The sequence below is a fragment of the Lithobates pipiens genome, unplaced genomic scaffold (genome assembly GCF_037356315.1).
Source record: "Lithobates pipiens isolate NorthernLeopardFrog02 unplaced genomic scaffold, aLitPip1_a1.2 Scaffold_25, whole genome shotgun sequence".
In the NCBI taxonomy this organism is placed as follows: Eukaryota; Metazoa; Chordata; class Amphibia; order Anura; family Ranidae; genus Lithobates; species Lithobates pipiens.
The window spans coordinates 96,893,887-97,036,417 of NW_027507787.1; the positions used below are offsets into that span (position 1 = coordinate 96,893,887).

Below are 142,531 nucleotides of genomic sequence, written 5' to 3' on the forward strand. Positions count from 1 at the left end.
TGCGGGGGATACGTTTTCACTGATTTATGTGTTCCCTCCTGTTATGTTGCTGCGTGACTTCTTCGCAGGATCAAGCATGAAGGGAAATAGGCGATTCTTGTGCCTGCCGGCGCGGCCCAGGAGATCTTGGTATGCAGAGATCGTAAAGTTGGAGATAGACCACCACGGCCAGACCTTCTCTCGCAAGGTCCGGTATTCCATCCTACCTTACAAACGCAAAATGTTATTGAGACCCACATTCTGAAGGAACATGGGCTGTCAGGTTCAGTAGTTTCTACTTTGGTTAATGCTAGGAAGCTGGCCTCCAGAGTCGTATATTAGAGTATGGAAGGCATATGTGAATCCAGGGGTTGGCACCCGAGGAAATATGTCATAGGTAGGATCCTTGAATTTCTACAGATGGGATTTGAAATTAAGCTGGCCTTGAGTACTGTCAAAGGCCAGGTGTCGGCCTTATCGATATTTTTTCAACGACCACTTCGCACTCTCTGGTTCGTAGCTTTATTCAGGGGGTAACACGGATTAATCCTCCAGTTAGGTCACCCCTGAACCCTTGGGACTTGAATTTTAGTCCTGTTGGCATTACAGAAACAGCCTTTTGAGCCGATACAAGATAGTCCCTTGTTCCTTTCGATAAGGAAGTTAGTTTTTCTGGTTGCCATATCTTCTGCAAGAAGGGTAGGATAAGGTTGTATTACGTCTTCATCCTAAAATCCTGTTGAAGGTAGTGTCAGGTTTTCATTTAAACATCTGTCTACGTTTTTTCCAGAACCTTGTTCTGCGGAAGAAAAGTCAAGACATTCTCTTGATGTGGTGAGAGCAGTCAAGGTCTACTTGAAGGCGACTGCTCAGATTCGTAAAACAGATGTTTTGTTTGTGTTGCCAGAAGGTCCTATGAGAGGACAGGCAACATCGAAATTTACTATTGGATGCTGGATTCGTCAATTGATTGTTCGAGCTTATGGATTAAAGAGGAAAATATCACCTTCTCATATTAAAGCACACTCCACCAGGGCTGTTCTTCCTGGGCAGTGCATCACCAAGCCTCCATGGTCCACCTTAGACGCTGGTGAAAAAACGGAGGTACTCCCAGTTGTGGGAGGGGTTATATAGGGAGTGAACTTCTTCTCTTGGGGCGTGCCAGTGTCCATCACCTGAAGGTGGCCTATAACCCACCTACTATGGCTCTGTGTCCCGTGATGTACTTCAAAGAAAGGGATTTTATAGATGAGCTGTTTTAAAAATCCTATTGTATATAAATTTTGTGCATAAGATTATATATGTTATTATATCGTAATATCGTTATTTTGAGGATATTAGGCTCCATTCACACAATGGCGTTCTGTTTTGCGGGTGGAATCGCCGCAAATCGCGGAACGCCCTTGCAGTGCGATTTTGCTGCAATTGTCGTCTGACAAATCGTGGTAAAAACGCGCAAGCAGAATCGGCTGTCCCATGATTCTGTTTGTGTGTTTTTACCACGATTCATCGGACGACAATTGCAGCACATAATTTGGTGGCATTTAAAATAGCAGGGATCGCAAGGGCGTCCTGCGATTTGCAGCATTTCCCAATCGTGGTGATTCCGACCACAAATGGAATGCCATGATCAGCAGGCCCAAGATGGAGCCTTAGTGCTTTATTGAATATTAGTGTGGGGTTTTTTTTTATGTATAGTAGAAAGGTGCAGCTTTTGACTTTTTGGGGAGTATATATTGGGTGTAGTGGATTTGTTTGTTTTTCCTGTGTTCATGGGTTGATATTGCGTTTGCTCACACCACTTGTATTAAGCTGTAGATAAAACATCTTAAAAAAATCCACATGGTTTGTTTGAACTGAACAAACGTGGCTGCCTCCTCATACGTACAGTGGGGATCGAAAGTTTGGGCACCCCAGGTAAAAATGTGTATTAATGTGCATAACGAAGCCAAGGAAAGATGGAAAAATCTCCAAATGGCATCAAATTAGATTAGACATTCTTATAATATGTCAAAAAAAGTTAGATTTTATTTCCATTATTTACACTTTCAAAATTACAGAAAACAAAAAAATGGCGTCTGCAAAAGTTTGGGCACCCTGCAAAATTTATAGCATGCACTGCCCCCTTTGCAAAACTGGGACCTGCCAGTGTCATGGATTGTTCTCAATCATCGTCTGGGAAGACCAGGTGATGTCAATCTCAAAGGTTTTAAATGGCCAGACTCATCTGACCTTGCCCCAACAATCAGCACCATGGGTCCTTCTAAGCAGTTGTCTAGAAAACTGAAACTGAAAATAGTTGACGCTCACAAAGCTGGAGAAGTCTATAAGAAGATAGCAAAGCGTTTTCAGATGTCAATATCCTCTGTTCAGAATGTAATTAAGAAATGGCAGTCATCAGGAACAGTGGATATTAAAGCAAGATCTGGAAGACCAAGAAAAATATCAGACAAAACAGCTCGCAGAATTGTTAGAAAAGCAATTCAAAACCCACGTTTGACTGCACGATCCCTCCAGAAAGATCTGGCAGACACTGGAGTTGTGGTACAATATTCCACTATAAAGAGTTACTTGTACAAATATGGTCTTCGTGGAAGAGTCCTCAGAAGAAAACCTCTTCTACGTCCTCACCGCAAAAATCAGTGTTTGAACTTTGCAAATGAACATATAGACAAACCTGAGGCATTTTGGAAACAAGTTCTGTGGACCGATGAGGTTAAAATAGAACTTTTTGGCCAGACTGAGCAAAGGTACATTTGGAGAAGAAAGGGCACAGAATTTTATGAAAAGAACCTCTGTCCAGCTGTTAAGCATGGGGGTGGATCAATCATGCTTTGGGGTTGTATTGCAGCCAGTGGCACAGGGAACATTTCACGAGTAGAAGAAAAAATGGATTCAATAAAATTTCAGCAAATTTTGGATGGTAACTTGATGCCATCTGTGAAAAAGCTGAAGTTAAAGAGAGGATGGCTTCTACAAATGGATAATGCTCCTAAACACACCTCAAAATCCACGGGGGATTATATCGAGAGGTGTAAACTGAAGGTTTTGCCATGGCCTTCACAATCTCCTGACCTCAACATTATTGAAAATCTATGGATAGACCTTAAAAGAGCAGTGTGTGACAGACAGCACAGAAATCTCAAAGAACTCGAACACTTTTGTAAGGAAGAATGGGCAAAGATACCTCAAACAAGAATTGAAAGACTCTTGGCTGGCTACAAAAAGCGTTTACAAGCTGTGATATTTGCCAAAGGGGGCAGTACAAGATATTAACTCTCCAGGGTGCCCAAACTTTTGCAGATGCCATTTTTTTTTTTTTGTTTTCTATAATTTTGAAAGTGTAAATGATGGAAATAAAATCTAACTTTTTTTGACATATTATAAGAATGTCTAATCTGTAATTTGATGCCATCTGGAGATTTTTCCATCTTTCCTTGGCTTCGTAATGCACATTAATACACGTTTTTACCTGGGGTGCCCAAACTTTCAATCCCCACTGTATACTGCACACTACAGAGGACTTTTTAGGCCTTTAAAATGGAATGAGAGCGGTTTTGCCTGACAAAAGCATTGCTATTCTATTTTGCTAATTTGTGTGATCCAGACAGTCCTATTTTTCCAAAAGACTTTTCTGCAAAATATATTAGTTGAGCATTGGAGTCTGGTCTAGTGGCCGTCTACACTTGTAATTGGACAATGAAGGAGAAGCACACTGATCGGAGTCGCCCTCTGCTCCCTCCCACCTGTCAGGAAGTTGTGAGTGATGGGCACCTCTATATACAGAACCTGACTGAATTTCAATGCTGTTTTTCCCATTCCAAGCTGATGGGTGGATGACAGGAGGCTGCAGAGATTGTCCCTCCTGTCTGATACCCATCAATGAGATTGAAAATTGGGAGAAAATCTCCAAAGGGGAAACTGGCAGCAATGAAATGTTGAGCTAAAATTTGACCGGAGATTGTCAATAATTTTCATTTGACATGCAGCATTCCTCAGCTTCAAGATAAAACTGGTCTTTCATCCAGCTTCTGGGCTCAGAATCCATTGTGGTTGTCTGTTAAAAGTGAACATGTGCTGTGCCCAGAGCAAAGTAACACATTTTCTTTATCCTCCTCTCCATCAGCATTTAGATGCCTTTCACACTGTGCCGCCGCGGGCATTGTATTTTTAACGCTGCTTTACCGTTGTTTTAGCAGCGCTATTCGGCCGATAGTGGGGCGATTTTAACCCCTACTAGTGGCTGAAAAGGGGGTAAATCGCCGGTGCAGCGGCGTTTTGCCAGTGGTATAGCAGCGCTGCCCCATTGTTTTCAATGGAGGGGGCGCTCCTAATGCGCTGCAAAGAAGCTGCTTGCAGGACTTTTTCTGATGCCCCTGCCAGCGCAGCTCCAAGGTTGTGAAAGCACTGGGCTTTAGTATTTTTTGTGGGTTTCCTCCCCTAGGGCCTCTTTTGTCCCTGGGGTTGACCCTGAGGTTTACCTCTTGAACTTGATGGCAAAGGCCGTCGTGACTCCCTGGAGGTTGATGCTCCTTGCACTGGAGAAGAAGCTTGTTTAAAAGAAAAACACTTAAACCTCTTCTTAACTGGGAAAAGGGAACTTTTTCCATTATAAATTCTTTGGATGTATTTATCCAGATTGTCCCCAAATAACCGTTCACTGCGGAATAGGAAACAAGCCAAGAGCTTTTTGCATGGCACTTCGGCTGACCAGTTTTTCAACCATAGAATTCTACGCACATGCACCAGCCTGAGCATAAGCTGTGAGGCCTGGAGAATAGAATCTCTCAAAGCATCTATTGTAAAACATAACGCTTCTGATATCCCAGCCAAATCTTGGGCCTGCTTATTATCAGGAATAATTTTGAACACCTGTTTAAACTGGTCTTTTAAGGACTGACATATACTGATCGCTGCCAGCGCAGGCTGAACCACAGAGCCTGCCAGAGATATATTGTTTTTAAATAGGAATTCCAACTTCTTATCCATTGGATCCTTCAGCATTTGAGCACTGTCTACTGGACAAGTTAAGCTTTTATTCACAGAGGATATAGCTGCATCAATTGCTGGAATCCCCCATTTCTTATTAAACTCTTCCTCCATGGGATAAAGTGTTGAAATTTTTTTTTGAAGGATAAAACTGTTTATCTGGGTACTCCGCTCAGAATACATAAGCTTTATTAGTAATGAATGGATAGAAAAAGCATGAATAGCCTGACTCCGCTGCTGGCAGCAAAAATGTGGAGCGGTCCAAATTAGTGAGAGATTCTACCAACAACCTTTCAGATTGCGAACCTGATCCTTCCGTATTAGACTCTTCAGAAGAGTAGTCATCAGCTCCTTCCTGGTCCCAAGAGAAATTTGCAATATCTTGCCCCGTTCCTCAGTTTGAGGGTCCTGGGTAATGGAAGAGGACCTGTTGCGCTTAGTTCCACTCAGGGATACGATAAACACATCAATCTTTTGTTCCAAGCCTAAAATAGTTGAGGAAAAAACCTCTTCAGTAATATATACAGGGGCTGCAGTGCTAAGAGCAGCTGCAACACCCGACGTCCCTAATAGCTCATTCTGACCAGCCATTTCACTCTCCGGAGAGGATGGCATCTTTTTTGAGATGGTTCTGAGCTTTTTTTTGTGGCTGTAGAAGTGGTTCTATAGCCCTTTTTTTAGGTGTTTTTACCCCCCTTCCGACCATAGCCCGATACACAAAGCAGAGGTACTACCAGAAGGAACACATCCACTGCTTGAGCAATAGTCCAGCCCTGCCACTGCTATTAATGCTCAGCCTGATGCAATAGTAAATGTATCAAAAATAATGCCTGTGTCACCAAACCTCTTTCATGCCCCTCTTTGCTCTTATGTCCCTCCGTCAGCTTGCAGCAGCAACAATAGAGCTTTTAAAAAGCACATTCCCACGCTGGATATTGGAGGACACCAAATGCCACGCTAAGAAACCCTAGGAATTGAGTTGTCCTTCTCTTCCACATATCCCAAAACAAACGGAGAGAACCAACCAGACTCTTGAGCAATATTGATGCTGCTTCTCCTCATTTTCACAAGATGACTGGGCTGCATTGCTCCCTTTAGCGGAATTTGCTTATAAAAGTTCCACTCATTCTGCCACAAAACAATGTCCATTCTTCGCTAACTACGGATTTAACCCATCATTTCTGACCAGTACCTTCCTAGAATGTTCAGTACCAGCCATTCTTGAAACGGTAAACTTCTTTGATACCAACAACAAACTGTTACAAACAACTATGGCTGGTGATCGGGAAACCAAAATCTGGAACTAGCATGCCCTTCTAGGAAATTGGGTCCTAAATTCATGGGGCCCTTTTCCGGTAAAGAGGAGGATCAACCATGTGGCATATGAACTGGAACTGCCGGACTCTTTTAGGGTACATCTTGTCTTCCACGTGGCTTTATTAAAACCTGTGATCCCTGATCCAATTCCGGGGTGGAATACGGGTCCACCTGAATCAGTAGTCAATGCGCAGAGGAATTTGAAGTTGAGGCAATTCTAGACTGTAGGAAAAGAAGAAATCAAATTCAGTATCTTGTTAAATGGAAAGGGTATGGTCTGGAGGAGATTTCTTGGGAACCCGAAGATGATGTTCAGGCATTCAAGAGATCCCATCCTTTAAAGTTGGCCCAATTGGGCATCTGGAGGCTGCCCTTTGGGAGGGAGCAATGTCAGGAAGGGCACGCCAGTAATCCAGATGGAAGCCACAGAAGCTCCCCTGTTCTGCATGTCCCATTGAGAAGGGCTGCCCGGGCACACTTGCGCACGCCTATGCAAACGCTTGCGGCTTGGGCTTCCAACATATGCGTGCATCCTGTGACTGTTCTTGGAGCTAACAGGCTATTTAAACAGACTCATTCCCCTGGATCAGTGCTGTCTGATCTACAGCGTTCCTGTGATTCCTGATAACCGTTTGCCTGTACCTGTTCCAGCTGACCTACCCAGGTTGTCCCAGACTATTCCTGCTACCTGCCTGCACCCGACCTCGACTTGTCTTTGACTACGCTCCTGCCTGCTCCTTCTGCTACCTTGCTGCCAGCCTGTTGCCAAACCTGCCTGCAGCTGACTCTGCTCATGTATCCACGTCTGTTCTGGACTTGTTTACCAGTGTCGCCAGCCTGCCTACACCTGCCTGAGCTCCGGTCTCCAGCCTGACAGGTGTTCCTGGTCCCATCCCGGCTCTACCATCTGTTCCGGTCCAGCTCCACTGATAGCAACTCTACCAGGCACTTGTGCGACTCTGCACTCCCATGCCTCCTGTTTACTCTACCATCAAGCCAGAGGTGTAAGAGAGGCCTCCCTCTGCATATCAGACTCTACCATGACATCCCTATTAGTAAATACGAAAGTATACCATATTTACTTGTTAAACATTTTTTTTTTATATATTTCTACAGTTACTTCCTGGTTTCTTGTCCAGGAAAATTGGTCTTTAGAAGGGGAGGAGAGGGGGGCCTTTTCTGAGCTAAGCACACCCTCTTGCCTGCATGCTTGAGCTAGGGGCAGATGGATTCTAGAAAGTAAATGATACATGAATTATCTGCCCTTACTCAAGATTGCCATGGCCAGAAATGCTAGGTAGTGGTTTTCAAAGTGATTTCTCTGCAAAATAAAGCATGGATACATGGACGGATGGGGGAATTTGCTTAGAATATTATGTTTTTGGCTTGTGGTGCTCAGATGCTCTGAGCTCAAGTGTAATATTTAGCAGTGGTAGTAAATCCACTGCTAATTGTTTCAATTTACCACTGCAGCCAGAGATCTGGCCTGCGGTAAAAAAGAGATGCAAAAAAAAAAAACCACAGTAAATATCACAAAATAAAAAATTTAAAGCATGCAGTATTTTTTTGTGACTTGCCTGCTTCTGAAATAAATACTACATGAGTTACAGTGCCTTACAAAAGTATTTAACCCCCTTGGCATTTTTCGTGTCTTGTTGCCTCACAACCTGGAATTAACATGGATTGTTTGAGGATTTGCCTCATTAAGGCTCCATGCACACTGGAGCTCATAAACTGAAGTTTTTTGGAGTTTGGGCGTTTTTTTCCCCTCTGTTATCCTATGTTTCCATGCACACATGGATGTTTTTGAACTTTTATCAGCAGTGGAGTTTATGGGCTGTTTTTTAAACTCAATAAAAATCGCGTTCAGGAGTAATTTTTCTGACCACGAAAAAACCGCCAAAGTCAAAAACATGACTCACCATGATTTTTAACGTTTTTGATCCATTGAAAAAAAATGTACAAATAAAACCGCTAAAAAGCGATAACTCGGAAAAACGCTAATAAACGCTATTGCAAAAAAGTTGAAAGGCTCACTGCAAAGCTTCTGATGTTTTTATAACGTTATTTTAACGTCCAGTATGCATGGAGCCTTAATTTACAGAACATGCGCACAACTTTCAAGATTTTTTTTTTTTTAATGTGAAGCAAACAGCAAATAGGACAAAATAACAGAAAAAGACAACGTGTATAACTATTCACCCCCCTATAGTCAGTACTTTGTAGAGACACCTTTTGGAGCTATCACAGCTCCAATTCGCTTTGGATAAGTCTCTATGAGTTTGCCACATCTTACCACTGGGATTTTTGCCCATTCCTCCTTGCAAACCTGCTCCAGTTCCTTCAAGTTGGATCGTTTTTGCGCTTGTAAACAGCAATCTTTAAGTCTGACCACAGATTTTCTATTGGATTGAGGTCTGGGCCTTGACTAGGCCATTCCAACACATTTACATGTTTCCCCTTAAACCACTCAAGTGTTGATTTAGCAGTGTGTTTGGGGTCATTGTCCTGCTGGAAGGTGAATCTCTGTCCTAGCCTCAAATCACACACAGAGTGGTACAGGTTTTTCTCAAGAATATCCCTGTATTTAGCACCATCCATCTTTCCTTCAAATCTGGCCAGTTTCCTAGTCCGGACTGCTCAAAAACATCCTCACAGCATGTTGCTGCCACCACCATGTTTCACTGTGGGGATGGTGTTCTTTGGGTCATGTATTAGATTTGTGCCAGACATAGCATTTCCTTTGGCCAAAAAGTTCAGTTTTAGTCTCATCAGACCAGAGCACCTTCCTACATACATTTTGTGAGTCTCTCATGTGCCATTTCGCAAACTCAAAACGTGCCATTTTGTTTTTTGCTGAAAGTAATGGTTTTCTTCTGGCCACTCTGCCATAAAGCCCAACTCTATGGAACCTACGGCTTATTGTCGTTCTATGTACAGATACTACAGTCTCTGCTGTGGAACTCTGTAGCTCCTCCAGGGTTACCTTAGGTCTCTGTGCTGCCTCTCTGATTAATGCCCTCCTTGCCCGGTCTGAGTTTTGGTGTGCGGCCATCCCTTTGCAGGTTTACTGTTGTGCCATGTTCTTTCCATTTGGTTATGATAAATTTGATGGTGCTCCTAGGGATCATCAAAGATTTGGATGTTTTTTTAATAACCTAACCCTGACTTGTACTTCTCAACAACATTGTCCCTTACTTGTTTGGAGAGTTCCTTGGTCTTCATGGCAGTGTTTGGTTAGTGGTGCCTCTTGCTTAGGTGTTGCATCCTCTGGGGCCTTTTAATAAGGTGTGTATATGCAATGACAGATCATGTGACACTTAGATTGCACACAGGTGGACATCATTTCACTAATTATGTGACTTCTAAAGGTAATTGGTTGCACCACAGCTTTTTATGGGCTTCATAACAAAGGGGGTGAATACATAGTTACTAAGGTTGAATAAAGACACCAGTCCATCCTGAGTGAGTGTCTACAATTGTCCCTATCCCTGTTCATTGCACACTCACATAGGTCCCTACCCTCAAGGAGCCCACAATCCAAGGTCCCCATTCATATACTAGGGCCAATTTTGGACAGAAGCCAATTAACCTACCTGCATGTCTTTGGAGTGTAGGAGGAAACCGGAGTACCCGGAGGAAATCTACGCAGGCACAGGGAGAACATGCAAACTCCAGGCAGGTAGTGTCGTGGTTGGGATACGAACCAGCGACCCTTCTTACTGCTAGGTGAGAGTGCTAACCACTACACCACTGTGCCGATTTTTCTAATTTTACTTCAACAACGACTATTGTGTTCTGATCCATCACATATGATTCAGATTAAAAAAAACATTGAAATAAAGGCTGTAGGGGGCGTGGCCTGGCTATGGAGGAGTGAGGACGCGGCGTGCCTGAGCTCCGTCCGGTCCGCGGGATAATCAGCAGCTAAAGGGGTGACGATTCCCCCGTTCCTCATCCAGGGTATGCCACAACGACGCCGGACATCCTCCCAGCCCCAGAAAATGTCTCAGCTCGGGCAGGGCTCGCTGGACTCGTTCCTCGCCGACACTCCCCGTCAGCAGAGGGGGAAATCCAAGATGGCGCCGGAACGAACGGCCTCGCAGCAGCAGCAGCGCGAGGCTCAGCTCACACCGCCAGCGCTGTCTCCTATTCCCTCTCCCAGGGAGGTAAGCGACTCCATCCCTCCTGCATCCCCCCACTCCATCTCCTCTCAGGATCAGGGCACGGAGATAGCTGACCTGGCTAGGGATAAGGACATAAGGAAGCATCTATGGTCCCTCCCCACTAAGGAAGATTTGGAGCATTTTACCAGCAGGATTGAAAGGGCTTTCAAGCAGGACATTGAGCAACTAAAGACAGACACCACTGAGCTGGGACACAGGGTGGAGACCCTAGAGCAGAAATTTGACGATACTGTGCCCACTATCGCTCAGCTCAGAGAGCAGTCCCTGACCCATGGCCATCAGATTGAAGCCCTTCTCTGCCAATTAGACGATATGGAAAACCGCAGCAGACGGGCGAACATTCGCATACGCGGCTTACCGGAGGCCACGGCACCCAAGGACATTATACCAACGCTGCAGGGGGTGTTCAGAGAAATTCTAAGCCTCCCTCCCTCCACACCGATTGAAATAGATAGGGCCCACAGGGCTCTTAAACCCCCATCTGAGGACCCGGGCAACCCCAGGGACATCATTTGCAAACTCCATAAATATACCTTGAAGGAGCGAATTATGCAAAAGATGCGCAACAGACCGGTCTTTGACTTTGATGGAGCCCAGCTGTCCTTTTACCAGGACCTCTCCAGGCGTACTCTCATGCAACGGCGGGCTGTCCGCCCACTCCTGGCGGCGATTCAAGCAGCGGGCCTCACCTATCGCTGGGGCTTTCCGTTTAGCCTCCAGGCGTCCAAAAATGGCCGTTGGGCCGTGCTGCGAACCAAGGATGACCTCCCCCGCTTCCTTCACATCTTGGAGCTTGGCCCTGTGGACTTCCCAGATTGGCGCAACGTTCCGGATATCCCACTTCCACAGCTGCCGCAACCATGGATCCAGGCGACAGGTGGGAATCGCCCCCGGGGGCGCAAAAGGCAGACGGATGGACATTCTCCGGGCACTTCTGCCCTTGGGGACGGACTGTAGTGTCGCAGAACTCATGGCCGACCTGTTGCCTTTTAAACGGATCGAGCTAGCCCACCTTTTTCTAAGGGGCACCTAAACCTTGTGATGGGACCCAGAGGCACAAAGCTGTCAGCTTGGACGTATTTCAAGGTTGTTATTGCATCTGACTACCTCTGAGTTCTTCTTCAGCATTGAGGTGGGATTTCCGCTGAGTGTTGGACTGGGAGCCCACTTTGTCACCTATTGTTTGGATGCCGTCTCCCTTTGCTACTCCCCCTCCTTTCTGCTATTATATCCCCAGACGTCAGGTTTTTTTTTTTTATTTTTTTATTTTTTTTCTCTTTTTTGCACTATTGGGGAGCATAAGTTATAGTTCTTTGTTCTTATACCCTGTTCATTTGGACTCTTGGACCGGGCGGGGCGCTGGTCCCCGTGTCCCCTTGGTGGTTGTCTACGTTCCCCACTTAGGCCCCACCTAATTTGGTGTTTGTCCCGACTGGGACTTTTAGCTAACGCCCGGGAGGTGGATGCTCCCCCTCTCTCCCTGGGCGGGCTGTTTAGTTAATTTACTGTACCGTGTTCCGGGCCCGCTAGACGGGGTCTGGCCATTGTTTACCTCCCTTCCCCCCCCCCCTTCCCCTTCCTTTTCCCCTCTGAGAGTCTCCTCCACCCCCCTTCTCTTTACCCTCCCTCAGTGCCCTTCCCTTCCCCTCCTTTCCACTTTCCTCGTTCCCCATCCTGTCCCCCCTACTTCCCCTACCTACATCAGTGTCTCTCACGGCACTTCAGCCAACTAACGGTTTGTTGCTTTGTTCTTTAGGTTACCTTTCTCAGGGGAACTTGGTGTGGATCAGACCGGTTGAGCGTCAGCGACTTCAGGTATGTCGTCACTAAAGATACTGTCCTACAACGTTAGGGGGCTCTGCTCTCCACAAAAGCGCGGCAAGCTATGGCTCGAATTGAAACGTCTCGGGGCCCAGGTAGTGTTCTTGCAAGAGACTCACTTTAGACAGCCAGCACCTCCTAGGGTCCCCGTGCATCTTTACAATCAGTGGTTCTTTAGCAACTCCCCTGTAGCGAAATCGCGAGGCACTGCCATCGCATTCCACAAATCCTGCCCTTTCCGGCCCTCAGAGAGCTCTGTAGACCCACAGGGCCGGTATGTCTTTGTGAAGGGGACTATGGCCAATGCAAAATTCACGTTTGCAACTCTCTACGCACCCAATACCCAGCAACTTTCCTTCATAGATGTGGTATTAGATAAGCTGATGGAGTTTAGGGAGGGCCACCTAATACTTGGGGGCGACTTTAATGTTAGCCCGGACCCTCTACTGGATACATCTCACGGCCGGCCTACGCACTCCCAGGCCTTCCTCAGGCATTTTCGTAGATCGTTACAAAATAGCTTCCTTATAGACACATGGAGGGCGATGCACGCATTAGATAGGGACTATAGCTTCTACTCGAGGGTGCACGATGTGTACACACGCATTGATCTCATGTGTGTGGACCACGGTACCCTGGAGTTGTTGCGGTCAGCTGAAATAGGGAATATCACCATATCGGATCACGCCCCCATTCTGGCTGTGATCCGAGTTCCCGATGGGTCACCGAGGGCTTGGTCATGGCGTCTTAATGAAAATCTTCTGGATGATGCCTCAGTGGTGGCCAAGGTTTCCGAAACTATCACACACTACTTTGCGGAGAATGTATCTGGGGAGGTGGCGGAGGGAGCGGTGTGGGAGGGTCATAAGGCCGTACTTAGGGAGGAACTGATCTCACTGGGCTCTAGACTCAAAAGGGAGAGACAGATAGATTTTCAGAGGGTCCTGTCAGCTTTGCAACAGGAAGAACTTAAACATAAATGCCAGGGGGACGCTGAGGCCCGTAAGCGACTATTAGAGCTAAGGGAGTTATTCTCACGCCTCCTTGACCGTCGTGCCCACAGACAACTACGCTACTTATCCCATAAATACTACGAGCACGGCAACAAGTGCGGCAGACTGTTGGCTAGGGCCCTTAGGCAGCGTAGACTAGCCTCACATGTACACGGGCTTCGTTCCCCGGACGGTACGATCTCCTTACACTCTTCAAAGATCGCATCTATTTTTAGGGATTACTATGCTAACTTGTACCACCTGGACAGGGGTATCTCCCAGACGGCACAGACTGCCAGACAACGACTCATCGGAGACTATCTTGCCTCGGCAGGACTCCCCTCCCTGACGCTAGAGCAGCAGACGGAACTTGAATCACCCATTTCCCCGCAGGAGGTGATAGGGACGGTGAGGGCCTTGCCTAGTGGGAAGAGTCCTGGCCCGGATGGATACACTAAGGCGTATTATGCCAAATTTCTTCCCCTGCTACAGAATCACATGTGCAGGTACTTTAATTCCTTTGCTACAGGCCAAACAATCCCACCTGAAGCCTTGTTGGCTCATATCACCGTGCTGCCCAAGGAAGGCAAGGACCCTGCCCTCCCGCAAAGCTACCGCCCTATATCGCTACTTAATGTGGATATAAAAATTTTCTCAAAAATTATGGCAAACCGACTTAAGTATATCATTCCCTCTATCATCCACCCCGATCAGACAGGGTTTATCTCTGGTAGGGAGGCCAGAGATAATTCCATCCGGGCCATACAGCTCATTCACTGGGCACGTCTCCACAATGCCTCCACTCCATACCTCATCCTGTCCACAGATGCCGAAAAGGCCTTTGACAGGATAGATTGGTCTTACCTGAAGGCGGTTTTAGAGGCCTTGGGTCTGGGTACCCGTATGCTGCACTGGATCATGGCCCTGTATACTTCCCCCAGTGCGCAAGTTAAGGTTAACGGCCATCTGTCTCCGGGATTCCCTATTCGGAACGGCACCAGGCAGGGATGCCCCCTATCTCCCCTCTTGTTCGCCTTGGCTATGGAGCCCCTGCTCAGAACAGTGAGGGCGAGTAAGGATATTACTGGGGTGCAGGTGGGGCTCACGGAGCACAAACTTTCAGCGTATGCTGATGACGTGCTTTTCCACCTGACCAACCCCCTCATCTCGCTCCCTAACCTTATGAAGGAACTTGACATTTTTGGACAAATATCCAACTTCAAGATTAATTACGCTAAATCTGAAGTCCTGCCGATTACTATCCCGGAGACAGTGGCCGTTGGCTTGCAGCAGGCTTTCCCATTCCACTGGGCCAAGGCTTCCACTAAATACCTGGGGATCCAGCTCACGGACCAATTTGATACACTGTACTCCGCTAATTTCCCTTCCCTGCTGAGCACAGTGCGTAGAGACTTGCAGAACTGGAACAAAGCCTCCTTCACATGGCTAGGCAAAGTGAATATACTTAAGATGAATATCCTCCCCAGAGTGCTTTTCTACCTGCAGATGCTCCCGGTTCCCCTCCCCAGAGGCTTTTTCTCGCAACTCCAAAGCCTCATGATAGGGTTCATATGGCATAACAAAAAACCTAGGCTTGCCATGTCCGTGCTGCAGAGATCTAAGGAGAGGGGCGGGCTGGGCCTCCCTGACATTCGTCGTTACTACAGGGCTATTGCGCTTCAACATATGCTGAATTGGCGCCACCACTCTGCCACCAAACTGTGGGTCCCTTTGGAAAAAACCCTGGCGGGTCGCGACCTCGCATATGCCCCTTGGCTTCCGCGGGAACATAGGGGACTTTCACGGACAACTTCCCCGCTGACCACCCATGCCCTCAGGGTATGGGATCGGTCAAATGACATGTATGCCCTGGCGCCCCCGGGGTCTCCATTGGCTCCTCTAGGAGGGTTCAGGTGGTTTCCCCCTGGAGAGCAGGTAGCCTTTTTTGGGACTTGGGCCGCTGACGGCAACTATAGCTGTGGCAAATTTATAGACAAGGGTAAGCTGATACCCCTAGATGCCTTGAGGGATAGATACGGACGCTTTCCAATGGACTGGTGGAGATACAAGCAGCTTCACCACTTCATCACGAATCTGGGCGCTACGTTAAGAGACATAGAATCTCTTACGTCGCTTGAAAAGGTGTTTATGGCAGAGGAGCCCACTCCCCACTTAGTTTCTGAACTTTACCGGCTCCTGGGGGCGGTTTCTGGGCCCATCCGACCAGTTTTTATGAGGGAGTGGGAACGTGATCTGGGGGTCGATTTTACACCAAGCCAACGATCACTAGTGTACCGATTGGCACACTCCAGCTCCATTGATTCCCGGACACAGGAAACCAACTACAAACTTTTGACTCGTTGGTATCGGGTGCCGGCAGCGTTGGCCCGCATCTACCCCTCGGTCACGGACCTTTGTTGGCGGGGTTGTGGCCGGAAAGGCACGCTCCTACATATCTGGTGGGATTGCCCTGTAATACACACATTTTGGGTCGACATTCATGCCTTTATTAAAAATGCTCTGCAGATCGAGATCCCTTTCACCCCGTCGCTCTTTCTCCTGCACCTCCCCGCCCCTCCTCTGAGCCGCTATACGAAGAGTGTACTCCCCCACCTCTTAAATGCCGCTAAGCGTCTAGTACCTATATACTGGAAACGCTCACAGACTCCTACCATTGCTGAGTGGCTCAAGAGGGTGGAAGATATTAGGGAGGCGGAGGAGTGGGTGGCGCGGTGCAGGGATAGAAGTGACCGTTTCGGTAGGATCTGGGCCTTGTGGCAGCGGTATACTGCTGGCACGGGCCCTATGCCATCTAGCTTGGATGTTGCGCTGTTGGAGCTAGCAGAGCCTTCACTGAAGCTGAAGAGGCCAGTGAGCGGTGACGTACATACCTGAACTTGACTTTTTGCCGAGCCAATCGCAGTGTGATGACCTGTATCCTCCCTTCCTCTTGCAGAGTCTCAGGGTCCTGGTGGGGGTGATTTGCCCATGGGGGCGACGCAGCCTCTGTGGCCCGTTGCTGGGGCCCACGCCTTCGGCCGCTGTCTCCTAGGCATTCTGACGGGCGACCGGTGCCGTGGGAGACTTGGGCGGGGTTCCGGGTGATGCTTCCCCCCCTGACGGAGTTATGCTGGAGGCTTGAGGCCCCACTCCGGGGGGGGGGGGCGTTGGCCGGGGCCCGGCTGAGGGCCGTGGGTGTTTGGCCCCAATTCGGGTATTGACAGCTGGTGGGAGGTGTGTGCCTTGAGCTGGGCCTCTGGTGGGGGTCCCCCCCATGATGTGAATCGCACTGGAAGGGCCTGTGTTTGTTTTTTCCCTTCCCCCCTCAAATGTTTTATCCTGTTATAGGGTTACTGTTTTTCCCCTTTGTCTTGATTTTCCCTGATGTTTTGCACAATGTTAGATCTGTTTAACGTGGTCAATTACTCAGGATGGTGATACATTGTCGATTGTATTGTGCACTATATGTTTTGTTATATTTTACAGAAACTAAAATAAAAATAAAGATTATATAAAAAAAAAAAAAGAAATAAAGGCTGTAATGTAACAAAATAGGTAAAAAGCCAAGGGGTTGAATACTTTTGCAAGACACTATTTTAAAGTCAATACTCATGCGCTATTTAATTCTTAGTGAATTGAGTCCTGTATTTTATATTAGTGTGTATTTTCCTTTTTGAACTTGAAACCTCACACCAGCTGCAACTGGATCACGGATAAAACAAATTCAGAACCTTGGTACTTGGTTAACCTCGATTCCTAAAAGACCTCCTCCTTTCTTCTTTCTGAGCCAAAAATCTTACAACACAGCTAAGTTTTGGCAGGTGTCCTTGCCTGGCCCTGGAACAAGTACATGATATTAAGCTGAGGGGAGGTCAGAGAACAGTGAAAAAACAAGAAACCAAAAGGGGATCTGGGACTGTGCTGACAACTGACATAATCTAGGTAAGTCTTAAAGAGGGGGGGAAAGTATTTTTGTCTGCTAGATAGCATTTTCCCAAATACTATGTACTGTATATTAAGCAGTATGTTTACCAGGTGAACTTCCTTATGCACAGGCGAGTCATGAGTGGCTCAGTACTATAACTTGGTTACCTGGATAACATAAACAGCTGCTGAGGAGCATACGTTTAGGCCAGTATTAAAGAGGAATATCACTATCTACTTTTAGGAGCTGGCAATCAACAATACTCTCTTAGCTGCAGTAATATTTTAGATATAATTTTCTTGCTGTCTGTCCTTGCTAGGAAGATTTAAACTATTGTTCAAGTAGAACTTTACTCATGAAATAAAAGGTTGTAAACAGGCAGGCAAAAAAAGAAACGCGATGGAAACATTTTTTAAATGTACAAATTTCTAACCGTGCATGTGGTTTCCATTCGGTAAAGAAAATTCATTTCAAATCTGATTGTTAAAAGCAAACAAATTCTTTCAAATGACAATCTCAAATGTTCTGAGAATTTTCGTATGAATTTTGTTCTAAATTCTACTAGTGTATACCCAGCTTAAGATCTCTGTCAGGTTTTTATTGCTGTTTGTGTTCCCATTTATGAGATTTGCTGACACTTCCTGTCTTGGAAACTGTGTTGGAAAGGTTCTAAGCAAGCCTTCCTTATTAAACTAAATAAAATAAAAAAGTTTTGGCTGGAGTTCAACTCTTTTGAATACTTGTGAACAACAGGTTGCAACTGTTCAATACAACTGAAACAAATCACAATCCTTTTGGGGGGCTGCTTTACAAATTAAATATCAGAATTTAGCCTGCGGTCAGGCGAACAAATTGTGTGTAAATTGTGCAAAAAGACCCCTTGTGACTTAAGGGCCAATTTATAATAGATATGAGCAAAGTGAGTGTTGGAGTTCCATCCTGCTGTCACATGGACCTAGGCACTGTTCAATTCTATTGCAGCTTCACCAGATTCTCTGTGCACTATTTTTAGTAAATCTCCAAATTAGGCAGTTCACATGTGTGCACTGCATTGTATACAATCAGGCTTGTCCAAATTTACATGCAATTATGTTTGTTTTCTGGTTCATTGAAATCTATGGAAATATAAAAAACTGCACATTTTGTGCATTTCTATAATTTTTTTTTTTCATGCTTTTCAACTTGCTGTGGGTGAGCACATGTCAGCTTGTCAACCCATGGTTAGAAGCACCTTCCCTGGATACCCCCTATGTGCTCAGCTGCAGTGAAGACTGCAACACTTGCTGTGGCAGCTGTAAACTGATGCAAAATTAGCCACGTTTCAATTACCTTCAGGATCCTCATTGGTTAACAGCAAGTACGCACAGCGAATGAAAACGCACATAAAACACACTTAAATGGCCAAAAACAAGGAGTTTAAAATGCAAGCAAAAATGCATTACAACAGAAACTTGATATTTCTTGAGATTTGTGACACATTTTTACTATGCCTTGTAAATATGCACCACTGTGTCGCACATTTCATTATGACTGCTGTTTGAACTGCAGGAGGCACAGTTAGCACAGGAAACATGCCACATGATAATTGCTTTCAGACAGCAAGGTACTATGGGATACTTAGTCCTTAGAAATTAAGTGTAAAATTTAGGTAAGGAGATATAGGACACCCTGGATAAAAGGACTGGCCAGAGATGATGTCCACAGTGTGGGATGGTACAACACAAAATTATGTCTCAGAACACTTGGGGAAGCAATCTCTTGTAAGAACAAAACAAACAAAAAGGTGCCTCTAAGTGCAGCAATGCAAGAATTTAATAGCCCAAAGGAGTTAAAATATACTAACTAGAAGTGAGATAAAAGCTCATCATGGTAGGTATGGTGGAATATAAGTCCAGCATCAGGGTGGTCCGGGAGCTGGTCCAGTATGCAGCAGATCTCAGCCGTACAGCAGAGTGGAGCCACAGCAGTAGGAAACAGTAGAAGGGACAGCCACGCTGCCAGGACCGGCATGGAAAGCAAGACCCAGAAGCGACGTTAGCGAAAGAGGACCAGAACCAGCGTGTAACACATTGTCCGGAAGTGACATAAAAGGGGCAGGAAGCGTTTCGGAGTATCTATTGGCTCCTTCCTACCTATGAAACCAATAGGCACTGTGAAACGCGTCCCACCCCTTTTACATTACTTCAGGCCAATGCATTCCACACTGGGTCTTCCACTGATGTCACTTCCGGGTCCTGCGTTCCACACTGGTCCCGGCAGTGTGACTGTCCCATCTGGCGTTTCCTACTGCTGTTGCTCCCCTCTGCTGGTCGCTGGGATCTCCTGCTGCATACTGGACCACCTCAAGGACCACCCTACTGGGACCACCCTGATGCTGGACTACTATTCCACCATACCTACCATGATGAGCCTTGTTTTTATCTCCCTTCTAGTAAGTGTATTTTAACTACTTTGGGCTATTAAAGTCTGGCATTGCTGCACTTAGAGTCACCTTTTTGTTTGCTTTGAACATAAAATATAGAATGGGGAGAGGTGAAGCAGCAAAGCATGCAGGGAATCCAGGAGGTTGTGGAAAGAGATAGCCAGCAGACAGAACTCGCATCACGAAAGGAAATTTTTATATTGGATTGTAAAAAATAACTATTGCTTTTATTGTTATTACAATGTTGACGCTATGAAATAAATGTGTATGCTGTGTCTTTAGATCTTCTTGAAACAGCTGCTTCCTCAGAACAGCGAAAGATATGAATCTGCAAAGATGCATCTTTAAAATCCTTGCCATGTAGATCATTCACACAAAGGGGACTCTGCTCAAAAAGTGTGTAATGGCACACAATCCTGTACATATAAACATGGAACTATTATATTGCTTTCCCCTGAATTGTGTTCAAATAGCGTCTATGACTAATACTTGCTCAATGCCCAAATCTAGCCATAAATGTTGCTTTGGATAGAGTAAGGTTGGGTTAGCAGCTCTTTTATTTTTGATTTTATTGCCCTCTGCAAATCTCTACTGGAGGGGATTTGCCCTCATTTTCTGCCAGGGCAGGAAGTGATGGAAAATATCTTGGGACACAGACAAAAACATGTCTATAGCAGAGTGAGAAATTGTTAGAACTATGGACAGTGTCTTTTTTTCCTATCCATGGCTTCCTGTTCTGGTAACATCCACATCCCCCATTTCTTGTACAGGTGTAACAGGGACAGAAAGTGGCTTCTGGCTGGCATTAGATTTTAAAGTACAGTTACATTTTAAGGAGTCTAAAACCTTTTCAAACAATCTTACATGTCTCATAGTCTAGTGTTCTGCCAAAAAAAAAAACTAATATATAACTTTAGCAAGTTATATGGTAGACTACCTTGGAAAACTCAAGGCTTGAACAGAGCCAAAAAAGCTCAAGGTTGGAAGCTTTGGTTTAATATTAAGGCTCATCATCACTTGATGTTAGTTTATCCAGGATGTGGCTTGAAGATCTTATTGCATGTGACGCCCAGCATTATATAAAGTAGGAACGGTAACAATACAGTTGGGCATTGTGTGAAGCTACATTACAGCAGGTAAGATGTGAATGTTTCCTTGACATCTTCTGGTACACAGAGGATGTATGTGGGCCAAGATAATTTTAAGGCATGATACACATATTGGCCACTAGTAATAATTTCATTTTTGGGATTGACTAGATAATGGGTTAGGATATATGCAAAAGATAGAGGGGTAACCAAGGGCACCAACATCCCAATTAAATGGCAAAACAGGAATGCATCAAATCTGGGACTTTTGAGGCACAGAGTATTAATATACATAATATGAAATTCAACAAAATTTAAAAAACTACGTAGTTTTGTAAATATATATATATTTTTTTTATGTAAATATATATATTTATTTTTCACATCTTTTATATTTTGCCCAAAAAATTGTGTGACCCAAAATGAACTGTCCTGTGTTTTTTAATGAAATTGTTTGCACTTGATAAACTGTTGCGCAAATATCAAGTAACATAAAAAAAATTAGAATTGCAACCATTTTGGTTTGCAGGGTATCTGCTTTCAAAAAGTATATAAATGTTTGTGGCTTTAAATTCATCTTCAGGCATAAAAAGAAAAACAGCTCTGTTAGCAAACAAGTTAAATTGTAACTCCAGTCAAAATATTTGATTTTGTTCTGTATTGAGCAGAAAAGGCTTAGATTCTCTGTCAGGTTTTTATTGCTGTGTGTGTCTCCACTGCGGAGGTTTACTCTGACTGAAAGTGATGGGAAATCTCTCCAATAGGGACAGATACAAAAATAAAATTACATTTTAGAGTATGGAGAAGGGTTACAATTTCTAATAATTCTTGCCTTTTGTGCCCTCCTGTCCTGATGACACCTGCACTCCCGATTTCTTGTACGGGTATAACTTGAGACAGGATGTTGGGGAAAATCAATTGAATGTACTCTTCTTTTCACAGAATGCTTGTCCTGACTTGTTCATCGAAGCTTGCTACTCTGAGACGTCTTTTAGCCCACAGCTTTCCAGAATCGCTGAAGGTGGGTCAGAGGTATCCTCCTAAAGTATAAATCCCCTAGTGCGTTAGTTGTGTGACTTTATCCTCATTATGTTTATCATTTAGGCATGTGGAGCTCTGCATCACGTGATCATTGGCAACCCATTCAAGCTAGAGGTCCTGGTTGACCAGTGGCCTGACTTCTCCACCGTCATATGTCGTCCCTCATTGGAGGTGGGTTTAAACACAACAGCATGGGAGATTGACAAAGGATTTCTGTGTCAGTGTAAAACCCCGATGTTGTATTTTGATTACTTTTGTTTTTTGTCAAATCAAAAAAAAAACAGGATTTTTAAAAACGGCTTACCTGTAAAATTATTTTCTCTTATGTTCACCGACTGACACAGCTCCTTTCTTAGACCATTGGGTTGTTATGCCACCTTCAGGAGAGGACTAGGCAGAACATGTTAACATGTACAACAAAACCAGAACTTTCTATTTCCGCCCAAGGGGCGGTCCCTTAGGTAGAAACCCCCCAGCCTGCCTCCTGCAGTCTAGTGAAGAAGGACCTAGGAACCCTGCTGGCCCATCCGTCCGTGGATTTTTTCTGCAGAAGTTTGCCTTTTGCACAAGATTAAGATCCTGTGATCTGCTATCAACAGTCGGCTGGGTGACAGGCTGGATACCCTTATCCTTGTAGTCTCCCCAGCCTGGCCAGCGAGTCTGTGCAGACCAGAGCTCCGTGCTGTGTCAGCCACGACATGCCACCCGACTCCAGGGGCAGTCGGTGAGCGTAATGCTCCGGGGGGCACACATATGACCAGGCTACTGATGTCTGCATCACAGTGTGTCGGGCCAGCAGCCGCCCGTACTGGTCAGAGAGTGGGTCTGTGATGGAATATTCCCCAGCTCATCAGGACTGGTAAGTACAGCCCTCCCTGCCTCAGTGGGGCTGAGCAGATGGGCATTCCCTGGGAGGTCGATTCAGGGGTCCCTCACCTCCCTCTCTTCTCTCCCTGTCCCTATCTCCCCCCCCTCTCTGTGGGGGATGCTGCATGGGCTGCTGAGCGGTGTGTGTGCCATAGACAGTGGCTCCCTGGAGGGGCTCTCACCAGGGGGGGGGGGGGGGGGCTGCGCTGGGTAGCTGTGCCCTGGATTTTATTAGGTCTCTCCCCTGTGTGTCTGGAGGCTGTGTCTGCTGATTGCTGTAGCGCTGTTTGCCGCCATTTCCTCTGCCTATTTTCACTGTCCCTCATTGCATACAGTGCTCGGCGGCCATTTTTGTTGTGACCAAGGAGAAGCATGGTCTGACTCCATGTTACTGTAGTCCGGTGGCTATTTTCCCTGTAAATATGTCCTTTATACCGGACGCTTGGCGGGCATTTTGTTGAAGCCTGAACACGTTTTCTATGCTCAGCGCTGTACTCTAGGGCTCAGCACAGTGCGTTTTTCTCTCACAGGCATCTGGGAGCTGACACAGGCACAACTAGCTGGACAACGCAGAACTCGATCAGGGTGATGAGTCCTGCGGTGGGGGCCCCTCAGCCTGCAGCAGTTAGGAGGGTGGGATCATCACTGTCCTATGTCCCCAAAAGGTGGCAGACAGGGTAGGGTCAGCATGACTTCAGAAACCGGTGTTTCTTCCCCCGAAATCCAGGAAATTGCAACCGGTTCACCTGCAGACAGTGCAGTGCCTCTGGACGCTTTGTCGGGGGTCCTTAACACATTCGTTGCCAGGATGGAGGTGGTGCATGGGCGCAAAGGTGGTAAAAAGCAGCCCCAGTCCCCCCTCCTCCGGGGAGAGCTCTGACACAGACTCGGGCCCTGCTTAGACTGGTGACCCCTGTTCTGTCATTTCAGATGATGCTTACCAGGACCGATTGGACAGTGAGGATGAGTCCCCGTCTGGGTCCGTTGGTGATAAAGCGCTTGTTGGAGCACTTATCACAGCTGTGCATGGTGCCCTGAAAATACAGCAGATCCCTCTGCTGATGTAGTGGTCCCTTTTGGGTCCCGTAAGCCAGCCGGTACACCTAAGGTGTTTCCGTATCTTTTTTATTTCCATAAGTTCATATACAAGGAATGGGCTTGACCGCAACGGACCTTTTCAGTCCCCAAATACATGGCGGTGCATTACCCCTTTGAGGAGAGCCTTCTCAAAAAATGGTCGGCTCCTCCGGTCGTGGACCTCCCAGTACCTAGGTTAAACAAAGTAACTACAATCCCGGTAGAGGAGACTCCTGCCTTTTAAGGATCCCACGCACAGGAAGGCTGAGGCAATGGCTCGTTCCTTGTTTACGGTTGTGTGGTCAGCAATGCGACCAGTACTGGCATCCGCACTTATTTTACAGACACTTACTGAGTGGGCAAAACATTTGCACCGCAAATTGGGGGAACAACAGGCTGCCCCTGTTTGCGTGGAACTAGCAGACCAGTTAGTGCAAGGCCTTAAGTACGTTTGTGACGCGGCCCTGGATACCCTCCCTTTGTTATTCAGGGCTTCAGTGTCAGCAGTGGTGCTGAGGCGCCTGATTTGGCTAAAATGCTGGTCGGCTGACCAGGCATCTAATAAAGCCCTGACGGATTTACACTTCCTTGGTGAGCGGCTCTTTGGAGCATCATTGGATGACATTAGTAAAAATGACACAGGTGGGAAGAGTACTCTACTCCCACAGGCCAGGAAGGCTAAGGAGCCATGCCGTAGGGCTAAGGGCCCTCATTTTCCACTCACAATCGGCTTTTTCGTCCGCCCGGGGCTTCAGCTAAATGTCCCCAGCCCGACAGGATGACCTCTGAAGGACAAAAGCGTCCCTGGAACCGCAAGCCTGCGAGCAAAAGTGCTAATGCATGAAGGTTTGCCCCGCCCGCAACAGGGGCAGAGGGGTCACCTTTGGGAGTTTGCAGCCCGGTGGGCCTCTCGGCTGTTCGACCAATGGGTTTGCGATCTGATTTCCTCTGGCAACAAGATAGTCTCTCTCTTGGCCACCAAACAGATTCTTCCCCTCCAGCATACCTGTACTCCCGGCTCGCCGAGAGGCCCTTATGCGGGTGGTAAGGAAACTGCTGAGTCGCGGGAGGATAGTACCAGTTCCGGAGCCGGAAAGGTTCCAGGGGTTCTACTCCAATCTGTTTGGATGTACCCCTTCCTTTTTGAGGACTACAATCTTGGACCTAAGAGCCCTCAAGTTCTTGGTAAAAGTACAGAGGGTCAGAATGGAATCCGTTCACTCAGTAGTCGCTGCACTCCATCAAGGGGACTCCCTGGCATCTTTGGACATCCAGGATGCGTACCTGCACATACCCATATGCCTTCGGCATCAGAAGTTTCTGCCATTTGCAGTTGGGGAAGCCTACTGCCATTTTGTGGCTCTCCCTTTTGGCTTGGCATCAGCCCCCTGAGTCTTTACCAAGGTATTGGCTCCTGTTTTGGTGTAGCTGCGACAATGCGCGATCGTAGGTTACCTAGACGATCTTCTCCTGAGAGCATCTTCCGCCTCAGAATTAGAGGAGGATGTGGCGATCACCATGCAGACCCTGCAGGAATTTGGGTGGCTGTTGAACCTAAAGAAGTCGGTGATCGTACCGACTCAGCGCTGGAGTAGGCTTACTTCTGGACTCCAGTGTTTCTCCCTTCAGACAAGCTGCAGACTCTCTGAGCCGCCGTTCTTACCACTGAATTGGACAGTGATCACAACGAATGCCAGCCTAACCGGCTGGGGTGGAGTAATGGGAGTTCAGTCGACCCAGGAACTCTGGTCGGAAGAGGAATCCAAGCTTCCGATCAATGTGCTCGAGCTGCGAGGGATCAGGCTATGCCTCTCCACATGGTCAATAAGACTTTGAGGGCGTCCGATCAGGATCCAGTCAGAAAACACCACAGCAGTGGCATATGTCAATCATCAAGGAGGAACAAGTGGCTCGGCCGCCGCACGGGAGGTCGCTCACATCCTTCAGTGGGCAGAGCGACATTATGTACCGGCTCATTATCCATTTACATCCCGGGAGTGGAGAACTGGCAGGCGGACTACCTAAGTCGCCAGATGCTGGTCCCAGGAGAATAGGCATTGCATCCGGAGGTGTTCAGGCTACTGTGCCTGCAACGGGGCACTCCAGACGTGGATCTTCTGGCCTCCCATCTCAATCGGAAGGTGCCGAGATTCATGTACAGGACAAGAGATCCTTGGGCAGGCATGTCAGATGCGCTGGTGGCTCCATGGGGTCAGTACCAGCTGATCTATGCCTTTCCTCCTCTAAAGCTACTACCACGTCTGCTCCGCAGAGTGGAGGCCGAGGGTATTCCAGTAATACTGGTTGCCCCAGATTGGCCTCAGCGCCCCTGGTACGCAGACCTAGTAAGCCTGGTGGTGGATGTCCCCTGGCGACGTGTTGAGGAACCGGGGCCTTTCGGACTCTGTTTTTCCAATGATTTTGAGAGCATGGAAATCTTCTTCTCTGAAGATATATCATCGTACCTGGAAGGCCTACATCTCCATGTGGGAGGAGAAAGGATGGCGTCCACGCTCCTTTTCTATATCCAGGATCCTGCTGTTTTTACAGCAAGGAGTAGACCATAAATTGGCCTTAAGCACCATTAAAGGACAAATTTCAGCCTTGGCTGTCTTTTTTTTCAGTGACCCCTGGCGTCTCACTCTCTAGTGTGTACTTTTGTTCAAGGGGTCCGACATGTAGTTCCTCTGGTGCGTCCACCGTTACCCCCTTGGGATCTGAACCTGGTGTTATTGGCGCTTCAGAAACCGCCATTTGAGAATATCGGAGAGATCCCTCTGTTGAATCTTTCCCAGAAAGTGGTTTTCCTAGTGGCCATTGTCTTGCAAGTTGCCCTATCTGGTTATCCATAAGGATAAGGTGGTATTGCGTTGCAACTTTCTTTTCTGCCGAAGGTGGTTCTGGTGTTCCACATTAATGAAGACATTGTGTTACCATCTCTGTGTTCTAAATCGACACATCCTAAGGAGGTGGCCCTACATTCCCTGAACTTGGTCCAGGCCCTGAGGGTGTATTTGTCTGCTACGGCTCCCTTTCAGAAGTCAGACTCCTTGTTTGTTTTGGTGGCTGGTCTGAAAAAAGGCATGGCGGTCTCGTCGGTCCACCGTTTCCATGTGGATCAGACAGATTGTAGTACAGGCCTATGCCTTGAAGGGGCAGGTTCCCCCCTTTCCTGTCACGGCCCATTCCACCAGAACAATTGGAACTTCTCGGGTCTTCCGACATCGTGTCTGTTGCCCAAGTGTGTAAAGCGGCGACTTGGTCGTCTGTTCACACCTTTAAAAAATTCTACAAAGTAGATGTCAGTGCATCGGCTGATGCCTGTTTTGGCCGCAAAGTTTTGCAGGCGGCCGTGTAATTGCAACTGCACTTAATTTTTTTCAGTTTTTATGACAAAAACACAGTTACTTTAGGTTAATGTACTGTTGCATTTGTTACCGCTAGTTTTTTCTCTTAAGGATTTCTCTTATATTCACCGACCGACACAGCTCCTCTCTGTAAAATAATGGGTTGTCAGCCCTATCACTGGAGATTACTAGGCAAAGTTGTAACACAACACTTCAGAACTATTAGTTCTACCCAGGGGGTGGTCCGTAGGCTACAACCCCCACAGCCTGCCCTAGCAGACTCTGTTTTATTTTGCCTAGTGAAGGAGATAGACCTAGGAACTCTGCGGGCCCATAGGTCTATGTTGTTTTTTTTGATGCAGAAGCTTGGCTGAATGATCCTGTGTTCTTCTATCAACAGCTAGCTGGGTGACAGGCTGGTTCACTTATCCTTGTAGTCTCCCCAGTCCGGCCATCGAACATGTGCAGGTCGCAGCTACGGCTCGGCAGGCCACGACATACCTCAGCTCCAGAGGTGGTCAGTGAGCTTTATGCTCGGGGGCATACATATAACCGGGCTACTGATGTCTGCGTCACAATATGCCGGGCCAGTAGTTTTCCCTGTACTGATCAGGAGTTGATTACCATGGAATGTCTCCCAGCTGTTTAGGACTGGTAAGTACAGCTCTCCCTGTCTCGGCAGGGTGGAGCAGCTGGGCATTCCCTGGGAGGTAGATTCAGGGGCCCCCTCACCCCCTCTCTTCTCTCCCCTGTCCCTAACTCCCCTCCTTTCCCCCCCTCATGGGGGGGGCTGTACATGTGCTGAGTGGTGTGTGCCCTGGGCTCTCACCTGAAGGGTTTAGCTGTACTGGGTGCCTGGGTCCTGCAGCTTAGTCCCGCTGGATGCCTGTGTAGTCTGCCCCTGTGTTGGTGCAGCGCTGTGTCTGCCACATGTTTTCTCTAGCTTCTCATAGCGCTGATTGGTGGCCATTTTAAGTATGGGCAAGGGTCAGACATGCTTCTGGCTTCAAGTGACCATTTTCCTAGTGATTCTCTATTAGAACACTGGCGGACATTTTCTTGTAGCTGTACCACATTTTTTGTGCTCTAGCAGCAGCCCCTGTGCCCTCAGCTTCCTGTTTGGTCATCACAGAGTGCTGGGAGGTTCATCCTGTGATTCTGTACACATGTGTCCGATCGCTCACCGATCGTTCACCGATCGTGCGACCAGCCGGCCACCAACACAGTTTTGCTATCCCTGCATCTGGGAGCGCTGGAGACCGTCAGGCACTGCTGTAATACAGCGCGGAACTGCCCAGGGTGGTGAGTCCAGCGGGTTAGGGCCCCTCAGTCAGCGGCAGCAGGAGGGTGGGACTGTCGCTGTCCTAAGTCCCCTATGGGTGGCAGACAGGGTAGGGTCAGCATGGCTTCAGAAACTGGTGTTCCTTCCCCCAAAACCCAGGCAATTGCAACCGGGTCACCTGCGGACTGCGCGGTCCCTATGGACACCCTTACGGCGGTCCCCAATTCGTTCATTGCCAAGATAGAGGCAGTACGTGGGAAGAAAGGTGCTAAAAAGCTGCCCCTGCCCCTCCATCCTCTGGGGAGAGCTTTGATGCAGACTTGGGTCCTGCTGAGGCCGGTGACCCCTGCTCTGTCTTGTCAGATGACGCTGACCAGGACCGTTCAGACAGTGAGGATGAGTCCCTGTCCGGGTCTGTGCGTGACAAAATGCTAGTTGGAGCACTTATCACAGCTGTGCATGATACCCTGAAAATTCAGGAGCCAGCGGATCCCTCTGCTGATGTACCGATCCCTCTTGGGTCCCGCAAGCCAGCACCTAAGGTGTTCCCGTATCTGACTTATTTTGATAAGTTCATTAACAAGGAATGGGGTCACCTGCAACGGACCTTTGCGGGCCCCAAATACATGTCGGTGCGTTACCCCTTTGAGGAAAGCCTTCTCAAGAAATGGTCGGCTCCTCCGGGCATGGACTCCCCAGTAACTAGGTTGAATAAAGTAACCACGATCCCGGTTGAGGGGGCTCCTGCATTCAAGGATCCCACGGACAGGAAGGCCGAGGCGTTGACTCGTTCCTTGTTTACGGTTGTGGGGTCAGTCGTGCGACTGGTACTGGCATCCGCACTGGTGTCGCAGACACTAACTGAGTGGGCAAAACTTTTGCACCACAAATTGGGAGAGCAGCAGGCCTCCCCTGTCTGCGTGGCACTAGCAGACCAACTAGTGCAAGGCCTTAAGTACATCTGTGACGCGGCCCTGGATACTCTCCCTCTGTTATCCAGGGCTTCAGTGTCAGCTGTGGTGCTGAGGCGCCTGATTTGGCTAAAATGCTGGTCTGCTGACCAGGCATCCAAGAAAGCCCTGACGGATCTTCCTTTCCTTGGCAACCGGCTCTTTGGAGCCTCGTTAGGTGACATTATTAAAAATGCCACTGGGGGTGAGAGTATTCTACTCCCACAGGCCAGGAAGGCTAAGGAGCCACTCCGCAGGCAAGAGTCCTCTTTTTCCACTCACAAGCGGCTTTTTCGTCCGCCTGGTACTTCGACAAAACGTCCCCAGCTCAACAGGACGCCCATGGACGGTCAGAAACGTCCCTGGAACCGCAAGCCTGCGAACAAAAGTGCTACCACATGAAGGCTTGCACCCACCCATGTCTCGGGTGGGGGGTCGCCTTCGGGAGTTTGCAGCCCGGTGGGCCTCCCAGTTATCCGACCAATGGGTCTGCGATCTGATTTCCACAGGCTACAAGATAGAGTTCCTCTCTTGGCCGCCAAACAAATTCTTCCCCTCCAGCATACCCGTATCCCCGGTTCGCCGGGAGGCCCTGTTGGGGGGCTATAAGGAACTTGCTGAATCGAGGGTTGATTGTACCCGTTCCGGATGTCAGGGCTGGCTTAGCCCTTCCTCCTTTGGGCTGGCCGCTCAGCAGTCGGCTAATTGCCAGCTCTCTTCTCTTTCCACAGTTATCAGCTGCTCCCGATAATGCTCGTTTCACCTGCCTATTTAAAGCCTTCCAGCTCACTCTTTCCTTTGCCTCCACGTTGGTCACATCACTAGGAACCATCTCCTGCTGTTTGTTCCAAGACTGGCTTGCTGACATCCCTCCTGGCTTCTATCCTGCTTGCAGTTGCTCTCCTTGGATCCCTGACGTCTGGACTGGCTGACTACCCGATCTGGCTACTGGACTCTGGCTATGCTTGACTACGCTTTTTTCTATTTACCTTTTTATTTTTATTAATAAACAAGTGTGATTTGATTGTACTTTTTTCTCTGTTTCATGGTTCCTGACAGTACGCGAAGGCCATGAATTCAGAAGATACAGTCAATCCACTTGTTGGTAATATTTTTTCCAGATTGGCTGAGCAAGATCACCGCATGGATCAGTTTGCCTTGGCGTTACAAACGCTCCTGAATCGCACGGCTCACCTGGAATCCCCCACGGTGGCTGCTCCGGTACAACCTGAGTTGCAGGCCGTCCTTGCTGCTGCGCCAGTCTCTGTGCAGGCACCCGCCTCGAGTATTACCTCTATAAGAGGTATGTCTGGTTCTGCTCCGCTTCCCCAGCGATTTGGGGGCGATCCAGTTCAGTGCAGAGGGTTTCTCAATCAGGTTGAGATATACTTCGAAATGCTGCCCCAGGCATTTCCCACGGACAGAAGCAAAGTAGGTTTCGTGATATCTTTGCTTTCTGAGAGAGCCTTGGCCTGGGCTTAACCCTCTATGGGAGATGCAAAAACCTGTTGTCTTAAGTTACCCTCAGTTTGTGGCCTCCTTTTAAAAGGGTTTTTGACGTTCCCGCATGCTCCGCTTCTGCTGCCAAGTGCCTCATGTCCATCAGAGCACGAGAACTGTTGCCGACTACGCCATTGAATTCCGTACTCTGGCAGCAGAGGTTGCTTGGAACAATGAGGCCCTCGTGGCTGCTTTTTCTCATGGTCTCTCAGATTCCATCAAGGATGAGATGGCAAAAAGAAAAATCCACCCTTCCAGGCTGATCCACCAAGAAACTGGCCACTCCAAACAAGTAGGAGTCCCAGGTGCAGGCTGATTGCACTAGCCAAATGGAGGAACCGAAAAAACTCTGTATAGCCGCACTCCGGATCAGGTAAAATAAGTTGTGCCTTTATTATTTCCACCAAAAAAAACCTTGCGGCTATCCAGAGTTTTTTCGGTTCCTCCACAAGGATGAGATAGCAGACCGAGATATACCCACTGAGTTGGAGAGCTTGATCTCGTTTGCCATCCTCCTTGACTCCAGACTCAGACTTTCTCTTAAGGAGCGCTTGCGGAAGCCTCCTGTATGTTTGCCTCCGAGCTTTGTGAAGATGAACCCATGCACCTGGGCTTCACGCGTCTCTCTGCGGATGAGCGAGCCTTTAGGAGGAGGGAGAGATTGTGCCTTTATTGTAGCCAGGCAGGTCACTTTTTGAAGTCTTGTCCTACCCGTCCAGGGAACGCCTGAACCTTGAGGTCCCGTCATGGACAGACCTTAGGTGGCGTTGTTTCATCCCCAGTTATCCAGAAGGATAAGCCCCTGGTTTTGTTCACCCTTTCTTGGGCTGAGTCGTCCATCGAGATACAGGCGCTAATTGACTCTGGGGCTGCAGGCCTGTTCATTGATGCTGCATTTGTTTTGCAGCACTTGATTCCGCTGCAGCTGCGTGACACTCCACTTGCCATTGAGGCTCTTGACGGGAGACCTTTACAGCCTGCCCATGTGACTTATGAGACGGTTCCGTTGTCCATGGCCGTAGGGGCTCTTCACCATGAGATAATCCAATTCCAAGTTATTTTCTCACCCAGATTTCCACTGGTTATTGGTTATCCTTGGTTACAGAGTCCCAACCCCTCTTTTGATTGGCTCTGTGCTGCGGTTCTCTCCTGGTCACCACAATGCAGTGAGACATGCTTCCTGAAGGTATCCAAGGTCCTGTGCACCGCTTCACTCCCCTCCCTGCCAGAGGAGTACCGTGATTTTGGCGATGTCTTTGATAAAGGTCAAGCCGATAGTTTGCCTCCACACCGGCCTTATGATTGCACAATTGACCTTCAACCTGGTACCATACCTCCTTGTGGCCGGGTTTACCCTTTGTCGGTCTTGGAGGATAAGGCCATGGAGGAGTATGTTGCTAACGCACTTTCTTAAGGTTTCATCCACAAATCCTCGTCTCCTACTGGTGCTGGTTTCTTCTTTGTGAAAAAGAAGAGCTGTGAACTGAGACCTTGTATAGATTCTAGGGGTCTCAATCGTGTCACGATTAAGAATGCCTACCCAATTCCATTGATTACAGAATTATTTGACCGCCTCAAGGGAGCAACGGTTTTCAGAAAGCTTGACCTGAGAGGAGCATACAATCTTATGCGCATTAAGGAGGGCAACAAGTGGAAAACTGCGTTTAATAGCAGAACAGGCCATTATGAATACCTGGTAATGCCTTTTGGCCTTTGTAATGCCCCAGGAATTTATTAACAACGTCCTCCGAGATTTGTTGCAATTGTGTGCGGTGGTTTATCTCGATGATATCCTCATATTTTCCAGGTCCTTGGAGAGCCACCACACAGATGTCTGTCGTGTACTTCAGAAACTAAGAGAGAACAATCTCTATTGTAAACTGGAGAAGTGCGAGTTCCATCGTGAACAGGTTACATTCCTGGGCTATGTCATTTCCACTGCTGGTTTTTTGATGGACCCAGAGAAACTGTCGGCAGTCCTACAGTGGCCTCGACCCGTGGGTTTATGTCCTCTGCAGCATTTCCTGGGCTTTGCCAACTACTATCGGAAGTTTATTCGTAACTTCTCATCTCTGGTCAAGCCTCTGACTGATATGACCATAAAGCACGGTAACCCACAGTGTTGGTCTCCGGAGTCCATTAAGGCCTTTGAGACTCTCAAGGCTGCCTTTATTTCTGCTCCTATGTTGACGCATCCTGATCCTACGTTGCCTTTTATCCTAGAAGTTGATGCTTCTGAGACTGGAGTTGGCACCCTTTTGTCTCAACGTCCTAACTCTGAGAGCGATATGCATCTGTGTGGTTACTTTTCCAAGAAATTGTCACCTGCTGAATGCAATTATGAGATTGGTGACAGAGAGCTGTTGCGATCATTTTAGCCCTGAAAGAATGGAGACATCTCCTTGAAGGTACCACTGTGCCCGTTCTTATTCTTACTGACCATAAGAATCTTACATTCTTGTCTGAGGCTAAGTGATTCTCTCCCAGAAGGGCGTGATGGGCTCTTTTCTTGTTGAGCTTTAATTACATTGTCTCATTCTTACCCGGTACTAAGAATGGAAGGGCTGATGCCTTGTCATGACAATTTTCCTCCACTTCCAAGCTGGAGTCGGTTCCGGTTCCTATGATTCCTCCTGATCGTATCTTGGCTACGGTTTGCACCAGTCTTACTTCTCCTTTGGGTGACAAAATTCTTGCTGCTGGCAGCTGGCCATCCTGGGAAGAATCAACTCTTCTTCCCACTGGGCAGCACAGTGGTGTAGTGGTTAGCACTCTCACCTAGCAGTAAGAAGGGTCGCTGGTTCAAATCCCAACTACGACACTACCTGCCTGGAGTTTGCATGTTCTCCCTGTGCCTGCGTGGGTTTCCTCCGGGTACTCCGGTTTCCTCCCACAATCCAAAGACATGCAGGTAGGTTAATTGGCTTCTGTCCAAAATTGGCCCTAGTATATGATTGGGGACCTTGGATTGTGGGCTCCTTGAGGGTAGGGACTGACATGAGTGTGCAGGGATAGGGACAATTGTAGACACTCACTCAGGTTGAACTGGATGGACTGGTGTCTTTATTCAACCTAACTAACTATGAAACTAACTATGAAACTCATTTGGGCCATCTCCCAACAATTCTGGTGGCCTAGTCTACGGGCTGATGTTACTGCCTTCGAAGCTGCCTGTCCCGTGTGTGCTCAGAGTAAGACTCCACGACGCTTTCCACAACTTTCCACAACCCATACCCAATGGAGACAGGCCCTGGAATTGCCCAACTCCCAAGGCAACAATGTTATCCTTATGGTGGCTGACCGGTTCTCTAAGATGTGTCATTGTATTCCACTTAAGAAGTTTCCCACCTCTCAGGAACTGGCTTCCATTTTTGCTCGGGAGATCTTTCGCTTACATGGGCTGCCCAAGGTGATTGTCTCGGATAGGGGCAGTCAGTTTGTCTCCCCGTTCTGGCGAGCCTTTTGTGCACAGTTGGGAATCCAGCTTGCCTTCTCTTCTGCGTATCACCCGCAGTCTAATGGGGCTGCAGATCGAGCCGATCAGTCCTTGGAGCAATTCCTACGTTGCTATATTTCTGACCATCATAACAACTGGTCTGACCTATTGGGCAGAATTTGCTCACAACAGTGCCTTGAATTCTGCCTCCCGATTGTCTCCATTTATGGCGAATTATGGTTTCCAACCTTCCATGTTGCCTGACTCGTTTGTTCTGCAGAGTATTCCTGCGTTAGAGGAGCATCTCTGTGGTCTTCATTCCACTTGGGTACAAGTCCAGGAGGCTTTGCGTCATGCTAATGATAGGTACAGACTCCATGCTGACCGCAGACGCCTGCCTGTGCCTTCCTACCAGGTTGGGGACAGGGTCTGGCTGTCATCTTGCAACCTCCGGTTTCATGTTCCCTCACTGAAGTTTGCACCTCGGTTTATTGGGCCTTTCCGTATCCTTCGCAGGATTAAGTAGAAAAGATGTAGCTGGATAGCCGCTATCCAGCTACATCTTTTCTACTTCAGTTCCTGTTGCAAACAGAGCCAGCACCCTGTGGGATTGTGGAGACAGCTGTTTTGGGAGAAGTCATTACCTTAGAGCGGTAATTCTTTGTATCTTCGCAGGATTAACCCAGTCGCTTACGCGTTGGACCTTCCTCCTAGTATGCGCATCTCAAATGTGTTTCATGTCTCCTTATTGAAACCGTTGGTCTGTAGCCGATTTACCACCTTGGTGCCACGTCCTCACCCTATTCAGATTGAGAACCATGAAGAGTATGAGGTACGATCCATTGTTGACTCCCGTAGGTTTTGTGGGCGCATACAGTACCTGGTGCGTTGGAAGTGGTACGGTCCGGAGGAACGCTCCTGGGTTTCATCCTCTGACGTACATGCCCCTGTCCTCCTACGGGAGTTCCATAGACTGTTCCCCTCAAGCCCAGAGGCCCTCCGAGGGAGAGGGGTCATTGGGGGGGGGGGGGTTAATGTCAGGGCTGGCTTAGCCCTTCCTCCTCTGGACTGGCTGCTCAGCTGTCGGCTAATTGCCAGCTCTCTTCTCTTTCCACAGTTAGCAGCTGCTCCCAATGATGCTCTTCTGACCTGCCTATTTAAAGCCTTCCAGCTCACTCTTTCTTTTGTCTTCGTATTGGTCACATCACTAGGAACCATTTCCTGCTGTTTGTTCCAAGACTGGCTTGCTGACATCCCTCCTGGCTTCTATCCCGCTTGCAGTTGCTCTCCTTGGATCCCTGACGTCTGGCCTGGCTGATTACCAATCTGGTTTATGAACTTTGGACTGGCTGACTACCTGATCTGGCTACTGGACTACGCTTTTTTCTATTTACCTTTTTATTTTTATTAATAAACAAGTGTGATTTGATTGTACTTCTGTCTCTGTCTGTTTTATGTTTCCTGACACCGGAGCCGGAAAGCTTCCAGGGATTCTACTCAAATCTGTTTGATTCCCAAGAAGGAAGGGGTACGTCCGATATTGGACTTGAAAGCCCTCAATAACTTTGTAAAAGTGCAGAGGTTCAGGATGGAATCAGTTCGCTCAGTAGTCGCTGCACTCCATCTAGGGGACTCCCTGGCATCCTTGGACATCCAGGATGTGTACCTGCACATACCCATATGCCTTCAGCATCAAAAGTTTCTGCGTTTTGCAGTCGGGGAAGCCCAAAACAAATTTGTGACTCTTCCTTTTGGTCTGACATCAACCCCCCGAGTCTTTACCAAGGTATTTGCTCCAGTATTGGCATTGCTGAGACAACGTGGGATCACGATCAAGGGCTACCTAGACAATCTCCTCCTGAGAGCATCTTCCACCTCAGAATTAGAGGAGGATATGGCGATCACCATGCAGACCCTGCAAGAATTTGGGTGGCTGTTGAACCTAAAGAAGCCTGTGATTGTGCTGACCCAGCGTCTGAAGTACCTAGGTTTACTGTTCTACTCCAGGGAAGCGAGAGTTTTTCTCCCTTCAGACAAATTGCAGACTCTCAGGTCCGCGGTGAAACTGCTGATGAACTGCAAGTGGTCGTCGCTCCGGTTTTGCATGTGAGTACTGGGACTCATGACAGCCTCCTTCGAGGCAGCCCAGTTCCACACCAGAGTACTGCAGAAGGAGATCTTGTTAAAATGGGACAAGTCCCAGTTGTCCCTGGATCGACAGATCCAGGTGAGCCAACCAGTCAGGGACTCTCTGATCTGGTGGTTGAGGTCCCCGGTGATTCAGTCTGGAAAATCGATCCTTCCTCTGAAGTGGACGGTGGTCACTACAGACGGCAGTCTATCCGGCTGGGTGGAGTGATGGGGGTTCAGTCGACTTGGCCTCTGGTCGACGGTAGAATCCGAGTTGCCGATCAATCTGCTCGAATTGAGAGCAATCAGGCTGTGTCTCCACATGTGGTCGGCGAGTCTTCAAGGGCGTCCGATCAGGATTCAGTCAGACAACACCACGGCGGTGACATACATAAATCACCAAGGGAGAACAAGAAGCGCAGCCACTGCTCTGGAGGTCGCTCACATACTTCCGTGGGCAGAGCGACACGTTTCCGGCCCTGTCGGCCATTTACATCCCAGGAGTGGAAAACTGGCAGGCGGACAATCTGAGTCGACAGATGCTGGACCCAGGAGAATGGACATTGCATCCGGAGACATTCAGGCTGCTGGGCTTGAAGTGGGGAACACCAGATGTGGATCTATTGGCCTCCTGTCTCAATCAGAAGGTGCCAAGATTCGTGTCCAGGACAAGAGATCCATGGGCAGACGTGTCAGACGCAATGGTGACCCCGTGGGATCAATATCAGCTGATCTACGCCTTTCCTCCACTGAAATTGTTGGCACGTCTGCTTCGCAGAATAGAAGCCGAGGGGATCCCAGTGATACTGGTTGCCCCAGATTGGCCTCAGCGTCCCTGGTACGCAGATCTGGTGCGTCTGGTGGCAGACGCTCCCTGGCGACTGCCGTTGCGAGAGGACCTTCTGTCTCAAGGTCCGATTTTTCATCCTGCTTTACCATCGCTGGCTTTAACGGCATGGCTGTTGAGAGCCAGGTGTTGAGGAACCGGGGTCTGTCGGACTCGGTGATTCCAACTATGTTGAGGGCACGGAAATCTTCTAGGAAGATATACCATCATACCTGGAAGGCTTACATCTCCTTGTGTGAGGAGAATGGTTGGCATGTGCGTTCCTTTTCCATAGCAAGGATCCTGCTGTTTCTCCAGTGAGGAGTAGACCAGAGATTGGCATTAAGCACCATCAAGGGTCAGATCTCAGCCCTAGCTGTCTTTTTTTCAATGACCCCTGGCATCGCACACCTTAGTTGGGTACCTTCGTTCAGGGGGTACGACATGTAGTCCCTCCGGTGCGCTCACCGTTACCCCCATGGGATTTGAACCTGGGGTTGTTGGCGCTTCAAAAACCACCGTTTGAAAATATCAGGGAGATTCCCCTGTTGACTCTTTCCCAGAAAGCGGTCTTTCTAGTGGCCATTACCTCGGCCAGCAGGGTTTCGTAATTGGTGGCCTTGTCTTGCAAGTCGCCCAATATGGTCATCCAAAGAGATTAGGTGGTGTTGCGTCCGCAACCATCTTTTCTACCGAAGGTGGTCTCGGCTTTTACTATCAATGAGGACATTCTATTACCATCGTTGTGTCCTAAGCCGAAGCACCCCAAAGAGGTGGCCCTTCACGCTCTCAACGTGGTTAGAGCTCTGAAGGTGTATTTGTCTGCCACGGCTCACTTTCGGAAGTCAGACTCACTGTTTGTTTCGGTGGCTGGTCCTAAGAAGGGTATGGCGGTCTCGTCGACCACAATTCCTGGTCACGGCCCACTCTACAAGGGCAATCGGAACGTCTTGGGCCTTCCGACACCAAGCGTCGGTCGCTCAGGTGTGTAAGGCGGCGACCTGGTCGTCTGTCCATATGTTTACCAAGTTCTACAAGGTAGACGTCAGTGCATCGGCTGATGTCTGTTTTGGCCGCAAAGTTTTGCAGGTGGACGTGTAGTTGCAATTGGATATGCAAACTTTGTTTTTCCTGGTTTTTCGATAAAAACGCAGTACTGTTGTGTTTATGCACTGTTGCATTACTTCCGCAATGTTGCGGTCTTGGGGATCACTCCTGTTGAGGATACCCGGTTATATGGTGGTGTTTTTCCACACACTGCTGTTTTTTTGTGGGTTTAGTTTCACTAGTTCCCACTTGTCATGGTGGGTGAAGTTGTTATGCTGTTCTGCCCACCCCTCATTTGGCACTGCTTGGGGACGTCCCATTTTGTCACAGAGAGGAGCTGTGTCGGTCGGTGAATATAAGAGAAAATAGGATTTTTTTTCTACTCACCGTAAAATCCTTTTCTCTGTAATTCACCAACCGACACAGCACCCACCCCTCCTTTTTCTCTTTACGTTATACTGCTTGTTGACTTACTGAGTCTGCTAGGGAGTAACTAAAAGTTCTGAAGTGTTGTGTTACAACTTTGCCTAGTAATCTCCAGTGATAGGGCTGACAACCCATTTTGTTCCTTAGAGGAGCTGTGTCGGTCGGTGAATTACAGAAAAAAGGATTTTACGGTGAGTAGAAAAAAATCCTATTTTTACAGTGAGTACAAAAAATCCTATTTTCTTTGAAGTACATCAGCGGACACGGAGCCATAATAGTTACTATGTGGGTTATAGGCCAACTTCAGGTGATGGACACTGGCATGCCATAAGACAAGAAGTGCACTCCCTATATAACCCCTCCCACTACTGGGAGTACCTCAGTTTTGTAGCCAAGCAATATATGTGTATACCAAAGAGAGGGACCTCTGTGTCCCCTGATGTACTTCAAAGAAAAGGATATTACAGGTAAGTTGTTTTTAAAAATCATGTTTTCTTTTCATACAGCAGGGGACACAGAGCCAAAGTAGTTACTATGTGGGATGTCCCACAGCAATGGCAACTGAAGGGAGGGAGACACAACAAAAAAGGTAGGGCATTAAGAGGCTAGAGGACTTATACTGCAGCCTGCAGTACACTATGCCCAAAGGCAATATCCTCATGACCTTTTACATCGATTTGATAGAATCTGGTAAATGTATGGACTGAAGACCAAGTTGCGGCCTTGCAGATCTGAGCCATGGATGCACCGCCCAAGAGGCACTAACAGCCCTGGTGGAGTGCACTTTAACATGAAAAGGAGGAATTTTCTTCTTTAGACCATAAGCTTGAACAATCATTTGACAAATCCATTTGTAAATAGTAGATTTTGATGCTGCCTGTCCTTTCTTAGGACCTTATGGCAGTACAAACAAAACATCAGTTTTGTGAATCTGAGTGGTCTCCTTTAAATAGAACTTGACCACTCAGAGTGGTGATGCAGTGGTGTTGTGGTTAGCACTCTCGCCTAGCAGTAAGAAGGGTTGCTGGTTCGAATCCCAACCACGACGCTACCTGCCTGGAGTTTGCATGTTCTCCCTGTGCCTGTGTGGGTTTCCTCCGGGTACTCCGGTTTCCTCCCACAATCCAAAGACATAGTTACATAGTTAGTAAGGTTGAATAAAGACATCAGTCCATCCAGTTCAACCTGAGTGAGTGTCTACAATTGTCCCTATCCCTTTACATTGCACACTCACATTGGTCCCTACCCTCAAGGAGCCACAATCCAAGATCCCCAGTTGTATGCTAGGGCCAATATTAGACAGAAGCCAATTAACCTACCTGCATGTCTTTGGAGTGTGGGAGGAAACCGGAGTACCCAGAGGAAACCCACGCAGGCACAGTAAGAGCATGCAAACTCCAGGCAGGTAGTGTCATGGTTGGGATTTGAAAAAGTGACCTTTTTTACTGCTAGGCGAGAGTGCTAACCACTACACCACTGTGCCGCCCATGCAGGTAGGTTAATTGGCTTCTGTTCAAAATTGGCCCTAGTATATGATTGGGGACCTTGGATTGTGGGCTCCTTGAGGGTAGGGACCAATGTGAGTGCGCAATGTACAGGGATAGGGACAATTGTAGACACTCAGGTTGAACTGGATGGACTGGTGTCTTTATTCAACCTTACTAACTATGAAACTAAGAGAATGTAGTGACCTCTCTTCCCTGGATCGAGGCTCTGGGAAAAAAGAAGGCAGAACAATATCCTGGTTTAAATGAAAACCTGTCACTAACTTTGGTAGAAATTCAAGATGAGGTCGCAATACCACCTTATCCTTATGCATAATCAAATATGGCTCTTTACAAGACAGAGCCGCCATCTGGTAGAGGATATGGCAACCAAAAAGATTATTTTTCTCGTCAAAAGAACCAAGGGAATTTCCCATATAGGCTCAAAAGGCTGTTTCTGTAAAGCTGACAAGACTAAATTCAAATCCCCTGATGGAAGGATTAACCGGCGTTACCCCCTGAATAAAACTACATACCAGAGAGTGAGAAGCAAGAGGCCATTGAAAGAATACTGATAAGGCCGAGACCTGACCCTTGATAGTAATCAAGGCCAGCTTCATTTCCAATCCCATTTACAGGCATTCAAGGATCCTACATATGACATACTTCCTAGGGTGCAAACCCATGGATCCACACCAGGAGACATATGCCTTCCAAACTTTATAGTATATGACTCTGGCTTCCTAGCATTAACCAAAGTAGACACTACTGAAGGGGATAAGCCATGGTCCTTTAGAATGTGGGTTTCAATAGCCAAACCGATAAATTAAGCGTTTGCAGGGTAGGATGGAATATCGAACCTTGTGCAAGAAGGTCTGGCCACAGCGGCAGGGTCCAAGGGTCCCCTACTGCCATCTTTATGATCTTGGTAAACCAAGATCTTCTGGGCCATGGTGGGGCCACCAGAATCACCTATTTCCATTCCTGCTTGACCCTACGGAGAAGGTGTGGAAGCAGTAGAACCTGGAGGAAATGCATAGATCAGTGCAAACTGATCCCATGGAAGGACCAAGGGGTCTGTTCCGCACGCTAGGGGATCTCTCTTCCATGACACAAAGTTGTCGACCTTGTTGAATCTGGACGCGAACAGATCCACATCCAGAACACGCCATCTTTGACATATCAACAGAAAGATGTCGGGGTGAAGGGACCATTCTCCCGGAAACAATTGTTGGAGAGTCAAGTAGTCAGCCTGCCAATTTTATATACCTGGAATGAAAATCGTCGATAGGCAAGGAATGTTGCTTTCTGTCCAAGCTAGAACATGATTCACCTCTTTTTGGACTGCACAACTTCTCGTGCCCCCCTAGTGATTGAAGTAGGTCACAGCCCTGGCATTGTCAGATTGAATCCTGACAGGACATTTCCGTAGTCTGATCGTCCAGGCTTCTAGGGCCAGACGTAGTGCCCGAATTTCTAGAATATTGATGGGCAAGGTCCTTTCTGACTTAGACCACTTCCCCTGGACAGATGCTTCTTCCAGGACTGCTCCCCAGCCTAGAAGGCTGGCATCCATTGTTACCACTTTCCAAGATACTGGTAGAAAGGATTTCCCCTGTTGGAGGTTGCTGGATATCAACCACCAATTGAGGCTCTGATGCACCTCAGGGGATAAACGCATTGGAAAATCCAAAGTCTGGACTTTCTTGTTCCAGGCCGACAGAATGGTGTTTTGTAGCAGAAAGAGACCACCATCTTTCCTAACAATTTCATGCACAGCCGAATGGAAGGATTTCTCTTTGTTTTGACAAGTCAAATCCGTTCCTTTATGGAGCTTACTCTTGCCTGGGGTAACAATACCTTCTTTTGAACGGTATCTATGATCAACCCCAAGTACTGTAATCTCCTTGCCTGTTTTAAGGAGGATTTTTCTTGGTTGAGAATCCAGCCTAGGAATTCCAGGTAGCATACTGCTGAGATTAAACTACTAAAAGAAGATCCTCTAGATAGGCTAGGATAGTTATACCCTGAGCCCTTAACCTGGGTAAAAGAGGCATGAGGATCTTTGTGAACACACGCGGTGTGGTGGCTAGATCGAATGGCAGAGCCACAAACTTAAAATTACGATTTTTTACCTCCAAGCGTAGAAATTTCTGATGAGCGGGAAATATCGGCACGTGGAGATAGGCATCTTTGATATCGATTGATGCCAAAAATTCCCCTTCTTGCAGAATGGAGACAACCGATTGAATTGACTCCATGCGAAAGGACTGGATATTCAAGTGCCAGTTCAGATCCTTGAGATCTAGAATGGCTCTTACCTTCCCGTTCCATTTTGGAACCGTGAAGCGGTTTGAATAAAACCCTGAACCCTGCTCTTCTGTGGGAACCTCTGATATCAGCTTTGGAGACAAGAGATTATCCAGAGCTAGAAAGAGAGACTTCCTTTTCTGTGGATCTCTGAGAATGATTGATCTTAAAAAACAAGGAGACGGGAATTCTCGGAACTCTAGTTTGTAACCTAGAGAAATTGAGGAAGCCACCCATCTGTCTTGACATTGTTCCTGCCAGATCTTTGAAAATTGTAGAAGCCTTTTGCCTGGCTTTTTAGCCATGAATGGATAGGAAAGGCATCCCCAGATGGTTGAGGCTTTAGTAATCCCAAATCAGAGGTGGGCTCATCAATAGACTGCTCTACAGGCAGCAAAAAAGTTGAGCAAACCAACTTAGTAAGGAAGTGTACCAACAGTCTTTCTGTGAGACTGCTCCCTCCATATTAGGATCCTCGGAAGTGGAGATATCAGCATCTTCCTGATCTTTTGGTCGAACTTCCTGATCCCCTGCCTTGCACCTCAGTATGAGGGTCCTAAGCACTGGATGGGGATCTGCTACGCTTGGATCCGCTATGGAAAATAACCATAGCATCAATCTTCTGTTCCAAACTTAAATTGGTAGAAGAAACATACCTCCTGAGTGATATATATATAGGGGCTGAAGTGTCCAGCGCTGCTACAACACCAGTCCCCACTGGCGGCTCACTCTGACCGGCTGCATCACTCTCAGTGGAGGATGACATTTTCTTGGACATTGATTTAGGTTGTCGTAAAACAATCGATCCTTTAGAACCCTTTGAGGTGTTCCTAGTCTCCCTTCCGCTCATAGCCTGATGCACAAAGCAGTGGCACTACCAGAAGGAATGTTTACACTGCTAGGGCTATAGTCCAGCAAAAATTGCTGCTATTAATGCCCAGCCTGAAACAGTCACAATGTGCCAAACGGAAATGCCTGTGTCACTAAACCTGATAATGTCACATCTTTGCTCTTGTGTCCCTCCACAGCCTGCAGCAGCACACAGTGTGCTTCAAAAACTTGCCTCCACGTGCACTTGGCATCGGAGAACACCAACGCTGTTAGCCCTGCCCCCCCCCCACTGTGCCTTTTTTAAATTAATCTGGGCGCTTTACCCCACAAGGGGGGAAATTCCAGCATAGGGGGGCAACAGGCGGGGAGACAGAGCCCCCCTTAGGCTTACGGGAGGCTCTGCTGCTCGGCCAGAGGAGGAGGCGGAAGTGTTCGGCTCCTGACACAGCACTGTTTCCAGCATGAGGCGGTGAGTGCTTAATACAGCCCCCGGTGGTGGCACATAGGCATGACAACATTATTATTTTTTAAAAGGAGACATTCATGAGAAAATTCAAAGGATTTCTTAGAAAACTCCACTTACCTTTCCCGTTGCAGGGTTTTCTGTGGTAACCAACAGACCCAATCTTCACCCTTCACGGTGGGTTTTGTTAAACCTTCAGGAGCAGGGGATCCTAGAGGAAACCCACAATCCTGGACCTGCAACAGCACCCTGCGAGTAAAAACTTTATGGCCTCACTACCAAAAAGTACTGGATCCCAGGGTCCAGCTCTCTAAAAAGAGAAGTATTCACAGGAAAAACCTTGTTTCTTCGGATACAATGCCCAGGTACCATTCAATTTGGCCCAAAATAGGACACTTTGAATGTATCCGGTCAGCATGGCTAGCCCCAGCAAGGATTGCTCCAGTGGAGCTCAGCACAACACATCTTTACTCGTGACCGACACCTTAGACACTGGCGAAAAAACTGAGGTACTCCCAGTAGTGGGAGGGGTTATATAGGGAGTGCACTTCTTGTCTCAGGGAGTGCCAGTGTTCATCACCTGCAGGTGGCCTATAACCCACATAGTAACTACTATGGCTCTGTGTCCCCTGATGTATGAAAAGAACCAGTGTAAAACCATGATGTTGCATTTTGATTACTTTTGGTTTTTGTCAAATTAAAAAAACAGCATATTTTAAGTGGAAAAAAAAAAAAAAAAAAAAAAAAATATATATATATATATATATATATATATATATATATATTCAATTTTTAAAAGTCCTGCCTAGGACATGTCTGCTCTTAATCTTATTAACCAGAAAAGTTTTGTCCATTCTCCGCTCTGATTTAGTCTCACTGGTGGCTGTCTTTCCTTGACTGGGCTCTGCAATTTGCAATGCATGTGGTTGCAGTACACTAGTGCAGCTATCAAGGAGTTAAAGTGGGTTGTGAGGAGGCTATACAATGTCCCGAATGGATAGGGTTCAATACGCTGGGGTTTGGACGCTGTGCCTGGTTCTTCTGGGTACATTCAAATGCAGAGACTGCAGCAGGTCAGGCCAATATGCAAGGGGTCTAATACTGAAGAAAATAAGACTTTTTTTCCATCATCAAGGAAAATTTTCAAGGGAATCGGGGGGCTTCATCAACCAAAACTGCAGGGTTTAGCCTCAAGACACATCACAGGAAGCACCTCCATGGTTAACAGAGGACAGAATTAAAATTAGACTTGGGAAACTTAATACTAATAAATCACCGGGTCCAGATGGCTTGCACCCGAGGGTACTTAGGGAACTCGGTCAAGTAATTGCCAGACCATTGTTCCTAATTTTTACTGACAGTCTACTGACTGGAATGGGAATGGTACCAGCTGATTGGAGAAAAGCCAATGTAGCACCAATATTTAAAAAGGGCCCAAAATACATCCCTGGGAATTAGACCAGTTAGCCTAACATCAATAGTATGTAACCTCTTGGAGGGGATGATAGGGGACTATATACAAGATTTTAGTAATGAGAACGGTATCGTTAGCAGTAATCGGCATGGATTCATGAAGAATCGTTCTTGCCAAACCAATCTACTAACCTTCTATGAGGAGGTGAGTTGCCAGCTAGATAAAGGAAGGCCTGAAGACATGGTGTATCTGGATTTTGCAAAAGCATTTGACACAGTTCCCCATAAACGTTTACTCTACAAAATAAGGTCCGTTGGAATGGACCATAGGGTGAGTACATGGATTGAAAACTGGCTACAAGGATGAGTTCAGAGGGTGGTGATAAATGGGGAGTACTTGGAATGGTCAGGGTTGGATAGTGGGGTCCCCCAGGGTTCTGTGCTGGGACCAATCCTATTTAATTTGTTCATAAATGATCTGGAGGATGGAGTAAAAAGTTCAATCTCTGTATTTGCGAACGATACTAAGCTAAGCAGGGCAATAACTTCTCCGCAGGATGTATAAACCTTTCAAAAAAGATCTGAACAAATTAATGGGGTGGGCAACTACATGGCAAATGAGGTTCAATGTAGAACAATTTAAAATAATGCATTCGGGTGGCAAAAATGCAATCTATATGCTGGGGGGGGAGAACCTCTGGGGGAATCCAGGATGGAAAAGGACCTGGGGGTCCTAGTAGATGATAGGCTCAGTAGTGGCATGCAATGCCAAGCTGTTGCTAACAAAACAAACAGAATATTGGCATGCATTAAAAAGGGGATCACCTCCAGAGATAAAACGATAATTCTCACACTCTACAAGACTCTGGTCTGGCCACACCTGGATTATGCTGTCCAGTTCTGGGCACCAGTCCTCAGGAAGGATGTACTGGAAATGGAGTGAGTACAAAGAAGGGCAACAAAGCTAATAAAGGGTCTGGAGGATATTAGTTATAAGGAAAGGTTGCGAGCACTGAACATATTCTCTCTGGAGAAGAGACGCGTGAGATGGGATATGATTTCAATATACAAATACCATACTGGTGACCCCACAATAGGGATAAAACTTTTTCACAAAGAGCAGCAAGGATGTGGAATTCCCTTCCACAGGCGGTGGTCTCAGTGGGGGGCGTTGATAGTTACAAGAAACTATTAGATAACCACCTGAACAACCGTAACATACAGGGATATAAAATGTAATACTGACATATAATCACACACATAGGTTAGACATGTGTCTTTTTTCAACCTCGCCTACTATGTAACTGTATATATTTTACAATATGTTGGTTATAAATAAATAATAAAAAAAAGAAATCGTTAAAAAAAGCTGTTGTAGGGATCTGGGTAGATTCATAGAGCTAAAAACGGTTCTCCACCCTAAAGTGGAAGTTCCGCTAATCTGACCCCCCCCTCCGGTGCCACAATCGGCACCTTTCAGGGGGGAGGGGGGTGAAGTTACCTGGATAATCCAGGTATCTGCACCCACTTCCGGGACAGACCGACGCAGACCCCCGCAGATGCCCCCCCCCCCCCCGTTGTGTTCTGGGAAACACACAGTTCCCAGGACACAGCGGGGACCAGAAGAGACGCGCAGCGCGACTCACGTATGCGCAGTAGGGAACCGGGCAGTGAAGCCGCAACGCTTCACTTCCCGATTCCCTAACAGAGGATGGCAGCGGGGGCAGCAGAGAGACGAGCGATTGCTTTTCATCTGCCGCCGACATCGCTGGACCCTGGGACAGGTAAGTGTCCATTTATTAAAAGTCAGCAGCTGCAATATTAGTAGCTGCTGGCTTTTAATATTTTTTTTTAGGTGCAGAACCGATTTAAGGACTATGATAAAACATACTCTGAGCAGCAGAGTATTATGAAGCAGCTGGATTTTCTAACAACTGTAATTCAGATATCAATATAAAACAATAAGATGACACCAACCTACAGTGTATAATTTAAAAGGGTCAGTTTTTTTGTTTTTTTTCAGAAGTCACTTTTTTTTATCAATACAAAAGTGTAATTCAATCCTACATATTTTTTTTTTTTTTTTGTGGTAGGGGTAGATTTTTAACCTGTGTTACCCTCGTTTTTTATGACTTTCTGTGAACTTAAGAGATCACCCATTACTTGCTGTGTGGTTACTGGGACAGGAACTGAGAGAAATCTTCCCAGTGAAGATACTCCAGAGACAACAGTAAAAGCCTGTATCAAAAAGTTTCATCCATCACAGGATGGCACTGTGGGAGTCTTAGGTAAAGCCTGCTTTACCCCCCCAAAAAAAATTGACTGGAGTTGCACGTAATATTCGGTATATAAAGTTTAAAAATGTTTGGCCACCTATACCATCTAAATAGGGCTTTTAAAAGGAACAGTAATTATTACAGATTGTGCTTTATATCTGATCTAATTTGCAATGAATATTCTGTTATTCCCTGTATAGGACATGAAGGACCCCTCAGATCAGTATACCAATACCTACTTTCTGTTCAGTAAAGACCTTCAGCATCTTCGCCAAATGCTGGAAGATCCTCGTGTTGTAAACTGGAAACAAGATCTTCAAATACAAGGTGAGGAAGAGGTTCTGAATGAATTTGTGAATCTACTGGTAAACTTGAAAGGTCAATACAATTCACCAAGACTGATATTTTAGCTGTTAGCACAGTTGGCTCAAATGGTGGACTAAGGGGTTCATTAAAAAGTGAAGCCTCTCAGAGTTCATTGCATGGATCAGTTTTCCATGGCATTACAAACGCTCCTGAGTCGCATGGCTCACCGGGAATCACCAACTGTGGCTGCTCCAGTACAACCTGTTTTGCAGGCCATCCCTGCTGCATCTCCAGTCTCTGTGCAGGCACCCACCTCAAGTATTATCTCTATGAGGTATCTGATTCCACTCTGTTTCCCAAGTGATTTGGGGGATATCCAGTCCAATGCAGAGGGTTTCTCAACGAGGTTAAGATATACTTTGAGATGCAGCCCCAGGCCTTTGACCACGGACAGAAGCAAAGTAGGTTTTGTGATATCTTTGCTTTGTGAGAGAGCCTTGGCCTGGGTAAACCCTCTATGGGAGAAGCAAAAACCTGTTGTCTTGAGTTACCCTGAATTTGTGGCTTCTTTTAAACATATTTGACATTCCCACATGCTCTGCTTCTGCTGCCAAGTTCCTCATGTCCATCAGAGTGCGAGAACTGTTGCCGATTACGTCGTTGAATTCTGTACTCTGGCAGCAGAGGTTTCTTGGAACAATTAGCCCCTTGTGGCTGCTTTTTCTCATGGTCTATCAGATAACATCAAGGGTGAGATAGGAGCCTGAGATATACCCAATGAGCTGGAGAAGTTGATCAGGTTTGCCATCCTCATTTACTCCAGACTCAGAGAAAGACTCCTTTTAAGGAGCGCTTGCCGAAGCCTCCTAGACATTTGTCTCCGAGCCTTGCCTCTCTCCCCTCCCATGACTCCTCGTACCGAGTCTTTCAGTGAAAATGAAGCCATGCACTTGGGCTTCATGCCCAACACAGTAAGACATGCTTCCAAGAAGGTACCAAGGTCCTGTGCACCTCTGCACTCTCTTCCCTGCCAGAGGAGTACCGCAATTCTAGCGATGTCTTTGACAAAGGTCAAGCCAGTAGTTTGTCTCCACACCGGTCATATGATTGCGCAATTGACCTTCAGCCTGGTGCCATACCCCCTTGTGGCCGCATTTACCCTTTGTCGGTTTTGGAGGATAAAGCCATGTAGGAGTATGTTGCAGGTAAATTTTCTCGAGGTTTCATCCGCAAAGCCTCATCTCCTGCTGGTGCCGGTTTCTTCTTTTTGAAGAAGAGTGGTGAACTGAGACCTTGTATTGATTATAAGGGTCTCAATCATTTCACGATTAAGAATGCCTGTACGATTTCGTTGATTGTGGAGTTATTTGAACGCCTCAAGGGAGCAAAGGTTTTCATAAACCTTGATTTGAGAGGGACATACAATCTTGTGAGGATTAAGGAGGGTGACAAATGGAAAACTGCATTTAATACCAGAACAGGCCATTATGAGTACGTCATAATGCCTTTTGGCCTTTGTAACATCCCGGCATTTTTCCAGGAATTTATTAACGATGTTCTCCGAGATTTGTTGCAGTCATATGTGGTGGTTTATCTCGACGATATCCTCATGTAGCACTTGGTTGCTACTAGTAACTAACATCCACCATGTCACCTTGCTGCCAGACCTCCATCTATCCCTTCTGAGACAGTCACTTTGCGTTGTTATTGTTTTGTTTATTGGGGAATATAACTTGGTTGGGGAAGGGAAATATGGGATGCCCATGAAACAATTGCTTTGCCATAATATTTAAGAATTAGAACAAAAGGTTGAGCCGTGAAGTATATATAATATCTACAGGCGCTTCCCCTGCATAACACCATGCAGACTATTTCTCCTCCTCTGCGTATCTCCTGCAGACTGTTGCTCTCAGGACTTCCACCCTCCTGCACAAACTTCCACTGTAGATCATTACTCTTCCTGTCACATTGTCCTCTTTTGACAAAAGAGACCACTCTGAACAGTCTCAGTTGCTGGCTAGAATTTGTTGCACTACTACTAGGCCAGAGGTCTTCAGTACCTCTCCCCAGAGGCCTGCGGTACCTCTCCCCGGAGGCCTAGTAATTTAGTAGCATGTGCTGATTGGTGGACTACTGCTCCCAGCTAGTCTGGGCCTGCAAATCCTGCAGCGATTTGACACTCTCCTCTGGCCTCGCACCCAGATCCCCTGGCATGCCTCACCCACTGACTCCACTGTGGTCCACTCACCGACCTTCTCCTGTCTCAAGTCCATGATGGAGAGCTTTAGCTGGACATACGTTCTGGCAGATTCTCCAGCCCCTCTGTTCCAGAACACTTATCCTCCCAGCTCTCCAAGGCTCCTCTGCTAGGCCTCTCACCCCACCCTTCCCAGATGGGGATGGGGCACCTGCTGCCGCCTAGTACTCCATTCTCCATGTCTCACGGTGGACAACTCCTCCCCAGTGGCCTGCTACCCCAGCTTATATGGGAGGCCTGCCCCCTGCCAATTCCAGTTGGGGATTGGTCAGAGCTCCTCACATGAAATACCTGCCACTCCAGTCCTAGGCCCTGCCCCCTCTTCCAGATCATTCTTCCTGGAAGCAGGGGAGGCACCTTAGAACTAAAGCACAGGTGGTCACACCCACTGCTGCACTAACCATTCCCTGCCCCCCAGATCAAACTAAGCAGGCCTAGCCTGCTTAGAGCAAATTTACTATGGCTGAGGGCTGCTCTGCAAGATTTAGGCTGTGTACAAATACACTGCAAAATACATTCCCGTGGGCAATAATTTTAAAAGGCTAAAAATAAAGTGCCTATCAGTGCTGCCTTTCAGTGCCCATATAAATGCTGCCCATCAGTTCTGCATATAAGTGCCGCCTATCAGTGCCCATCAGTGCTGCATATTGGTATTGCCTCATCAGTGCCCATTAGTGCAGCCTCATCCATGAAGGAGAAACATTTTTTCTCTATTTTTGTTTGTTTACCAAAGAATAAAAAACCCAGTGGTGATTAAATATCACCAAAAGAAAGCTCTATCAGTCGAAAAAAAATGATACAAATATTGTTTGGGCACAGCATTGCATTACCACCAACCATTACCATTCAAAGTGCGACAGCTCTGAAAGCTGAAAATTGGCCTGGGCAGAAAGGGGGTGAAAGTGCCCAGTATTGAGGTAGTTAAACCATAGTTTAGTTCATTTTATGCCTCAGTCATGTGCACCATAGTAAAGGAGAACCTGCATTAGCCACTAAACCAACATTATCGTATTATTTATACATACACAGGTTGCCAGCCAGCACTGGGAGGTTTACTGCAAGAAGTTAGTTCCAAACATGGAAGGCAGATACACACAACCAGTAACTTTCTATACATGAGAGACAGAATGACAGATGAAGAGCTGGAGAACATCAACAGTATAAGGTATGGATAAGTAAAACAATGCTCGTCAGTCAGTAGCTCACGAGACGCGTCAGATGTCTATGATGTGCCTATAATAGGTTTTCAGAACTTGTCTGTCTGAAAACGTGGATTATAGAATTTACTTTTTTATCCTTTAACATTTTTTAAAATGTTCTCAAGGTCATAAAGTGATGTTCTATACCATTCTGTTAGGTGTATAAAATATTTATTTTACTTATTTAATTTTATGTTATAAATTGAAATGAAAAATAATTTACAAGGACAAATCCATGCAGAGTATATTATGACACTGCCTACATTGCTTGTTGGTAGTCTGAGTATAACAGCTACACTCTGTAGTAATAATAGGTGGGTATCTTCACCTCTAACAACACCTTTGTAAAAAAATATGTTGTATTTTGTCTAGGGCTTTGGAAATTAAAGATTAATTCCTCAATTAATCGATTCATTTTTTTGATCGATCAAAATTCTTTTGATCGGTACTCACCTCTCCGCCAGTTTTCAGGGTCTTCAGGGATTTCCATCAGAGATCCTGTGATGTCACGGACATTGATGTCACTGGACTCTTCCCCCCTTTCCAAGTGCCTCTATCTGCTAACGAAGGAAGGGGGAGGAGTCCAGTGACGTTGAATTTCTGATTGATCGTAACGCGTAAGGGGAGGAGCTACGCATGCCGTCACCCGCTGCTGCCCTACGGAATTTTATGTGAGTAGTTTGTGTAGATCTTTTCTTTCTACCCATGACCTGGCGTCCTTGCTGAGATCTAAGGAGACGTGAGAGAAGTTTTTGGTTTGTGTTAACCCTTTTGATACCTGCTTGCATGACCACCTGTTTGCACAGGGGTCCATGCCATAAGGTGAGAGTGATTAGTTAGACCGGAAGTGGAGGGATTGTCACGCTACTGTGGAAAAAAAAAGACTTAAAGCTACAGTTCAAATTTAAAACGTATGTGTGTGAACTGTGAAGTTAAGTCATGGATTGTGGAAACGAACTAGTGTCGGGATTGTCTATAGTGTATACCACATTTACCACTGACTAATGCAGAGTTGCAATTCAAGGAGATCAGCTGAAAGTAGCTGGATCTGTATGTGCATTATAATTAATCGAAATTAGCCGATTAATCGATTTTAAAAAATCGATTAATCGAACATGAAAATTTTAATCAGTAACAGCCCTAATTTGTCACAATTCAGTAAGAACTACTGATTTTCATTCTCGTGCTTCAATACTATATTTTACCAGCAGGTACTATTGAAAAATACTTTTAGAGGTATTATATTTCAGTTCAGGTATGTTCCAGGATACATGCAAAAGAGGGGGACTCCACTGTGTTTTTAAAGTCAGGTAATATATATATTCTTATTAATGTGTTTTAAAACGGGACTGTACTGGGGAAAAAAATATTAAAAGCCAGCAGCCATAAATACTACAGCTGCTGACTTTTAATAAATGGACACTCACCTGTCCCGGGGTCCAGCGAGGCCGATCGATCGCTCGGCTCTTGGCTGCTGCGGCCACCATTCTAGGTGAGGGAATCAGCAAGTGAAGCGAATCGGCTTCACTTCCTGGTTCCCTACTGCGCATGCGTGAGTCGCGCAGCGCAATAGGAATTGTCCGCGCTGTCTCTGGGACCGGTGTGTGTCCCAGCAGACAGTGCAGCAGGACAGGAAGAGGTATAGACTCCCACGGGAGTCTATGCCTGGAAGTGGGTGTAAATACCTGTCTTTGACAGGTATCTCCACCCCCCTCCCCCCTGAAAGGTGCCAATTGTGACACCGGAAGGGGGGAGGGTTCTGATCAGCGGAAGTTCCACTTTAGGGTGGAACCCTGCTTTAATGTATAAAAACTTTTTATGCATACATATTAATTACATTATTCACATTATACATGGGGCAGCCACATTTGTTCATTAGCTATGGAGAGTCTAGATAGGGGTGCTGCACAGAAGTTATATAAAGTTGTTTCCCCTATCTCTGCATGTTTACTGTTAAATCAGGTTAGGGAATCTTCAAAACAAGACATTCAGATGAGATAGTAGATCCAGATCTTTGTAAAATATAAGTAGGTGCTTTATTCATACACTGCAGAGGTGAGACACAACACAGTTCTCTGCAACATAAGCAAGTAACAGTGAAAGTGTTTCTGACTTACTAACATCAAGTTTACCAATATATACGTATGAATATGCATATGGTCTAGGCTTCTTATAGGTGTGATTGTATAGTTTAGTCCAATCAGCATTCATATCTTTTTAGTAGCAAGGGGACAATTAAATGGGTGGTTACATCAAGTGACTGGCAAAAAAAGAGATTTCAGCAGTATCTAGTCAGTTCAGACTGGTTTTGGCACGAAAGCCTATTTTGAGCAGTATTCTGGGTGCTTATCAGTAGTTTGTGTCGTCACATATCCAACAATTTTGATTTCCCAGAAATTGAAACAAAACAAAAAAACACACCTAGGGAAAGTGAAAAAGTGTATTACCAATTCTTAAAGTGATAGTGTCTATTTATATACAGTATCTCACAAAAGTGAGTACACCCCTAGCTTTTTTGTAAATATCTTTTCATGTGACAACACTGAAGAAGTGACACTTTGCTACAATGTAAAGTAGTGAGTGCACAACTTGCATAACCGTGCACTCAACTTTTGGTCGACCATGGCGAGGCCTGTTCTGAGTGGAACCTATCCTGTTAAAACGATGTATGGTCTTGGCTACCGTGCTGCAGCTGTTTCAGGACCTTGACAATCTTCTTATAGGCTAGGCCATCTTTATGTACAGTAACAATTCTTTTTTTCAGATCGTCAGAGAGTTCTTTGCCATGAGGTGCCATGTTGAACTTACAGTGATCAGTATGAGAGAGTGAGAGCGATAACAACAAATTTAACACACCTGTCCCCATGCACACCTAAAACCTTGTAATGCTAACGAGTCAAATGGCACTGGGGAGGGAAAATGGCTGATTGGGCCCAATTTGAACATTTTCACTTAGGGGTGTACTCATTTTTGTTGCCAGCAGTTTAGACATTAATGGCTGTGTGTTGAGTTATTTTGAGGGGACAGCAAATTAACACTGTTATACAAGCTGTACACTAACTACTTTACATTGTAGCAAAGTGTAATATCTTCAGTGTTGTCACATGAAAATATATAATAAAATATTTACAAAGATGTGAGGGGTGTACTAACTTTTGTGAGATACTGTGTGTGTGTGTGTGTGTGTGTGTGTTTTTATATATATATATATATATATATATATATATATATATATATATATATAAAACTCAACAGTATCAGACCCCTATAATTCTACTCATTACCAATCACTTTGCTTGAAAACAATAGTGAATGATGTAAAACACCCACAATGCACTTAGTAGCTACAAAATGTGATATTTACCCAGCCTTTAGGTCACATGATGGAGCTTGGAAGTAACATTTTCTAAAGATTCCAGGCACATTTTAAAATAGCTACAAGAAATGCATGTATGCCGATTAACCTGTGAAAGGTTGTGTGTTTTTTCCATCCAGTTCTGGGATTTACATAGTGCTGCAAAACTGCTGAGTCAGGTTGGTAATCTCACTTTTCTATACTTCAGTTAAGAAATACTGCCTGATCACCTTCGTAAGCCAGCGATTGGGCAGTAAAGGAGTAGCAGAAAACTGATTAGCTCCACCCTCTGCTCACTAGCTAGTTCCTTGTCAGCACCTGTGCATGCTGTAGAGCAGAGATCTGCAATAAGCGGACCTCCAGCTGTTGCAAAACTACAAGTCCCATTATGCCTCTGCCTCTGCCTCTGGGTGTCATGCTTGGGGCTGTCAGAGTCTTGCTATGCCTCATGGGATTTGTAGTTCTACAACAGCTGGAGGTCCGCTAATTGCATATCCCTGCCGTAGAGCCTCTAAGCCACTAGTGCCCTCTGCCGGCCTGAATTCTAGTGTATTAGGGACCACAACAGGCTCATAGCAATGCAATTTCAGGTGTTTACACTCATTACAAAAAAAAATCACATAATATTTCATGAAGTGCATGATTGCAGTGATTGTTCTTTTTTTATTGTTAATTTATGCCAAATTAAAGATACTTTAAAAAAAATAGAGAATGATTTGTTAACTCTAACATTAGTGTGATTTGTGAAGTTTAATAATAGCTCCGTGTTTGATAAATAAAGGGATCCAAACAGAAGTGTGAAAAACATAATGGCTTCATAATGGCTGTGGTGGGGTAATCGGGAAGCAAGCTGTGATTCAATCCACCAAAATACATCACTGAATATCATAGTGAGATGCATCTGGTTCTTGTTGTGGTGGCTCTACACCACACATTAGACTAATTTTACAAAGCTTTAACACAAGAATATGGATTTTTGATTTAGACAAGTGACTGTAAATTTCTTTGGACTCAGATAAAAATAACAGTCACTTTTTTGAAAATAAGTTTCTTTACCATTGGATGTTAGATTTATGGACAGTGCTTGGTATGTTGACTTGGTGTATGCTGTAAAAAATTAACAATATTTTTTTTTTTTTTATGTATTAACCATGGTGAGCATTTTGGCACATGCACAGAGCACAACATATTACATTCATATTGAACTATACACATAATTGGCACTCTTGTAGCAGGGTCAATTTAGAAAAAATAACCCCTATTGCAAACACATGCAGTATGTTCTACTGTGTTTAAAGGCTCCAGTTATAAATGTAGTAATATATAGAGTAAGCTCACCACATGCAGAGAATGCTTTTGCAATAAAAGTGTATTTGGCATATATATAGAAGCACCAATATCAAATATCAAATACCCAATGAGCTGGAGAAGTTGATCAGGTTTGCCATCCTCATTTACTCCAGACTCAGAGAAAGACTCCTTTTAAGGAGCGCTTGCCGAAGCCTCCTAGACATTTGTCTCCGAGCCTTGCCTCTCTCCCCTCCCATGACTCCTCGTACCGAGTCTTTCAGTGAAAATGAAGCCATGCACTTGGGCTTCATGCCCAACACAGTAAGACATGCTTCCAAGAAGGTACCAAGGTCCTGTGCACCTCTGCACTCTCTTCCCTGCCAGAGGAGTACCGCAATTCTAGCGATGTCTTTGACAAAGGTCAAGCCAGTAGTTTGTCTCCACACCGGTCATATGATTGCGCAATTGACCTTCAGCCTGGTGCCATACCCCCTTGTGGCCGCATTTACCCTTTGTCGGTTTTGGAGGATAAAGCCATGTAGGAGTATGTTGCAGGTAAATTTTCTCGAGGTTTCATCCGCAAAGCCTCATCTCCTGCTGGTGCCGGTTTCTTCTTTTTGAAGAAGAGTGGTGAACTGAGACCTTGTATTGATTATAAGGGTCTCAATCATTTCACGATTAAGAATGCCTGTACGATTTCGTTGATTGTGGAGTTATTTGAACGCCTCAAGGGAGCAAAGGTTTTCATAAACCTTGATTTGAGAGGGACATACAATCTTGTGAGGATTAAGGAGGGTGACAAATGGAAAACTGCATTTAATACCAGAACAGGCCATTATGAGTACGTCATAATGCCTTTTGGCCTTTGTAACATCCCGGCATTTTTCCAGGAATTTATTAACGATGTTCTCCGAGATTTGTTGCAGTCATATGTGGTGGTTTATCTCGACGATATCCTCATGTAGCACTTGGTTGCTACTAGTAACTAACATCCACCATGTCACCTTGCTGCCAGACCTCCATCTATCCCTTCTGAGACAGTCACTTTGCGTTGTTATTGTTTTGTTTATTGGGGAATATAACTTGGTTGGGGAAGGGAAATATGGGATGCCCATGAAACAATTGCTTTGCCATAATATTTAAGAATTAGAACAAAAGGTTGAGCCGTGAAGTATATATAATATCTACAGGCGCTTCCCCTGCATAACACCATGCAGACTATTTCTCCTCCTCTGCGTATCTCCTGCAGACTGTTGCTCTCAGGACTTCCACCCTCCTGCACAAACTTCCACTGTAGATCATTACTCTTCCTGTCACATTGTCCTCTTTTGACAAAAGAGACCACTCTGAACAGTCTCAGTTGCTGGCTAGAATTTGTTGCACTACTACTAGGCCAGAGGTCTTCAGTACCTCTCCCCAGAGGCCTGCGGTACCTCTCCCCGGAGGCCTAGTAATTTAGTAGCATGTGCTGATTGGTGGACTACTGCTCCCAGCTAGTCTGGGCCTGCAAATCCTGCAGCGATTTGACACTCTCCTCTGGCCTCGCACCCAGATCCCCTGGCATGCCTCACCCACTGACTCCACTGTGGTCCACTCACCGACCTTCTCCTGTCTCAAGTCCATGATGGAGAGCTTTAGCTGGACATACGTTCTGGCAGATTCTCCAGCCCCTCTGTTCCAGAACACTTATCCTCCCAGCTCTCCAAGGCTCCTCTGCTAGGCCTCTCACCCCACCCTTCCCAGATGGGGATGGGGCACCTGCTGCCGCCTAGTACTCCATTCTCCATGTCTCACGGTGGACAACTCCTCCCCAGTGGCCTGCTACCCCAGCTTATATGGGAGGCCTGCCCCCTGCCAATTCCAGTTGGGGATTGGTCAGAGCTCCTCACATGAAATACCTGCCACTCCAGTCCTAGGCCCTGCCCCCTCTTCCAGATCATTCTTCCTGGAAGCAGGGGAGGCACCTTAGAACTAAAGCACAGGTGGTCACACCCACTGCTGCACTAACCATTCCCTGCCCCCCAGATCAAACTAAGCAGGCCTAGCCTGCTTAGAGCAAATTTACTATGGCTGAGGGCTGCTCTCCAAGATTTAGGCTGTGTACAAATACACTGCAAAATACATTCCCGTGGGCAATAATTTTAAAAGGCTAAAAATAAAGTGCCTATCAGTGCTGCCTTTCAGTGCCCATATAAATGCTGCCCATCAGTTCTGCATATTCTGCACCTCTCCGCCAGTTTTCAGGGTCTTCAGGGATTTCCATCAGAGATCCTGTGATGTCACGGACATTGATGTCACTGGACTCTTCCCCCCTTTCCAAGTGCCTCTATCTGCTAACGAAGGAAGGGGGAGGAGTCCAGTGACGTTGAATTTCTGATTGATCGTAACGCGTAAGGGGAGGAGCTACGCATGCCGTCACCCGCTGCTGCCCTACGGAATTTTATGTGAGTAGTTTGTGTAGATCTTTTCTTTCTACCCATGACCTGGCGTCCTTGCTGAGATCTAAGGAGACGTGAGAGAAGTTTTTGGTTTGTGTTAACCCTTTTGATACCTGCTTGCATGACCACCTGTTTGCACAGGGGTCCATGCCATAAGGTGAGAGTGATTAGTTAGACCGGAAGTGGAGGGATTGTCACGCTACTGTGGAAAAAAAAAGACTTAAAGCTACAGTTCAAATTTAAAACGTATGTGTGTGAACTGTGAAGTTAAGTCATGGATTGTGGAAACGAACTAGTGTCGGGATTGTCTATAGTGTATACCACATTTACCACTGACTAATGCAGAGTTGCAATGCAAGGAGATCAGCTGAAAGTAGCTGGATCTGTATGTGCATTATAATTAATCGAAATTAGTCGATTAATCGATTTTAAAAAATCGATTAATCGAACATGAAAATTTTAATCAGTAACAGCCCTAATTTGTCACAATTCAGTAAGAACTACTGATTTTCATTCTCGTGCTTCAATACTATATTTTACCAGCAGGTACTATTGAAAAATACTTTTAGAGGTATTATATTTCAGTTCAGGTATGTTCCAGGATACATGCAAAAGAGGGGGACTCCACTGTGTTTTTAAAGTCAGGTAATATATATATTCTTATTAATGTGTTTTAAAACGGGACTGTACTGGGGAAAAAAATATTAAAAGCCAGCAGCCATAAATACTACAGCTGCTGACTTTTAATAAATGGACACTCACCTGTCCCGGGGTCCAGCGAGGCCGATCGATCGCTCGGCTCTTGGCTGCTGCGGCCACCATTCTAGGTGAGGGAATCAGGAAGTGAAGCGAATCGGCTTCACTTCCTGGTTCCCTACTGCGCATGCGTGAGTCGCGCAGCGCAATAGGAATTGTCCGCGCTGTCTCTGGGACCGGTGTGTGTCCCAGCAGACAGTGCAGCAGGACAGGAAGAGGTATAGACTCCCACGGGAGTCTATGCCTGGAAGTGGGTGTAAATACCTGTCTTTGACAGGTATCTCCACCCCCCTCCCCCCTGAAAGGTGCCAATTGTGACACCGGAAGGGGGGAGGGTTCCGATCAGCGGAAGTTCCACTTTAGGGTGGAACCCTGCTTTAATGTATAAAAACTTTTTATGCATACATATTAATTACATTATTCACATTATACATGGGGCAGCCACATTTGTTCATTAGCTATGGAGAGTCTAGATAGGGGTGCTGCACAGAAGTTATATAAAGTTGTTTCCCCTATCTCTGCATGTTTACTGTTAAATCAGGTTAGGGGATCTTCAAAACAAGACATTCAGATGAGATAGTAGATCCAGATCTTTGTAAAATATAAGTAGGTGCTTTATTCATACACTGCAGAGGTGAGACACAACACAGTTCTCTGCAACATAAGCAAGTAACAGTGAAAGTGTTTCTGACTTACTAACATCAAGTTTACCAATATATACGTATGAATATGCATATGGTCTAGGCTTCTTATAGGTGTGATTGTATAGTTTAGTCCAATCAGCATTCATATCTTTTTAGTAGCAAGGGGACAATTAAATGGGTGGTTACATCAAGTGACTGGCAAAAAAAGAGATTTCAGCAGTATCTAGTCAGTTCAGACTGGTTTTGGCACGAAAGCCTATTTTGAGCAGTATTCTGGGTGCTTATCAGTAGTTTGTGTCGTCACATATCCAACAGTTTTGATTTCCCAGAAATTGAAACAAAACAAAAAAACACACCTAGGGAAAGTGAAAAAGTGTATTACCAATTCTTAAAGTGATAGTGTCTATTTATATACAGTATCTCACAAAAGTGAGTACACCCCTAGCTTTTTTGTAAATATCTTTTCATGTGACAACACTGAAGAAGTGACACTTTGCTACAATGTAAAGTAGTGAGTGCACAACTTGCATAACCATGTAAATTTTCTGTCCCCTCAAAATAACTCAACACACAGCCATTAATGTTTAAACCGCTGGCAACAAAAGTGAGTACACTTCAAAGTGAAAATGTCCAAATTGGGCCCAAAGTGTCAATATTTTATGTGGCCACCATTATTTTCCAGCACTGCCTTAACCCTCTTGGGCATGGAGTTCACCGGCGCTTCACAGGTTGCCATTGGAGTCCTCTTCTACTCCTTCATGACGACATGGTTCTAGTAATCCATGTCCTTAGTCTGCTTGTCTTCAGCAAACTGTTTGCAGGCTTTCTTGAGCATCATCTTTAGAAGAGGCTTCCTTCTGGGACAACAGCCATGCAGACCAATTTGATGCAGTGTGTGGCATATTGTCTGAGCACTGACAGGCTGACCCCTCTACCCCTTCAACCTCTGCAGCAATGCTGGCAGCACTCATACATTTAGTTCCCAAAGAAAACCTCTGGATATGACGCTGAACACGTGCACTCAACTTTTGGTCGACCATGGCGAGGCCTGTTCTGAGTGGAACCTATCCTGTTAAAACGATGTATGGTCTTGGCTACCATGCTGCAGCTGTTTCAGGACCTTGACAATCTTCTTACAGGCTAGGCCATCTTTATGTACAGTAACAATTCTTTTTTTCAGATCGTCAGAGAGTTCTTTGCCATGAGGTGCCATGTTGAACTTACAGTGATCAGTATGAGAGAGTGAGAGCGATAACAACAAATTTAACACACCTGTCCCCATGCACACCTAAAACCTTGTAATGCTAACGAGTCAAATGGCACTGGGGAGGGAAAATGGCTGATTGGGCCCAATTTGAACATTTTCACTTAGGGGTGTACTCATTTTTGTTGCCAGCAGTTTAGACATTAATGGCTGTGTGTTGAGTTATTTTGAGGGGACAGCAAATTAACACTGTTATACAAGCTGTACACTAACTACTTTACATTGTAGCAAAGTGTAATATCTTCAGTGTTGTCACATGAAAATATATAATAAAATATTTACAAAGATGTGAGGGGTGTACTAACTTTTGTGAGATACTGTGTGTGTGTGTGTGTGTGTGTGTGTGTTTTTTATATATATATATATATATATATATATATATATATATATATATATATATATATATATAAAACTCAACAGTATCAGACCCCTATAATTCTACTCATTACCAATCACTTTGCTTGAAAACAATAGTGAATGATGTAAAACACCCACAATGCACTTAGTAGCTACAAAATGTGATATTTACCCAGCCTTTAGGTCACATGATGGAGCTTGGAAGTAACATTTTCTAAAGATTCCAGGCACATTTTAAAATAGCTACAAGAAATGCATGTATGCCGATTAACCTGTGAAAGGTTGTGTGTTTTTTCCATCCAGTTCTGGGATTTACATAGTGCTGCAACACTGCTGAGTCAGGTTGGTAATCTCACTTTTCTATACTTCAGTTAAGAAATACTGCCTGATCACCTTCGTAAGCCAGCGATTGGGCAGTAAAGGAGTAGCAGAAAACTGATTAGCTCCACCCTCTGCTCACTAGCTAGTTCCTTGTCAGCACCTGTGCATGCCGTAGAGCAGAGATCTGCAATAAGCGGACCTCCAGCTGTTGCAAAACTACAAGTCCCATTATGCCTCTGCCTCTGGGTGTCATGCTTGGGGCTGTCAGAGTCTTGCTATGCCTCATGGGATTTGTAGTTCTACAACAGCTGGAGGTCCGCTAATTGCATATCCCTGCCGTAGAGCCTCTAAGCCACTAGTGCCCTCTGCCGGCCTGAATTCTAGTGTATTAGGGACCACAACAGGCTCATAGCAATGCAATTTCAGGTGTTTACACTCATTACAAAAAAAAATCACATAATATTTCATGAAGTGCATGATTGCAGTGATTGTTCTTTTTTTATTGTTAATTTATGCCAAATTAAAGATACTTTAAAAAAAATAGAGAATGATTTGTTAACTCTAACATTAGTGTGATTTGTGAAGTTTAATAATAGCTCCGTGTTTGATAAATAAAGGGATCCAAACAGAAGTGTGAAAAACATAATGGCTTCATAATGGCTGTGGTGGGGTAATCGGGAAGCAAGCTGTGATTCAACCCACCAAAATACATCACTGAATATCATAGTGAGATGCATCTGGTTCTTGTTGTGGTGGCTCTACACCACACATTAGACTAATTTTACAAAGCTTTAACACAAGAATATGGATTTTTGATTTAGACAAGTGACTGTAAATTTCTTTGGACTCAGATAAAAATAACAGTCACTTTTTTGAAAATAAGTTTCTTTACCATTGGATGTTAGATTTATGGACAGTGCTTGGTATGTTGACTTGGTGTATGCTGTAAAAAATTAACAATATTTTTTTTTTTTTATGTATTAACCATGGTGAGCATTTTGGCACATGCACAGAGCACAACATATTACATTCATATTGAACTATACACATAATTGGCACTCTTGTAGCAGGGTCAATTTAGAAAAAATAACCCCTATTGCAAACACATGCAGTATGTTCTACTGTGTTTAAAGGCTCCAGTTATAAATGTAGTAATATATAGAGTAAGCGCACCACATGCAGAGAATGCTTTTGCAATAAAAGTGTATTTGGCATATATATAGAAGCACCAATATCAAAGTATGACATGTACGTATAACAACCAGCATCAGACATCATGAGTATTTGCTACACTATTAAATCCAATATATATCCAAAGAATACATGTTCAACTTTTGGAGGTGAAAAAAACGTTTCTTTTTGAAAAAACACCATCCAGAATTTAGCTTTTTTTTTATCCCATGAAACCTGAAATCTGCTGAAAAGGTATGTGTTCCAGCACCTGGCACTGTCCGTTGGGTGGCTTTATTTACTGATCCCTCCACTCGACAGGTGTAGCCTAGTTCTGACTTGATGGCAAAGGTAAAGCAGCTGTGTGTGTTCAGTTAAGTAACTACTAAACACCACTAAAGGTGTGCTTTTTTAAATCTGACAATTATATAATAATAAATAGAGGGAAGTGTGAGAGGCAGAGGAGTGCTTTCTTGCCTTGCAATTTTGGCCCTCTGTTTTTAGCCTATTGTGTTTCTGTAGTACCGATACGTGTATCACGGAACTACAGAAATACAGTCTGGAGGGAATCCCCAGCAGCCTAGAAATCAAATATTCATATTGATTAGCCAGAGTCTTCAGGCTAATACCAAGAATTACCAGCTTGGGAATTTACTAATACCCATAAGCACTGGAACATTATCATCTCCTTTGTAGGTTAATGGGACTCCCAGTTTGGGCCTAATCCATCTTCTGAGATTTTCTTCCCATCCGTGGCAGTTCTTCCACAATTAGCCAGACCATTTTCAAACAAAACAACCTTTCCAACTAGGTACCTTGTAATGAAACAAAATGAAAGTGAAATAGACTTCAATTGAAGACTACACTATCTTCACCGTTTTCCCCTTTCCCCTTTAAACAGTTCAAAAGAATTGTGGTACACCCCACTCTTGGTTCATGAAGCTCCACTTGTTAACAGTCGATGGGCATTTGGAATGAACCAGAGAAGTCTTCGCTTTGTAGAACGTTGCATTCAGAACTTGCCTACCATCTGTGTCCGGAAAAAAGGTCTGGATCAACCGATTGCCTGGGGCTTAATAGAGAACTCCATGGAAATACGCATGGGCTATACCTGTTCCAATTACAGGAATCTTGGTCTCGCACATAACGTACTACTCAAGCTTGCAGCAGCCAATTATGAAAAAGAAGCTCCAACTTATGTACATACGGCACCTGATAATATACCAAGTCAAGCTGCTATACTAAAGGCAGGGTTTCAACTCATTGGCAGATGGGAGCAATGTTACTTCAAGCAAAAGAGCTAAAAATGCTAAACATACAAGCTATCAAAAAACTGCAAACCAGAAAAAATACTGGTGGTGCATAAGAAACCAGCTCGCATCTATCCTGGTGCCAGTTATAGACCACAGTTTGCCACACTGGAATGCAGTCTATAAGAAAAAGAAGGTTCACACAATTTTACCCGGAGAGCAGAGGAATTTATTAAAAATCAAAACAGATAGTGGCACTGTAGATAGTGACGTGTGGAAAAAACTATTTACCTAATTTACAGAGATTAGAAGATGCATCAATGCCTTTTTATCATCAAAGAAAATAACTTTCATTCTCACAGATAGCTATGACAGGTTTCTCAAGGTGTGGAGCTTGTGGAATTTATATTATCACCCAACTCGCATTGCTAAAAGTCTGACAACCCTGTGAGAAGCCAACCACAGGGGACTGGGGGTCCCTTTTGCCACAATATTTACTCCCCTTTTTTCCCAACTTACAATCTTTCCCCTTTGCTGCCATTCTTCTTTTTCCTTCATTAAATTTTTCTCCTTTTTTTGCAGTTGAGCACCTAGCAAAAAGTCCCCTCTACCCCTCCCTTTCCCTTCCATTCCTCACTTCCCTCTTGCAATCACACCTAATATTTCCTAAAACAAGCATTAGTCGCTAAATTACTATGGAGTTATAAAGTAGAACCATAGGCAAAACTTTTTGTTCAGCTTGAAAACAGTAAGGGAGGGTTATAACCTCTGTCATATATTTTTTTTTTTGCCATCTATGTCCCATTGCAGAGATTTCCCTTCACTTCCTATCCCATAGCCAAACAGGAAGTGAGAGGAAATCTCTGCAAATTAAGGGTATTCCTTGGGGACCCCCAGGTCATCAGAACTCCTTGTTTATGTGTTTTGTATGAAATTGTGTAATCATAAAACGTAATCATAAATATTACTTGTAAATATGACTGCTTTCTGCTCAACAGAAAATAAAAACTTTTGTTTCACTCTCGAGTATCATCATTCAAGAATATGTGCTTCAAATATTGTACAGGTAGTAGGCACTGGAGGTTCCTCCACACCCAGGTCATTGTGGCTGGATGAAATATATGTAGCATTTCCCCCTTGTGGACTGCTTGGATTTACTTGCTCATCTGCATCTGTGAACATTCCAAACCACCTGACAATCTGGGTTCAGACATCCTTGTAACACCTTTGACAACACTCAATATGTTTATATTCTGTTAATGTTTACTGGAATGCGTCAGATAAGATATAGTTGTACAAGAGGGATAATGCTTCAACTGGGCTTTGGTTAACAGCATCAGCTCAGTAGAATGATTCCCCCAGTAAAACAGTTAAGATAGTTGGCAACAACAGGATACTATATATACATATGTACAATTGAATATCACTTGAACATAATCTGAAAGGATAAGCAAAGTTAAGCATAAATTCTGACAATACTTCTAAAAAGAAAAACCCAGGCCGGCCTGTTCAACCTTTTTCCTAATGAGAGATGAAGCTAAACAAGGATGGTATAATACCCTTTAAGTATCAATGAAAGAATGCCCCCGTTGCAGAGCCTGATGGTCTTCTTCACCGGCAGTTGAAGCTTATTAACTGTATCCAATAATGTGTAGTAACAGAGTGATAGTATATCTTGTGCTTACTGCAGCTAAAGATGCCTATGTACAGTGTTCAATAGACATGCAGTGAAGTGTTCCAAAGTAAAGCTGTCTGTACACCGTGTCCCAGTAAAACAACCAAGGAAAGACTTGCAAAGGTGGGCAATTGCCCTCTCACCAACGACCAGGCCGATTAAGTGCCTTCCAGACAGCGACTCCCAAATAGACGTCCTAACTGCGGACCCACTTGTGATGATCACCCAAATCTGGAACACTAAGTATGGGTTGCTGTATGGTCAAGTTGGTGCTGGTCAGATGTCCGATGAACAGCAGGCAGCGCTGAACCTCTTCTCTGTCAGGCAGGAATGTTGTACACCCGCATGGTAGGCCACCACCTCTCCCTGCATGGAAAGATCTATCACACACGAGACCTGGGAAGAAGAGAGCCTGGGGTGGGTCTCTGATTTCTTTTATAAACCTTCCCAGCTATCTCCTCGATGGTAGCAAAGATCCCTGGGATATGTGGTTCGAGTGTATAGCCATGCAGGGGAATAGCCATCTGGTGGAACTACTAATCCCACAATCCCTTTGTTTGGGCTCACAAATATGATGTCAGTTTAGTAACACCGGACACTAGGGGGATAATATAGTATACAGATAGGGCAGGGAATAACTGTTTGTTGCAACTGTAGTCCATATTGCGACATCTAGGGTGTCATTTTTGTAATTTTGCCCTCTATACACACATCTTACTGACAGCTGTGTCATGGATAGCGACTTTTTTTGGCCACTTAGGTGATCTGTGCTGCACCTATGCAGGACAAAGCAATATGTTCACTTAATTGCTTCCTCCCAATGCTTATAATCACTTTCCTTTTGCTCCCCCAAAAATATGAGTTTCCAAACTATTTTATAACCTCTCTTTTGTTTCTAGCACGTATGGTCATTGTTGACCATTATTATTTTTTAATTTCTTGAACCATTTTGAATGAATTTTGGGGGAGACCCCACACCTTAAATCCGTGGCAGACCCGATGTGGTGGCCAGCTTCCCGGCACGCTCCTTAATAACCAGCTATTCTTCACACAGAATTCGAATTGGTCAATATTTTTCAACCGATCCGAATCATTCTGAAAATGTGGAATTCATTAGCAAACAAATATACAAAACAAAGTGAATTTTAAAGAAATCGGTTACTATTTAATCCGGATACACGTAGATGTATCCGAGTATCAGATTAACCAAAAATTTGTCAGAATTTATATTTGGACCAAAACAAACTGCTGTATGTTTATCCATTAAATGGAATATATTGATTTTCTTGGTGTACTCATGATTACCCTCATGCAACTTACCACTGATTATCCAATAAATTTTAATGTTTTACACCTGCCTGCTTCATTTAAAGTCCCAACCCCCAGTCATTCTGTTTGTTTCAACATTCTGTCTTCAAGCCTGTATTAAATGTTTATTTGAAAAATAAGGGTTTTAAATAAACAGTGAAAGATTTAAAACAGCTTAATTACACTGACGTAACAAAAAAAGGAAGACTTGTTTTCTGTTCTAAGTGGAGTTCACATTTTTTCCTCCCCTTTAAATATCTTCTTGTTTCACATTTTTTCCCAGGGATCTGCAATACTCATCGCTCGTCTCGGATGAAGCACACCTCGTGAACAGCCTCTGGGGTTTTGGTGGTAATGATCGAAGTGAGCGTTACCTACGTCGATGCATCCAGAGCTTCCCCACAGTGTGCATGAGGAGAGGAGGTGTAGGAGCACCCCTTGCATGGGTGATAAGTGAGCAGTCTGCAGAAATGCGTGTGGGCTACACAGACAAACTTTACAGAGGCCAAGGAGTGTTTCGTACCATGATTGGAAGACTGGCCACCCAGTTGGAGTCCCTTGGAACTCCACTGTACTGTCATGTGGCCCCGGACAATAAGAGCAGCCAAGCAGCTACCCTGGCAGCTGGGTTCCCGTTGGCAGGAAGATGGCAGCAGTGGAATTTTTAGCCTTTGTGATATCAGGACTGTGCCATCTCATCTATTTCATGGTGCTCAACTTTCAATAGGTAAAAGCAGGACATGCTAAAATGTAACTCCAGACAAAACATTTTTTAGTTTTGTATAGAAAGGGGTGACAGAACCTCCCTCAGTTTTTTGGTGTCTAGCAGCAGTTGGGAGATTTATCCATTTACAGTATATGTCCCACCTACAACTTTTTTGCTGGTGTTGTATCCTGGTAACAGAGATTCTCCTTCACTTTTCCCCAGCACAGACATGACAGAAAGGATCTAATTGTTCTCCGTCCTACCAAAAACGTAAAGAGCAACTCCATTTTTGTTGAGAAAAAAAAAACATTTACCTCTGGCTGATCTATGTACATTGCAAGGATTTTACCAAACTTTGTTGCAGATTTCTGCCTTTTAGTATTCTGAAAAGCAGTTTGTAATCATATTGATTTTATAATAATGAATCAGCTGCTGCACTTGCAGTATTCTAAGTGGCAGGGTCAGCATCCTGGTAGATGCGTGATCAAATAAAATTACATGAAGAGCTGATTAAAACATGCAAAAGTGTTACCTAAAAAATATATGCATTCAAAACTGTGAAATACACAAACATAATTGCAAATTAAAAAAATTGTTGAAATCCTCATAACAATCTACGACATGAAAGTGCAACACTGCAAAAGTGAAATCTTCAACTGTACTCCCCGCACCACCTCTACATTCCCACAGTGGTCAAATTGTAGGCTTAGCAGAAAGGCAAAGCCCCCTAAGTAAGAGTAGTCAAAGAGTGCTTGTTGTAAAGGAAATCCCGGCAGCTCTTATCCTTGTACCCTACATTAGCTCACATTCAATCCAGTAGATAAACAGCAAGCAATAAGAGAAAATAAGCTAAATACTGTAAATCCATTAATGCATTTATTTTAAAATTAATTAAAAGGTAACTCTCCTTTCGTGGAACTAAAATGGCAAATAAAATAAAAAATAATATAGTATATACTATTGCGACTCAAGTCATATAAGTCAAGTCATTCATGTAATTGAATGTTATTAAAAATGACTTTTCCTTTTCAATCTGCACCTCTGTAATTTTCTGTAAAATGCAATATGGCAACCTGGAGGTGTTCTGTAAAGAATGTCTATAGAACACCGCTCAGAAACATAATGTCCTGCTTGTGTGATCGGCACACTGTTTTTGCCAGAAGTCTACACTAAGATACAAGTCAAATTTTAGGCATCCCCTGTAACAAAAATTGCATTTTTTTTGTGAGATACTCCCAATAGGAAATCATGTCTAAAGGAATGCAGACCCTGACATTTTCCTCATTAAAGCACTGCAGGTGTAGCAGCTGGTTTATAATTAAGAAACCGCTCCTGTTAGATACACTTTCCACATGGACACAAAAAACACAAAGGTAGAAATCTGCAACAAAGTTGGTAAAATCCTTGTAATTTACATAGATAAAATTAGAAGGTCCAAAAGCTACGTACACCCACACTATAGGTACCACCACTGTGCCAGAAGCAAATATAGTGTTTAAAGCCACCACTTAAATTGAACAGATAATCATAAGCATTTACAGTGTAAATTTATTGTAAATAGCAGAGCTGTGAGTTAAAGTGACGTTAAATCATAAATAAATCATCCAGTGACAATTATATGTTAATTTATGTTAGTAATAACCATTAACATCACTTAGTAATTCTGAATTGTATGAATGAATGCACAAATTCCACAACTGAACAGTCCATTAAACAAGTGTGAAAGCTCAGTGTGAATCAACACTGTGTAGTATGAAAGGATTGACTTAAAAAAATCATCCACCACACCGTGTGCAAATGGTGACTCAGCTCCCCTTTAGATGTGCACTCACCAGATGAAGTTGCCTTGCACTCTCATGCTCAACAAATACACGACAACCTACAAAGGGTTAAATTATCCATCAATATCCAATCCTGAAAGTAGATCTCATGGAAAATCCACATATAAAGAAACAAAGTGCTCCAATAGTGCAGTATTGTTTAATGAAAATTAAAAACGCTTTAAACATTACACTCCCATGGAATCAAATAAAAGCATGTAAAAAATCCACTGCAGCAGCAAAGGACTGGCGTAACATGTCACAGTGCACCAGTGTAACCCTCTGAATGTCATTTCCGGTATTGCATCCACCGTCACTAATGGTTGCTGTACAGCCATGTCCTAACACGTTTCGTCATCAGGACTTCCTCCTGGGATTGGCTGTATGGCACAGCAACCTCCCTTTTATAATTTCCCATATGTTAATGGTGGTGAATATCATTCAGCGCATGCATTAACTCCATGTCCCCGCAACCATGATATGCACAGTATTTTCTCTGCTTACACTCATGTTGTGGGATATATAGTGTTTTCATAGATCAACATATTAATAACATGAAAGACAGCACCAAATCAAAGCAACTCTGTCAATGATTGTAGCTAATAATGCAAATGAGCCATGTATATTAAAAAAAAGTTATACTTATTTTAGTTATAAAGAAATATATAATTTTTTTTATTATTTATAAAATTACATGTAAAACCCATTCCTATTATTATCATAAGCCCATCAAAATCATGAATTCAATTTAAAAAATGAATTATGAAACAATTGAGAACCAGCTCAATATTTAACCCTGTAGGGCAGGGGTGTCCAAACTTTTTTCAAAGAGGGCCAGATTTGATGAAGTGAACATATGCGTGAGGGCCGACCATTTTTCCCAACATTCTTTGAACCATTAAAAATAAATGCAAATGAACTATTTTATGCAAAGTTTATTGCAAACGGCATACTATTTATTTCGTCACATGGATGATAAATCTAAACAGGTGTTAAATCGCTCTGCCTTTCATATCTGAAGGCCAGATGAAAAAAAAAAATCCAGGAAGCTGAAATATGTCAGGAACATTGTAAAGTAAATTACATATTATTGGTAAAAAAGGTTGTCTGGTAACTTTTAAGTTCAAAATAAAGGAACAGGAACATAACATCAAGTATACATGTTGTGTCCAAATATATTTATAACTAATTTATATGAACTAATGTGAAGGGTGAAACTGAGATATGGACTGCCGCACATAGGCTAGGTCTGGTTCAAAGACAGTGGTTTTGATGCGCAAAATGTCACGCAGGTGAGAGTCAATTAGTCTTGTCCTAACGAGGTTCTTGTTAAAGTTCATTATTATTATTATACAGGATTTATATAGCTCCAACAGTTCAATTACAATACAGTTCAATACAGAAGGAATGAGAGGGCCCTGCTAATGGAGCTTACAATCTAAAGGATAGCAGAGAATGTCTTCTAACACAAATATGTTGAACCAAATGAGCTCAGCATTTTCCAACTGTCCTGGAAACGACACCCCTTATTTACAGTCGCCATTTTAGAAATTGACCAGAATTGGAAAGGATCATGTGAGTGCAGTACCAGTGCACTAATAAACTGCCCAACAAGAATTCACCAGAGATCTCTTGCCTTGTGGCTGTGTGTGGTGAAGACACTGCACAGGGAGAAGGAACGCACCTAATCCCACGACATCCAAGAGATTACGAAAATGCCATTTGGGAACGTGCAGATCCCACAAAAGATAGATTTTGCCAAATTACCTGTGGGGCCATAGTAAACCGCAACACGGGCCACAATTTGCCCGCGGGCCGTGCTGTGCCTGCTCTAGGGGGTTAAACTTTTTATTAGAAAAATCCACTTATAGTTTCTCTTTGTGATAAGTTACTAACTCGATTAGAGCCCCTTCACAATGAAAATACACAATCTATCCCACAAAATTGCAGAAGTGTGGGATCTTGATTGTGCTTCTCTCTACAGTCAAGGGACATACTATGCTTTTTAAAGAGGAAGTAAACCCTGATGAGTTTACTTCCTCTTTCATTCCCTGCAAAGGCAAAGCATAATGGACTACTATGCATTGCATAGTAGCCCATTATGTGTCACTTACCTGACACAGGAGCCAGAGAAGTCGCCGCTGTCCCCTGTAGTCCCCAGCATCCATCTTGGTGGGGTCTCGCAGCTCCACCGCTGTCATTCGGCGAAGCCGCGATGACGTCACTCCCGCGCATGCGCACGGGAGTCGACACGCGCGGCAGCTCCATTCTTGGAAATGCCGCGCTCAGTGCGCCTGCGCATGCGCCGTAGACAGCGGTGCCCGTTTTCGGGCAAATATCTCCTAAACCATATAGGTTTAGGAGATATTGCCTGGACCTACAGGTAAGCCTTAATCTAGGCTTACCTGTAGGTCAAAGTGGTTTGTAAGGGTTTACAACCACTTTAAATCCTTTCTTTATATTGGCTACATGTTCAGCAATATGAATCTTGAGCAGTCTTTTAATCCTCCCCACATAGTACAGCCCACATGGACACCACAACAAATAAACCACGTGAGGTATTGCATGTGATTAATTCATCTATAGAAAATTATTTATTATCAATATTTGGAATGCCCGATATAACCCTATTACTATTTTTTACTGTTCTACATAAAATGCATTTTCTGCATGGATAAAATCCTTTTAAATCAATTTGTATTTTTTGTTGGCCATTTGAATCTTGAATCTTTCTTACCACTTGGCACAAATTTTGCCAACCTGCTGGGAATAAAAATGTCCAGGGTACCAAAAATAATTATGCAAATTGCAGAAGTCTAGTGCCTTTCCCAAAACTCATTTATGAGTATCTGGGATATCATCCCCTTTACTCAGAGCCCAATTTAAGGCCAATGACACCCCTTTCAAACTGAGCCGCCCTGGACGTCAGCGGTAAATCTGCGCTATTTTTAGCGCTGCTAGCGGGGTGGTTTTAACTCCCTGCTAGCGGCCGAAAAGGGGTTAAATCCGCCCGCAAAACACCGCTGCATTGGTGTTTTGGCGGCGGTATCACTTGTTTTCAATGGGCAGGAGCTGTGGTGGAGCAGCGTAGTCACCGCTCCTCCACTGCTGCAAAGAAGCTGCTGGCAGGACTTTTTGTGACGCCCTGACAGTGCAGCCCCCCAGTGTGAAAGCACTCAGGCTTTCACACTGGGTTTGCAGCTGAGCCTTTTTTCAGGCGCTATTTTTAGCGCTGTAGCACCTGAAAAATGCCTCCAGTTTGAAAGGTGTCTGAAACATCATCATGCTGGATGATGGTGTAGAGCGAGGATACATCCGCAGTCACTAAATAAATGGGTTTGTTAAAGTCCAGCCTCAACTCTTTCAGCATCTTTCAAGTAGTCTTTTGGCCTTCTTACACTTGGCTGGAGGAACTTGTCCAAGTATTCTCCCAGCCTCTATGTGACCGATAGTTGTTGACCGATGTTATAGTTGTAAATTCTTAGGAATTTTAGTTAATGTATAGATTATAGGAATTCTAAATGCACTGGTATTCAGGTATCTTTTTTCTTTTAATTAAAACAGGAAATGGCCCGGGACTTTAAATTAGATGAATGCAGTTAGCCAACAATTGACAGAGTAAATGCAGTCTCCAAATTTCTTAAAATTGTCATGTAAATATAAACATGAATCATAGCCAAACCACTGAAATGATACATGCAGTAAAAAATGTCATTACACGTATCATGGTATTAAAATGTAAATTACACAGGCATGGAAAATACCCCAGCGTGTTTCACAAGACCATGCTTGCTTCATCAGAGGTAGATGCGTGTGTAGTACATCTGTAGGGGGTATAATGAACCAAATAAGTACCAGCACAGACATGGTATCATGCCAATTAGTCAAGAGGGTCAAAAAAACGCATGGCCCTATACTCACCAAAGGCTGGATCAGACTACCAATTGCTTTAAACCCAGAGGCAGCAGTAATGAGCGTCTGGCTTGGGAGCTGTGGAGCCAGAGGGAAAACCAACCCAACAGAGCAAATGGGGGCAGACATGGCTGGGATGGGGAAATGTGTCATCAAAGATCTTCCAGTATCCATTAATAATGTCAACTGAAACATAAATGCATAAGTATTAATAGATGCTGTCATAACAGCATAGAAGTAAAGTAGTATATGATATAAGTATGTATATGCATGAACCAATCTGGTTCAATAATGGTATGGGCTTAGAATCTAGGGGACAATAGAGAAAATAAATCAAGAAATAAACCCCACACTCTGGACCTCCACTCCAAGCACGACACTTTTTTCAAAACAATGTTCTCATCACACACGCCACCCTTTCCTCTTGATTCCCAGACCGTCACATTCCCTTCTACAAATTCTTACAAATTAGACACTTCTTGAATAGTGCCAAACCTATTACACAGTGGTTCAGAGACTATACCCCCTTTGAAAAACTCTGTACCAGCACGGAACCACAAAGACACCTGATTGCATCGGTATACTCCCTCCAGTTTGTTAGGAATGATCCTAAAACCAATATGATCTGCTAAAGATGGGAAAGGGAACTTACATTGGACCTACCCAAGGAGGAATGAGAACACATGTATGAACACGCACATAAGGGTTCCATTAACGTCTCAGCACAGGAAAGCGGCTATAAGATTTACTCAAGATGGTACCGCACATCTGACCGAGTTCACACATACCACCCCAGCGTCTCCCTAATATGCTGGAGATGTGATTTCGTCATTGGGCAACCTACTCCATATTTGGTGGGACTGGCCACACATACAACCATTCTGAAAGACAGTCCATGAGGCAATTACCAGAATCACAACTTATACCCTAGACTTTAGCCCGGCCAAATACTTGCTACACCACACATCTATACCTCAATCAGCATATAAGAAATCCCTTACACTCCACCTCATCAATGCTGCAAAACAAAGTATACCTGTCCTTTGGAGAAGCTCCGCTCCCCCTAAACTTACCGACTGGCTGCAGCGTGTAGAGAAAATTGTGGAAATGGAAAACCTAATCCATCAAGCTAAAAAGAACCTGTCTAAGTATCGGAAAACATGGGCCTATTGGCTCCATTTCTGTAATTCCTTGGATTATCAAGATCGCCAACAAAACGCATAACTTAACCACTGAATGACGGCTACAGGGCGGTTGCTTAACTCTGGAAGGACTTTATAGTACGTCCTCCCAGAATTTTGCTATCGCGCGCCCCCTGGGGTGCGCACTCGAGAGCAATTACGGATCACGGTAAACGGCTGCTCATCGCGGCAGTTTACCACGCGATCGCTCCTTCAAATGACGGAGCGATCACTTGTAAACAAACCGGCGGTACAGTGGAGGGGAGAGATCGGTGTCAGCAGCGCTTTGGGCTGGATCTGCAGTGCCCACAGAGCTGCTCACCGACAATTAACCCTGCAATTCCCTGCCAATACTCTGCAATACCCAGCAATGCTCTGCCAATACTCTGCAATACCCAGCAATACTTTGCAATACCCTGCCAATACTCTGCCATAAATTGCAATACCCAGCCATACTCAGTGATCCCCAGCCATACTCAGTGATACCCAGCCATACTCAGTGATACCCTGCAATACACAGCCATACTCTGTAACACCCAGCCATAGTCGGTGATACCCTGCAATACCCAGACATACCCGGTGATACTCTGCAATACCCAGCCATACTCGGCAATGCTCAGCCATACTCTGTGATACCCTGCAATACCCAGCCATACTCAGTGATACCCTACAATACTCGGTGATACCCAGCCATGCTCGGCCATGCTTGGCTTCTGTATGTTGCCAGGCTGTGGAAGTCTCACACACGTGTTATACCAGTAGGAGGAGTAGGGGAATCTATTTTGGGGTGTCATTTTTGTTATGTAGATGCTATGTGTTAGAAATATTGTATAAATGGACAACTTTGTGTTAAAAAAAAAAGGATTTTAACCACTTCCCGCCGTCATATGACATCCTTGAATTTGTGCGGGGATATCTGAATGATGCCTGTAGCTACAGGCATCATTAAGATATCTGCTTTTTCAGCCGGCGATTCCCTACACCATAAGAATGATCATAGCAGCTGTTCCACTGCTTGATTGTGCTTACAGGAGGCAAGAGGGGACCTCCCCCCCTCACACCGCCCTCCGGTGCTTCTACCGACTCGCCAATACAATCAAAGTCAGAATCGTTTTTTTAATTTTTTTATTTCAGGCTTCCCAGCCTAGAGGTGAGATATGGGGTCTTATTGACCCCACATCTCACTGTAAAGAGGACCTGTCATGCCATATTCCTATTACAAGGGATGTTTACATTCCTTGTAATAGGAATAAAAGTGATCAAAAAATTTATTTTTGGGGAAAAAAGTGTCAAACTAAAATAAATAAAGTAAAATGAACAATACATTTTTTTTTAAAGCGCCCCTGTCCCCATGTGCTCGCATGCAGAAGCGAACGCATACATAAGTCCCGCCCACATATGAAAACGGTGTTCAAACCACACGTGAGGTATTGCTGCAAACGTTATAGCGAGAGCAATAATTTTGGCTCTAGACCTCCTCTGTAACTCAAAACATGTAATTAGTAAAAAAAAATTTAAGCGTTGCCTATGGGGGTGACATGTTAGCTATATATTTACTTGGCGTAACTTCATCTTTCACATTATGCAAAAACATTGGGCTAACTTTACTGTTTTGTTTTTTAAAGCACAACACTGTTTTTTTTCCCCAAAAAAAGCGTTCGAAAAATTGCTGCGCAAATACCGTGTGAGATAAAAAGAGATTGAGAAGAATGAGATTGCAATGACCACCATTGTATTCTCTAGGGTCTTTGCTAAAAAAACATATATAATGTTTTGGGGTTCTATGTAATTATCTAGCAAATAAATTATGATTTTTACATGTAGGAGAGAAATGTCAGAATTGGCCTGGGTGCTCCAGAACACCTGATGGTGCTCACTGCATGTTGGGCCTCTGTATGTGGCCACGCTGTGTAAAAGTCTCACACATGTCGTATCGCCATACGCGGGGGTAATAGCAGAATGTGTTTTGGGGTGTAATTTGTGGTATGCATGTGTGTGAGAAATAACCTGATAATATGACAATTTTGTGGGAAAAAAAATCTTGCTTTTGCAAAGAATTGTGGGAAAAAAATGACAACTTAAAAAAACTCATCATGCCTCTTACTAAATACCTTGGAATGTCTTCTTTCCAAAAAGGGGTCATTTGGGGGTATTTGTACTTTTCTGGCATGTTAGGGTCCCAAGAAATTAGATAGGCCGTCAGTACTTCAGATGTGATCAATTTTCAGATATTGGCACCATAGCTTGTGGCCTCTATAACTTTCACAAAGACCAAATAATATGCACCAATTTGTACTTATTTTTACCAAAGATATGTAGTAGTATAAATTTTGGCCAAAATTTATGAAGAAAAATTACTAATCTGCAAAATTTTATAACAGAAACAAAGAAAAATTCATTTTTTTACAGAATTTTCGGTCTTTTTTCTTTTATAGCACACAAAATAAAAAACCCAGCGGTGGTTAAATACCACCAAAAGAAAGCTCTAATTGTTTGAAAAAAAAAGAACAAAAATTTCATATGGGTACAGTGTTGCATGACTGAGTAATTGTCATTCAAAATGTGAGAGCACCGAAAGCTTAAAATTGGTCTGGTTATTAAGGGGGTTTAAGTGCCCAGTGGTCAATGGTTAAACATGTTGTGGAAACAGACATTCCTCACACATGTCCTCATCTAGGAGAGAGACCCCACCCCCCACACCTACACCTACCCTCGCTTACCCATACCTTTCATACCATGCTTTCCCCCACACATTAATGGGAGAATATTAACTCCTATTGCTATATTAACATTCACAGAAAGGGTCAACTTACAGATCTTATGTAGAGGAGCTCCCATACACAAATGCCTATTGCTGAAGGCTGGATATACACATCCTCATACCTTATGAGAGGGTCAGTCATGCCGATGGGTAAACCAACACTGATGAGCCATTGTAAAGTGGTAACAACCGGCTCATCCCTTTCACAGTCTGATCCTGTTAGGGATTTGGGAAGGCATGCCTTGGCTTACCAGACATCGATATACAGACCCTCCAAGAACTACCCACCATAACCTTAATAAAGAGGCACCTCTTTTTACTTCCAACTAGACCCGATACGACTGCTAAAATGGATAGAATGTATTTAAATTATTATATCACGTTGTTTGAGAAACATATACCGGATTTATCTGTCAAGTTTCTGTTGTTCTTGTTTGTAAAACTTGAAAACTTAATAAACTTTTGGAAGAAAAAAAAGAAATAAAAGTATAGGACCACGCGTTTTGGACCCTCTTGACTACTTGTCATGATTAGGGATGAGCTTCGTGTTTGAGTCGAACATATGTTCGACTCGAACATCGGCTGTTCGCCCGTTCGGCGAATTCCGAATGTTATGGGCCGTTCACGCCAAATTCGTGTGGCGCTCAAGGCCCACAATGCACTGCAATGGCGCAGTGCATTGCTGGCTCATGATTGGCCAAGCATGCACTGTGACCCCGCATGCTTGGCCAATTATAGCGCCGGCAGCGAGGAGAGCCATGATTGGCCACAGGCAGGATGCCTGTGGCCAATCATAGCTCAGGCTGTGTAGTACACGCCCCACACTATATAAGGCCGCCAGCGCGGCGGCCTTGTGTAGTGTGTTGGCGTCTGAAGCAGTTAGTGGGTGTTCTGTGTACCTTAAACACAGTATACACCGATCGTTATCGGCTGATTTTTCGTTCTTGCTCTTCTTTAGTGGTTGTTGTCTGCGTGCCCTGACCACAGTATTCACCGCTATATTCACCTATATAGCTAGCGATATATCTATCTTTTATAATAGAGCTTGCAGTCAGTGTTAGGAGCTTGTGCGTGCTGTCTGCGTGCTCTGAACCCAGTACACACCGCTATATCCACCTATATAGCAAACTATCTTGCTCGTTTTAAATAGAGCTTGCAGTCAGCGGTAGGAGCTTGTGCGTGCTGTCTGCGTGCTCTGAACCCAGTACACACCGCTATATCCACCTATATAGCAAACTACCGTATATACTCGAGTATAAGCTGAGATTTTCAGCCCCTTTTTTTAGGCTGAAAGTGCCCCCTCTCGGCTTATACTCGAGTCACCGCCGTCTGCCTACCCGATCTGTGTGTCGTGCAGACAGACGGCGGCCATTCCACTATTCAAAAGCCGCGTCTCCCTGTCTGTGATAGGCAGAACACTCAATTTCCCAGCAGTCAGTGTTCCGCCTATCACGGACATCCGCTCATCCTCATACTACGGACGAGGATGAGAGGATGTCCGTGATAGGCGGAACACTGACTGCTGGGAAATTGAGTGTTCCGCCTATCACAGACAGGGAGGCGCGGCTTTTGAATAGTGGAATGGCCGCCGTCTGTCACAGATGAGGTGCAGATCGGTGCAAAATGGCACACAGAGGCGGCAGAAGGACAAAGAGGCTGCAGATAGGCACAGGTAGGCTGCGATGGACACAGGCATGGATGGACACAGGCATGGATGGACACAGGCAGGGATGGACACAGGCAGGGATGGACACAGGCAGGGATGGACACAGGGATGGAAGCTGTAACAGTAGCTGCTGCATGTCTCACCCTCGGCTTATACACGAGTCAATACGTTTTTCCCAGTTTTTTTGTGGTAAATTAGGGGCCTCGGCTTATATTCGGATCGACCTATACTCGAGTATATACAGTATCTTGCTCGTTTTAAATAGAGCTTGCAGTCAGCGGTAGGAGCTTGTGCGCGCTGTCTGCGTGCTCTGAACCCAGTACACACCGCTATATCCACCTATATAGCAAACTATCTTGCTCGTTTTAAATAGAGCTTGCAGTCAGCGGTAGGAGCTTGTGCGTGCTGTCTGCGTGCTCTGAACCCAGTACACACCGCTATATCCACCTATATAGCAAACTATCTTGCTCGTTTTAAATAGAGCTTGCAGTCAGCGGTAGGAGCTTGTGCGTGCTGTCTGCGTGCTCTGAACCCAGTATACACCGCTATATCCACCTACATAGCTCTTCTCTATTTGAGCCATCTGCAGGAGTTATTGGAAGTTGTGTGTGCCTCCAGCACAATATACACTACCCAATTGCTGTTTTTCCCAACTCCCTTCAGGCCATTGCCATGTCTGGAAGGCCAGCAAGGAGAGGCAGACAGGAGAGGCAGACAGGCGCGAGCCGATAAAAGAGGGCAAGCAGGCTCTGTGTCTAGAGACAACAGTGCTGGACGCGGTGCATCGTCATCATCAGCACGTGACCATGGGACACGCTTGTCCTTCTTTTCGGCAGCTGGACATGTTGAGCCGCAACATGCCAACGACTTGGTAGAGTGGATGACCAAGCCCTCTTCATCCTCCTCATCCTCTCTCACCCAGGCTCAGGGTACTAGCAAAGCAGCTACCAACGCACCGTCTTCCCTCCTCTCAATGTCATCATCAGTGACTCCTTCCCTAGACCCACCACGTCCTCCTGAGGAGTCTCCTGAACTCTTTGAGCACAGTGTTGGGTACATGCTCCAGGAGGATGCCCAGTGTTTTGTAGGCTCTGATGATGATACTGAGCTAGAGGAAGGCAGTAGCGTGAATGCAGAGAGAGGGGATGCTCAAGAAGGACAGCAATCTGGCAGTCATGTTCCACAAGCTGCAGCATACTGCCAGGTTTGCTCCAGCGATGAAGAGGGAGGGGATGATGAGAGCACTGACTCCACGTGGGTGCCTGGTAGGAGAGAGGAGGAGGAGGAGGCACATGTCCAACGAGGCAGGATGCCCTCCGGGGGCCTGCGCGTTATTATAAACGTTCTTTGGTGTGGGCCTTTTTTGAGACGAGTGCATCAGATCGCACTGCTGCTATTTGCAACATATGTCTCAAGCCTATCTCGCGTGGCCAAAACAACAGCCGCTTGGGCACCACATGCTTGACCAGACATATGTTGACCTGCCATGCAGCTCATTGGCAAGCGTACCTCAAAGACCCACACCAAAGAACAAAGCGGACCTCTCCTTGCTCCTCATCAGCTGGCATCTCCAACCCCACTAGACCTTCAGTCCTCTCTGAAACCTGCTCTGAGAGGAATGAAGGTGTAGAATTAGGTGTGTCACAGCCAAGTGCTTCCGGGCACTCTGCTAGCAGTACACCCACGTCCGATTATAGCAGGCAAATGTCCCTGCCCCAGCTGCTGGACCGGCGAAAGAAGTTCACTCCCAGCCATCCATATGCCCAGCGGTTGAATGCTAGCTTGGCTAAATTGCTAGCACTTCAACTGCTGCCTTTTCAGTTGGTAGACTCGGCCCCCTTCCGTGAGTTTGTACAATGTGCGGTTCCTCATTGGCAGGTCCCCAAACACCACTTTTTCTCACGGAAGGCGATTCCGGCTCTCTACCGGCATGTGGAAGGCAATGTCCTTGCCTCGCTGGACAGGGCGGTCAGTGGTAAGGTGCATATTACCACTGATTCATGGTCCAGCAGGCATGGACAGGGACGTTACCTGTCTTTCATGGCCCATTGGGTCACTCTTCTGGCAGCTGGGAAGGATGCAGGACAAGGTGCAGTAATGTTGGAGGTTGTTCCGCCACCACGCCTCCAAAATGCTACTATTGGTTGTGACACACCTCTCTCCTCCACCCCCTAATCTTCTTCTTCCTCCTCCATGGCCTCTTCCAGTGCTCTGTCCTCAGAACCAGCGGTGCTCCGTAGGCGTTCCAGGGGCTATGCAAGTACGCAGGCAAAACGATGCCATGCCGTGCTTGCGCTGGTTTGTTTGGGGGACAGGAGCCACACTGGGGCAGATGTTTTGTCAGCTGTGCAGGGGCATGCTGAGAGGTGGTTGACGCCACGCCAGCTTAAGCCAGGAATGGTGGTTTGCGACAATGGCACCAACCTCCTCTCCGCCCTCCGACAGGGACAACTGACCCATGTGCCCTGTGTAGCTCACGTCCTTAACCTGGTGGTGCAGCGGTTCTTGGGCAGGTACCCGGGCTTACAGGATGTCCTGAAGCAGGCCAGGAAAGTCTGTGTGCATTTCTGCCGATCATTTAATGCCTGTGCTCGGATGGCTGAGCTCCAAAAGGAGTTGAACCTGCCCAAGAACCGCCTTATATGTGACATGCCCACCAGGGGGAACTCAACGTTGGCCATGCTGCAGCAGCTGCAAATGCAGCAGAGGGCCATCAATGAGTACCTGTGCGACTACGGCACCAGGACAGGGTCAGGGGAGCTCTGTTTTTTCTCACCGCGCCAGTGGGGCATGATCAGGGATGCATGCACTGTCCTGTCACCATTTGAGGAGGCCACAAGGATGGTGAGCAGTGACAGTGCATGCATCAGTGACACTGTACCTCTTGTCCACCTCTTGGAGCATACGCTGCGTGGAATAAAGGACAGGGCACTTGAGACAGAACAGAGGCAGGAAGAGGAGGACTTCCTTGCCTCTCAAGGCCCCCTTTATCCAGACAGTGTTCCTGCTGTGCCACCCATCACACAGGAAGAGGATGAGGAGGAGGAAGAGAAGGAGGGGGATGATTGTGTCAGCATGGAGGTGGAGGCTGGCACTCAACATCAGCAGCAGCAGCAGTCTTGTAGGGATGATTTACAGTCCCAAGAAACCCGTGGACTTGTACGTGGCTGGGAGGAGGTAGCTGCGGATCATGTTGTCCTTAGTGACCCAGAGGACTCCGGACCGAATGCCTCAGCTAACCTACGCTGCATGGCCTCCCTGATCCTGCAAAGCCTGCGGAAGGATCCTCGTATTCTTCGGATCAAGGAGAGAGACCATTACTGGCTGGCCACTCTCCTTGATCCACAGTACAAGGGTAAGGTTGCCGACCTTATCTTGCCATCGCAGAGGGAGCAGAGGATGAGACATCTCCGGGAGGCCTTGCAGAAAGGTCTGTGCAACGCGTTCCCAGAGACTGGGAGGTTACAAACTCCTGGTCCTGGACAACATGTTGCTGAGGCATCGGCCAGAAGGAGCGGTGGAGAAGGTGGCCGTCTGACTGATGCTTTCAGACAATTTTTTAGTCCGCAGCCCCAAGGTATGATCGTTTCCAGCAACCATCGCCAGCGTCTGATTTACATGGTGCAGGAATACCTAGGGGCAAGGTCAGACTTGGACACCTTTCCCACCGAAAATCCTCTGGCTTACTGGGTCTTGAGGATGGATCACTGGCCAGAGCTTGCACAGTATGCAATTGAGCTACTGGCCTGTCCTGCATCCAGCGTCCTTTCGGAACACACCTTCAGTGCTGCTGGTGGCTTTGTTACCGATCACAGGGTACGCCTGTCCACCGAATCAGTTGATCGACTGACCTTCATCAAGATGAATCAGTCTTGGATCACCCACAGCTACCAAGCACCTGAAGCTGATGTAACCGAATAATTTTTCTTGAAATATCACATCCCTTCAAGACTGCCTATGCTGATGCTGAGTGACTGTCCTGTTATGTTGATTGTCTATCCTCTTCCTCCTCCGCTAATATGTTGGAAGAACATTTCTGGTTCTGGGTGATGCCATCAGCCCAATTTTTCTGCCCCTGTTTAACAGGGGCGTTTAATTACAATTTTTGATGCAATGCTTTGCAGCAGGGCTAATTCCTGCACTAAAACTAGAGTATATGGGAGAAGTTGCAGTGTGGTGGCACCAGCACCAGTGCCTAAGGCCCAATTTTTCTGCCCTGTTTCACAGGGACATGTAATTACAATTATTGATATAATATTTCACAGGAGGGCCCGTTCCTGTGCCCACCCAGAGTAACTGTGAGGACTTATAGTGTTGTGGCACCAGCACCACAACCACCAAAGGTCAATTTTTCTACCACTGTTCAACAATGGCATGTAATTACAATTCTTGATATAATCGTTCACAGCAGGGCGCTCCAGCGCCCACCAAGAGTCACTTTGAGGGCTTACAATGTTGTGGCAAAACCAACACCTTGTTCCGCCATTTCTGCAGAGCATATAGGGCAGGCCCCTACTTTCAAACATCCAACTTACAAACATCTCCTACTTGCAAACGGAAGGAGACAACAGCAAGTGAGATGAAAAAAGATGGACAACAAAACAAATTATACAGGGGTGATAACCCTTCCCTATGTTTTCCAAAAAGCTTAAAAATAGATTTTTTGACTGGAGCTCCACTTTAAAAATTTACCAGTTAAAAATCACAAACAGATTCAACTTAACACAACAAACCTACACAGTCCCTGTCTTGTTTGCACCGCCTGTATACTGCTGTTCTGAGTATATAGGGCCTGGGGGCCACACGCATTTCCTTTTTTTAATATGGGTACGGGGTTCCCCTTAATATGCGTACAAGACCCAAAGGGGCTGGTAATGGGCAGGGAGGGCTAACCATGCCATTTTTCTCCATGATTTTCAACCATATTGCAGGAACCAGATATAACATTAAAACCGCAAGCAGTTTTAAATGATGTTATTTCCGTTAAATGTCTAAACACGGGAAACACGTGGCACTTCACAGGCATACTACAGACACCCCCCAGGCACGATATTTAAAGGAATATTTCACTTTTTTTTCACTTTAATCGTCATTAAAATCAGAGGTGCTCCCGCCAAAACGGCCATTTTTAAAAACATTTTAGGCATTGACCCATGTCCCCTGGGGCAGGAGCCAGGTCCCCAAACCCTTTTTAGGACAGCATCTTGCATATTAGCCGTTAAAATTAGCACTTTTAATTTCGAACGTTTGAGTCCCATAGACTTCAATGGGGTTCTAAAGTTCGTACGAATTTGGGGTCCGTTCGAAAGTTCTGGTGCGAACCGAACCGGGGGGTGTTCGGCTCATCCCTAGTCATGATACTATCTCTGTGTTGATACTTATTTGGTTCATAATCCCCCCTACAGATATACTACACACGCATCTACCCCTGATGACACTAGCATGGTCTTGTGAAATGCTTTGGGATACTTTTCATGCCTGTGTACTTTGCAATTTACACTTTATACCATGATACATGTAATGACATTTTTTACTGTATGTATAATTTCAGCAGCTTGGCTATGACTCATGTTTATGTTTGCATGACAATTTAAATACATTTTGAGACTGCAATTGTTGGCTAACCGCATTCACCTCATTTAAAGTCCTTGGACAATTTCATGTTTTTTGTTGCATATATTGGGTTGCAGGAGGTTTTGGGGTGACACCAGACCTTTTTCTTTGAATTCTAAAGCCCAGTTCAACTGTTTTATATGATTCTGTTGGATCACTCACCAATCTTTTATATGTGGATCCTTCTCCCAACAGCTCCAGTAGTTGATTATGATAGAAGGATTTATCCATTATGACAAGCCCACCCCCCTCATCTGCGCTGGTCTTATAATGATGTCATTCCTATTTAGCAATAATTAAATTTCATCTTTAATATAATCTGGGTTAACTTTTTTTAGGGATCAGTCCTTCAATATCTTTCAATACCAGCTTCTTAAACACCTCAATATGATGATTATTATAGTTCTGAGGGTTAAAGATTTATTTGATTTGAGTTAATGATATCTCTATTAGAAGAGCCTGCTGGATGACTCAAAAAATATTTTTTCATATTTCAGGTGTGTATATATTTGTGTGTGTCTATATGTACCTTACATTTATTTATATATTTTTTTTTTTGGGGGGGGGGGGGGGGGGCATTTGAGACCCAAGTTTAATATATTAATTTCTTTATGGACTAATTCAACCTTACTCAGATTATAGATCCCTGCGTGTAAGTGTCCCTCCTTCTTTTTCTTTTGTCTACCTGCCCTGCAGCCTCTCCTTCTCTTCGATAGGGTACAGTTTCCCTGTATGGGTAATATGGGGGTACATTTCTCCTTCCCCCTCAATTGTTTGGAGAAGGGGAATGTTTTTCTCAACAAAAGTGGAGTTACTCTTTAAAAAAATCACATAAGGACTCTGAGAACAGAGCTGTATAGGAAACCGGATCTTGGGGACACGATGGTGCACTTCTGATTTTGCATGATGGCACCATGACATTGCTTCACCCTAGGTGTTTCATCAAAACTCATGTAATTGGGCCAATCCCTTTCCCTGTGATTTCCCTTTGGGAGTATCTCACCAAAAATTAAATTTTTGTTTCAGGGGATTCCCAAAATCTGACTTGTAACTGATTTGAAAGGTAATTTTTAATAACATTCAGTTACAGTATGAATTGTGCATTTTTTTCCACAAAAGTGTAATTACCCCTTAAGCAGGGTTTTGCGGGAGTTCCGTTTTAAGTTTCACAATAATTGCATACAAACCCCACCCACATTGTGACAATTTCTGGGCAAATAAACACCAATTTTAACAACCACCACTGGACTTTTGGGCTAATATATGTTTGATGATTCTTTATTAAAAGCAATTCACAGCAAATGAATGGATTTCCCAAAGGAACAATAAATAATTATTATTTTTGGGAAAGTGTGTCAAACAGCAACAGCATCCAAAATGGAACTTTCTAATATGGGGAGAGTTGAACAGTGTTTTATCTTTGCTTGGTCTTCACAGCAATCTGGCATGTCATTAGCAACTTATCATATCTCTGATCAACTTCTGTCACTTACTGAGCTCTGACAGTTTGGTAACACTCAGAGTCCCAGGCATGTGTCAGGAAGTAGAATTGTGATACATCAAGAAATTATTTTTATTCTGAGAAAATGGTTTTGCATATTTTGGTATTAAGCAGTAATAGGACTGGCTGCACAAAAAAAAATTATAAAGGGTAGTAATAAAATATATGAATACCAGTGGTGGCTGGTGCTCAAAATTTATTTGGGGGGAGGGGGGCGCAAACTAAATGAAAAATTCTCAAATATACAAAAAAAAGAAAAAAACATCAAATGCAGCCACTGTGCCCATCAAATGCAGCCACTGTGCCCATTAATTACAGCCACAGTGCCCATCAATTGCAGCCACAGTGCCCATCAATTGCAGCCACAGTGCCCATCATATGCAGCCACTGTGCCATCAATTGCAGCCACTGTGCCATCAATTGCAGCCACTGTACCATCAATTGCAGCCACTGTACCATTAAATGCAGCCATTGTGCCATCAATTGCAGCCAATGTGTCCATCAAATGAAGCCATTGTGCCATCAATTGCAGCCTCACTGTACCCATTATGGGGGGTTCACTTCCCACCACCATGCCTGTGCTGAGTTTCCAGCCAGGCATGTACACCTGCTGTGCTCATTATAACTGTCCCCACTCCCCACTGATGCAGCGCATCAGCAATAATCCACTGACCTTGTCCAGCAGTAGCATATATGATGTAAGAGCTGACTTGTATATAGAGTAGAACAATACACTGCTGACTGAGTCTCATACTTACCTTACAAGCAGCTCCGCTCGGGCCATGCGTTCCATGGAGCTGCCGATGACACTTCCAGTTCACCACTAGCATACAGAAACTGGAAGTAACTACATAGTTACATAGTTACATAATTAATCAGGTTGAAAAAAGACACAAGTCCATCCAGTTCAACCAAAAAATATATATATATATATACTATATATATATATATATATATATATATATATATATATATATATATACTATATATATATATATACACATATATATATATATATATATATACACACACACACATATACACATACATACATATATACATATACCAGCCCATATACCCAATTCTATACCCACAGTTGATCCAGAGGAAGGCAAAAAGCCCCAGCAGAGCATGATCCAATTTGCTAAAGCAGGGGAAAAAAATTCCTTCCTGATCCCCCCGAGAGGCAATCGGATTTTCCCCGGATCAACTTTACCTATAAATTTTAGTACCCAGTTATATTACGTACACTTAGGAAATAATCCAGGCCTTTCTTAAAGCAATCCACTGAGCTGGCCATAACCACCTCTGCAGGGAGTCTATTCCACATTTTCACAGCTCTTACTGTGAAGAAACCTTTCCGTATTTGGAGATGAAATCTCTTCTCCTCTAGACGTAAAGAGTGCCCCCTTGTCCTCTTTGTTGACTTTAAAGTGAATAACTCGACACCAAGTTCCCTATATGGACCCCTTATATATTTGTACATGTTGATCATATCCTCCCTTAATCTCCTCTTATCAAGAGTGAATAAATTCAGTTCCTCTAATCTTTCCTCATAGCTGAGTTGCTCCATGCCTCTTATCAATTTGGTTGCCCTTCTCTGCACTTTCTCCAGTTCCCCGATATCCTTTTTGAGAACTGGTGCCCAAAACTGAACAGCATATTCCAGATGAGGTCTTACTAATGATTTGAACAGGGGCAAAATGATATCTCTCTCTCTGGAGTACATACCTCTCTTAATACAGGAAAGGACTTTGCTCGCTTTGGAAACCACAGCTTGGCATTGCATGCTATTATTGAGCTTATGATCTACCAAAACCCCCAGATCCTTCTCCACTATGGATTCCCCCAGTTGTACTCCCCCTAGCGTGTATGATGCATGCATATTCTTAGCCCCCAAGTGCATAACCTTATATTTCTCAACATTAAACCTCATCTGCCACATAGTCGCCCAATTAGACAGAGCATTGAGGTCTGCTTGTAAATTGGTGACATCCTGTAAGGACGTTATTGCACCGCATAGCTTGGTGTCATCTGCAAAAACGGAAATGTTACTCTTGATCCCAGACCCAATATCATTTATAAAGATATTAAAAAGTAAGGGTCCCAGCACTGAACCTTGGGGTACACCACTCATAACCTTAGACCATTCAGAGTAAGAATCATTAACCACTACTCTCTGTTAACTAGAAAAACAAAGCACCAGCCCATAGTAATACTACGGGCGGAAGCTGTCCGGCGCTTTGGAACATGCCACAAAGCAGGTCAAAACCCTGCAAATGAAGCGCCTCATCTGCAATCTCGTGACTGCATTGACGTGGCGCTTCCCATAGTGCACTGTGTCCGGCGCTCAAAAAACAGTGCACTTTAAAAAAAAAATAGAAAAAAATGTTCTTTAAGGGGCCTTTTTAAAGAAAAAGTGGACAGGCCGCCACTGATGAATACATGAAAAGCTTTTCTTGACTTGACTCATACAGGAGTAGGGCAGTGGAAGCACCCACTGCATAATGGAAACATTCCTTTTTTTGCTATTTTGCATCTTTCCTCTGAATAATTCTGCTGCATCTATTAATAAGATAACCTGATATTGAGGTCTTTTCAATAGAGGATATTCACAGCATAGCAGTAAATTAGGATCAAGAAAACCCACAGTAACTATGTTAACCTTCACCATCTGGTGGATGCAAATTACTGTATAAATAAATAAATAATCTATCTGAGTAAAAAGGAATTAAAAAAATAATAATATTGAATATGCATAAGGTGTGGTCTAGTAGGACAATATATACTATGTACAGTATAACTGCATAAACATATGGATCATGAGTTACTGTGCATACAATGATAAGTGTATTTTTAATGGAACAAACTGATGTTTTTGGGCAAATAGATGTAACATGGAGAAGTTGTTATTTTGTGACACACAGCAGAAACAGTAATACAAAATAAATGAAATGTAATACTTAAAATATAACTAAAGGCAAAACTTTTTTTGTTTTTTGTTTTGGATAGAGTGGAGAGGAATTACAATGCTTGTCGGTTTTTATTGCTGTCTGTGCCCCTGTTAGGGAGATTCACTCTCTCTATATGTGCTATTTACCATTATCACTGAAAGGAAAATCTAAAATTTTGGGTTGTCACAGGAAAATTAATAGAGTGGAAATCTTCCAATGGGGCACTAGTTCTGGTAACCTTGGGGTTCCTATGGATTTTCTTTAATTTGCAGGGATTTTCTCTCACTTCCTGTTTGGTTATGGGACAGGAAATGAAGGGAAATCTCTGCAATGGGACATAGATGGCAAAAAAAATCTGACAGGGGTTATAACCCTCCCTAAAGCCCCATATACACGATTCGATTTCCTGCAGATTTTTGTCTTCAGATTTACCAAAAGTTTTACCAAAAGTGCATGGGCCTGCCTAATTGCATACAAATTTAAATTCTTAAGGTTTCACCTCATATTATATGGTTTTGGTAAATCTGAAGATGAAAATCTGCAGAAAATCTAATAGTGTGTATGGGTTCTAAAGGCCCGTACGCATTATATGAAAATCGGATGGAAAAATTAGTACGACGAGCTGTCTGCCAATTTTCAGATCGTTAGTACGGTGCTTTCGACAGCCGATTCACTTTTTTGTCAGACAAAAGCTGGATGTGTAGACTATAAAATTTTTGTAGGATGTGAACTTAAAGTCCGATTTTCATTTCAGTAGTACGGTTTTCGTGCAAAAAAAAATCATAAGAGCAAGACTACGCATGCTCAGAAATGAAAGAATACATACAAAACTATTCAACACATTACGTTACTTCTGACATTGTAATCTCTCGTACAAAAATTTTCGGTATTGTGAGTAACACCTCTTCACTTTCGACATGAGACTAGCATGCCACAAAAAACGGATGCTCGGTCGTCCGAAAATCTAAGTGCGTGTACAAGGCTTTACTCTATCCTAAATTAAAAAAATAAGTTTTGCCTAAAGTCCTACTTTAACTGGTTGCCGCCCTCGTTCTGGGATGACATCATATGACAGCGTCCCAGAACAGCTGCTCTCGTGCGCCCAAGGGGATGCATAATGTGGCGATCACGGCTGTGACATGTTGGAGGACACGGTGCGACCCCAATCTCAGCTCTTTAACCATGTGATCGGCTGTGTCCAATCACAGCCAGTCACATGTAAACAAGGGAGTGCTGATAATCGGCGCTCCTCACCTCACACTGACAGAGTGTGTGGCAAGGAGAGCTGATCAGCGGCTTCTCCATGCAGGGGCACATGTAGGAATGTAGTAAAACAGTGGCAGCAATCAGTGCCCACAAGTGCCACCAATCAGTGCCCATTAGCGAAGGCAGTCACTGCTCGCAATCAGTGCCACCTATCAGTGCTGCTCATCAATGCCCATCAATGCTGTTGGTCAATGCCCATCAGTACCGCCTATCCATGCTGCCTATTTGTGCCACCTATCAATGCCCACCAGTGCCGCCTATCAGTATCCACCAGTGCCACCTATTAGTGCCCATCAGTGCCACCTAACAGTGCCCATCAGTGCTGCCTATCAGTGCCACCTATCAGTGCCCATAAGTGCGGCATATTAGTGCCTTCTCATCAGTGCCACCTCATCAATGCCCACCAGTTCAGCCTATCAGTGCCCATCATTGCTGCCTCATCAGCGCACATCAGTGAAGGCGAAAAATTACTTAGTTACAAAATGTACTCACAGAAAAAAAGTAAAAAACATTTTTTTTCAAAATTTTTGGTCTTTAATTTTTGTAAAAAAATAAAAAAACCCAGCAGTGATTAAATACCTCCAAAAGAAAGCTCGGTAGACAAGTGGTTAATATACTGTATATTTCAACTATTCATTTCTATAAACTATATTTCAATTATAATTTTTCACTGATGCATAATGAAGTTTGAAAAATGAAAAAACAATATTAGTGATGACAATAAGTAGAATGCACAGTTACATAGTTAGGTTGGAAAAAAATACACAAGTCCATCTAGTTCAACCAATAGAAAAAAACAAACAAATAGAAAACCTTGATGTGCACAATCCTATACCCACAGTTGATCCAGAGGAAGGCAAAGAAAAAACCTAATAAAGCATGATCCAATTTACTCCAGTGGGGGGAAAAATCCTTCCCGATCCACCAGGAGGTAATTGGATATTTCCTGGCTCAACTACCCCTGGTGATAATATTCAGTTATATTTTGTGCATTTAGGAATACATCCAGTAAAAAAGTCTGGTTGAAAGAAAAACCACGTCCATCTAGTTCAACCAATTAAACGGGGGAAAAAACCCACAGTTGATAGAATAGTGCTGTAGGTTTTTGTGACAGGCAATATATATTTTTAAAAATTAACAAAAAAGTTTTAGATTTCAACTTTGGGCTATTTCTCTATCATTCACTGACTGACACAGCTCCATTAATCTTCGGTTATTACGCCACCTTCAGGAGAGGACTAGGCAGAACATGTTATACATGTGAAAAAGCAGAACTTTACAGTTCCGCTCAGGGGGCAGTCCCTCTGGTAATAACCCCTCAGCCTGCTTCCTACAGCTCAGTTTTTTTTCTGCCTAGTGAAGGAGATGGACCTAGGCTCCCTGTGGGACCTGGGATTTTTTTTGCTGAATGTTTGCCTTTTGTGCAAGATGGGTGATAGGCTGGATAATCTAGATCCTTGTAGTCTCCACAGCCTGGCCATCGAGTGTGTGCAGACCCTAGCTACATGCTGGGTCGCCCACATGACCGGACTACCAATGTCCTTGTCACCGTGTGCCGTGGCCAGCAGCCACCCCGTACTGCTCGGAGAGTCTGTGATGGGATGTCCCCAGCTTGTCCGGATGGTATTTACAGCTCTCCCTGCCTTGGCAGAATTGAGCAGCTGGGCATTCCCTGGGAGGTCGATTAGGGGGTCCCTCTCCTCCCTCTCTTCTCTCCCTGTCCCTATTTTCCCTCCCCCCTGTGGGGGATGTTGCATGATGGGCTGCTGAGCGGTGTGTGTACCTGTAGCCAGGGGTCCCCTGGGGGGCTCTCACCTTAGATGGGGGGCTGCGCTGGGTGTCTGTGTCCCTGGGTGTCTGGTCTTCCCGCTGGGTGTCTGGAGGTCTGCAAGTGCTGATTGCCATAGTGCTGTTCTGCCACCATTTTCTCTGTTCTTTCACTGTGTACAGTTGTTTGTCAGACATTTTTGGTGTGCCTCAGTGAAAAGCATGGTCAGGGGCCATTTTTCTGTAGCTCAGCGGCCATTTTCTCTGTGATTATGGCCATTTTGTTGTAGTCCAGCGTGGTTTTTATGCTCAGCGCTGGTCCCTGCTGCTCAGAACAGCATGTTTTTTCACTCAGGACACCTGGGAGCTGATACTGGACACAGGCATCTGTAACTGAATGGCGCAGCACTCTGACAGGGTGGAGAGTCCTGCGGTGGGGTCCCCTCAGTCTGCAGCAGTGGGATTGTGCACCTGTCCTAAGTCCCCAAGGGTGACAGACAGGGTGGGTCAGCATGGCTTCAGAAACTGGTGTTTCTTCCCCAGAACAGTGCAGTGCATTTGAACGCTTTGTCGGTGGTCCTTGAAACGTTCGTTGCCAGGGTGGAGGCGGTGTGCGGGTGCAAAGGTGGTAAAAAAACGAGACTGGCGGCCCCTGCTCTGTTGCTTCAGATAACGCTGACCAGGTCCGCTCAAGACAAAGTGCTAGTTGGAGCACTGATCACAAGATGTTTTCATATCTGACTTATTTCGATAAGTTCATATACAAGGAATGGGGAAGCCCGCAATGGACCTTTTCAGTCCCAAAAAGAATGGCTGTGCGTTACCCTTTTGAGGAGAGCCTTCTTAAAAAATGGTCCTCCGGTCGTGGACCCCCCAGTATCCAGGTTAAACAAAGTAACCACAATCCCGGTAGAGGGGACTCCTGCATTTAAGGACCCTACTAACAGGAAGGCTGAGGCAGTGGCCCATTCCTTGTTTACGGTTGTGGGGACAGCAATACGACCAGTACTGGCCACAGCCCCTGTGTCACAGACACTTACTGAATGGGAAAAACCTTTTCAGCAGGCTACTCCCATCTGCGTGGAACTAGCAGACCAGTTAGTGCACAGCCTTAAGTATGTTTGTGACGCAGGCCTGGATACACTTCCCCTGCTATCCAGGACTTCAGTGTCAGCAGTGGTGCTGAGGCACCTGATTTGGCTACAATGCTGGTCTACGGACCGGGCATCTAAAAAAGCCCTGACTGATCTACCCTTCCTTGGTGAACAGCTCTTTGGAGCCTCGTTGGGTGACATTATTAAGAATGTCACAGGTAGAAAGAGTACCTTGCTCCCACACGCCAGGAAGACTAAGGAGCCGCGCCGCAGGCAAGGGCCCTCATTTTCCACTCAAAAGATGCTTTTTACAAAAGCGCCCCTGGAACCGCAAGCCTAACAAGCCTGCGAGCAAAACTGCTACCGCATGAAGGTTTGCCCCACCGGTCACATGGGTGGGGGGTCGCCTTCGGGAGTTTGAAGCCCGGTGGGCCTTCTCGGCTATCCGAACAATGGGTCTGCAAACTGATTTCCTCTGGCTATAAGATAGAGTTCCTCTCTTGGCCACCAAACATATTCTTCTCCTACAGAATATCCTTACTCCCGGCTCGCCAGTAGGCTCTAATGGGGGCGGTAAGGAACCTGCTAAGCCGCGGGGTGAGTCAGAAAGGTTCCAGGGGTTTTACTCGAATCTGTTTGTAGTCCTCAAAAAGGAAGGGGTATGTCCAATCTTGGACCTAAAAGCCCTCAATTGCTTTGTAAAAATACAGAGGTTCAGAATGGAATCAGTTCGCTCAGTAGTCGCTGCACTCCATCAAGGGGACTCCCTGGCATCTTTGGACATCCAGGATGCGTACCTGCACATACCCACATGCCTCAAGCATCAGAGGTTTCTGCGATTTGCAGTTGGGGAAGCCTACTACCAGTTTATGGCTCTCCCCTTTGGCAAGCCAAATCATTAGCACCCCAAGTCTTTACCAAGGTATTGGCTCCAATTTTGGCGTTGTTGTGATAACACGGGATCGCGATCATAGGTTACCTAGACGATCTCCTCCTGAGAGCATCTTCCGCCTCAGAATTAAAGGAGGATGTGGTGATCACCATACAAACCCTGCAGGAATTTTGGTGGCTGTTGAACCTAAAGAAGTCTTACTGCTGGACTCCATGGAAGCGAGAGTTTTTCTCCCTTCAGACAAACTGCAGACTCTCAGAGCCACGGTAAAACTATTGATGAACCGCAGGTGGTCATCACTGCACTTTTGCATGCGAGTCCTGGGACTCATGGGGGCCTCCTTTGAGGTGGTACTGTACGCCCAGTTTCTTGCAGAAGGAGATATTGACAAAATGGGACAAATCTCCGTTATGCCTGGATCGACAGATTCGGGTGAGCCAGTCAGTCAGGGACTCCCTGCTGTGGTGGCTGAGGTCCCCGGCACTTCGGTCCGGGAAGTGGTTCCTACCTCTACATTGGACAGTAATCACAAAGGACACCAGCCTGACCTGCTGGGGTGGAGTACTGGAAGTACAGTCGACTCAGGGCCTCTGGTCGGGGGAGGAATCCAAGTTGCCAATGAATTTGCTTGAGCTTCGAGCGATCAGGCTATGCCTCTCCACATGATCGATGGCGTCTGATCAGGATCCAGTCAGACAACGCCATCACGGTGGCATATGTCATTCATCAAGGAGGAACAAGAAGCTCGGCTGCAGCACTGGAGATCACTCACATCCTTCAGTGGGCAGAGCGATATGTACCGGCCTTGTTGGCCATTTACATCCCGGGAGTAGAAAACAGGCAAGCGGACTACCTAAGTCACCAGATGCTGGACCCAGGAGAATGGGCGTTGCATCCGGAGGTGTTCAGGCTACTGTGCCTGCGGTGGGACACACCAGACATAGATCTCCTGGGCTCCCGGCTCAATCAGAAGTTGCCGAGATTCGTATCCAGGACAAGAGATCCTTGGGCAGACGCGTCAGACGCGCTGGTGGCTCAGTGGGGTCAGTACCGACTGATCTATGCCTTTCCTCCGCTAAAACTGTTACCACGTATGCTCTAGAGTGGAGGCCGAGGGGATTCCAGTAATACAGATTGCCCCAGATTGGCCTCGGCAACCCTGGTACGCCGACCTAGTACGCCTGGTTGCGGACGCTCCCTAGCGACTACAGTTACGAGAGGACCTTCTGTGTCAAGGCCGATTCTCCATCCTGCTTTACCATTGCTGGTTTTAACCGCATGGCTTTTGAGAGCGAGGTGCTAAGAAACCGGGGCCTGCCGGATGATTTCTTGTGAGCACGAAAATCTTCTTCTCAGAAGATATACCATCGTACCGGGAAGGACTACATCTCCATGTGTGAGGAAAAAGGGTGGTGTCCACGCACCTATTCCAGGATCCTGCTGTTTCTACAGCAAGGAGTAGACCAGAAATTGGCTTTAAGCACCATTAAGGGACAAATATCAGCCTTGGCTGTTTTTTTTTCAACGACCTCTGGCGTCTCATTCTCTAGTGAGCACTTTTATTCAAGGGGTCTGGCATGTAGTTCCTCAGGTGCGTCCACCTTTGCCCCCAAGGGATCTGAACTTGGTGCTATCGGCGCTTCATAAACCGCCATTTGAGAACATCAGGGAAATTCCCTTGCTGACTCTTTCTCAGAAAGTGGTCTTCCTAGTGGCCATTACATACACATCAGTTGTGTGTGTTTACTGGAGCTTAAAGAGCAACTTCACCCTCCCCTCCATTGTTTTTTTTTCTCCACTGCTTACCTGATGCGGGGACAGCCACAGTTTAGGCACTTACCCACACAGCAGATTCGGCATTGTCCTGTTAAGGTTTCCCTCCCTGCAGCTGCTGCTGGGTCCTGTGACATCATCAAGAGGTTATATTGGCTCTTCTGGGTTCTGGCACAGCCTCTTAATTATGTGCCTTTAGGACCGCTCCCCTCCTCTGTTAGTGGATAGGGCATCATGCAGGGCTCCCAGTGCCTCCTAGGATATGTACATCACATATCCCAGGAGGCAACAGGGGCACTGGCGTCATTCACCTAAACCCATAAACGGGGATGGGGGTTGGGCTGAAACTTAAGTGATTGTAAGTTGTAAGGCTAAGGAATGTAAGGCTTCTTTTTTTATTTTAATTAAAAGAACAAGCATGTTATACTTACCCGCTCTGTGCAATGGTTTTGCACAGAGCATCCCCAATCTTCCTCTTCTTGGGTCCCCCCGCCGGTCCTGGCTACCCCCATCCCCCATAGCAAGCTACTTGCTATTTGTGAACTTTGCTCTGCTTAAGTATGTCACAGTATATGTTGGCATTCATGGTTCCCGCAATGAACTGTAGCTCCCCAGTGCTGACAGCACTCATGCAGCCCCAGATCATTACACTCCCACCAACATGCTTGACTTTAGGCAATACACACTTGTCTTTGAACTCCTCACCTGGTTGCCGCCACACACGCTTGACACCATCTGAACCAAATAATTTTATCTTGGTCTCATCAGACCACAAGACATGGTTCCAGTAATCCATGTCCTTAGTCTGCTTGTCTTCAGCAAACTGTTTGTGAGCTTTCTTGTGCATCATCTTTAGAAGAGGCTTCCTTCTGGGACGACAGCCATGCAGACCAATTCGATGCAGGGTGCTGCGTATGGTCTGAGCACTGGCAGGCTGACCCCTTCAACCTCTGCAGCAATGCTGGCAGCACTCATACGTCTATTTCCCAAAGACAACGTCTGGATATGACGCTGAGCGCGTGCACTTAACTTCTTTGGTCGACCATGATGAGGCCTGTTCTGAGTGGAACCTGTCCTGTTAAAGCGCTGTGTGGTCTTCATAGTTTCAGGATCTTGACAATCATCTTATAGCCTAGGCCATCTTTATGTAGAGCAACAATTCTTTTTTTCAGATCCTCAGAGAGTTCTTTGCCATGAGGAGCCATGTTGAATTTTCAGTGACCAGTAGGAGACAGTATTAGCGATTACACCAGATTTAACACACCTGCTCCCTCTTCACACTTGAGACCTTGTAACGCGACTGAGTCACTTGACACAGGGAGGAAAAATGGCTAATTGAGCCCAATTTGGACATTTTCACTTAGGGGTGTACTCACTTTTGCTGCCACCGGTTTAGACATTAGTGACTGTGTGTTGAGTTATTTTGAGGGGACAGCAAATTTACACTGTTATACAAGCTGTACACTTACTATTTTACAATGTAACAAAGTGTAATTTCTTCAGTGTTGTCACATGAAAATATATAATAAAATATTTACAAGGGGACAGCAAATTTACACTGTTATACAAGCTGTACACTTACTACTTTACAATGTAACAAAGTGTAATTTCTTCAGTGTTGTCACATGAAAATATATAATAAAATATTTACATGGGGGTGTACTCACTTTTGTGATATACTGTACAGTCAGACTAATATATATATGTGTGTGTAGCCATGCTTTGTCAGATTTAGGACACAATACAGGAACTTTCAGCACTGTATTGTTTCTTTAGCAAATGGCTCCCTCTAGTGGTCAAATTACATGTGTGTAAGATAGACTGGTTGTTGGAACACACAAGAGCATGGGACAAAATTATAAATGGAAGTGATCTCAGAGTTCATGATGCAAAAGACTTACCTACCCACAAGGCTTTCTGTTGGAGAGTTGCCTGGTGGGTAGGGCTATTTAAAGGTCTTGCGTGATACGTGCAAGCTCTCCTTCCTGGGACGCGTGACCTGTGTGGGGGTGTTCTGAAGAGTGTGGCCTGTACGGAATGGAACGAAGTGAATGCCACTGGAGAGGTATCGTACACAGAGTGCTGGAACAGCGAGTGACCGGGTGGTAGGATCCTGGAAGCCTGAAGAAGCCTGACAAGAACCATCGTTCATCTGACAGAGAGGTGCAGTGTGTTGGAGCCCCCTGGAATCGGGACTGAGATCACAGAGACGCCGCAGTACTATTGTCTGGGCCTGGTGTGGTGAGAGGGCTGTTGCCCAGAATTTACATAAAGCACTTAACACGCTATAGACTAGTTTTACAGTGTTGCTGAGATCTACAGTTCCACAGAACGGTCTCATTTAAATAGACTGTGTTCAACTAGGCCTTAAAGGTTGTACTCCACTAGATATTGACTGATGGTCCAGGTGTATTCTCATGGAAGGAAGTTATAAGTGTATTGCATAACTGGAGTTGCTGTTATCCACTACTTTATGTCACTTTACCATCTGCTAACCCATTGGAATACAAATACTGCAGTATAATATGGCTAGCTAAAGAAAGAAGACAAGAGACTATATCAGTCACTGTAAGGCCTTGTGTTTCCATTACATGCAAAGGACTGCACTACATTACAGGGGGAGCTCTTGAGTAATTATACTGCGCTGTACTGTTTTACTAGCATTGCGTAGTGTGTCTGCATGGCCGTACTGAAGGTGGGAAAGTGCTCAGTGTCAAGACATTACCACCCTGAGCATTAGTCCCACTTGGAGACGAGTCTGCATGCACCATTTCTTCAGTGTGTGTTAGAGTGAACATTTTGTAATACCTTTGTTGCAACTGTTATTTTATATAAGTGAATTTGAGAAGTGTTTCTCCATTTAACTAAATCTCTTTTCAGTAAACTAATTATATTAACCACAACTGTGTGTGTGTGACCTTTTACTGAAAACACTGAACCCAAGGTGTCAGAGGTAAGGATAGCCCTGAGTAAACAGGATAGCCAATGGGAAATAGAACAACCCAGCAGCCCCCATGGGGATACCGCTGCATATACATACATATTTATATATATATATATATATATATATATATATATATATATATATATATATATATATATATATATATATTGTACAGGACACCAAGCGTGGGTCCTGGATGGGTGCTATATAGCCAGGGCCATCTTTAATATTGATTGGACCCTGGGCAAAATAATTCTTGGGGCCTCCCCAATGCAATTTCTCTCTCCACCTGCTCTGAGACATACAATAAATAGCAGCTAGACTTAAAATCAGTTTACTGTATCAGATCAAGTGGCAATTGTGATTGGTTGCCAGCGGTTACAGCATATCATTACGGCTTATTGACTGGCTGCTAGAGGTTACAGCATACATTATGGCTCACTGATTAGTTGCTAGAGGTTACATCAAATGATTACTACTTGTTAATTGGTTGCTAGAGATTACTGTACAGTAATACTTCTCACTTCTCTGATTGGTTGCTAGAGGTTACAGCACATCATCTCTTCCCTGCATGGGAGCATGATATACATATGACTGCCGCCTTTATTTACAAATCAATGCCGCGGTCCACAGCTATTTACTTAGTAATAATGCTGCTATTTACATATGAATGCCGATTATTTACATGTAAACACAAGGTCTGCAGGTGAGTTACCTGTACACAACAATAGGGCAGAGCTGGGTAGCATTAGTAACAACACTTCACGCTGAGATATCGGGACACAGCACAGGACTAAAACTTCAAGGGACAAGGGAATTTAAACTGGCATAGTTGGCAAGTATGAGGCAGCTGCTTTGGGCCCCACAACAATGATAGGGCCCAGGGCAGCTGCCCCTTTTGCCCTGCCTTAAAGACTGCCCTGTATATATCACCGATATTTGGGTTATGGTCCCTTTAAGGGCAGTGTGGTGGTATACAGGGGGTCACCCAGGATGGGAGAGGAATTTCCGGGAATAGCCTTAGTCAGGAGAGAGATATTTGGGACCCAGAATTTCAGAGGCTCCGAAGTGATATTCGGATGGGAAAGAGCCTCCACCCCTGACTACAGGGTTTCCAGCACATACTGGGTTCAGAGTCTCCAGGAAGCAGCTCTTAAAAGACAGGAAGTAGTTCTAGGTGTGGTGAGGGTGAGGAGGAGTTGGTGAATACACTTGTCTTGAAGAGTTGTGAGTCTGCTGGAGGCTGCTAAAAAGATCCAACAAGGACTGTTAAAACCTTGGGGCAAAGACCCATCCATGTATGTGCCTTTTTAGCAGACTCTATTTTGTATTTTGTGCGCTGCTGGAAGCCTTATTTTGAGCCGCTTGCTGAAAATAAAAGCCCTTCTTTTAAAATTTAAGGGCTTTGCACTCGCTCCTGTGGAGCTACAACCCCCCCCCCCCCCCCCAAAAAAAACACACATACATACATACATACACACATACACATATATATATATATATTCTGCATTCAGCATAACCTATATATACAGTGTGCATTCGGCAGTGTACAGTTTCCAATACAGTGTATACAGTTTCAAATACACTTCAGGCGGTGTACACAGTATATAATGCAGTGCAGTGCAGTGTTAAAAAATAGCCATCATGTCCAAAAGGCCTCCAAGGAGAGGCAGACACTCACAGATTACTAAAAGAGGGCAAGCAGCCTCTGAAATAATATTTAACAGCAGGGACCGGGGTTAGTGTGTTCTGGCACTACAGACATCCAAGGCCCAATTTTACAGGAGAGTATATAGTGCAGTCCGTATAGTGTATATATACTGCACTTCAGCCCCGGAAGGTTTTACCCCCTTCCTGACTAGAGCACTTTTTACAATTTGGCACTGTGTCGCTGCTAATTGCGCGGTCATGCAATGCTGTACCCAAACAAAATTTGTGTCCTTTTTTTCCCATACATAGAGCTTTCTTTTCATGGTAATTGATGGCCTCTGCAATTTTTATGTTTTGTGACATAAATGGAAAAAGACTGAAAATTTTGAAAATAAATAATATTTTATACTTTTTGTTATAAAACAAATCCAATAAACTCACATTTTTGTCATACATTTAGGCCAAATTGTATTCAGCCACATGTCTTTGGTAAAAAATAAAAATAATAATAAAAATAAGCGTATATTTATTGGTTTGTGCAAAAGTTATAGCATCTACAAACTAGGATACATTTTCTGGAATTTACACAGCTTTTAGTTTATGACTGCCTATCTCATTTCTTGAGGTGTTAAAATGGCAGTGCAGTACAACCCCCCAATGACCCCATTATTGAATATCATTTTTTTTTTCCCCCAAGTGATTGAATAATGACCAAAAAAATAATTTTTACAAAAAGTTGTCACTAAATGATATATTGCTCACACATGCCATGGTTATATGTGCAATTACACCCCAAAATACATTCTGTTGCTTCTTCTGAGTATGGGGATACCACATGTGTGGGATTTTTTGGGAGCTTAGCTGCGTACGGGGCCCTGAAAACCAATCCCCCCTCCTTCAGGATTTCTAAGGGCATACATTTTGTATTTTGCAGCTCTCAATTGTTTTTGAAAATGAAGAAAGAAAATATATTTTTTTCCTTTTTTCAATTTTCAAAACTTTGTGACAAAAAGCGAGGCTACAAAATACTCACCATACCTCTCAGCAAATAGCTTGGAGTGTCTACTTTCCAAAATGGGGTCATTTGGGGGGGGGGGGGTGCCATCTGGGCATTCCATGGCCTCCGAAACTGTTATAGGCAGTGAAGAGTGAAGTCAAAAATTTACACCTCTGGAAAGCCTAAAGGCCATGCTTGGTTTTCGGGGTCCTGTACGTGGCTAGGCTCCCAAAAAGTCTCACACATGTGGTATCCAGGCATGTACTGGCCATTGGGACTACAGGGAGTTTCCTGGTGGGCCGATGGCTCAGTGGGCCACTCTGATGTAAGGGGGCTGGTGATGGGACACTCTGATGTAAGGGGGCTGCTAATGAGACACTCTGATGTAAGGGGGTGCTGATGGGACACGCTGATGTAAGGGGGCTGCTGATGGGACACTCTGATGTAAGGGGGGTGCTGATGGGACACTCTGATGTAAGGGGGGTGCTGATGGGACACTCTGATGTAAGGGGGGTGCTGATGGGACACTCTGATGTAAGGGGGGTGCTGATGGGACCCTCTGATGTAAGGGGGTGCTGATGGGACACTCTGATGTAAGGGGGCTGGTGATGGGACACTCTGATGTAAGGGGGCTGCTAATGAGACACTCTGATGTAAGGGGGTGCTGATGGGACACGCTGATGTAAGGGGGCTGCTGATGGGACACTCTGATGTAAGGGGGGTGCTGATGGGACACTCTGATGTAAGGGGGGTGCTGATGGGACACTCTGATGTAAGGGGGGTGCTGATGGGACACTCTGATGTAAGGGGGGTGCTGATGGGACACTCTGATGTAAGGGGGGTGCTGATGGGACACTCTGATGTAAGGGGGGTGCTGATGGGACACTCTGATGTAAGGGGGTGCTGATGGGACACTCTGATATAAGGGGGTGCTGATGGGACACTCTGATGTAAGAGGGCTGCTGATGGAACACTCTGATGTAAGGGGGCTGCTGATGGGACACTCTGATGTAAGGGGGCTGCTGATGGGACACTCTGATGTAAGGGGGCTGCTGATGGGACACTCTGATGTAAGGGGGCTGCTGATGAGACACTCTGATGTAAGGGGGGTGCTGATGGGACACTCTGATGTAAGGGGGCTGCTGATGGGACACTCTGATGTAAGGGGGCTGCTAATGGGACACTCTGATGTAAGGGGGGTGCTGATGGGACACTCTGATGTAAGGGGGGTGCTGATGGGACACTCTGATGTAAGGGGGGTGCTGATGGGACACTCTGATGTAAGGGGGTGCTGATGGGACACTCTGATGTAAGGGGGTGCTGATGGGACACTCTGATGTAAGGGGGTGCTGATGGGACACTCTGATGTAAGGGGGTGCTGATGGGACACTCTTATGTAAGGGGGTGCTGATGGGACACTCTGATGTAAGGGGGTGCTGATGGGACACTCTGATGTAAGGGGGTGCTGATGGGACACTCTGATGTAAGGGGGTGCTGATGGGACACTCTGATGTAAGGGGGTGCTGATGGGACACTCTGATGTAAGAGGGCTGCTGATGGGACACTCTGATGTAAGGGGGCTGCTGATGGGACACTCTGATGTAAGGGGGCTGCTGATGGGACACTCTGATGTAAGGGGGCTGCTGATGGGACACTCTGATGTAAGGGGGCTGCTGATGAGACACTCTTATGTAAGGGGGCTGCTGATGGGACACTCTGATGTAAGGGGGCTGCTGATGGGACACTCTGATGTAAGGGGGCTGCTGATGGGACACTCTGATGTAAGGGGGCTGCTGATGGGACACTCTGATGTAAGGGGGTGCTGATGGGACACTCTGATGTAAGGGGGGTGCTGATGGGGCACTCTGATGTAAGGGGGGTGCTGATGGGACACTCTGATGTAAGGGGGTGCTGATGGGACACTCTGATGTAAGGGGGTGCTGATGGGACACTCTGATGTAAGGGGGTGCTGATGGGACACTCTTATGTAAGGGGGTGCTGATGGGACACTCTGATGTAAGGGGGTGCTGATGGGACACGCTGATGTAAGGGGGTGCTGATGGGACACTCTGATGTAAGGGGGTGCTGATGGGACACTCTGATGTAAGGGGGTGCTGATGGGACACTCTGATGTAAGGGGGCTGGTGATGGGACACTCTGATGTAAGGGGGCTGCTAATGAGACACTCTGATGTAAGGGGGTGCTGATGGGACACGCTGATGTAAGGGGGCTGCTGATGGGACACTCTGATGTAAGGGGGGTGCTGATGGGACACTCTGATGTAAGGGGGTGCTGATGGGACACTCTGATGTAAGGGGGTGCTGATGGGACACTCTGATGTAAGAGGGCTGCTGATGGAACACTCTGATGTAAGGGGGCTGCTGATGGGACACTCTGATGTAAGGGGGCTGCTGATGGGACACTCTGATGTAAGGGGGCTGCTGATGGGACACTCTGATGTAAGGGGGCTGCTGATGGGACACTCTGATGTAAGGGGGCTGCTGATGAGACACTCTGATGTAAGGGGGCTGCTGATGGGACACTCTGATGTAAGGGGGCTGCTGATGGGACACTCTGATGTAAGGGGGGTGCTGATGGGACACTCTGATGTAAGGGGGCTGCTGATGGGACACTCTGATGTAAGGGGGCTGCTGATGGGACACTCTGATGTAAGGGGGGTGCTGATGGGACACTCTGATGTAAGGGGGGTGCTGATGGGACACTCTGATGTAAGGGGGCTGCTGATGGGACACTCTGATGTAAGGGGGGTGCTGATGGGACACTCTGATGTAAGGGGGTGCTGATGGGACACTCTGATGTAAGGGGGTGCTGATGGGACACTCTGATGTAAGGGGGTGCTGATGGGACACTCTTATGTAAGGGGGTGCTGATGGGACACTCTGATGTAAGGGGGTGCTGATGGGACACTCTGATGTAAGGGGGTGCTGATGGGACACTCTGATGTAAGGGGGTGCTGATGGGACACTCTGATGTAAGAGGGCTGCTGATGGGACACTCTGATGTAAGGGGGCTGCTGATGGGACACTCTGATGTAAGGGGGCTGCTGATGGGACACTCTGATATAAGGGGGCTGCTGATGGGACACTCTGATGTAAGGGGGCTGCTGATGAGACACTCTTATGTAAGGGGCTGCTGATGGGACACTCTGATGTAAGGGGGCTGCTGATGGGACACTCTGATGTAAGGGGGGTGCTGATGGGACACTCTGATGTAAGGGGGCTGCTGATGGGACACTCTGATGTAAGGGGGTGCTGATGGGACACTCTGATGTAAGGGGGGTGCTGATGGGGCACTCTGATGTAAGGGGGGTGCTGATGGGACACTCTGATGTAAGGGGGTGCTGATGGGACACTCTGATGTAAGGGGGTGCTGATGGGACACTCTGATGTAAGGGGGTGCTGATGGGACACTCTTATGTAAGGGGGTGCTGATGGGACACTCTGATGTAAGGGGGTGCTGATGGGACACGCTGATGTAAGGGGGTGCTGATGGGACACTCTGATGTAAGGGGGTGCTGATGGGACACTCTGATGTAAGGGGGTGCTGATGGGACACTCTGATGTAAGGGGGTGCTGACGGGACACTCTGATGTAAGGGGGTGCTGACGGGACACTCTGATGTAAGGGGGTGCTGATGGGACACTCTGATGTAAGGGGGCTGCTGATGGGATACTCTGATGTAAGGGGGCTGCTAATGAGACACTCTGATGTAAGGGGATGCTGATGGGACACTCTGATGTAAGGGGATGCTGATGGGACACTCTGATGTAAGGGGATGCTGATGGGACACTCTGATGTAAGGGGGCTAGTAATGGGACACTCTGATGTAAGGGGGTTCTGATGGGACACTCAAAATGTAAGTGGGCCGGTCTGGATGAAGTCCAGGGCTAAATTTCTGTCCCAGTGCAGCCCTGGTGGTATCCCCGTACTAAGGAGAAGCAACAGAATGTATTTCGGGGCATAATTTCACATATGCTCATGGCATGTTTGAGCAATATATCATTTAGTGACAACTTTGTGCACATTTTTTTTTTAAATTGTCTTTTTCCCACAACTTGTGTCAAAATATTCCATAGACTCGACATGCCTCTCAGCAAATAGCTTGGGGTGTCTACTTTCCAAAATGGGGATTTGAACTGTCCTGGCATTTTATGCACAACATTTAGAAGCTTATGGCACACATCACCCATTCTTCTAACCACTTGAAGACAAAACTCTTTCTGACACTTTTTGTTTACATGAAAATATAAAAAAAAAATTGCAAGAAAATTACTTTGAACCCCCAAACATTATATATTTTTTTTAAAGCAAAGGCTCTACGGATTAAAATGGTGGGTGTTTCATTAATTTTTTTTGTCACACAGTATTTGCACAGCAATTTTTCAAATGCGTATTTTTGGGAAAAAAAACACACTTTTAACAAGCAAACAAACATGTAGTGGCGACAAACTACATACATTTTTAAAAGCCTTTACAGGTTTCCACTTTAGATTTACAGAGGAGGTTTAATACTAAAACTACTGCCTTCGATCTGACCTTTGCGGTGATACCTTCCATGCATGGTGCAATTGCTGTTTACATTTGATGCCAGACCGATGCTTGCGTTCGTCTTTGCACGAGAGCAGGGGGGGGGGGGGGGGGGGGGTCAGAGGTACTTTTTCAGGGAATGTAAATATCCCCTATTATAGCAATAGGTAGTGACAGGTACTTTTTTTTAATTTTTATTTTTTTATTGGGGTCTATTAGACCTTAGATCTCTTCTCTGCCCTCAAAGCATCTGACCACACCAAGATTGGTGTGATAAAATGCTTTCCCAATTTCCCAATGGCGCCGTTTACATCTGGTGAAATTGAAGTGATTAAATGCTCGTAGCTTCCAGTTTCTTAGGCCATAGAGATGATTGGAGCCATTCTGGTCTCTGATCAGCTCTATGGTCAACTGGCTGAATCACCAGCTGCATTCTCAGATTCCCTGTTGGGACAGGAGAGCCAGAGAAAAACATGGGAAGACGGTGGGAGGGGCGGGCCATTCCCTCCCACTGCTTGTAAGAGCAGTCTAGAGGCTAAATAGCCACTAGGATTGCTTTTACATGAAAGCCGACCACTGGCTGAAAAGAATGATACCAAGATGACACCTAAATCTGATTGCATCATTCTGGTATAACCACTCAAAGTCGAGCAACATACCAGTACATTGCTGGTCCTTGTTGGGCATATATTGTAATTTTTTTTTTATGCAGCCTGTGGGCTGAATGAAAAAAGAGAGACTGATCGCTCGGTATGCCATCCATTAGAATACCTCCTTTCATCCACCCAGTTCTAATGATGGGCATACATTCACCATTTATATATGCCGAAGCATGGGGGCATCAGCCCCAAAAGGAGCAAATCACTCCTCCACCCCTGCTGCCCCCATGCTTTGGCATGTATGCTCTTTTTTTTTTAACTGTGGTGGTGAAATCACCTCCTACAGTGCTGGAGTCATGGCTTTATGTATCGTGGGAGCAAACGCTGTTGCTGTCAAGATAAATAAATCTGCTCTGCAGCTGAATGGCGTACCTGAACACAAAAAAATGGTTAACAATAAAACACAGTAAATTATAAAAAAATTGCATACCTGAAAAGCAAACACAATAAAACATAATAACAATAAAACATTGCAGAATAGAATACAGTAAAAAAGAGCAGAACAATAGAGAGAGAAAGTTACTTCGTAACTGTAACCGGTTCCAGGTTCGGGTCTCTCAAAATTTGATGGCATCTTGGGAGACCCTGTGAAAGTGTGCCTAGTCTGTGCACTGCTGTACTCTACGCTAACACTCAACTAGTGTATGGTAGCGTTCAAACATTCACCAATGCAAAGACCAGGATTGTCAGGACAGGAGGGACAATAATAGCGGGTTTCACACATATATCCGCGCTTGCTGCAGACACAACATCTTCTTTGGGGGGTTCGTTGGGTAGGGGTACCCGGGAGGACATAAGGAAAACGCCTCTCCTGCAGCTGACTTACTGCAATTGGTTGGGGAAGGTGAGGTGGAACACCTTCTGGAAACAGAAGGGCTCTGAGAATTTCTTCCTGGCATTTAAGAAAGGATCCAGTCCATTCTGAAGCTCTGTATAGCACATGAGAGTTCAGCAAAGCCAATTGAAATAAATAAACAGACATTTTCTTGTACCGGTTGTTGAAGTCCACCCCTCCCATGTTAAGGTTTTATTCGTGGACAAAGAGGGGTTTCTCCACAACACCAGTCACCATGGTAATTTGGACCGTCGTGTCTGCATGAAGGGAGGTAAGAACAAAAACATTCTTATTATCCCTCCACTTCATAGTGAGCAAGTTATTACACTTCAAGCAGGCCTAAGATGGGAATCTACAAGCCGCTGGGGAAACCCTGGCGATTAGGTCGCACGGTGCCACATGCTCCAATCTGATGATCCAACAAGTGACTAAAAAGTGGCACGCTCGTGTAATAATTTTCCACGTACAAGTGGTACCCCTTTCGACTAAGGGTGACACCAAGTCCCACACAATCTTGACAGCGCTTCCTATGTAGTCAGGGCAATGTGTCTGCTCTATGTGACTATCTTTGCCCTCATAAGCCATAAAACTACATGTATAGCCTGTGGTCCTGTCACAGAGCTTATACATCTTGACCCTGTATCTGGCATGCTTGCTGGGAAGGTACTGTTGCTTGAAGTCTGCAAAATGTTGCTTGGAGTGGCTTATGAGGGGCCGAATTTTGTAGAGCCAATCATATCCAGGGTCTCCACGAGGACGACAGAGTTCGTTGTCATTGAAATGCATGAACCGCAAGATCTGCTTGTATCGTGCCCTGGTCATGGAGGCCGAGAACAAGGGCATATGGTGAATTGGGTCAGTGGACCAATGTGACTGCAACTCACTCTTTTTAGTTATGCCCATGTTTAGGAATAGGCTCAGAAAGAGCTTAAATTCAGAAAACCGTAATTGGTTTCCAATCTCTGGCAATGGAGGACTGGGGAATAGTGCTGATGTGTTGACCAGCGTACAAATTGCTTTGGTCCACAATAGATCTAGAGAGATCTTCAGTGAAAAACAGCGAATAAAAATCAACTGTTTCCTCCTGAATGTCGATTGGCCTTTGTCTTTGAGAACTCTGATTAGCATTTCCAGACCCATTCTTTAACAGACTATCGACTAAGCAACTCATATTTGTGTAGAAAGAGAGATTAGGAGCACTGGCTCCTTGTGAGTCAGCTCCCACAAGTACAGGACTTTTGGGGGGAACACCCTTGCAGTCACTTCTTCCGTCAGATGGACTGCTTCCACCTGAAAGCACTCTGGCACCTCTTCCTGCCATTCTATCAGTGCCCTGACTTGATTCAACTCCTCTGAGGCTTCAGTCTCCACCACTTCACTGTCTCCCGACAGTGGAGAATGGGTGGGCAAATGGGCAGGTGGGGAACTGAAAAAAGTATTTCATAAATTAGCTTTTTCTTTGTCCCCAGTCACTCACTCAAGATTATTTTGTAAAAGGTTTACATGCTCAGACCTGACCTTTTTTATTATCAATATATTGATAGGTTTGTCCTATCTTTTGCAGTCTGTCATTTGTTTTGACTTTTTGCGTCCTTGATTTCCTTTTTACATATATTGTTATATTCTTTGTAACATTTAAAAGATGATAGTGTTCCTTCATTTTTATATTTTTTAAAAGTTATTTTCTTATTATTTGTAGCCATTTTAACTTTGGCCATGAGCTACTTAGGTTTTATAATTAAACTTTTAAACGTATTGCCCATGAGAGTATACTTTGCAGTAAGTCTGAATTTCCATTACTGTTCTGTTTCCATTGATGCTAATATCCCCCCCTCCCCCCCAGTGCTAGAGAGCAGCAGCCCTTATCCTTGGAAAATGTGCTCTCTTAAAGTTAAGTGTTTTTATCTTTCCTGTATTTTTCTTGCTTACAGCTAACATTAAATGAAATTATGTTATGGTCACTGCTACCCAGATGTTCTTTTATATGAATATTGGTAATAAGTCCTGCATGGTCTGAGAATACCAGGCCCAACAGAGCATCATTCCTAGTCGGGGCCTCAATAAACTGGACCAAAAAATTGTCTTGTAATAAGTTTATACATTTTTTTTCCCTTTAACGGTCCCAGCAATGCCATTACACCAGTCAATTTCCGGGTAGTTAAAATCCCTCATTATTATCACTGTCCCAGCTCTTGCAGTATTTTCCATCTGTGCAAGGAGCTCAGTGTCCACCTCCTCATTAACACTAGGAGGTTTATAACAAACTCCAATGATAATCTTTGTAGTATGCACACCCATGTACAGTTCCACCCATAATGCTTCAGACTCATCACACTCTCCATCAACTATTTCCTAGTCAGGGGCGTACCTAGAGCATTCGGCACCCGGGGCGACTCCTATATCTGGCACCCCCCCACCACTTTAAAATGTAAAAACACTGCACTGTGTCCCCTGCATACCTCTACATCCCCCAATATATCTTTGTCACTACTTTGTACCCCCTCTCCACAACTGGACTCCTTTACATTGCACAGCCCCCTCGCAGCTCTGGATCCCTTTACATTACACACCTCTGGACCCCTTTATATTACAAAACCGGTGAACCTCTGGACCTCTTTACATTACACAACCCCCTGCACCTCTAGACCCCTTTACATTACACAACCCCCTGAACCTCAGGGCCCCTTTACATTACACAGCACCCTGCACCTCAGGGCACCTTTACATTACAAAACCTTCTGCACCTCCTGGACCCCTTTACATTACACAGCACCCTGCACCTCAGGACCTCTTTACATTACACAACCCCCTACACCTCAGGACTCCTTTACATTACACAACCCCCTGCACCTCAGGACCCCTTTACATTACACAACCCCCTGCACCTCAGGACCCCTTTACATTACACAACCCCCTGCACCTCTGGACTCCTTTACATTACACAACCCCCTGCACCTCTGGACCCCTTTACATTACACAATCCCCTGTACCTCTGGACCCCTTTACATTACACAACCCCCTTCACCTCTGGACCCCTTTACATTACACAACCCCCTGCACCTCAGGACCCCTTTACATTACACAACCCCCTGCACCTCAGGACCCCTTTACATTACACAACCCCCTGCACATCAGGACCCCTTTACATTACACAACCCCCTGCACCTCTGGACCCCTTTACATTACACAGCACCCTGCATCTCTGGACCCCTTTACATTACACAGCACCCTGCATCTCTGGACCCCTTTACATTACACAGCACCCTGCACCTCTGGACCCCTTTACATTACACAGCACCCTGCACCTCTGGACCCTTTTACATTACACATCACCCTGCACCTCTGGACCCCTTTACATTACACAACCCCCTGCACTTCAGAACCCCTTTACATTACACAACCCCCTGCACCTCAGGACCCCTTTACATTATACAACCCCCTGCACTTCAGGACCCCTTTACATTACACAGCACCCTGAAGCCTTTGGGTTCACACTGGTGTCCTGGAGTTTGTCACAGTGCTGGGGTATATGCAGTTTTTTAGCTTGGGTAATTTTACTGTGTTTTCTGAAATATTCAGTATAGAGGAAATGCGGTGCGCTTTAGAGGAAAATCTTGCAAAAATGTGCAACCTAATAGAAGTCTGTGGGACTGCAGTGAAAATTGAGGCAACTGAACCACAGCGCATCAGTGTGAACCCACTTGAGTCCTGGTTCACATATATGTGATGCCGGAATTGGCGAGATTCCAGTGCAGATTCCTGCATTGCGTGTTGCTTGTTGGCTGTTCACACTGCCCTTTGCAAGCTGCTACGGGTGTCAATGTAAAATTAATAACATCCACAGGTCGGTGTGCAAATCGCAGTGAGAGCTGTGAAATGGTGCAAGAATCAGATTGCATAGGTGTAAACATCCATCCAATCCAATTCCGGTGCAGACCAAAAAAAAGGTCCCTCGCCATTTTGGTGCAAATGCGATTTCAGCCATACAGTTTGTGTGGCTGAATTTGCATCGCACAGACATTGCATGTGATTTGCACAGCAATTCAGTACGAATCACATGCAATGTCTAGGAACACACTAGTGTAAACCCTGGTAAAGGAACATGATGGGGAGCATGATGGGAATATGATGGGAACATGATGGAAAGAATCTGCAGGACAACAGAGGAAAGAGGGGGAGTGAATGAGATTTTGGAGAGAGAGGGCAGAGTCTGGACACAGGGACAGTGCTGATAACTTACTTGGATGTTCTTGCTCACACTGTTTAAATGTTCCCGCCCCCACATTCCTTTCAGATGCAGCACAGCTCAGCACACGGGGGCTGCACGGAGCATGGATGAGACACACAGGGGAGAGAGGGGTCAGAGCTAATGCAGAATGCAGACTCTTCCATCTCTGTGGAGGAGGGGAGAGTTGTACTCACTTACTGGGCTGTTATAGTGAGAGCATTGTGACAATAGGTCAGTCTGCCTCTCCCTGCTCAGCAGGTCATATCAGCTGCACTACCAAGCCTGTCCCACTCTCACTGTTTCATACAGGGGAGCCGCCTGACACCCCCCTAATGTGTGGCACCTGGGGCGGACCGCACCCCCCGCCCCCTAGTTAGTACGCCACTGTTCCTAGTTCACATTAGCTTTTACATCACTTCTCACATAGAGACAGACACCACTACCCATCTGTTTTACCCTGTCATTCCGAAAGAAAGCATAGCCAGGAATATTAATAGCCCAGTTATGAGAAGAATGAAGCCAAGATTCAGCATTACCAATTAGATCTAGTTCTCCTCGTGCACCAGAGCTTCCAACTCGCCTATTTTGCTTGGCCGACTTCTGGCATTAGTAAACACTTTAATTCATCGTCTCATTTTTGCAAACATATGTTGCATATTTTTTTATTTTAGTACAAATGCTACCATTTCCAATCGTTGTTTATAACATAGGAACCTTCATATTATCTGCCATAGCCCTCCCCCATCTTTCTCCATTCTTCCCATTAATAGGTGCTGACCCCTGTCTGACCTGTCTGACCCTTTATAATGAAATTCACCACCCCCACAATTCTAATTTAGATACTCCTCCAGCCTTCCCATAAACCTCTCCCCAGCACAGTAGACCCCATCCATTTAGGTGAAAACCATTTTTAGCATATAGCGTATACACGGTTGCCTGGTATTGTGTCAAAAGAGCAATTTATCGAAATCTCCAATGACAGTTTACAGTCCTCAGAAGTGAGGTAATTGGAGATCTCGATGAATTGGCTATTTTGACAGAACACCAGCATACCGTACCAGACCTTCAGATATCTGTGCCGGAGCCAGGGGCTTCTGCGTGCATGTGTGGGTGTGACGTCAACGTGACTTCCGGCCACTCATACAGCCGGAGCCTGCGAACCTGGAAGGAAAGCAGGGGAAGATGGAAGCCCTGTCAGCAGCATTTTAAGGTAAGTATTTGGTAAGGTAATCTGCTAGTATACAATGTATACTAGCACATTATGCAATTGCTTTACAGGGGAAAGTTTTCTTAGTTTTTTTTCACTGCTGTGGATTACATCTGCATTAAAATAAGGAGATACATGCTTCAAAGCACAAGCAAAGCCTTCAACCCATGAGGTCTTCCGTCTCCTTGCTTCAGCCTATTGCCATGGAATGGGAGATGAGCACAGAGAAATTCCTTAGGCTACATTCACACAAAAAATGTAACTGATGTACCGTATTTATCGGCATATAACACGCACTTATTTACCTTTTAAAATCAGGGGAAAATCATTGGTGCAATCCCCACAGATCCCCCGATGCTTGTGAGCGGAGGAGCGAGTGCCGCCAAGATACACATAGCCGAGTGTACTCGGCTAGGCCCAGCTCTGCTCACACGCCCAGTCCCTGTGTTATGTCCATCATAGGGCGGGACTGGCCATGAATGTGAGCGGAGATGAGAGGAGCAGAGCCTAGCCGAGTACACTCGGCTATGTGCATCTTGGCGGCGCTTGGTTCCTCTCAGTTCCGCTCACAGTCCCGCCCAGTCCCACCATTGGACCTGTGTTATGTCCATCATAGGGCGGGACTGCGAGAGGAGCCAAGCTTAGCTGAGTACACTCAGCTTTGTGTATGTCGGTGGCGCTCGCTCCTCTCAGCTCACAGTCAGTGGAGATCGGTGCCAATTTTAAATAATCAGCCTGAAAAGACGTTGGGCAAGGCTGCAGATGGACACTGTGCAAGGGTGCAATATTGGACAAGGCTGCAGATGGACACTGATAAGGCTACAGTGATGGGCATTTAAATATCATTTTTTTTCTTTAAAATTCCCTCCTAAACTTGGAGTGCGTGTTATATGCCAATAAATACGGTAAGTACACATTTTTTTTCTAGGAGAAAAGTTCCTGCATAATGATTAGTAAAATATGTGCAGATAAATCTATTTAAAAGCATAAATACGCATATGTATAAATAATTACTTTTTATCTAATAACTAGTTTTTTCCTTTTGTTTGGACCTAATTTACACATTAATAAATGTGTATGCATGCATTTATATGCGTAAGCGCGTAAAACACATGTTCTTAGACACAGATTTTTAGATTCTATGTTCCGAATCTGAAAGTAGCTCATGTTTACGCATCTGTATGATTGGCTCCATTGAAAACTATGCAGCTGCATTCAAATTGGTAATTTAAAAACATTTGTGCGTATTTTTACAGTCATGTGAATAAAGCATTAAAGTGTCACTAAACCCACAACAATAAAATCTGACAGTACATGCAATATTACATGCTTGTCATACTCCCTCGGGCACTAAATGGTTAATCGTCTTTATTCTGTTACAAACCTGGTTGATCCTGTAATTCTCTGTCCCTCCCTCCTGTCCCCGCTCCAGCTGCCGATTCTGTAGTGGCTATTGGCAAGCGAGTACCCATGCGCTGCTTTTTGCGTGTTTCAATGTCATTTTCTCCCTGATTGTTAGCTGTGCAAGTCACATGACATGTGGGCATACACACAGAGGATAAATGACAGCCCACTTCTTCCCACCTCCCCCATGCCCGCTAACTAACGAAACACACTGGGCGGGGGGGTGGATATTAAATCTTGATTGATGGAGGCCCCACCTCCCTGTCATACAAAACGCACAGTCAGAGGCTAGAGTCAGAGGCCGGAGGATAATGAATGAGGCAGTGATTGGCAGAACAAAGTAAATGTGTATTTTGATTGTGTATTCTGAAGGCTTTTTATGTGGTCAAGTGACCAGCACAGCACCAATCAGCGCAGTGTGGACACCATGGACAGTTCAGGCTTCTTCAGCTGACAAAACTAGCAGCTGCTCCAAGTCAAGCTATTCATAGGCGTCACGTGATGTTGTGTACTGCTGATCTAAACAGGTACTTAGAGGTTTCATTTTTCAAAAATAACAACACTGCCATGATTAACCGCTTCATGGCGAAGGTATAACAAATCCTAACGCCTAAAGACAATTTTGTAACTTTGACATGTGTTAGCAAAACTGTACTGTACATATCATTGTCAAATTGACTTTTCTTTGGTGGTAAATGGTAACGGGTATCTCCTGTTTTTTTTTTTGTTTTTTTTGTTTTGTTTTTTTATTATCAAAGGAAAACTGGAGCAAAATTGTACCCATTTGTCTTACCTAAAACACACAGGCACTGATACTAATTACATTTTTATTTTTTAATCCTACATAAAATATACTTACCCTGAACTTTGACCCTGACCTTGACCCTAAGGCCGCGTACACACGGGCGGACTGTTCGCCCAACTTTGTCCGCTGAACAGTGTTTCAGCGGACAGTCCGCTCGTGTGTGGGCTTCAGCGGACAGTTTCAGCGGACAGTCTGACGAACAAAGTTTTTTGGAATTTCCGTAAGACTGTCCGCTGAAACTTGGTTTGAGCGGACAGTCCGCTCGTGTGTAGGCTTGTTCGACAAACTAAGTCTCGCGCATGCTCAGAAAGAATTTACACGGTGAAGGTTGCATTGCAGTGTATTGGACTTCGAATTTCTCGTCCCGTCGTACGTGCCGTTCACGTCATCGCGCAAGTTTTCAGCGGACTGTTCGTTCGTCGTGTGTGGTCAAGTCCGTTCATGCTAATTTTGAACGGACTGTTTGTCAAACTGTTTGACGAACCTAGTTGGGCGGACAGTCCGCCCGTGTGTACGCGGCCTTACACTAACTTTGACACTGACCTATTTATTTATTCCTTAGTATTTATTTGTTTGTTTTTTAACACACACTTTTGTTTATGGACATTTTTATCCCCTGGCAAGCAGAGAAAGATACAGTGCATCTTTCTTTCCATTCATAGAAGGAGAAAAACAAAAAACAAAACACAGGTACTGATGTGACTTATCTAAAGTGGGGTTGACTCAAAAGGAGTGTCAGGAACCATGAAACAGACAGAAGTACAATCAAATCACACTTGTTTATAAATAATAAAAATAAAAAGGTAAATTAGAAAAAAGCGTAGTCAAGCATAGCCATAGTCCAGTAGCCAGATCGGGTAGTCAGCCAGTTCAAAGTTCATAAACCAGATCAGGTAATCAGCCAGTCCAGAAGTCAGGGATCCAAGGAGAGCAACTGAAAGCAGGATAAGAAGCCAGGAGGGATGTCAGCAAGCCAGTCTTGAAACAAACAGCAGGAGATGGTTCCTTGTGATGTGACCATCGCGAAGGCAAATGAAAAAGTGAGCAGGAAGGCTTTAAATAGGCAGGTCAGACGAGCATCATCGAGAACAGCTGGTAACTGTGGAAAGAGAAGAGAGCTGGCAATTAGCCGACAGCTGAGCGGCCAGCCCAGAGGAGGAAGGGCTAAGCCAGCCCCAACAAGGAGTGATTTAGACAAACTCAGCATGTAATAAACAGGGCTGCCTCAGTACACCTGAAAACATCCAGAGCTTGGAAACAGGTAGCGTTGAGAGAGTGACACTGTAAAAAGTGACGGCAGAAAAAGACTGAGTAGTCCACCGAGTCTGCCCATTTTTTTTCTGTTCTTTTTTTTTTTTTTATTCGTTTTTTGGGGTATGGGTTTCCATTAACCTTGTTGTCTGACTATAGATTTATGTTTATCCCAAACATGCTTTAAAGTGGTTGTAAACCCTTACAAACCACTTTGACCTACAGGTAAGCCTAGATTAAGGCTTACCTGTAGGTCCAAGCAATATCTCCTAAACCTATATGGTTTAGGAGATATTTGCTCGAAAACGGGCACCGCTGTCTACGGCGCATGCGCCGTAGACAGCGGCGCGCAGGCGCACTGAACGCGGCAGTTCCAAAAATGGAGCTGCCGCATTTGTCGACTCCCGTGCGCATGCGCGGGAGTGACGTCATTGCGGCTTCGCCGAATGACAGCGGCGGAGCTGCGAGACGCCACCAGCAAGATGGATGCGGCGGACTACAGGGGACAGCGCGACTTCGCTGGCTCCTGTGTCAGGTAAGTGACACATAATGGGTTACTATGCGATGCATAGTAGTCCATTATGCTTTACCTTTGCAGGGAAAAAAAGAGGAAGTAAACTCATCAGGGTTTACTTCCTCTTTAAGCTGTTTGCTGTTGACTGTCTCACTACCTCTGTTGGTAGTTTATTCCAATCATCAACCAATCTTTCAGTAAAATAATACTTTATAAGTGTTAGCAATTCTAGATGAACCCTTTGCATACTGCAATGCACCCTTTCTACTAAACGTATCATAAAAAACAGGGATTTTTAGTTTACATAAATTGTAATTAGGGATGTAGATAAGGTGGAGTCGGGAATGTTCAACCCCAACCCCCCCCCCCCCCCCCCCCAAGCATCCTGGCAAAATTCCCAGACAGTATCCCTGCTCTCTAGCCTCAGCATCAACACAGTAGAAGCAATCATAGTTTCAATTCTATTGTGCCCCATCCTCTCAGTTTAATAAGGGGTCCCCCTCAAAAGTATGAAATTACTGCAAGGTATCATATGACACAGCCAAATGGAGACTGGGGATGCAGAAATTTTCCTACTTCTGTGCTGTGTTGAATCTGAGGTCTGGTAAGTGGGGAGGCATCAATTTTCTGTTTCGGGAAGGAGGAAGTGAGAATTCCAGCCTGGGGGAGTTTCTTTTGGTGGGGGGTTAAGGAAAGGGTGGTGGGTTTGCTTTTGGAGAAGGGGAGAGTTTCTTGTAGAGACGTTTATAGGGGCTGGTTAATGGCAGGGAGTTTGATTGGATGAAGGGAGATTTTGTTCATAATTGGGAGAGGGTGTTGTCTGAGGGAGATATTTTTGCTTTGGGGGGGGGTCAGTTTAGAGACAGGGGGGTTTAATTTTTGGGAGGATATATTTTATAGTTGGAATATTTGCTTGGGGAGGGGGGGGGGGGGGGGTTTAGGAGAGAGAGGGTTTTTTTCCTTTTAAAATAAATGTTTATTTTTTTTTAATTATACTTACCTAGGTGGATGGAGAATTGATCCAATGTTGCATCTGTCCCCAGCTGCTTCTAAGGCCAACAACAGAGCGCTCAAAGACCACAGATCTCTCAGTTCTCAGCCTTGAGTGAGCAAAGAGTGGTGATTGTCAATCCCTGGCTCTGCCCCCCCCCCCCCCCAAGCTCACTGGAATGCTAGTAGGTGGAGGGGTCATGAGTGGCTGACTCCGGGTCTCTGCGGCTCACTGAGAGGCTGAGCGAGCTGCTGGTCCAGGCATCTGGATGAATCCTGACTTTAAAGTTAGGATCTTTCCACAGCCTGGCTGTTGGCTAAAAATGGGTCACAAAAGTGCAAAACAAACTGCACTCCTCCCCAGGAGAAGTGCAACTAAATTGTATGCTGTCCCTTCAGAGTACATTCACCAGCGGCTTTCCATGTGAATATCTCGTAAACCCTACATGTTTAGGAGATATTCACTGTACCTACCGCAAAGCGTTATTATAGGTACAAGTTCAAAAGTTGGGTTTACTACAGTTTAATACTGAATAAAAGCCAAACATATTGACCAGGTGTAAAGGGCACCATCCTGTGGTAGGCAGTGCACAATATATATATTTTTTCATTTCTTATAACATTTCATAAAATGTCTTAGGACACAGTGTTTTAAGGTTTAAATAAATCACTGCATTTACTACCTATAACAATGTGTTGCCCCTTGCACCTGCTCAACTTACACAGTAAGGTTAGCTAAAATCCAGTCTTGGGTCTCATTCATACATCCTACATGACCATGGTAGAGCAAGTATACTGCAAATACTTGCACCCGGGGTCTCAGATGTTCCAATATCTGCTCAGCCTGCACATCTGAGTGATGGGCTGAAAAGAGCCAAGGCTGTCTACTGCTGTAAACATGTATCCACATGTATGTGCACATTCAGTGGTGACCTGCAAGTAGGGATGCATTTTTGCCCTTGGATAAAATCTCTCTGCATCCAGGGTCAGAAACTTATATCTAACAGCAGGTAATCACTGTGACCCACAGTTTGTTAGTGTGTCACTCAGGCTCAATCGATGTGGGGAGTAATGTAGATGATACCGAATGTGCTGCAGGAGTGCCGGCAAGGGATGGAGTTCATCCCAGCTCCTGTACTCACTGAAGGGAAGAGATAAAAAAACTCCATGGTACCGCACATCCACTGAGTCTTATGGTAATGTAGTAGTGATGGGAGAGACTACCTCAGCCCAGGTTCCTGCCAGGACACACCCCAATGTGTTTTTCTTTGTCCCCCAGAGCTTAAACATGGGGAACACTGGATGTGCAGATAGATGTTAACAGCGGGGGTTCTTTTCAGCCCATCACTCAGGTGAACAGGCTGAGTAGCTGACAAAAATTGGAACATTTGGGATGCTGGCTGTAGGTATTCATGGTATATTTTCCATTCCATGGCCATTTAGAACATATGAAAGAGATCTAAAGCCTGGTTCACACGGTAAATAACGGTAAGTTGTTTTTTTTTTTGTTTGTTTTTTTTAGTTCAACCCAGTGGGCTGAATGAAAAATAAACTAGGGAGCGTAGGAGTAGGGATGGCCGAACGGTTCACCCGGCGGTCGGTTTGCGGCGAATTTCGGCTGTTCGCAGTCCGCCCGATCGGTGGACTATTGCTGCTGTTCGCCCGGCGGACTTACGTGTTTACTGTGTAAAAGAACTTTGACCTATGATGACACATCCATCATGTGGTACAGGACAGCCAATTGAGACATTACAGCACATGGACACTTGGACATTCCCCCTAACTTATAAATAGACCCGATCCGGTGGCCATTTTACATTCTTTCTACTGTCACTATAGGGAGAGGTTGCTGTGTGGAGCAGGCAGAGACTGCAGTGACTCAAATCGCTAGCTATTAGGTCCACAAAAGTCCTTTTAAGGACTGGTATGGTATAGGTGTAGTTCAGGATATAGGTTTGAGGCACTGCTATTCAAGTCATTGTTGCAGCAGATTGTCTTTTCTCAGTGCAGATAGGGACAGATAGGATGCTCTGTGTTGCAGAGAGGGACAGTCAGTTTAATCATTAGCTGTTACTATTAGGTCCACAAAAGTCCTTTTCAGGACTGGTATGGTGTAGTAGTACAGGATATAGTTTTGAGTGCAGTGCTATTCAAGTTATTGTTGTAGCAGCCTGTGTTTTGTCAGTTTAAATAGGGACAGACAGGAAGCTGTGCGTGGCAGTGAGGGACAATCAGTTTTATCATTAGCTGTTACTATTAGGTCCACAAAGGTCCTTTTCAGGACTGGTATGGTAATAGGGTTGTACACGTATAATATTCTTTCTTCCAAATATAGAAAGAATATTATACTTGACTGCTGCCCTTCTGCTGCAGTAGTCCTTTATGAGTATAGGGACTGAGGTACGGTACAGTGCACTACAGTATATAGGGTTGAGTGAGGTACAGTCTGCTAATCACAACCTACTAGTTCCACAAAGGTCCTTCTAAGGACTGCTAAGGTATAGCGTACTAGAGTATATAGGGTTGAGTGAGGTACAGTCTGCTAATCCTTAAGGACTGGTATAGGTCCACAATATATAGGGTTGAGGTGCACTACTGCTGACTGCTGCCCTATTCTGCAGCAGTCCTTTATCAGTATAGGGACTGAGGTACAGTCTGCTAATCACAACCTACTAGTTCCACAAAGGTCCTTAACCACTTAAAGAGGAAGTAAACCCTGATGGGTTTACTTCCTCTTTTTTTCCCAGCAAAGGTAAAGCATAATGGACTACTATGCATCGCATAGTAGCTCATTATGTGTCACTTACCTGACACAGGAGCCAGCGAAGTCGCCGCTGATCCCTGTAGTCCGCCGCATCCATCTTGCTGGTGGCGTCTCGCAGCTCCGACCAATGACAGCGGCGAAGCCGCGATGACGTCACTCCCGCGCATGCGCACGGGAGTCGCGTCTCGCAGCTCCGACGCTGCCATTCGGCGAAGCCGCGATGACGTCACTCCCGCGCATGCGCACGGGAGTCGACAAATTAGCCAAATCCATTCTTGGATTTGCCACATTTAGTGCGCCTGCGCGCCGTTGTCTTCGGCGCATGCGCCGTAGACAGCGGTGCCCATTTTCGGGCAAATATCTCCTAAACCATATAGGTTTAGGAGATATTGCTTGGACCTACAGGTAAGCCTTAATCTAGGCTTACCTGTAGGTCAAAGTGGTTTGAAGGGGTTTACTTCCTCTTTAAGGACTGCCGTATTGCCAATGTACGTCATTGCAATGGCACGTACAGGCACAAGCACGTACATGTACTTGTCTTCCAGCGGGTGGGGGGTCCGATCGGACCCCCTCCCGCTGGATACGGCGGTCCGTTTCGCTTCAGGAGCGATCCGGGATGAGGGGATGGCCGTTGGTTTCTGGCCACCCCCTCTCGATCGCTCCTGGCAAATGAGAAGCTTCCTTCCACTGTGCATTGTATACACAGGCAGGGAGGAAGTGATGTCATTCTCCTCGGGGCGGTCTTTTTGACAGGACTACGAGGAGAAGACTAAAAGTAAGTGCACCAAACACTACTCTAACACATAGGTACACATAGGTACACGAACCCCCCCCCCCCCCGATCGCCCCCCGATCCCCCCCCCCGCCCCCCCCCCCCCCAGTCACAGTGTCACTGATTGCAGTGATCATTTATTTACTGATCACTGCATTCAGTGTCAGTTGTAAAAGTAAAAACTGTCAGGGCAGTGTTAGGTCCAGGGTAGCCCCCTACCACCCCCCAATAAAGATTTAACCCCCTGATTGCCCCTAGAGTTAACCCTTTCACCCCCTTTTGCCAGTGTCACTAAGCGATCATTTTTCTGATCGCTGCATTAGTGTCACTAGTGTCGTTAGGTAGCTAGTTATTTTTTTAGGTTCACCGCCAGGTTTTTATAGCGCTAGGGACCCCCATATACTACCTAATAAAAATTTGAACCCCTGATTGCCCCTAGTTAACCCTTTTCACCAGTGATCACCATATAAGTGTTACGGGTGACTCTGGTTAGTTTGCTTTTTATAGCATCAGGGCACCCACCATTTATTACCCAATAAAGGTTTAACCCCCTGATCACCCGGTGGGTGATATCAATTAGGTTTTAGGGTCAGGGTCTGCGTCGCCCCAGGCAGCGCTAGGTTAGTGCCAGTACCGCTAACACCCACGTGCAAAGCATAAACCTCCCGTAGTGGTATAGAATCTGAACAGATCAATATCTGATCCGATCAGATCTATACTAGCATCCCCAGCAGTTTAGGGTTCCAAAAAAATGCATTGTTAGCGGGATCAGCCCAGATACCTGCTGGCACCTGCTTTTGCCCCTCTGCCCAGCCCACCCAAGTGCAGTATCGATCGATCACTGTCACTTACAAAACACTAAACACATAACTGCAGCGATCGCAGAGTCAGGCCTGATACCTGCGATCGCTAACAGTTTTTTTTGGTAGCATTTTATATTTAAATCCGGAAGGCAGTGCTTGGTTTTCGGGGTCCCGTACGTGGCTAGGCTCCCAAAAAGTCCCCCACATGTGGTATCCCCGTACTCGGGAGAAGCAGCAAAATTTATTTTGGGGTGTAATTTGACTTATGCCCATAGCATGTGTGAGCAATATATCATTTAGTGACAACTTTGTGCAAAAAAAAAAAAATTTTTAATATTCCTGCAACTTGTGGCAAAATATAAAATATTTTTAATGGACTCAACATGCCTCTCAGTAAATAGCTTGGGGTGTCTACTTTCCAAAATGGGGTCATTTGCTATTTTGGCATTTTATGGCCTTCGAAACTGTGATAGGTAGTGAGGAGTGAAATCAAAAATTTGCACCCTTAGAAACCCTGAAGGCAGTGATTGGTTTTTGGGGTGCCGTACACAGCTAGACTCCCAAAAAGTCCCACATATGTGGTATCCCTGTACTCAGGAGAAGCAGCAGAATATATTTTGGGGTGCAATTCCACATATAACTATGGCATGTGTGAGCAATATATCATTTAGTGACAACTTTTTGTAAACTTTTTTTTTTTTGTGTCATTATTCAATCACTTGGGACAAAAAAAAAAATATTCAATGGGCTCAACATGCCTCTCCACAACTTCCTTGGGGTGTCTACTTTCCAAAATAGGGTCATTTGGGGGGGGTTTTGTGTTATTTTGGCATTTTATGGCCTTCGAAACTGTGATAGGTAGTGAGGAGTGAAATCAAAAATTTGCACCCTTAGAAATCCTGAAGGCAGTGATTGGTTTTCGGGGTACCGTACGCGGCTAGACTCCCAAAAAGTCCCACATATGTGGTATCCCCGTACTCAGGAGAAGCAGCAGAATATATTGTGGGGTACAATTCCACATATAACTATGGCATGGTTTTGCGCAAACCAATAAATATACGCTTATTGACATTTTTTTTACTAAAGACATGTGGCTGCATAAATTTTGCCCTAAATGTATGACTAAAATTGAGTTTATTCGATTTTTCTTATAACAAAACGTAGAAAATATCATTTCATAAAAGGCTCCATGGCAGCATATGTGTGGTTAGCCCCGCCTCCACGATTACCCAATAGGACCCAACTCCCATAAATCTTTGCTCCCGGCTACTATCAGTGTTCCTTTTTTGTCCTCCCCAGTAGGACCAGATGGTTTCTTTCCTGGAAACAAAACTTCACGACGATCGATTGGCTGATTGACTGAGAATTTTTCCTCCGATAGGCCCTGACTGTTAAGCAGGGTATGGAGTGTATTTGCAGAGTAGCGCTGAAGAGAGGATTTCCTACCTGAGTGCGCACGGTCTGTGTCCCGTTGCTATGGGTGACCATTATCTGCTTGGAGGTACGGCGTGTGTGTCCCAGTCCGTTCGGCCAGGTGATCGTTGGTGGAGTGGTGAGCCTTTTGTCTATCCATGGCAGCATTGTATTTGTGTGTATTTTCTCCTTTTGTTTGTCTAGCGGTCTCCTCTATGCTGTTTGCGGTCGCTTCCGCGTTCCAGCAAACCTCTCTCTCCTACTTCCAGGTTATGCAGGCGTTCTGCGCATGTGCGAACCCGGTCTGAGACCGAGGCTTGGTTCCCGTGCATGCGCGTGAGCGCCTCACGTCTGACGTCGGCAATGATGTCACGGGCGCCAAATTTAAAAGCCTTTGGAAGCTGTCAGAACCCTGGGAATGTTTGCAGTGGTCGCAGCGACTTCCCGGGGCTGTCAGTGCGGCGGTTTAAGGTAAGAGCATGCCCCTTAGGCTAGGGAAATGCTTATTTAAAAAAAAAAAAAAAATGTATTTTTATTTTTCTCTTTGGTTGCAGTATTTCTTAAACTGTTGGTTTATTTGGAATATGGACGCCTTACTGCCTCCTAGTGGCCAGCCCGCTCATGTTAGGTAGGTTGCTAGTATTCATGTTTTTTATATAATGGAGAGAGTTTTTGGCATAGGTAGGATTGACTGTGTATCTCTTTTCTCTCTCTGTCTGTTTTGTCTTTACAGCCCTTCTGGGTCTGATCCACAGCTTAATACCTCTAGACGCAGTGGATCATTAAGATCACACCGCCATAAATCCTCCTCAAGGTCTAGCCAGCATAGGTCAAGGTCTGAACAGCGTGACAAGAATTATTCTCACCCCCCTGCTGCTCACTCCAGCAGGCATACGGAAAAATCATGCTGGGGGTGCAGGATGCCTGTTCCATCAGACAAATCCCTATGTGATCACTGCTTCTCCAAAGCTGCAGATGAAAGGGATGGTGCAGACCAGCGTTTGGAGTCATTAGTAAGATGGGTTGTGAAGGAGTCCTTGCAGGAGAGGGACGCTCTACAGTTGTGTGAATCCCCGTCAGAATTATTGGCTCCTCCAACCGGAGAGAACCTATTGCAGGAGACATGGGAATCCTCTCAACCAAGTCGCCTATCTGCTCCTATCTCAGACAGTGAATCTGACTGTGAGGATCCTGGTTTAGGATTTGACTATGGACTGGTGCCTTCATTGGTCAAAGCAGTGAGAGAGGCTCTGAAGTGGGAAGACCCTATTACTTCCCCACCAAAGCAGAGAAAATTCTTTAAACAGCTCAATAAGGAGCGACAATATTTTCCTTTCCTTTCAGAGTTGGGTGACATTATCACGAGGAATGGAGCAAGATGGATAAAAAGGGTTCCATGCAGTCAAAAATCCTGAAGTTATACCCTTTTAAAGAAGAGGATGTGAAGCACCTGGAGTCAGCTCCACTGGTGGATGCAGCGCTCATGCGTTTGGTGAGATATGTAACCCTACCTTTAGAGGATACGGTATCTTTTAAAGATCCTTTGGAAAGGCGGATCGATTCAGACCTAAAAAGGATATACCTGACTTCTGGAATGGCTTGCAAACCAGTGCTTGCAATGGCAGCGGTATCTAAGGCCATAGAATCCTGGGCTGATTCCGTAGAAGAATTCCTGAGGGGTATTTCTATTGAAACAGCCAAAGACTCCCCTATTCAAGAAATCAGGATGGCGTCTGCCTTTTTGGGGGAGGCATCTATTGATGTTATTCGCCTGATATCTCGGGATATGTTAGCAGAGGTCTCAGCACGCCGTGCGTTATGGCTCCGTCCATGGCTGGCGGATCCAGCATCCAAACAGGCCTGGTGCCGAATTCTTTTTGAGGGTTCATCTTTGTTTGGTAACAAGCTGGATACTGCCATATCCCGGGGCTACAGGTGGCAAATCTGGGTTTCTTCCCCAGGACAGATGTCTTCAAAATCAAAAGCGTCCATTTCCTAGAAGACAAGGCCCTGATCGTGCCAGGGAGGTGCGGAGCTATAGACCTGGTCGAGAATTCTCAAGGTCATGGAGATCCAGGCAGTCTTCTTTCAAAAATACCTCAAAAGGGGGTTCGTCCGGCAAGCAGGATTCTGTGAAATCCTTTTGAAATTGGGCCCGCTCAAACTTGTCAGGTGGGGGCTCGTCTTCTCCACTTCAGGCATGTTTGGGCGGCCTCAATTCGGGATTTTTGGACAGTAAAAACAGTTTCCTCAGGTCACAAGTGGGGTTTTATCAGCACCCCAAGGCTAAGATTTATTCCCACAAATCTTCCAGAATCAAAAGAGAAGAAACAAGTCCTATTGACCTACATGAACTCTTTACTGGATCAAGGTGCAGCCGTTCCCGTTCCAGAAGAAGAACATGGAGAGGGCATGTATTCCCCTCTGTTTCTGGTTCAAAAGAAAAACGGCACATGGAGGCCGGTAATAGATTTGACCCATCTCAATTCCTTCATTCGCAAAGAGAAGTTCAAGATGGAATCTCTGCTTACCATCCAGCAGTCAGTGCATCTGGGGGACTGGATGATATCAGTCGACTTGAAGGACGCTTACTTCCATGTCCCCGTGGCAAAGGAGTTTCAACAGTACCTCCGCTTTGCGGTAGGCAATCAACATCTTCAATTTACATGTCTTCCCTTTGGGTTAACAACGTCCCCACGGGTCTTCTCCAAAGTTCTTTTGGCAGTTGTGGCCTTACTCAGAGTCAAAGGTGTTCGTCTCCACCACTATCTCGACGACCTTCTTCTGCTATCCCAGAACAGAGAGCAGCTCTTGGAGCACAAAGACCTAGTCATCTCCACTCTACAGGAGTTCGGGTGGCTTCTGAACTTAGAAAAGAGTCACCTAGATCCAACTCAGTCTCTTGTTTTTCTAGGGGCACAGTTCAACACAGTGGAAGGTACTATCGCCCTTCCAGAAGAGAAGGTTGGAGTCATACGAGACAGGATTCATGCAGCCCTTGCGTCATCCCATCTCTCGGCTCTCCAATGTCTGAAGGTGATTGGCACAATGTCAGCCACCATTCCCATGGTAAAGTGGGCCCAGTGGCACACTCGTCCCTTTCAGAAGGGGTTTCTACAACAGTGGGACTTATCCAGCCAGACACAGCGCATATTCCTCACTCCAGCCATGAGGACGTCTCTTCTTTGGTGGCTGCAGGGGAAGAACCTGCGCAACCACCATTCGATCATTCCCATCTCATGGGTCACGGTAACTTCAGATGCCAGCAACTGAGGATGGGGTGCTCACTGCCTTTCGGATGTCGCTCAGGGCAGGTGGACATTTCCATCACAAAGAGTCGCCTCCAATGTTCTGGAACTAAGAGCGGCCTTCTAAGCGCTTCGGTCATTCCACCATCTGACAGCGAATGCCTCGGTCATGCTAAGGTTGGACAACACAACCGCGGTGGCTTACGTAAAGAAGCAAGGGGGAACTCGCAGCTGGTCTCTGTTACAGGAGATGGAGCTGATAATGAATTGGGCTCAGAAGAATTTGTCCAACCTTTCTGCGGTCTACATCCCAGGGGTGCAGAATGTTCAGGCGGACTTCCTATCACGTGTCGAGTTGGACAACAACGAATGGTCCCTACACGGGGAAGTATTCGATTGGCTCCTGACCTTAGGATTGTCCCTGGAAGTTTCCCCATGCAATCGGAAGCTTCCGAAATATTACTCAAGGTTCAGGGATCCTCAGGCATATGGGATAGATGCCCTCACAGAACATTGGAAGTTTTTAGACAGCTTATGCCTTCCCTCCAGTTCCGGTGATCCTGCAGTTCCTTCGGAGGCTCAGGACAGAGAAGGTGGAGATTCTCGCAGTGATTCCATTCTGGCCCAACAGGCCTTGGTTCCCTCTACTGCTGCTCCTCTGTTATCAAGAGCCAGTTCCCCTGCCTCTCAGGCCGGATTTGCTATCTCAAGGCACAAGGTTACATCCATGCCCATCATGTCTGCACCTCAAGGTATGGTTTTTGAAAGGGAAAGGCTAGAAGCTCTTGGTTGTCCGGAAGAAGTCATTCCAACCCTTCTCAATTCCAGACGAGGGAGTACTAATAGGGTATATGAGCGCATATGGTCCAAGTTTTCAGCCCATATGTCCTCCAGAGAAAATTCTTGCAGTTCTCCAACAGTACAAGACATACTACGCTTTCTCCAAACAGGCCTTGATTTACCTTTAGCTATCAGTTCATTGAGAGTCCAAGTGTCGGCTATTTCAGCCTTTACGGGTATTTCCTGGGCAAACCATGCACTGGTACGACAATTCTTCAAGGGAGCTATCAGGCTCAGACCCCAAAGAAAACCAGGGTTTCCTAAATGGGACCTCCCTTTAGTGCTGGATTTTCTTTCAAACCTTAGGAAGGATTCTACAAAGCCTCTGTCCATAAGGGATCTCACTCTCAAGACCATCTTCTTGGTAGCTATAACCTCAGCCAAGAGAGTTTCTGAGATTAGGAATTTAGGTTCGGAGGAACCCTTTCTGACTTTCTTTCCAGACAGGGCAGTATTGATTCCCATGTTGGGATCGAATCCCAAAGTAACCTCGGTCTTCCATGAGAATCAGGAAATTGTGCTTCCCACTTTAAAAAACTCAGAGAGTCAGGATGTTCATCCTCTGGACGTAGGACACGCGCTAAAGCAATATTTGGAAGTCACAGCTCCTTTTAGATAAACAAAATTTCTTTTTGTTCTCCCTCATGGCAAGAATAAAGGATTGCGAGCTTCGGCTAGATCTATCTCTACCTGGATCGTTCAGATCATTCAGAGGGCATACAGAGCAAAGGGCTTGGCTCCTCCTGAGGCATTAACGGCTCATTCAACACAGAGTATTTCAACGTTGTGGGCAGCTTCTCGTCATGTGGCGCCTGAAGTTATTTGCAGAGCGGCCTCTTGGTCTTTCATTAATACCTTTGTTTCTCATTACTGTGTAGAGCCAGCGGCTCTGTCTTCTGTTAATTTTGGTTTGCAAGTTTTGTCGGTTGACAATGCTAAATAAACTTTTGTTCTTTGCTCGACATTTTGCCCACCCGGGTGTGTTTGGCGAGTTATTTCCCACACGTATGCTGCCATGGAGCCTTTCAGGAAAACGGAAAATTTATATCAAATACTTACTGTAATTTTCCTTTCCTGATAGGCTCCATGGCAGCAGGAGTTCCCTCCCAAATGTCTGGAGTTGGCTAGTTACGGAACACTGATAGTAGCCGGGAGCAAAGATTTATGGGAGTTGGGTCCTATTGGGTAATCGTGGAGGCGGGGCTACCCACACGTATGCTGCCATGGAGCCTATCAGGAAAGGAAAATTACGGTAAGTATTTGATATAAATTTTCTGTTTTTTTCTCAAAATTTTCGGTCTTTTTCCATTTATATCGCAAAAAATAAAAATCGCAGAGGCAATCAAATAGCATCAAAAGAAAGCTATTTGTGGGAAGAAAAGAACGCAAATTTTGTTTGGGTACAACATTGCATGACCGCGCAATTACCAATTAAAGCAGTGCAGTGCGAAATTGTAAAAAGACCTCTGATCCTTAGGCTGTTAATTGGTCCGGGGCTGAAGTGGTTAAGGACTGGTATAGGTGTACTATTTGGTGTGCAGTATATAGTTGTGTAATACACGTATAAAATACTTGCACATATAGAAAGCATAGTATAGTGCGTTTCCACTGTGCAGTATTGTGACTGCTGAGCAGTTCTGCAGCGATACTACAAAGAGTGACAAACGCAATCCAAAAAAAAGTATTGTAACTGGTGTGATAGACCAGTGGCCCCCAAAAACAACAGATTGAAGCGAGTGTTATATAACTTCTTCCACATACATACTGCACTTCTGTAGAGAGTTTTGTCACAGGGTCATTTAAAAAATAACAGGCAGAGGAAGAGGCAGGCCCTTCCGCAGGGGTGGTAGGGGTAGGGCAGGAGCAACAGGCTTGAGCCAAAGTGGGAAATTGCAGAAGGTGCATTCGATTACGTCAAAGGAAGCACCAGAATTGGTTGACTGGCTCACTCAGCCTTACTCTTCTGCACCCTCCTCATCCTCTCAATCTGCACCCTCTTCTTCACTCTCTGCTATGTGCACCCCCAAAGACACTACCACCAACAACACCACCACCACCACCACATACTTTCCGCTTCAGTCACAGGAATTATTTTACGATCCATATCAAGACATTTCTGATGCGCAGCCACTCTTGGTATTGGATCAGGAAGAGGAGGTAGCAACAACCGCCACTCAGCAGTCTGACGACAGTACCCAGATCAGCCCAGGGAGCAGGTTGGTCACCGGTGTTGCTGCCTACTCCGAGATCTATAATTATAGCGGTGGGGAAGGTGACGTCGATGATGACGTGTCTAGTGATGTCACGTGGGTGCCCACAAGAGAGGAAGAGGAGGGGAGTTCAGAGGGAGATATGGACCAGCAGATAGAGAGGAGAAGCATTAATAACTTACATTGCACAGGAGGGACAAAGCAGACTGCTAATGTATCAGGAGCGAGTTATTGACCATGTACGGTCACATCTGGCGCTCCCAGGATGCCGGCACATGGCTCCGCAGTGTGGGCTTTTTTTAACGTGTCCGCTGCTGACAATAGTGTTGCCATCTGCAATCTTTGCAGTCAATGCATTAGTCGCGGTAAGCCCAACACTCACCTAGGGACAACCGCCTTAAGAAGGCACATGAGCTGCCATCACCGAGCCCAGTGGGAGCAACAGAACACACAAAGCCACACTCCAGGCTCTCACCGTCCAGCCTCGTCTTCTACTTCTCCTTCTCCTCTCTCCTCACAATTGTCCTCCACTCCACCTTTCATCACGCCAAGCTCACGTTTTTCTGCAAAAAGGCAGTCTTCCGTGGGCCTAATGTTCGAGCATAAAAAAATTATGACGCCGGATAACCCTCTTGCCCAACGGTTGACAGCTGGCTTGTCAGAACTGATAGCCCGCTAACTACTGCCATATAAACTGGTGGACTCGGAGGCCTTTTGAAAATTTGTGGCCATTGGAACACCACAATGGAAGGTCCCAGGAAGGAAGTATTTCTCACAGAAGGGCATCCCAGAGCTATATGGCCATGTTCAGCGGCAAGTGAATGTATCTCTGGCACACAGTGTCGGTGCCAAGATACATCTAACCACAGACACGTGGTCTAGCAAACACGGGCAGGGAAGGTATATCACTTTTACTGCCCACTGGGTGAACCTTCTGACGGCCGTCAAGTATGTAACCCGTGGCACCCGTGTAGATTTGGTTTTACTGCCACGGATTGCATGCAGGCCTTCTTCTCCTCCTCCTCCTACTCCATCCTCCTCCCTCTCCTCCTCGGCTGACTCCTCCTTTTCCGCTGCTAGCGTCTCAGCTCCAAGCTCCCCAGAACCTATTTGACATGCCAGGTGAGACGTTGCCATGCTGTGCTGCGTCTGTTGTGCCTGGAAGCCAAGAGCCACACTGGCCCGGCACTCCTTTCAGCTTTGCGTTCAGAGGCAGATCGGTGGCTAACACCGTTCAATTTGACAGTTGGTAAAGTGGTGTGTGACAACGGTGCCAATCTGCTTAGCGCATTGAAACAGGGCAAAATTACGCACGTGCCATGCATGGCACACCTCTTAAACTTGGTCTGAAATGGATATTTTGATGATAGGCAACTCCTATCCTCATATTGATTAGTGGTTCCAAATTATTAACTACTGCAGTAGGGAACAGACACAAAAGATACGCTCAGCATCTTTCCAAATAACCTTTCTCCTTTATTATGATGCATTTGAAGGTTTTTATACACATGATTACGTAGATATCACATTAATATTACAATTGTACGTTTATGGTAACAAGGGGCGTTACATAGGCAGGCTAATTCTAATCATGACCAGTGTAGTTCAGAGGTACCCAACTTGCCTCTTACTGCTATACCACTTGTACTCCACCATCCCCATTTCTTACCCTTCTAAAATGATGAGACCACACCTTAATTTTGGAGTATAAATGGCCATAGCAGCCTATTTATTATTCACACCATATAAATAACTCCAATATCAAATATATACCAAAATATCACCTCCGTAACAACTTGTTCAACTCCAGTCTGTTGGTCTTTGACGGCACCCCGGAACTCCAACACATATTCCACCAATACACTGCGGGACCTTTTTCCACACGATAGGCCTCCAGCGGATAATCAGCTCGGAGACAACCCCCTTCCCGCAGTGCAACCATTACAGTATTCCAGCTAACCTTTCGCTGGAATACACCGGAGGGGCACATACTACCGATGAGCCCCCCACCCCTTTCCATCACATATGTTTACTGCCACCGTCAAAGACCAACAAAACACCGCCACAGCCCGCAAGGATGACACCTTACCCTTAAGGGCTCCCCCACACCCCCGGGGCCCGCTGGATCCCATCTTTGAGTCCCAGAGCCCAGAAAACTATCCCCACTACCTAGAGGTGTATTCTAACATCCTCAGTTACAGGCCACATTAGTTTCCACCTCTACTTTCCTGATCACCAGGCCCCCCATTCTGAGCCACAACCTCCCCACCACCTGAGTGTTAGACAACTGTACGAAGTCGTAAAATATCTCACTTAACGTCCGAGATCAGCTCCCTGATCATTCGAACCCAAAAGCATTACCCCGTGCATGCATAACCCAAACGGCCGGCGGTTTATCCCGCCGCGTCTAACGTTCCACTTCCCATATCACCTTGCTGCACCTCAACCCCCATACACCTAGCCAGCGAACACATGCCTCCCTCCTCTAACTACCCAACTGTCTGCCAACCGATCTCGCATCTGCTCTCCTGGCCCCCCCAACAAACATACAGATAACAAAGAAAATCCAGACAAGGCGTATAAGTCCTCCATCTGGACAAAAAAAAAAACGGCAAACAAAGGCAGCACCAACTTTAAAGTAAACCAATGTAACCCCATACCACAAACAACACAGCTCTTATGTACAGACTACTCCCCCACTCGGGTGTTTTTTTTTTTTTTCTTTTTTATTATTATTATTTATTCCACCACCACATGAAGGCATAGGTAAGTGCGTAATCGCTTTGCTTCCCACCTACCATTCCTCCTTACCGCCGCCTCATCCAACCCATATCTGGCAGCTTCTAAAGCTGCCCCGATGTGGAAGGAGTGTGAAGCGTATTCTGCACCATCCAACCTTGCGTCCCAGTGGCATTTTCAGAACACCCACCCAAACTGAAACCTCGACCAATACTTCCCAGCCTTGTGCCACATGAACTGCCCCCAATGCCATCTGTTCCAAACCCTAGAAACTCCCTAACCGTTTTATCCCTTTTTTTTTTTTATTATTATTTTATGATTTATTTATTTTATTTTTGATTATTTTTTATTACTCTGAATCCTGGTAACACAAACAGCAGCACCTCCACCCCTCTAACCCTTTGATCATTTTTTTTTTTTTATTTATTGTCCAACCCAAACTCCTTTTTTCAATCCACCCTGCACAGCAGGTTAAACAAAAGCCAAAAACCCACCAGTTTCCGTTCGATGGCAGATACCAACCCCGTTTACCAAGTTCCTGGAACCACAGTACCACCAACAACCTTACCCCCCACACAGCCATGTTCAACCTCAGACTCCTGCACCGAACAACCCACCCTTCTTTCCATACCTTTACATAAGCTGCCCATGTGGACTCACTGGCTGACTGCCCTGTTACCTCCCGTGGTGACTCCAATGCCATCTCCCCTATCCAGCCCGAGTAGGGAACTCCTCCCCCTCTGTGTCCGGCTAACTCTCTGAACCTATCCCACCAAAAATAGATGCACGAGTAAGCCCCCCGTGTTTCCGAAGCCTGCAAGATGAATAGCATATAGAAAATGTTCAACTGCACCTAACGCAACACAAAATGGCATAGCCACCGTATGACCAGTTGTGACAATGCGGACATGTGGTGGACCACGTAACCACACCCACATAATCACAATTCAACTCCGTGTCAGGTTCCTGCATGACCCTTACCCCAGCTCCATAGCCGGAACCACTGGAAAAATTCCAATAGCACAAGTTTACGAATGAACACCCCACTTCCACCCAACAAACTCGGGGCCAAATTTCCTCACTATATTGCCCCTGAAAGAGAAATTTCCCCCAAACCTGTTTACCCCGCCGTGTTCGTGACCTCTTTTCTCATCGACCTGGCATCCACCCATCGTCCGTTATATGTGGCCAAGAACTCGTACCAAACCTTCTAACCCTCCCTATGTTCCGCATTTAACTGTTTAAATTATCCAGGGCCTGAAACCCCCACTGTAGCAGACGGCAGCCGTCGGCCAAAACCCGCTCAGTGGAATAAAACCGGCAGGTGAAATTGAACTTACCCAGCAATGAATGCAAAGTCCTCAACTGTACCTCACGCCGTCCCTGGGCCTCACACACCCCCTTCTATAGTACCTCCAACTTGGTCAATGACAGATGACCTTCCGTAACCCCTGAAACAATCACAATGCCAGAACAAAATAGTACAATATCCCTCGTCGGCCCCCTGTGTTTTGCAGCCAATGGCACTAATGAACCTACCTGCAATGTGCTGCAATGTATAAAGTATAATCGCACACACATCGGAGGAAGGCGGCCCAACACACAAACGTCCAAGCCATGTATGATTGAATCAGGGACCGACACGTCTCTACCCCCCCGCTCCGGTAAAGAACTAAACATCTAACCATAGCCCACTAAATTGAGAAACCCATGGGCAGGCATCGTTCCAAGTAAAAAACTCCTCTTGCCAGCATCTATCCAGCAGCCAAAGCTCTCCGAATAAACTGGAAGCAAGTGGAACACGGATTCCTAGTTTGCCATAGGCGCCCCTTTTCCGTCACACCTAACCCACCTTATAGCTGTGTACGTGAAGTATCGGACACAGTGCACCGCATCGGATTATGACAGAACTCTTTTTTTTTTTTTTTTTTTTACAGATAAGTGGGGAAACGAGGCGAAACTTGTCTGGTTCCTTCTCAGGCACCACCCCCACTGTAGACCCCATTAAAAACCCCAGAGGCAAGCAGCCTCGCTATTTCCGTATCTACTTATGAAAGGCTGCAACCTTTTCACCCCCTTCCAAAAGTCATCCCTTGTGTGACTAGGCTCGCCTATACATTGTCCTCACATGAAGCCACAATACAATGGATGGGTCCCCCCACCCTTTTAACACTCGTGTTTAACTGAACTGACAGGAGCTCACATTGCACTGCCAACCCACCCCTTTCGTTTCAGCCGAGGGGGGTATAGTTGCCTCTACTACTACAGAAACCGCATCCAGAAGCCGCTATCCTTTGATCCCCATTAAGAAACGGCCATACCGACCTGCGCGGTCTAAACTGCTCATCATCCCGTAGCCAATCAGATCCCCCTTTTTAACATGTGCACCTACCAATGGCCTACATATAACAAAACAACGCCGAACCATGTTCGGGTTCTTCCCCCCATGACAATCGCATAATGGCGACTGCCTTCGGCAAAAGCGATCGGTACCTCCTCTTACCTTCATCCTTTTTCCATTGATCTTCCTGCTTGACCCTATACACTTAAAATGTAAATTCCCCCCTTTTTTTTTTTTCTTTTTTTAAAGGTGGCCATAACGAGAAGATCTCCACACACTTGCCTTTTCAAATCGTATCCCGGACTCCCTATTTAATTGTGTTCCCAGGGGACCCTCAAAGCACTCGTACATCTCACATTTTTATTTATTTATTTATTGTTATTTATTTTATTTTTTATTTATTTATTTATTTTGCATCTGCAATCCTTACCATCTCCATCCTACCATTACCTGACAACCCCACCACTGCACCACTCCCCAAACTGGCAGGTGCACCGCCCGCCACTTGTGGGCCAGCATCCACCAACTCTGTTCAAGGAGGAGCAACTACTGCCGACATTGCACCCCCCTTTCCAACCCCCCCAACAAATCCTGCAATACAACTTAAACGAAAAACATTTAGACATTATTTGACTTACCAGGCTCCTCGCACACAGTCAGCTCGCCTTCCGACCTATGGTCCCAGACCAGGACCGGTGGTGTCATCAGCCCCCCAGGCAAAGAGGTCCTGGGGGCCGTGGAGTCCCTCCGTTGTACTGCCTGTCTCACCCCTGAAGCTCCGCCTCCTGCCACAGTTCCACACATGCCCTCACATACTATGACCTGGAAGGTCAACCTCGTCCTTCCACCGCCATCTTGTGCCATCTCAAGCCGCCGGTATAGGCCACGCCCACCCACAGAGCCCCACCCCCTTTAAAAAAAAACATTTTTTTTTTTTTCATTTTTTTTTTTTGTATAAGCAGCCTGATGGCCATACTAATAAGTCTCCTCGCCAAGCCTTCCTTCCCGCGCAGCGATGCAGGCAGAGGAGGTAGTAGTCCTGCGATTCATGGGCGGGGAAGCGGCACCATAATGGCCCGTGGCCCCGCCCACCGAGCTGGGCTGGTGGTGTGGAGTCCACCCAGACCCTGCTCAGGCAGACGGCTGGCTATTCTTTGCTGGGGGACCGGATTGTTCCCCCCAGAGGGCTCCTTGCCTGGCGCATGGTCCCAGATGAGGGCCCTGGTGAAAACAGAGTGCCAGAGGCTGCAAACTCTGCATGCACAGCAACCCTCACCTCCCAGCCACGATCAGCTCACCTGGTCATTCATAAAGGCCCTCATCCGAGTGACATCTCAGCCATGTTGGAGGAGCAGAGCAAAAAACTGCCTCCTCATTTCTTTCTCCACAACTTTCTGTTTCCCAGCCCAGCCCCGCCTCCTCCTTATATATTACCACTCCCCCTTGGACTTTTCTCACTGTCCCCTCCCCTCTAATCTCTTCATATTAACCCATGCATTGTCTCCCCTAAACACATGGTCATGCCCGGCCCTGCACTACTTTTTCTTTTCTGTCTTTTCCGTTCCGGGCCTCACTGGACTTGAAAGAATGCAAAACATGTACTGAAAACATTGTTAGTGCCGTGTGCACAGTGAGGGCATCGTGCAATACATATAAAATAGAATACAATTATATACAGAACCTACAAATTTCCATTACAGTCTCCTCTCTTTTGATCAATATTTTGATCACTAACCATACCTGCTATCACCTTTAACCTGGAACCTCAACACTCTTAAGCCCCGTACACACGAGCGGACTTATGTCCGACAGACTTCCAAAGGAGTTCCGTCGGAGTTCTGCTGGAATTCCGACGGAGTTCTGACAGACTTTTCGGCTGAACGGACTTGGCCACACACAATCACACTAAACTCCGACGGATTCGAACGTGATGACGTACGACCCGACTCGAATAAGGAAGTTCATAGCCAGTAGCCAATAGCTGCCCTAGCGTCGGTTTTAGTCCATCGGAGTAGCATACACACGAGCGGAGTTTTCGAAGGGGACCGGGTCCGGCGGAGTTCCTTCGGGAAAATTTGAAGCATGTTCCATATTCTAAAGTCCTTCGGACTTTGGCGAGTCAAAAGTCCGTTGCAGCCCACACACGATCGGATAGTCTGACGGACTCAGTCCTTCGGACTTTGGATGTTGAAAAGTCCGCTCGTGTGTACGCGGCATTAGGTGGAGGTAATCCTGGCCAAAGAGGCAAAAACTCCATTGTGGAGAAAATAATAGCTGAGCAGCTTTTTTCATTACAAAACGACTTTTCACTGTGAAAAACAAATGATTAATAAGACATATTTACAGAGTACTGGCTGTACACTCATGTGGCCAGAATGGCCTTCTAGCTTAATTGCTGGTATGCTGACTAGGGATGAGCCGAACACCCCCCGGTTCGGTTCGCACCAGAACTTGCAAACGACCCCCGCGTTCGGTACGAACGTTAGAACCCCATTCGAATTGGAAAGTGCTAATTTTAACGGCTAATTTTAACGGCTAATATGCAAGATAGTGTCCTAAAAAGGGTTTGGGGACCTGCCTCCTGCCTCAGGGGACATGGGTCACTGCAAAAAATTTTTTAAAAACTGCCGTTTTGGCGGGAGCACTGATTTTAATGACGATTAAAGTGAAAAAAAAAGTGAAATATTCCTTTAAATATGGTGCCTGGGGGGTGTCTGTAGTATGCCTGTGAAGTGCCACGTGTTTCCCGTGTTTAGAACAGTCCCTGCACAAAATGCCATTAAACGGAAATAACACCATTTAAAACTGCTTGCGGTTTTAATGTTATATCTGGTTCCTGCAATATGGTTGAAAATCATTGAGAAACATGGCATGGGTAGCCCTCCCTGCCCATTACCAGCCTATTTGGGTCTTGTACGCATATTAAGGGGAACCCCGTACCCATATTAAAAAAAGGAAATGCGTGTGGCCCCCAGGCCCTATATACTCAGAACAGCAGTATACAGGCGGTGCAAACAAGACAGGGACTGTGTAGGTTTGTTGTGTTAAGTTGAATCTGTTTGTCATTTTCAACCGGTACATTTTTAAAGTGTAGCTCCAGTCAAAAAAACTATCTTTAAGCTTTTTGGAAAACATAGGGAAGGGTTATCACCCCTGTATAATTTGTTTTGTCGTCCATCTTTTTTCATCTCACTTGCTGCTGTCTCCTTGCGTTTGCAAGTAGGAGATGTTTGTAAGTTGGATGTTTGAAAGTAGGGGCCTGCCCTATATTATAGCGGTATGTACTGGTTACAGAGCACGCAGACAGCACGCACTATCTCCTAACACTACTGACTGCAAGCTCTATTATTAACCACTTGTTAGCCCAATGTTTGCATAAAGTGAAAGATGAAGTTATGCTGAGTAAATAGATATCAAACATGTCACTCTTCAAAATTGCACATGCCCGTGGAATGGCGCCAAACGTCGCTACTTAAAAAATCCCCATAGGCGACGCTTTAATTTTTTTTTTACTGGTTACATGTTTTGAGTTGCAGAGGAGGTCTAGGACTAGAATTATTGCTCTCGCTCTAACATTCTCGGCGATACCTCACATGTGTGGCACATGCGAGCACATGGGGACATGGGCGCTTTAATTTTTCTTTTATTTTTTTATTGTTCATTTTACTTTATTTATGTTAGTTTGAAATTTTTTTCCCCAAAAATATATTTTTGATCACTTTTATTCCTATTACAAGAAATGTAAACATCCCTTGTAATAGGAATATGGGGTGACAGGTCCTCTTTACAGTGAAATCTGGGGGGTCAATATGACCCCACATCTCACCTCTAGGCTGGGAAGCCTGAAATAAAAAATAAAAAAAAGATTATGGCTTTGATCGTACTGGCGAGTTGGTAGAAGCACCGGAGGGCGGTGAGGGGTGGGGGGCGTCTATGGCTGGGTATTTCAGGGTATCACCGAGTATGGCTGGGTATCTCTGAGTATGGCTGGGTATGGCAATTTATGGCAGGGTATTACAGAGTATTGGCGGGGTACTACAGAGTAATAGCAGGGTACTGCAGAGTATTGGGGGGTACTACAGAGTAATGGCAGGGTACTGCAGAGTAATGGCGGGTACTGCAGAGTAATGGCGGGTACTGCAGAGTAATGGCGGGTACTGCAGAGTATTGGGGGTTGCTGCAGAGTATTGGGGGTTACTGCAGAGTATTGGGGGTTACTGCAGAGTATTGGGGGTTACTGCAGAGTAATGGCAGGGTACTGCAGAGTAATGGCAGGGTACTGCACTGCAGAGTAATGGCGGGGTACTGCAGAGTAATGGCGGGGTACTGCAGAGTAATGGCGGGGTACTGCAGAGTAATGGCGGGGTACTGCAGAGTATGCACTGGTATTGCAGAGTATTGGCAGGGAATTGAGGGGTTAAATTCGGTGAGCAGCGATGTGGGCACTGCAGATGCAGCCCACATCGCTGCTGACACCGATCTCTTTCCCCTCCGCTGTACCGATCGGTACAGAAAGGGGAGGGAGGAACAGGCGTCATAACATGACGCCGGTTTGTTTCCAAGTGATCACTCCGTCATTTGACGGAGCAATCACGTGGTAAACGGCCGCTATGAGCGGCCGTTTACCGTGATCCGTGATGCGCCGGGTCCTGTGGACCCGGCGGTCACGGATGCTCTCGAGTGCGCACACCTCGGGGCACGCGAGAGCAGAATTCTGGGAGGCCGTTAATTAACGGCCTCTCTGAGTTAAACAACCGCCCTGAAGCCGTTAATCGGCAATGGGCAGTTGTTAAGTGGTTAAAGCTAGATCACTAGCTATATAGGTGAGGTGAATATAGTGGTGTATACTGCAGTCAGGGCACAGACAACAACCACTACACAGCAGCAAGATAGGAAATCAGCCAAAAACGATTGGTGTGTACTGTGTTGAAGGTACACAGAACACCCATTGCTTCAGATGCTAAGTAACACACTACAGGAGGCCGCCTTAAAGGCGGCCTTATATAGTGTGGGGCGTGCACTACACAGCCTGAGCTATGATTGGCCACAGGCAGGATGCCTGTGGCCAATCATGGCTCTCCTCGCTGCCGGCGCTGCGATTGGCCAAGCATGCGGGGTCACAGTGCATGCTTGGCCAATCATCGGGCAGCAATGCACTGCGCCAACGCAGTGCATTGTGGTCCGCGCGCGCGTCACTCGAATTTTGACGCGAACGGCCAAAACGTTCGGAATTCGCCGAACGCACGAACAGCCAATGTTCGAGTCGAACGTACGTTCGACTCGAACATGAAGCTCATCCCTAATGCTGACTTATCAGCATATGTAAACACAGACAATTCTACATAAAATGGAAGAGGTAGAAAAGACAAATATGGCTTCAACATGGCTAAACTACTTTTCAAATATATGTATTCCTTACAATTAAAGTAATTGAATCAAAAAATACCCTAGACTGTTATCGCAAGAGGGAAACAAATCAAACACAGAGATTTCTTTAATTTAGAAATTTTTTCACTGTCTGGTGTGGATCCAGGTGACTTTTCCTTCAAGTTTTGCAAAACTGTACATGAAATAGATGCTGTATTGAGTCTCCAAACATTTCCTTATATATAAATGTCTCTTAACAATCCACATGTCACCTGGCTTTAGTTTTAGATCCTTCCAAACTTTTAGGATCTGGAATTGGGGAGAAAACACATAAATAAGTTTGTCAAAAACCTTAAAAGATCAGCAACATTCTCTGTGAGATCCGAATGGAGGACTTCAGCTGCTGAGACAAAATATAAGCAAGCGAGTAACACACTCCCAAACCAAATCCCATAGGGAAAGAGTCCAACATCCCCCTACGGTCTTGATAAAATATAATAAAACATTCAGGCAAAAGTTTTCTAGTTTCTTACTCTACTCTGTCTGCTACATTGTAGACAGTAGGGGGTGTAAAAATAAAACCTCAAAACTTCTAGTAAGGACTCTCCTATAAAAATGATTTCCTCTGTTACTCTCTGTAGATTCTTCACTCTGTACTTACAAACTACTTCTGATAACACTTTTTACTGTGGCCTTTGCAGTAGCATTTGCCACTGGATATCCAGAAAACATGTCCATACAAACAAAATACATACTCGTAAGATCCTGACTTGGGCATCTGGATATATCTTTTTGTTATCTCTGGAAGGGATGTTCAGCTTTTGGTAACACCTTTGGTAGCAGGTAAAACAAGAAGTGGTATGTTATAAAAACAACTGTGGAGAACCCTGGCTCTATCCCACACTCATTTACTAAGGCAGCCATAACTGCTTGTGACTGATGACACGGTCCATGTGTCAAGCTGAAGGGAAAAGAGTGTCTGGCAAACATAAATGATCACCTTTTCCAAAGTCTTGTTTCGCAAGAAGATGCCCTCTGTGGACCACTTGTGCTTCTCGTTCTGGGGTCCTTAAAGTTGAATTATTAATCCCAGCTATACTGGGCCAGAACTCGGGTGGAATCTGTGAGTTGCACAGACCCATCAAGTGTCCGGGGCTGTAAATGCAGCATCCTTAGAGTCGCCTGGTCTGCTTCCATATGTGAGTTTTACTGTTAGTATGGCTACCTCAGTAAGAACCTGGAAGGCTGAAAACAGCCGATCAAATTTAACTTGGCATGCTTGATTGGTTTACCTGCCGAAGTAAAAACAAACTTCTGGCCCTTCAAATGGAACCAAAAGCTCTCTATATCTTGACTATCTATATAAATATATACTCTTTTTATAGCTCATAGGCTTTTCTAAAACATGGAGCTCTGCTTCTTGAGCTAGGGAAAAAGGATCAAATGACTCTGAATACAGGGAATCCTTCTGGGTGATAAACTTCATCCTCGGTATAAAACCAGGAATAACACTACAAAAAAAGTAAATACTAGGGTCTCCAGGGAGTGTGTCCTGCACTTGGCTCACAACAGCTGATTCCCACGTCATCAATTTAACACATGTGCTTTTTCTTTGTCTCCAGCCTCCTCCAATAGAGGCAATAAGGTGGCTGGATTCAAATGTACACATTTTTCATTGTTAGATTTGTACATAAACACACAAAACAAATTCATATTTTGAACCTTTCATTAGACAAACACTTAGCTATATATTTGCTGTGCAGAATGTTGGACTATTAAAAATTAAATATTCAACCAAAATAATATCTGTAACTTTGTCTAATAGCAACTTTGCATAAAGCTACAGCTCTGATACATCGGAGTGAACCCTTTATTACTGTGTCCAGCTTGCGCAAATATAACAATGGCTTGTTTTCTATCATGCTGTTTGTGTAAGAACACCAGTTTAATGTTTAAAAAAAACAACTTTTTCCTGGCAATAGTATAATAAATGATAAGAATACCCTGCAGTCATGCAGAGATGTCCATAAACCCTAAGTATTCTTCTACTTATACCCATTGCATTATAAGGAAAAGGGACA

At 45.5% G+C, this 142,531-nt stretch overlaps 1 protein-coding gene across 3 annotated transcripts; it reads left to right on the plus strand.

Moving 5' to 3' along the window:
• Positions 1-17,062: 17,062 nt before the first annotated feature.
• Positions 17,063-70,697, plus strand: GLYAT (glycine-N-acyltransferase). Of its 3 annotated transcripts, none has more exons than XM_077454739.1 (6): positions 17,063-17,227; positions 21,663-21,741; positions 21,825-21,932; positions 47,627-47,753; positions 51,019-51,154; positions 67,300-70,697. In XM_077454739.1, the coding sequence occupies exons 2-6, from the start codon at positions 21,664-21,666 to the stop codon at positions 67,682-67,684; spliced, it is 834 nt and encodes a 277-aa protein (XP_077310865.1). In that variant the 5' UTR covers positions 17,063-17,227; position 21,663; the 3' UTR covers positions 67,685-70,697. The 3 variants fall into 3 exon arrangements, with proteins under 3 accessions (XP_077310865.1, XP_077310863.1, XP_077310864.1); XM_077454737.1 differs by lacking the exon at positions 67,300-70,697 and adding an exon at positions 63,685-65,052; XM_077454738.1 differs by lacking the exons at positions 17,063-17,227; positions 67,300-70,697 and adding exons at positions 20,626-20,768; positions 63,685-65,052.
• Positions 70,698-142,531: the final 71,834 nt, after the last annotated feature.

Bases quoted from the DNA above. Each gene is read 5' to 3' on its own strand.
- GLYAT (XM_077454737.1), top strand. From the start codon at position 21,664: ATGCTTGTCCTGACTTGTTCATCGAAGCTTGCTACTCTGAGACGTCTT. The intron at 21,742-21,824 runs GTGGGTCAGAGG...TTTATCATTTAG, and splicing joins GCTTTCCAGAATCGCTGAAG to GCATGTGGAGCTCTGCATCA. The intron at 51,155-63,684 runs GTATGGATAAGT...CCCTTTAAACAG, and splicing joins GAGAACATCAACAGTATAAG to TTCAAAAGAATTGTGGTACA.